Source organism: Haliotis cracherodii, unplaced genomic scaffold (genome assembly GCF_022045235.1).
Source record: "Haliotis cracherodii isolate W230 unplaced genomic scaffold, xgHalCrac1.p SCAF_1, whole genome shotgun sequence".
In the NCBI taxonomy this organism is placed as follows: domain Eukaryota; kingdom Metazoa; phylum Mollusca; class Gastropoda; order Lepetellida; family Haliotidae; genus Haliotis; species Haliotis cracherodii.
In genome coordinates this window covers 37,899,671-38,027,872 of record NW_027266264.1, presented here as the reverse complement: position 1 = coordinate 38,027,872, position 128,202 = coordinate 37,899,671, and the positions used below count along the sequence as shown (strand labels likewise).

At 42.0% G+C, this 128,202-nt stretch overlaps 4 protein-coding genes across 4 annotated transcripts; 3 read left to right on the top strand and 1 right to left on the bottom strand.

Annotated features, from left to right (window-relative positions):
- Positions 1-9,595: 9,595 nt before the first annotated feature.
- LOC139464192 (dynein axonemal assembly factor 4-like) lies at positions 9,596-34,584 on the bottom strand. The gene is made up of 11 exons (XM_071245723.1): positions 34,413-34,584; positions 31,871-32,021; positions 29,151-29,284; positions 28,677-28,787; positions 25,791-25,860; positions 24,847-24,977; positions 18,668-18,768; positions 11,546-11,626; positions 11,278-11,350; positions 10,844-10,949; positions 9,596-10,070 (listed from the first exon to the last, which is right to left on the bottom strand). The coding sequence occupies exons 1-11, from the start codon at positions 34,533-34,535 to the stop codon at positions 9,964-9,966; spliced, it is 1,188 nt and encodes a 395-aa protein (XP_071101824.1). The 5' UTR covers positions 34,536-34,584; the 3' UTR covers positions 9,596-9,963.
- Positions 34,585-36,097: 1,513 nt separating this feature from the next.
- On the top strand, positions 36,098-51,893 carry LOC139464181 (stomatin-like protein stl-1). The gene is made up of 11 exons (XM_071245711.1): positions 36,098-36,206; positions 40,820-40,954; positions 44,683-44,782; positions 45,088-45,146; positions 45,400-45,532; positions 46,433-46,489; positions 47,660-47,752; positions 49,220-49,318; positions 49,451-49,530; positions 49,752-49,880; positions 51,486-51,893. Exons 1-11 carry the CDS (start codon positions 36,162-36,164, stop codon positions 51,684-51,686), a joined length of 1,131 nt encoding a protein of 376 aa, XP_071101812.1. The 5' UTR covers positions 36,098-36,161; the 3' UTR covers positions 51,687-51,893.
- A 5,176-nt stretch (positions 51,894-57,069) lies between these two features.
- LOC139464171 (cyclin-dependent kinase 7-like) lies at positions 57,070-69,541 on the top strand. Its single transcript, XM_071245700.1, has 11 exons — positions 57,070-57,172; positions 57,510-57,569; positions 58,310-58,411; positions 58,726-58,794; positions 59,649-59,759; positions 60,999-61,117; positions 62,665-62,764; positions 63,697-63,783; positions 64,378-64,527; positions 64,958-65,102; positions 68,807-69,541. Exons 1-11 carry the CDS (start codon positions 57,116-57,118, stop codon positions 68,833-68,835), a joined length of 1,029 nt encoding a protein of 342 aa, XP_071101801.1. The 5' UTR covers positions 57,070-57,115; the 3' UTR covers positions 68,836-69,541.
- A 26,143-nt stretch (positions 69,542-95,684) lies between these two features.
- LOC139464161 (insulin-like growth factor-binding protein 7) lies at positions 95,685-127,234 on the top strand. The gene is made up of 4 exons (XM_071245692.1): positions 95,685-96,735; positions 108,506-108,599; positions 122,460-122,655; positions 127,148-127,234. Exons 1-4 carry the CDS (start codon positions 96,360-96,362, stop codon positions 127,202-127,204), a joined length of 723 nt encoding a protein of 240 aa, XP_071101793.1. The 5' UTR covers positions 95,685-96,359; the 3' UTR covers positions 127,205-127,234.
- The last annotated feature ends 968 nt before the right edge of the window (positions 127,235-128,202 follow it).

Genomic DNA, 128,202 nt, shown 5'->3' with positions numbered 1-128,202 from the left:
TTGTTTTTCAAGATTTCAGGCACCGTAATGTTTTCATTATCGTGAGACATATTTTTGTTGCCTCGCAAAATCATATACATGATTGTGTTTTTTTTATATTGAGTCTGTCTTTAATTAAAAGTATATTAGAACTGTAAGAACCAGAGTTGATTCCTTTACATTTCATAGAAACGAATAACGGAAACGGGTTATATTTGTTGCGTAAATCACATAACATTTTCAAGCTGATTCATAACATTTACACCATGTGCCCAAGTGGGGTATTCTCGCGTTCTTGACTTTTGAAAAAAGTGCTTTGTAGTAAAAATCTCGCATTCTCGCACTTTTGGCATTTTTTAGCTTGTTTCGAGAGGTAGAGATCTCGAGAACGTGAGAATGTCCCTTACAGTGCTCCATGCTAGGGTGACGCATGTTGGCTATTTTTGTGAGCACACGCTTGAGGGGGTGTGGGGGTCGACAAAGGAGCGATCGGATAACTGAATCTTCTCCACATTATGTCAATCAAATCATGAATCAATAGATCACGACTGATCTATCTATAGCCGCCTAAATATACATCCAGCAATGCATGCTTAAATCAAGTCATAGTTACTCATACTGGCGACAGAAAATAACGTGAATGACATCCAACTCTAATACGTGATTTATTGGTGGTGCAAACATGGCGTCTAGTGGGATGTGTGGTCAAAAGACGAGATGTTGTTCTTGTAATAAGCTTACCATTGTTGCTGCCTCGTTTAACGTTGCACTGTGTTTATAGTATGCATTAGCATTTCAAGTTCAAGGTCAATACGACAAAATATATACAGACTTACACAAATCAGTACATTACGCATTCTATATTCTTTAAATAAATGTGTTCTACTTTCATGTGGTACATATAGAATGAATGGTTTCCATACAGACTGGGGGAGCTAGTGGAACATGAGTAGATTGCTGTATTTGAATGTTCCCGGGTGTCATATCATGTCTTGTCATATCTCTCAGACAGACAATATAACATCCGTTATACATCTCCATCAGCACCACTTGGTGTCAATATGCTGTCTGCGATTGATTTGTGCGTAAACCATACCATGTTCAAAATAATAAATCATCATTAAGGATGGTCACAGAACACCTTTCCTCGAGGATAATTATGTAAGGGATCGGTGCATCAATAACTGCTGCTACTTCAAAGGCGTTTTAACAATGCGGTGTAGTGTGTTACTTGATATTTATCAGCTTCCTTTCGAATGTAATCACACTGATAGGAAATGTAATACTTAGTAACGGTTGCCAGCTATTAATGCTCCTGAATCAAACATTAAGTTTAATCAAAGAGTAGGGGTCTACTGCGTCACCACAGTTACGAGACGACGACTGCCCGCCTCGGGCCTGTTTGGAAGTGAAGTGGTGGGTGAGCAAACTGTCCGACTTTAACAGCAGGCCCACTGTGGCAGTCCACCCAGACCTGACCTAACAATAGAATGTGTCACGTCTTGGGTGGGATGCGACAAGTTGGCAAATGGCAACAGGTGGCTTCTGAGAAGAAGTTGCACGTAAGTTCCTTGGAGCTCAAAACTGTTCAACTGGCTCTCCTATCTCGATGCGAGCTACATAGAGTTTGTTATTTTTAGGCGGTTATTTTTTTCAGAAACGAGAAATTGATTAAAAGGTCTTTGTTTCGATTTTGCGAAAATAGCAGGATACAAAGCTACTTACTCTAACCTCACATTGATATAACATTGTACCCATGCAGGTGATGTACCCATAAGTAATCTTTTGCATTGCATTTTACATACTATACGCTATACCTTCTCGGGTACAAAGAAAGGGAAACAGTTGAAGTCGACCAAGACTATAAAGCTACATGAAGTCTACTAACGTGGCTATCATCCTTCTTTGCCTTGGTGTCTTCAATGCGCAGCCGCTGTCTCGCCTGTATGAACGCACATGGTGGTCACACCTGATAGTGAGGTGTCCTCCCATTAGTCATACGGCCCATTAGTCATACGGTTTAAAACAACATATGGTATAGTAGACTGCACCAACAGCTACCTTTGTAATACCCACAATTAAAGTGGAATGATCCAAGAAACACAAAATTACAATTTTCAATACTTTTAATAATCTTTTAATACTCCTCAGCATAGCATATATATTCATCATAGCACATATCATCATCAATGACCTATAATCGTATATGACATATATACATAAATAATCACATTAAGTAATAACTGTAAGTTAAATGATCATTAACGCAGGATCACATATTAACATTTTGAGTTTGCAGTTTCACATTTAGTGGTCAGTTGGATACAGATAACCAGCAGCATCCAGAAACTGATCAGTTTTTCTGACCTACATGGAGTTGGTCCCACAATGTGATGAGTCGATTTTCCTTCTCGCGATACACTCGTTTTCTGCCTTGGGGAGCAGCACCAAAGTCAATTTGACGCATCTTGGCAGATTCAGATATCTCAATCTGCTTGATCAGTTCAACAAAACGATAGATGTTGGATGATGATGTGGCAGAGACTTGTTCAGTCGGTAATGGAAGCCTTCCAGATTATTGTTCGTGCGAGGTCCAATGTTTCGGTGGTGATTCCAAGTTGTTACAATATAATCATTCAATCTCTGAGCGTTGTCTAGTTCTGGCGTATCGTCCATGGCGTCGATCCGGGCATCTTTGACGTCAGCTTCCGGTAACAGAGCCAGGAATTATGCTCTTCTGACCCAGCGTCTGACCTCAGGATCTTCTTGGTATGGGACAGCTAACCCCAAGTCTTGTACTTTTCTCCAGATGGCTTGGGTGAAGTGAAAGTAACATCCTCTCACTCTGGCTGCAGGAAACTCAGTCTCGATAGCTCGGATGGCGGCTTGCTCAAAGTCGGTCTGAACGGTGACAGGAGCGAGGATTCTGTTGAGTTTCTGCTGTACTTCTGCCTTCTGTCGGTGGAAAAGCCGGCAGTAGGTTGTTGTCTGGCGATCGGGAAGAAGAGCAAACACCAAGGGGTAGGTCTTCGAACCTCTTCTGGCATGGATAATGAAGAGTTGGTGATGAAAATGTACCATCCATGTAGAAACAGTCAGCTGATCCAAAGAGGAAAAGACTAACATCTTTTCTTTGCCATCACCGTCAGCAAACAACAGGTATGGTTGGCCGTCAGCTGTCTCAGTCCACTTTCCCTCAAGTTCCACATCACCTCTTGCCAGTGGGAGTGCTGGTACAGTGTGTCGTCCATGCCGGTAAAGGGCATTGCCGAGACTTGCGTAGGATGGTAGATGAGGTACTACTTCAGGATCTTGTTGGGCAACTGCTTCCTGGTACAGGGTTGGCATCGGGGTGATCTCTTCTCTGGCCCTCTTCCTCGTGTTACTGACAAATCTAACTGTGTCAGGTTCTTGTGGACGGTGGTTATGAGGAGTGGTGTACCTGCCATAGTTTCCAACTGTTGTAACTCTACCACAGCAAATTTTCACGACACACTTCCAGTGGATACAGTGTTCCTTTGTAGAGTTCTTGTTGTGAAGGTGACCTTGAAACAGTACCTGCAGTGTACCTCGCTTAGAAGTAACATATTCCACGTCAATCAATCCTGCCATGATAACAAGAGTGATATGCTAGAGTCTAAAACATAGACACTTTTATGTACTAGTTTGTGTTTTTTCACTAAATTGAGTAAACTCAATTTAACTCAGTAATGAACAGTAAATAGTTTGAGATGAATCCTGTACTTGTTCCTTAAACATCATAGGTATTTATTTAAATAACTTTAATTTGAATGTTTTGATTATCAAAGAATGTCATGTATTATGTTCAAATAACTTCAATGTATATTACTTTAATAACATTCGTTTATGTTTTCATTACCAAAGACTGTGTCATACTCAGTATAGATAATTATGTTAGAGAAAAAACTAATCCCAGGCTTTCTAATTAGTGGACTAATCCATTTTGACCAAAGGGTATATGCCTATTGTTGTTTTAACTGATCCCTCATTTGCTGTATAACTATTGGGAGTTTGACAAATGGGACATGACCGATAGTGACATTGTAAATTGAGTTGTTACATCACACCTCGTTCAAGGGTGTCGCTCTGTCCACTGTTATCAGGTACAGGTTTTAAACCTCACCAGTTGAGAGGAAACAAAGAGTTTTCCACGACCCTCAAACTCACAACTCATTAATTTTTCAGCCATCGCAATATTTTATCTTTTTGTTAAAGAAGGCATTTTCTTCGTTTAGATAAAATGTACATGTAGGAATAGAGGTTTTAAACCTATTTCTGTTGGTGTTATCTTGCCACGTATCACTAAAGTACATCAATAAAGTACATCAATAAAGGGTTCCCCTAAACACCGACACCGGTTGACGGTTTGCAGCACTCCGTCACCTATAGGCAAGCACATCAATAAAGGGTTCCCCTAAACACTGACACCGGTTGACGTTCTGCAACGCTCAGTCACTTATAGGCAAGCAAGGGAGATAGTTCTATGGATATTTTACTGCAATGATAACAACGTGTCGGTGTAGATACTAGACAAGTGATAACGCTACACTGAAACGTCGAATTTGTAATATAAAAAAATATGGTTATCCGTAGAACTACCTCCATTGTTCATCATACCTACTTCTAAATGCCACTGAAAGAATCTACCGATAAATATATCGATAAGGGGTTCCCCTTAATACTGACACCGGTTGACTTTGGATCAGGTATGAACAGGTATGAGTGCGTACACAGGTGGTAACGGGAGACTATGACTGGGTTTACTGGCTGTTCTAGCAAGTTTGAGTGCGATTATACAAACAATATTTCGCCTGTCTGCTAACTCCACTCTCATCAAACTGATTACATAGAAATGATGTTTCAATTTCACCAGAAGACCTTCCCTAAAGTTGGTGATAGCCATTGAAGCCATGTCTCATGTGGCGACATAACGGTATCGGAAGTTTCAGATTTCCATATGCTACGTTCCACTACCTCGATAATGGAATGAAGTCTGCACCCTCACTGATGGGGAGTTTTACCAGAATGTCTTTATTAAAACGTACCTCCGCTAAAGAACGTATTTACGAATCAGTATGATAAGCTATTTCCTCTCTGGAAGGTTTCACAAACGTCTACCTCTAAATCTGAATACCAGAGGAAAATCGCGGGAAGTACCGATATATACTTTTATAAGACAAAACTCCAAGAGATGCTGAATCTCCGACGTTTGTTAAAATTAAAGTTAAATCACACATTTACATGGTGTAAGGGACTCTAGTTAAAAATTACATTGTACAGTAACATCGTTACCAGTCCATATTTTATATAATTTAAACTGTGTGAGTCGGGGGTGGGATGTGTGTGTGTGTGTGTGTGTGTGTGTGTGTGTGTGTGTGTGTGTGTGTGTGTGTGTGTGTGTTCAAAACTTAGTTTCTTCTAGTAGCTGTAAGTAGCTGTAAGCGAAATTTGATGTAGTCAATACCAGCTGTCACAAGGGATACTCCCTTGCTTTTGCCATCTGACGGACCCTTAGCTAGGACAATTCTTAAAAATGGAGTGCGCTTCTCTGTTCATGATCGATAATTGCTCACAAGAAGAACTAACATTCCATTCCTCTCCTGTTCTTGGCTCTTTAGTACTGGTGATATGTGTGAAGTGCGTGGTGGCAATCGTTAGTAAATCGTTAATTCCACACTCCGCCTAACACGCTGTGAGATATTGGTTGTGCGTGTCAAAGACCCGGATGTAGTGGGAGGCGGGATGGTAGGTAGGTGTGTATGGCCTTTCACAGCGAGGTGAGCGGAAACACACCAAGTTTGGTCTTCTAAAAAAAACATTTCTAATGGTTCACAAAAATGAACAGTTTCTTCAGTGGGTGTCGATGCGTATTATCAGATGAGGAATTCTTTTTTGTTAACTGACTTCTTCCGACATTAATTATGCATGTCGTATAGTACGAGTGAGCCGGTATGGCGACTGACACGGGATACACCGTTGTTGGTTCAGATTTCCAATTTCCTGAAACAGCCCACCTCACTACAAGCCAATACAGTACATATGATGTCGGCACCACGAAAAGTAACAAATAAGAAAATCAATCACCGATGAATCATCGATGAAAGCGGTTCGATTCACTAGAGTTACTCCTATAAAGAGTCTAGAACAATTTGTTATTGTCAGTCTTTTTGAAACCCGCGACCAGCTCTAGTGCAACTATCATGGTTTCTGCTGTAGTGGAAATTTCACAATATCTCCACTGACAGTTGAGGACAACTTACGCTTCTGAAGCCACGCACTCCGCTAGTTTCTATACCAATGTATACATACCTTAATATCCATCACCACCAGCCTCAAACTGACTCTATCTTCCATATCCAGGCGGTCTTTAGCAAATAAATAATTACCATACCTTTTTAGCTGATAGCATGTTACCTTACTCACAACCAATAAAACATAATGCCTTACCTTTCCTGGTTGTCTGGTCACAATATGACTGAAATGTTACCCACGTGTCTTTACATTCACTCCCTTACTTCTCAAACCTGAAAGTTGCTGTTATTGCCGTCATAACTAAATAGGAAGGACTATGTGGCAACACCTTACAGGAACATGCGCAAAGCACTACAAGATTATTACTCTTCCCTTGATTTTCATTCTCAGCTTCCTGATGAGTATACAATCAAAGCCGTCTGTGCAGCGCTTGGAGATTAACCTCCCACCTACCAGGTATCCATCAGTACTGGGTGAACAGAGGCAAGTTTGAACCAAGTCTTCGCTAAATGTGCAATGTCAGCATCAGTATGGGACGGACCGAAGCCAAACAAACTCTCAGGTATCAAGAAGTCGAACACGGTCACCCATTAAACTGCACAGGATCAACATTGCTGAACTTGTGATTTGTGACGTGTCCTATGTACACAGGACCACATGCTATATAACACAAGGTTAAGCTTGTCCAACTGGCAAAGCAGACAAAACAAGAGCTTGGTACACTGGGTAATTAGGAACAGATTACGTTACATACAGGTTGAACACTTACACTAGAATAGACTGATCAACTGGGTAAGTGGACATAGGTTACACTACAACAGACAGATCAACTGTGTAAGTGGACGCAGCTTACACTACAACAGACAGATCAACTGGGTGGTAAGTGGACGCAGCTTACACTACAACAGACAGATCAACAGGGTAAGTGGACGTAGCTTACATTACGACAGATGAACTGGGTAAGTGGCTGTAGCTTACACTACAGCAGACAGATCAACTTGGTAAGTGGACATAGGTTACACTACAACAGACAGATCAACTGGGTGGTAAGTGGACATAGGTTACACTACAACAGACAGATCAGCTGGGTGGTAAGTGGACATAGGTTACACTACAACAGACAGATCAACTGGGTGGTAAGTGGACGTAGCTTACACTACAACAGACAGATCAACTGGGTAGTAAGTGGACGCAGCTTACACTACAACAGACAGATCAACAGGGTAAGTGGACGTAGCTTACATTACGACAGATGAACTGGGTAAATGGATGTAGCTTACACTACAGCAGACAGATCAACTGGGTAAGTGGACATAGGTTACACTACAACAGACAGATCAGCTGGGTGGTAAGTGGACATAGGTTACACTACAACAGACAGATCAACTGGGTAAGTGGACGTAGCTTACACTACAACGGACAGAACAACTGGGTAAGTGGACATAGGTTACACTACAACAGACTGATCAACTGGGTAAGTGGACATAGGTTACACTACAACAGACAGATCAACTGGGTGGTAAATGGACATACGTTACACTACAACAGACAGATCAACTGGGTGGTAAGTGGACATAGGTTACACTACAACAGACAGATCAACTGGGTGGTAAGTGGACATAGCTTACACTAGAACAGACAGATCAACTGGGTGGTAAGTGGACATAGGTTACACTACAACAGACAGATCAACTGGGTGGTAAGTGGACATAGGTTACACTACAACAGACAGATCAACTGGGTGGTAAGTGGACATAGCTTACACTAGAACAGACAGATCAACTGGTTGGTAAGTGGACATAGCTTACACTAGAACAGACAGATCAACTGGTGGTAAGTGGACATAGCTTACACTAGAACAGACAGATCAACTGGGTGTTAAGTGGACGTAGGTTACACTACAACAGACAGATCAACTTTGTTTGGTGCTTACAAAACTTGCCATATGCAATCAACAACATCAAATACAAATAAAAATATTTTTTTAAGTGATATCATTTATTTCAGTGATTTCGAGAGATTTTATGTACAACTACAAATAGAGTGATGTGAGTGTTGTTTAACGCCACAGTCAGCAGTATTCCAGGCAATGATAAACTGTGAGTATGAGAAACAACCGAGCTACTGGAGCATGCCAGGGTTTTGGAAACAGAGGAGAGAACATCACCCAAGTCCCGTAGTGAACACATGACCAAGTTGGCATAGTAAGTGTCTGTGTCCGCTGCATTGCCATCTCCACCCTCCTGTGACACACATTCAGCCAAGTCACAGTGACTGATCCATGTGATACGTCTACAACTAATACTGTACAGCCATCTCCATCAAGCAAGCTTCCAGCGCTCCTCACACTTACCACTCCTTGGGGACATTGGAATCTATAGCTGCCTATTCAAAACATCTTACTTCTTAGAGTTGACTGTAGGTCCTTACAAATAGTGTTCCAACAGGAGTTATGTTACATTACTTAGTTTGAATTGACAACACATATATTATTTATTACAAGAAACTCCTAATCATTATAACATTTCCAATCTTTCAAATGAACCATATCATTGATTTCATAGCATACAAGCAGATGATTTGGTCAACAAGAAAACATTACTTGGAAAAATCCATTCTCTATTGCATGTTTAGTTCCAAATTCAATTTGGCATGGTAAAATCCACAGGTAACCTAGCTGAACATAACCAATACAGTAGGTTTATCTTTTAAGTGATGCAGAAGATGGATGATTGCATCTGTGGTGAAATCTACAAGAACAGGTGCTGACTGTCATGATGGAGTCAAGTCTGAATGTGAAACCTACCAAATGCTACCCAGCACAGCAAGATGGCCACATATGACTACAGCAAGACGCACCCAGCTGGTCCACCCATGGCCACATATGACTACAGCAAGATGCACCCAGCTGGTCCACCCATGGCCACATGTGACTACAGCAAGATGCACCCATGGCCACATATGACTACAGCAAGATGCACCCAGCTGGTCCACCCATGGCCACATATGACTACAGCAAGATGCAACCAGCTGGTCCACCCATGGCCACATATGACTACAGCAAGATGCACCCAGCTGGTCCACCTATGACCACATATGACTACAGCAAGATGCACCAATGGCCACATATGACTACAGCAAAATGCACCCATGGCCACATATGACTACAGCAAGATGCACCCAGCTGGTCCACCTATGGCCACATGTGACTACAGCAAGATGCACCCATGGCCACATATGACTACAGCAAGATGCACCCATGGCCACATATGACTACAGCAAGATGCACCCATCTGGTCCACCCATGGCCACATATGACTACAGCAAGATGTACCCAGCTGGTCCACCTATGGCCACATATGACTACAGCAAGATGCACCCATGGCCACATGTGACTACAGCAAGATGCACCCATGGCCACATATGACTACAGCAAGATGCACCCAGCTGGTCCACCTATGGCCACATGTGACTACAGCAAGATGCACCCAGCTGGTCCACCTATGGCAACATATGACTACAAAAGATGCTGATCATGTTGAAATGTACAGAAGTGTGTAGTTAGGTAAACATAGACTGAACACCCAAGGCAGTGTAACAAAAATCATCCATCCTCTCAAAATCTTTATCTGCACCCAAGTCTTCATCCATGCTCTCAGTCTTCCACCACACCCCAATTATCCCCCAATCTCTGCCTGTGTCCGTGTCTGCCTATCTGTCCACAGTGCCTTGTATAATCTCACGGATTTTCTCGGCATCAGCCTGTAACTCTTTGTTGTCTCGGTCTAACTTCAGACCAGCTTCGTAATCTTGGAGACCTGGAATAGAACATCATCACACAGTCAAGCACCGGGAAGCTAGCTGCATATCACATCATTTCAGCACCTCCCAGACACCATAGGTTTGTTTAGGCTCACAAAACTTGCATATTGTCATAGAATAACTGTCATAGGAATACATTTATGTAGGGAGGCCCTTTCCCAGGTTGATTGTACACAATTATTTTTTTGGTTATATACTAGTATCTCACATTCGAATGCCATTACCTAATGGAAATATACACCATCAAACATAAAATGAATATATTCAGCTATTCATTGTTATGGTAAGATTACAGTGAGATGAAGGCTAGATGAAATGGGGATTAATGTCGCATTCAAGATTATTGCACTAATACAGCACTTATACAGCCCGCTTGTCTCTGTCCGGACTAATGATGATTTTATAGTGCTAGCCCACTAAGATACCATGCCGCAGTTTAACATGAAAACCCCACTCAGACACAGTATGCTGACTCTGAGCCAACCAGTCCTTGTTTCAGCCCCTTAATGTTGAGTGCCAGGCAGGGTAATAACAATACCATCTTTTAAAGTCTTTTTGTATGATGCGGCCGGGAATGAAACACCTGACCCTCTGCGGACACTCTTTCATTAGACCATGGAGGCTGTTGGTAAGATTAGGGAGGGAGGTATCCTATTCGTATAAACAAAAGAGGACAGTCCATTGTTAAAGGTACCGAGATGATACCTCTCATATCAGTTATGGAATATACATTCAATGAACACATTCAACTGATCAACTTGAAGCTCACCTTCAATATACATCTCCAGCTGACAGAATGCTGTGCCCCGCCTGACGAGGGCCCTGCATCGACTAGCAGCATTCTGGGGTACCGGAGGATGAAGCAGGTCCAGCGCCTGTAGCACACAGCATGGACATTAACAGGGTAGAAACTAATTGTGTGATGGGGTTTATAACAAAGATTGTCCTATGCATGTCCTATTATGAAGTTGGGTTAGGACTACAAGTCCAGGTCTGTTCCTATACAGCTGACAAAGGACTCTCCTCAGAATGAAGTTGTAGTGAATAGATGCAAAATTACCGATTTGGCATTAAACAATCATCACTCACTCGCTCAAAATGAAGATAATAATATCAATAATAGAATTAGTTTTGAAATGTAGTTCAAAGCAAATGTTTCCCAATAGAATTATGACAAGGATGAGAGACAGAAGCGAGACCTACTTTTGAACAGTCTTCTACACACTTGATGAGGTTTCGAAGCTTCAGATGACAGGCTGCTCTGTTAGAGTACAATCTTGTCACAGGTTAAGGAAAGCAAAATCCAAATGATACAGTATACCCTGTAATGAGTGACCAGTCCCTTACGACAACTGTCACATCTGTGATTACTGAACACAATGACCCCCAGCTATTAAACATCAGTTATTGGCACATGTGAAGGAGACAAGCTATTGATGTCTAGTAGCAGCTGACTATCAAGGAAGGATACCCTGGCATCTTGTTGCTCAACCGGATTGCGTGTGTGTAGGCATTCACTGCTGCTTGATAGTTACCACCCTTGAAAAATTCACTGAAAACAATTCAAGTTACATAAGTTTTTGAGTGTCCAAATAATATTGGCAATAGGCAATCGCTAAATGTAACTACATAATAAGTCAACTGATCTCGAGGTGTAAATGTACCCGTGTGTGAGTCTATGTACCCCGAGCTGATTTGTCTCATTCATTTATACAGACCCAGAATTAGTGCTCGAAATACACGCCTGCCATAGGGCCGTGGCAAGTAGACTTGGTGTTGGGCCCCTACTCTCAAATTTGTATGGGTCCTTTTGGCCTGCAATAAATTTTTACAAACCTGTAGAGGTTATGAATTCTCTGATGAAATCCTCCTTGGGGCACTTATTGCATTTTCCTTGCTCAAGAAAATCTACATGACATAGTTGTAACCATTTTCCTTAATAAAAAATGTTACCACACAAAAAACTTCGTTTTTGTATGATATATGACCACCCTTACGGGGCCTCACCACCAACGGCGCCTCACGCCAGGGGGAGCAACTCTCACCCAAATCACTTTCCATATGTCAAATGCTGACGGAATGTGGGGAGGTGGGTGGCCGTGCCCCAAGGAGGATTTCATCAGAGAATTCATAACCTCTACAGGTTTGTAAAATTCTCTTTCTGATTAAATCCTCCTTGGGGCACTTATTGCATCAGGACAGACTCCCAAAGATAATCTAGGAAGTGGCATCCGTCAGCAACAGGCGTAAATAAATACATCGTATTTGATTATTCAACAGAATAAAATATTGAGTTCAATAAATGGAACCAACCTTATCGTGAGGCACCACCGTCGAAAGGCGGGGGCTAGAGACAGGGCGTGGTCGACCATATATTATGATAAAGCCTGTTTTCGCGGCTTGTCATAAGTTGAGAACTCGAAACACCTCCCACCCCCACACTTTTTTTGAACAAGTGATATAGGGGCATAGATCACGAGAGACCATAACCAGCGCTGAGCTAGGCCAGAGGGTCCCCGAGGATCGAAGGAGCGCGTGCGCAAAATACGAGTATTATCGAGTAGTAAGGTCTGATATTTATCGACCGCAGAAGATAAAACCCAGACCATTACCGAGCAGTATAACCGGAGGACTGTCTAAAATCTCGAATGCTCAATCGGCTAGAGATTAGAACTTTGCCCCGTTCGGAGAACTGACTGACCAAACCGAGTACGCTCGCTTGAGTGTTTGTCGAGTTGGTAAGGTTTGATGAATCGTGCTCGGCTGGCTCCAAATAGCCGCGGAGCAGATCTGCTCAATGTGCAGAGCCGCGGCGTACGCTTTTGACGCAGCCACTGCTCTAACCTAATGAGCCTTCAACCTGGTAGGGGGCTCCCTGCCTGTAAGCGTATACGCTGTACAAATGGTTGAAACTATCCACCTCGAGATAGATTGTTTACTCGCAGGTGAGCCAACCTTCCTACCGCCGTAACAGCAAAATAGTTGGTTATCCTTATGGACACCAATATTTCTGTTGATATAGGCCTTAAGAGTCGTGCGGACATCCAAGACATGAGCATGTCTTGCAGTGGTCCCCGACGAGGAAGGCTGTGAAAGAGCAGGTAGCTCAATAGGAGCCGTTCACGAGGAAGCGTGTGCGACCCTTTGACGGTAAGAGTCCGGTAGTCGAAAACTGACTCTGTCCCGGTGATATTTATCGACCGCATGGAAGACAGTTATTTCGGGATCGGCTGACATAACACGAATGTCGCCTACCCGTCTGCCGGACGTTACCACCACAAGGAACGCCGTCTCCCAGCTCAACAGCTGAAGAGAGAGAGACGACAGATCCCGAAAGGAAGGACCGGACAGCCAATCGAGAATGATTGACAAGTCCCAAGGGGGACTGATCCGCCGGACTGGCGGTCGGATCCTGTCCACACCTGCTAAAAAGCGCTGCACTAATGGGTGTGCACCCAGAAGTGCCCCGTCGACAGTGACGTGAAAAGCTGCGATAGCTGTAGAGTAACCCCGGACTGTTGATGCGGCCAGGCCGTCATCTAGTCGCGACTGGAGAAACTCAATCACGGATACGAGATCTGCAGAAAAAATTAAAAAAAATAATAAAAAATCTGCAATCCCTCTATCGACACACCAGGGCGCATAGCAGGCCTATCTATCGTACTGAACGTTTGTCGAATCTCTCCGCGAAGCCAGTATTGTGTCTGCAACTCGTGCAGGAATACCGCTCTTCTGGAGGCGATTCCTGACAGTGGCTAAGCCCCCCATTGAATCCTGGGATTCGGGTGGAGGACCCCGTTCTGGGATAGGAGGTCCGGTCATAAAGGTAATATAACAGGAGGCTGAGACAGAAACCTGAGTATTACTTGAAACCCACGCTGCGCCGACTAAAGAGGTGCCAGGAGCACAATTAGTCGCGCAGGCTGAGTGCTTAGCTGAGACAGGACCTTGGAAATCAGAGGTACTGGGGGGAATGCCCACAGAATTCTGTCCGTCCAATCTAGCTGGAAGGCGTCCGGTGCCACCGACCTCGGGTCGTGGACTCGGGAGCAGAACGTTGGTGTCTGGTGATTCATCACAGACGCAAACAGATCCACCTGTAACGGCCTGTATAACAGGGAGAAAATCCCGAATATCCCCGGGTCGAGCCTCCACTCGTGAGGAGCGAGGATCCGGCGAGACAGAGCGTCCGTACGGACGTTGTCCACCCCCGGGAGATAAACAGGTAGCACCCTGATATCGTGAGAGTCGCACTATAGTAGGAACTGCCACGTCTTTCGTCGAAGCGACGGAGACGCCGTTCCCCCCTGCTTCCGGATGTAAGCCATCGCCGTTTGGTTGTCCATGTCTAGACGAACCACTTGGCCACGAAGCAGACCCGGGAAGCGTTGGAACACCAACCTGACCGCTCTCAGTTCTAGCACATTGATATGCAGTTTGATCTCCTGCTGGGACCATAGTCCCGAGGCAGTGTGATCATTCAGAACGCCTCCCCAGCCGGAGAGTGACGCGTCTGTTTGAACTGTGAGAGACGGAATGGGAGTGTCGAGGGGGAGCCCCCGGGACAGATTCCCGACCTCGGTCCACCACTGGAGGTGTGTAATGAGCCAATACGGAGTCTCGAGATCTTCCGAGTTCGCCCAAATTCGACAGAGTGCTTGTTGAATGGGACTCATTCTCAAGCGCCCCGCCAGACCAAATCCACTGTCGCCGCCATGTTGTCCAGTAACTGGAGCTATGTACGAGCAGTGTGACTTGCGCTTAAGGGACTTGATATCTTGTGACAGAGATACACGTCCTCTCACCGTGTTGAAATTAGCCACTAGGAAGACTAGATTCTGAGTGGGGCTCAGATCTGACTTCTTGAGACTGACCATCCACCCTAGCGTGATCAGAATATCTATCACTTGTTGTGTAGCTATCTGACTCAGGGATTGCGATAGAGCTCTTAGTAACCAGACGTCGAGGTACGGATGGCAGAACCGACCTTTTGACCTGGCCACTTGGGCGGGACTCAACATCAGCTTGGTGAACACCCTCGGGGCCGTGAAGATCCCGAATGGTAGAACCCTGAACTGATAACACCTCCCGTCGAAAGAAAACCTCAGGTATTTCTTGAACTCGGGGTGTATTGGTATGTGGAGATAGGCGTATTTAAGTCTATTGACGTTAGCCATTCTCCTGTCTCGACAGGTGAGATCACTGTTTGGTGACTAGGAAACAAGTCGAGTAGAAGCCCTCGCTTTCCTGTCCCTCGGGACCCGGTTCGATCGCAGCTTTCATAAGTGCGTCGACCTCGGCACGGAGGAATTCCGCCTTCTCTCGGGTAGCAGGCACCGGAGTGTGCTTTATCCCGGAGAAGGGGAGGGGCGGATGATGTTTCCACCGAGGCAAATGGCCATCCCTTAAAATGGACGGGGTCCGGGGATTGTGATGTAACTGTCTCCGATTCCTTCAGGAATAGAGCCAGTCGGCCGCCTACGGGGACATCCGGCTGGAGGCAGTGAACCCCGGCTGTCGGCAGTTCGATAACTTGCGACTGTGGGTTCACCCGGGGCTCTTCGGGCGCTAATGGGAACCCATCGTTCCCAGCCCCGCGAATAAGCTGTTGGTCTCGACCAGCTGCCTTGCCCCGGCCCGTGCCTCTCTTGCTCCTCCCGGCGCCCTTATACCTGAAGGAAGCGGCGGCTTCCAAGCAGGTGTGGTTGTCTGACCCGTGCGTTAGCGTAGGGGGGGGACAATTGGAGAGGCCCGCTTACGCGGTTTTAACGCTTGGTACCTCCAACATGGCCTCATGAGTCTTTGATGGAAGTATACCATTGAGCGGCCTCTCGGACCACCTGCTGAGCCCCAGGGAAGAGGGTGGCACCCTCTTATACGGCAAAGCAAGTAAGTCTTGGCATGTGTACGTCGAGTATTTAGATACCGACATCCACCGCCTGCGCATGCCCATAACAGCGCACATCATCTGCGAGGCACAGCTACGAATAGCGTCCCGCGTAAGATAACTGAACTTCCGTTAGTTGCGCGGCTAACTCCGAAGAGTCGACCGGCCCCTCTCCCGCTAACTCCCTCTGCACAGCCGACAGATACGCGGAGTGTACGGACACACGGAGCTGTTGGCATGCATTATGATATTGCTCCTCGAAGCATATGTAAGCAGCCTTCAACTCCGCACCGCACGCGGGAAAGGGGGGGGCAACAGCCGGCCCTGCTTGACCTTAGTCAAGTTGGGTGTCTCCGACTCTGGCATGGGCGCAGCCACCTGAGGCAGTACCTGGACAATCCTGTCCCGCACGTGCCTCTGCACCCGGCCCGATGCCAAGTCCCGGTGCCGAGGTGCCGGAGGTTCAAGGGAACCGACCTGGCACCGGGCTAGGTATCCACTAGTGGAAGCCTCGGCCTCGGAAGAGGCGTCTGGCTCCGCTAGGGAAAGTTGTGCGTCGGTAGTGCACGGGCTTAGCCGGCGCCCGCCACCACTACGCTGGGGATCGACCGCGAGCCAGAGCCGAAGCTCGGTCTCGGATCGTCCCCGAGACAAAGGGAACCAACCTTGCTCCGGGGCAGGTATCCACTAGTGGAAGCCTCGGCCTCGGAAGAGGCGTCTGGCTCCGCTAGGGAAAATTGTGCGTCGGTGGTGCACGGGCCGGCGCCCGCCACCACTACGCTTGGGAGCGACCTCGAGCCGGAGCCGAAGCTCGGTCTCGGATCGTCCCCGAGACAAAGGGAACCCCCCCTGGCTCCGGGCTACGAATCCACTAGTGAAAGCCTCGGCCTCGGAAGAGGCGTCTGGCTCCGCTAGGGAAAATTGTGCGTCGGTAGTGCACGGGCCGGCGCCCGCCACCCCTCCGCTGGGGAGCGACCTCGAGCCGGAGCCGAAGCCCGGTCTCGGATCGTCCCCGAGATCAAGTGGCCTGCCTCGGCCGACGCCGGGCATAACACAGATCTCGAAGCCGCGTCCGGCGCCGACAACGGGGAAGGCTCAGCCCGTAGCTCCTCCGGAGCCGAGACTTCACCTCCTCCATCATCGACGCCATCGGCGACTTAAGTAACGCAGAACAGTCTGCCAAAGACAGTGCAGGAGAGGGTGCAGTGCTTACTACGGGAACCCTCCAGCCTTCTCCCCCGGCCCCCGGAGAGGGAGCGGGGGAGACAATCTCGGCAGCTTTTTTACCCTTTTTAGATGGGGAGGGGGGGGATGTCTTAGTAGATCTGATATCTACCCCCGCCTTTATAGACCTCTTTAAAGTGGAACAAGTCAACTTGTCTCTTTTGGGGGGTAAAGGCAATGTCCTCCGCCAGACATATCAGGCAGCGTTCGTGCCTGTCTTAGAACAACCCGTACACAGTTTGAAGGTCTTTGTAAACAAGACCGTAATTTCTGAGGTGGGCGGGAAGGGTATTAACGTGTATCAGTGCGATATAAAGATCGGAAAAATATGTGCATAAATTGTGAAACTAGAAGCAAAGGCGTAATGTAGAATGCGATTTGTAACGCGATACTAATAGCCAATGTCGTAGTTCAACTATAACACCAAAAGGGGCGTGTTACGCGCTAAGGTGTAAAACCCGTAAAAAAGGTAAGTGTAGTTTATAAATTAACACACCACCTTGGGTTTTGTAAAGGAAAAAATTGTAGTCCAATGCTGTATGATATAACAAAACCCCAAGCCGTTTCTTAATGGCCTTGGTGTTACATGTATCAGCCCGTGGGACTACAATATGGACGCCATTACGGCCATTTGAATTCAAAGGTACCGTGCACGTGGCGTCAATTACAACTCTATAACTTCACAATGCGAGGTATTACGCCTTTGCAATGAAAGAAATGTACCATACATACAGTTTGGTCAGCCATGGTTCTTGTCGAACGATAGATTTCTCTTATTTTGTCTTGTGTGAAAAATCAACACGTCTGTCTCTTACAGATGACATAAGGAAAGTGATTTGGGTGAGAGTTGCTCCCCCTGGCGTGAGGCGCCGTTGGTGGTGAGGCCCCATAAGGGTGGTCATATATCATACAAAAACGAAGTTTTTTGTGTGGTAACATTTTTTATTAAGGAAAATGGTTACAACTATGTCATGTAGATTTTCTTGAGCAAGGAAAATGCAATAAGTGCCCCAAGGAGGATTTAATCAGAAAGAGAATTGGGTTTCGGTTTTTTGTCACATAAAGCAGCAAGTGTTTTATAAAAGAGGGCCTGAAGAATTTAGGCAGGGCCTGCACTGTCTAAACTCTGTGGGTCCTGATAGCAGCCTTGCAATTGTTTTCTAATTTGAATATATTTACAAAGTTTCACTGACTAAAATACTTTGATTCAGCTTTTTTGAGAGCTAGCAGAAGCCTCAAACAAACCAAGTTACTTCCCTTTACCCGATGCACTCAGATAAACATTGGTTCATTTCAGCTCAGTGATACATATGCAAGATAAGTAAATTACCTTAGTTTTGTTCCGATTAATTTGAATTTCTCAGCTGGGAGCATGAGCATGCTACATGGAAAATAATTGCCCCCTTGTTAACCACTCAGACACTTGTATTTTAACGTAAGGTGAGATGAAATTATGACATTGTAACAGACTCCACAACTTACTTGCCCTTGTCCCGGAGCCACAGCGGGTTCTTCTCCTCCTCTGAGAGGTCTGCATCAGACAGCTCCACAGTCCTCCGTGCCTCTGCCTGCTTCTTCAACCACTGAAATACACACCAACCTCCTCTTGTACTTACAACTCAACCACTGAAATACACACCAACCTCCTCTTGTACTTACAACTCAACCACTGAAATACACACCAACCTCCTCTTGTACTTACAGCTCAACCACTGAAATAAACATCAACCTCCTCTTGTACTTACAACTCAACCACTGAAAAACACATCAACCTCCTCTTGTGCTTACAGCTCAACCACTGAAATAAACACCAACCACCTCTCAACATCCTGGGGTCAAGCAGGTAATAGATGTATTGTATAAAGGTCACCATTGTGTTACATGTACATGATCAAAAGATCATATATCACCAACAGAATAAATGACACCACTGTGTCACCTCTGTCACAAGCTGGAAGGTAATCACATAATGACAACAAAAACAACATCAAACAGACAGGCTTTGTGGATAGATTACTTAACCTCATAGGCTACTGGGGACATTGGAAGATGAGGAAAGTCTAATTAGATTTGGGGAATTATTTGGATCTTTACAATACTTATAGTATCGGATCATAGGTTTTCGGACATAATACGTTTTCAGATGGCCATGTTTATCATGATTACTTGCGCTACAAGGGCTGTGGCATCACATAGACATTGTAAATGGTGAGATAATGGCCATGTATATCACGATTACTTGCGCTACAAGGGCTGTGGCATCACATAGACATTGTAAATGGTGAGATGATGGCCTGTTATCATGATTACTTGCGCTACAACAAGGGCTGCGGCATCACATAGACATTGTAAATGGTGAGATGATGGCCTGTTATCATGATTACTTGCGCTACAAGGGCTGTGGCATCACATAGACATTGTAAATGGTGAGATAATGGCCATGTATATCACGATTACTTGCGCTACAAGGGCTGTGGCATCACATAGACATTGTAAATGGTGAGATGATGGCCTGTTATCATGATTACTTGCGCTACAAGGGCTGTGGCATCACATAGACATTGTAAATGGTGAGATGATGGCCATGTATATCACGATTACTTGCGCTACAAGGGCTGTGGCATCACATAGACATTGTAAATGGTGAGATGATGGCCATGTATATCACGATTACTTGCGCTACAAGGGCTGTGGCATCACATAGACATTGTAAATGGTGAGATGATGGCCTGTTATCATGATTACTTGCGCTACAACAAGGGCTGCGGCATCACATACACAAGACCAAATAGCGTCCATTCCAATTTGGAATGAACGTTGGAATGCTTTGGAAAGATCACTCATTCCAAACTTTCCAAAGCTTGGAAAGATCGATCTTTCCAAAAAATCCAAAATTGGAATGGCAACATTTCCAAACATATTTCCAACACTGGAAATGTTTGGAATGACTTGGAATGGTTTGGAATGGTTTGGAATTGTTTGGAAATATGGTTAGAAGGAACAAGTTAACATAAGATAAGATAAGTTGTTTACAACATAATATTATGATGTCAGGACGTACTACTGTCAAAACCATATATTTTAAAATCAACTATGATTTCCAAGTCCCGATTATCAAATCAATGAGGTATCAGTTTCACCACATGTGCACAGACCGCCTATACTTATATATATATTTTTCATAACTATCCTCTTATCAAAAAATCTGTGAGAGTGATCATCATTAACGAAACTCATTCACATCAAAGAATACAGAACAAATGAAGAATCAGATGCATACATTTATTGCCATGCTTCATTCATCACGAAGTAGATTTACATACATTTGTGAATAGCACTTAAACTGTGATAATGAATTTTACCATTGTCCATATTATATTATAAATATCAACCATAATATGGAGTTCCGAATATAAAAACGACTCCAAAGGTTGATATTTCAGACAAAAACAAAGTCAGCTGTCTTTTAACGTTCGGGGGAAAAGGGTTTGCTTTCACAATTGAACATTTGTTTTCACCAAAGGACAATCAAATCAAGCCAAAAACAGTAAAAATACACATATATGGTTAGCGACCGCCTTTATACAGCGAGGGGGGGAATTCGTCTGCTCTAACTGCCTTCACAAAAACATTCCAGCCCTTAATTAACGAGGCAGCTGTGACGTAGTAGCATTACATTCGCTGCGTTTGCAGCATATAAGATGTGTAATCTGTGGAGTGACTAAAGTAATATTACGGCTGAAATCTTACTTGCATGGTTGTTTTAATAGAAAACTTACGGTTTAAAAACACAATTGTTCTTATATAATGTTATTAGGTTTGGTTTATAAATACAAGAGAAGATTTTTTATACATATAAAACTGGTCGAAAATACAGCTGAACAATAGAAAAATAAAAATAGGAGTTGTGAATAGTGACAAATTTGAATTACATCACCGTGTCAATAATTATTGATTGATTCCGTCAAACAACTGTCAAACCATTTATTGCCATGTACATACATGTACACAGGAAGTCGGCGCTGTCGGAGGCTCCAGGTAAATAAACATCGTGGTTTTATGACGGGAGATCAGACGAACCGTGAACCAGGGGCATGCGACGTAATTACACCTAAAGGTGGTAGAACCAGGGTATTGTCTCTTGGACTGGCTAATTGACCGTACGTATAATTGGTAAATATATTCGTTTTGACACCCGTGTTTCATGCGCATCCCGGCTCATAAGCAGAATACAGACAAATGAGGCCCCGTGATCAGCGGAGCGTGAACAACATGGATGCCGCCTTTCGGCCATGCCGAACAGTCAAGCTGCGATCTCGGAACTGAATCCAATTGCAAGCGGAGACAAGATTACTTCCCGTACCCAAACATGACCGTTGCTCAGAAATGTTCAAATCTATCTTCAGTAAATCATGAAATTAATGCGAGCATGACATTTATGCGAAAAATGCGACTGTCAGTCCCTCTGATTATTTTAATATGTTTCATTTCATCATGATAAAAAAGTTAGTCACTTATAAGGTTACCACGTTGAAAATGGAAACGATCGTTAACAAAAACAACAAAATGTATTCTCTCATCACTCAGCCTAACAGTGATATAACTGCAAATTAAACAATCAAGTACGCTAAAGTATTATACATGAGGGGTGGAGGACCAGGGGCACTTTGAGTTTGACAGGTGTCATCAACTGGTCAAGTAACATCACGGTTTGTATATTCACGTTGATCGGACAGTCTAGACTGGCGCCAACTAATCATGACGGCGTCTTCAGAACAGAACTGAACTTTATTTCTCCCAGGTTTAGGCTTACGTGGATGACGGAAAATTTTGTTTAAGTGATAGCACATTTGTAATTCAATCTAATATACTTTCCTTGATTGATTATATGGCTGCGGTCGTAGATCCGGATGTATCTAAATATGCTCAGTATATACACAGGGTTTATTGTTATACTATTAAGATTATAAGATACAATTGAGTATTTATACTCTTGATCATAAAGTTAGTCACTACTTTCACACTTTGATTTGTATGATTTTGGTTATGATTAAATTGACAAAATAAGAAATCATTCCGTGTATATGTGTATTATATATTGTACCCCAATACATAATTAAATTGTGTATAAATAAGGACACTAGGTTAATTAATGTAATTGATTATTTGATAAACATATTCACATTTAGTTGTGTGATATGTCACAGAAGTAAAGCTAATTCATAACAACTAATTGTCCCATTTATTTGGTTTCTATCTTTTATATGAAGCAAATGCTATAACATGGGGTGATAAACTTCATTGGCAATAGACGTAGCATATAATTGTCCACATGAACAGTCTACTCTGTTCCAGATATGTTTATTCATTTTGTCAGCATTTAAATCGTTGCATTCCTGGCTAGATGATTCATTTGACGAAATCTTGTTCCCTGTTTTGAATTACCGTCAGATAGTTCCAGAACAATTATAAAATTTTCAGCCCTATGTGTTGCGCATAATTCCGAGATAATTCGAAGTTCATATTCTTGTACGAACACTTATCAAAATTCATTTATACCTAGTACTATTATGTACATATGTATATTAGTTCAAATTATAATAATGAGGCCCTCTATATTCTCGAAACGGTCTTTGTTCTACGACAACCGTAAGGCGGTATGGGAAAACAAAATATTTGTTTAATTGTTCAAAGTTCAAAGTCAATGTCATATAATTATAGACAAGGAAGATAAGAAATTAAATATAAAGAGTAGCCACTTTAAATGACAGAATTTCTTTTAGTTAAATTTGCTCATGATTTGGTCTTTTCGTGGTACATAGTGCCAAAATACTCTTAATTATTTACTTTCATGTCATTACTAATCTCACATAAGGTCAAAAGTTGTACAATTTTTAACAGATATGATTATGACATGTTGTATCCAAACATTTCCAAACATTTCCAAACAAATCCAAACAAATCCAAGCTTGGAAATATGACCTTTCCAAATATTGGAATGGTCATATTTCCAATTGGAATGGTGGTATTTCCAAGTTTTGGATTTTTTGGAATGGATGATATTTTGTCCAGTGATAGACATTGTAAATGGTGAGATGATGGCCTGTTATCATGATTACTTGCGCTACAAGGGCTGTGGCATCACATAGACATAGTAAATGGTGAGATGATGGCCTGTTATCATGATTACTTGCGCTACAAGGGCTGTGGCATCACATAGACATTGTAAATGGTGAGATGATGGCCATGTATATCACGATTACTTGCGCTACAAGGGCTGTGGCATCACATAAACATTGTAAATGGTGAGATGATGGCCTGTTATCATGATTACTTGCGCTACAAGGGCTGTGGCATCACATAGACATAGTAAATGGTGAGATAATGGCCTGTTATCATGATTACTTGCGCTACAAGGGCTGTGGCATCACATAGACATTGTAAATGGTGAGATGATGGCCTGTTATCATGATTACTTGCGCTACAACAAGGGCTGCGGCATCACATAGACATTGTAAATGGTGAGATGATGGCCTGTTATCATGATTACTTGCGCTACAAGGGCTGTGGCATCACATAGACATTGTAAATGGTGAGATGATGGCCTGTTATCATGATTACTTGCGCTACAAGGGCTGTGGCATCACATAGACATTGTAAATGGTGAGATGATGGCCATGTATATCACGACTACTTGCGCTACAAGTGCTGTGGCATCACATAGACATAGTAAATGGTGAGATGATGGCCTGTTATCATGATTACTTGCGCTACAAGGGCTGTGGCATCACATAGACATTGTAAATGGTGAGATGATGGCCTGTTATCATGATTACTTGTGCTACAACAAGGGCTGTGGCATCACATAGACATTGTAAATGGTGAGATGATGGCCATGTATATCACGATTACTTGCGCTACAAGGGCTGTGGCATCACATAGACATAGTAAATGGTGAGATGATGGCCTGTTATCATGATTACTTGCGCTACAAGGGCTGTGGCATCACATAGACATTGTAAATGGTGAGATGATGGCCTGTTATCATGATTACTTGTGCTACAACAAGGGCTGTGGCATCACATAGACATTGTAAATGGTGAGATGATGGCCATGTATATCACGATTACTTGCGCTACAAGGGCTGTGGCATCACATAGACATTGTAAATGGTGAGATGATGGCCTGTTATCATGATTACTTGCGCTACAAGGGCTGTGGCATCACATAGACATAGTAAATGGTGAGATGATGGCCATGTATATCACGATTACTTGCGCTACAAGGGCTGTGGCATCACATAAACATTGTAAATGGTGAGATGATGGCCTGTTATCAAGGTAAAGTTGTCTTTAATATCGGTGAGTGAGTTGTTCCTGTGATTAGCAAGAAAACTACAAATGTTTTTTTAAGTGTCCGAAAACCCATAACACAGGGATACTTGATTTATAAATTTTCTAAAAGATCAAATTGGTCAGTGTTCCAAAACAAAATAACAATAAAGTTTCATAAATATCATTTTGTTTGTTTATAAATCTTGTGAAAAAAATGCCTGAATATCTCTACCATGTCATGGGTCATTAAGCATAAGTAACGTGGCATCTACCTGACCAGAAAGGAAATCTAAATGACGTAAAACATTGCTGTATCAGGTTCCCTACCTCTTCCTCCATGGGAGCCTGGGATTCCCGCACCGGGGTTGGGAACACTCTGGGGGTGTGGCTCACTTCTATCCTCCCTGACTGACGAGTTGGCATGCCCTTCTCAGTCTCAAATATGTTTGCCTTTTTACCTGCATTCAGTGATTGATTAGCAAAGCCAGTTGCATCACACAGAAGTCTGAATGATACCAATGATGTAACTACAATCATCTAGATTCATGACAGTATTTTAATACTTTGACCATATCGGAATCTTTTTCTTCTTTCTTGTTATATATTAAAACATATTCATAACAAAATAATGGGAGGTGAGGAAAGGTGAAATGGGGTTTAACGTCGCATTCAAGATTATTACACTTATATAGCGATGTGCATGCATGTGTATGTATATGGCTGCGTGTACTAGTCCGGACTAACGTCAAGTTTATAGTGCTAGCCCCTTGAGATACCATGCCACAGTTTTAACATAAAGACCCCACTCAGACACAGTGTACTGACTCTGAGTCCTTGTTTAAGCTCCTTAGTGCTGGGCGCCAGGCAGGGTAACAACATGAACCACCTTTTAACCTGACCCGTGACGATTCGGGGTAGAATAGGTCTTCAGCAACCCATGTAAAAGGCGACTAACGGGATGGGTTGTCAGCCTTGCTGACTTGGTTGATGCATGTCATCGATCCCAATTGAATAGATTGATGCTCATGATATCAATCACTTGATTGTCCGGCCCAGACTCTATTATTTACAGACTGCCATCATATACCTGGAATATTGCTGAGTGCGGCGTTAAACAACAAACAAAGAAAACCTTTTAACCTCTTTTGGGGTGACGCAGCCGGGGATTGAATACCCAACCTTCCACTAAACAACAGGGGTGAGAAGGCACCATCATGTGAGAAGATAAAATTAAAAAGTACAGAGATTTAAAGACAAAATATGCAAAATACCTTTCTTCCTTTCTTCGATTCGTTTACTTTCATTTTCTGCCCTTTTTTGTTCAAGCAGATGTTTCTTATGCTTGAAAATATAAAAAGTTAAATATTAACTTATTTATTTATTCCATTTGCATTAATGTAAAATGATCATAGCATCACATGAACTAAAACTTCAAATCAGGCATAAACTAAAACCAACAATCAGTCATCTGCTAGCATCCCTTCAGATGACACCTACACCTGTCACAAGGTATAGCATGCTAATGATTTCCTACAGTGAAAAGAACCTAATCACCAATTATCTTCGAAACAACAAGACACATATTACTGAATTGTATTTAAGAAATAAACAAGTTGAAGCTGTTTTCCGTACACTTAAACACTGCAGGGAGAATAAACCAAAAGGGCAGGGAGAATAAACCATGAGGGGTGCAGCCCCGAGTGGTATATTTTTCCTGCAGTGTTTTATTGTACAATAAATAATGACCACAAGTCGTTTATTTCTTATATGAGATATCAGTAAAATCTACAAGGTGAAAGAACCGAAACATCGGCGTGAGAGTGTGTTGTCGCTTGATTGTGCAGGCACCACACCAGCGATCTGTTGTTGGTGGAGACTGAGAGTAGAGTAAACTGTAACTGCTCTTGCTAATGTGAGATGGCCAGAATGAGAGCTTCCATGTTTGTTGTGTGCCAGACCACAGCCCTGAGGCAGTCTGGCCCTGTAAATGAGCACCCCATCCCTGAAGGGAGGCGTTTATGAACAGGTGTAGATTGGGGGTTGTCCCGGACAATGAGACGCCTCTATAGATGTTTGACTCTATCGTCCACGAGTTGAGATGAGTCCTTAGGTGGGATGGTAGAGTGATGTCTGTGTACAGATCCTGGCGTCTGATGAAGGGGGTCAGGAACTGTTGTATTGGACGCAGTTGTAAGGGGCCTCTGCTTGGCAAATCCTGGGCTGAAGTGAGTAGCCCTAGCAACACTTGCCATTGGTGAAGTGTGCATGATTGACACAGGGCAGGTGACAGATGGCGTAAGATCTTTAGCCATCTGTCCCTCGCCACTGATAGGAGGTCCTGATCTGTCTGAAACAGGCCTCCTATGAACTGGAGCCAGTAAGATGGGACTTCGCCTCATTGACTATCCTCCCCATTGATATAATAGACACCAGGTGAAGTCCTAATGACGCACCAGGGACACGCACATGCCCGGATGACTCAGGAGACAGTCATCTGACTCGAACCTAATGTTCCTCAGGTGTAGAAAGTCAGTCAATGACTTGATTATTCATGTAAATAGCCATGGGGCTACTGAAAAGCCAAATGGCAGGACTGCCCATTGGTAGTGCACCCCATTAAACTGGAACCTGAGGAACCTGTGTCGGAGGGATGGATAGGTACATGCAGGTAGGCATCCTGCAGGTCGAGACTGATCGAATCCTTGATGCTGGTCCTGATCAGTCTCAAAGTTGTGTGGCAGAAGAAAGGTGGACGCTCCAGGTAGCGCTTGTTGAACACAGAGAGATTGTGAATCATCCACATCTTGTCTGGGTCCTTCTTTGGTACCAGAATGATGGGAGAGTAAAAGCCGTGTTTTAAAACTGGGGCGTGTACAATCTCTACAGCTCTTATCTGCAACAAGATGTCCATGTTGGATTTCAGTAGCAGATGTTGAGCTGTGATCAACGGTTGATCTACCGCTAAGTTCAGGCAGTAGCCGTAGCACAACACATTGAGTAGGAAAGGGTCCCAGTCCAACACTTCAGTGTTTCCCCCTCTTGTCCCCACCCCTGCCCTGGAACTTTCGACTTTTGCCTCTGCCATGAAGGAATCATGGTCTTGATCCTTGAGGGAAAAGTATCTCTGCCTAAGACTGCTCTGAGGTTGTTTCTAATGTGGTTGATTTGATGCTGTTGAAAATCAACCATGGTCTGAAAATGGTCCATGCGGTTCAGGTTGACCTCCAATATTCCTGCTCCATTACAAGAGTTGAGGACGCTTATGAGGATAATGGTATAAGTACACGTCTGATTTCTGTCTCAAAAAACAAATCTGGCATCTAGGATTTTGATGGGCCTTGAAGAACCAGTAATAGTCTGCAAGTCCTCATCCAAAGTGTGAGCCTGGTCCGCTAAACGAACGCATGGATAAGAATATCGTCCCTCCAGAATGTTCGCGCTTTGAACAATGGCGCAAGTGTTAACCTGGAAAAGTCTTCCTCTAGCCCTAACCATATCCTTATGCATAGGATCCGCTGGTGAAGACATGGGTTGCGACTAGATGGTATTCTTCCCATTGACCCCGGCTCCGGGGAAGGCGCTACTGATGTGAGGCGGCCCACCATCCAGTCAGGCATCTGTGCTAGGCTGAGGTGATACCTCCGATGAATTGGAATGGTGAATTGGAATGGTGATCTCTTACTGTAGAAGAGTGCTTAGACATAGCACTTGGTGAGAGTGAGCCATATATGAGCAGTGGTGTTGGCATTATCTGATGGTAGTCGTTGTGGAGGGCACATCTAGTGGTGCGTTTAGTTTGGTATTTCCCGCATATTCTCACAATCCGCATCATCTGTACCTTTTCTGCTAATACTGATTGTCATATCTCTCCCAAGTCTGGATAGTTTGGCCACTGTGATTATCAGCGTAGGCCAGCTACATCTATGGAGAACAACATAGTAGACCCTTCCCTCTCAAAAATAACATCATCCAATATATGACGTCATCAAGTTGGGAGCGCATATTCAAATCTCCATAAATGATGTCATGATACAATGTTTTATTGTAAAATAAACCACGCTTCGTTATTTGTTTTCTTTGTGATTTATCGAGTAGCTCTCTAATATATTATGATAGACATAACTAACCACTTATCAACATATATCATGTGTACTTACAGCTTCTGCCTCTGCCCTCTGTTCATCTTTCCATCTCTCCAGCTCATCAGTAGCAGCCTTCCGCTCAGACTGTTTGATGTCCTCAATTCTCTGTCTCTCACTGTCTTCAAGCTGTCAAATACACATACAAGGTAACACACATATTGGTAAGTAAACTATACATAACACAACTGGTAAATACACTTTTATGGTTTATCAAAGGAATTGCAATAGGCCTACATAAGAAAATTACAACAAAAATGAACTAAAAATAAAAGTTTGTGCAAATGGATTTAGAATCATTTTTGCACAGTTGGTTCCAAATTCAATTTAGCATTGTCCAATCTACAGGAGGCATAGTTCCACAGATTAGATACAGAATGTTTATTTCCAAGATATCTAAGATTCAGAATAAGGGTGTTGTCTATAAGTCTGGTTCACCAGCAGAACTACATGTAACAACTGCATGTAGACCTAGAAAGGCCTTCACCCTACCTTCATCATCTGATTCAAGGCATATCGGTCTTCCTCTCTCTTCTTCTCAGCTTTAGCCTTTCCCTCTTCCTGTTGTCTTCTTTGTACTTCTGCCTGAGCTTCCTCTCGCTTCTTCCTCATCACCTCCTTGTTTCCTGTAACACAACACAGCTTACATCACCTCCTCGTTTCCTGTAACACAACACAGCTTTCATCACCTCCTTGTTTCCTGTAACACAACACAGCTTACATCACCTCCTTGTTTCCTGTAACACAACACAGCTTTCATCACCTCCTTGTTTCCTGTAACACAACACAGCTTTCATCACCTCCTTGTTTCCTGTAACACAACACAAGCTTTCATCACATCCTTGTTTCCTGTAACACAACACAGCTTACATCACCTCCTTGTTTCCTGTAACACAACACAGCTTACATCACCTCCTTGTTTCCTGTAACACAACACAGCTTACATCACCTCCTTGTTTCCTGTAACACAACACAAGCTTTCATCACCTCCTTGTTTCCTGTAACACAACACAAGCTTTCATCACCTCCTTGTTTCCTGTAAGACAACACAGCTTTCATCACCTCCTTGTTTCCTGTAACACAACACAGCTTTCATCACATCCTTGTTTCCTGTAACACAACACAGCTTACATCACCTCCTTGTTTCCTGTAACACAACACAAGCTTTCATCACCTCCTTGTTTCCTGTAACACAACACAGCTTTCATCACATCCTTGTTTCCTGTAACACAACACAGCTTACATCACCTCCTTGTTTCCTGTAACACAACACAAGCTTTCATCACCTCCTTGTTTCCTGTAACACAACACAACTTACATCACCTCCTTGTTTCCTGTAACACAACACAAGCTTTCATCACCTCCTTGTTTCCTGTAACACAACACAAGCTTTCATCACATCCTTGTTTCATGTAACACAACACAGCTTTCATCACCTCCTTGTTTCCTGTAACACAACACAGCTTACATCACCTCCTTGTTTCCTGTAACACAACACAAGCTTTCATCACATCCTTGTTTCATGTAACACAACACAAGCTTTCATCACCTCCTTGTTTCCTGTAACACAACACAGCTTTCATCACATCCTTGTTTCCTGTAACACAACACAAGCTTTCATCACATCCTTGTTTCCTGTAACACAACACAAGCTTATATCACCTCCTTGTTTCCTGTAACACAACACAGCTTACATCACCTCCTTGTTTCCTGTAACACAACACAAGCTTTCATCACCTCCTTGTTTCCTGTAACACAACACAAGCTTTCATCACCTCCTTGTTTCCTGTAACACAACACAGCTTTCATCACCTCCTTGTTTCCTGTAACACAACACAGCTTTCATCACATCCTTGTTTCCTGTAACACAACACAGCTTACATCACATCCTTGTTTCCTGTAACACAACACAAGCTTTCATCACCTCCTTGTTTCCTGTAACACAACACAGCTTTCATCACATCCTTGTTTCCTGTAACACAACACAGCTTACATCACCTCCTTGTTTCCTGTAACACAACACAAGCTTTCATCACCTCCTTGTTTCCTGTAACACAACACAACTTACATCACCTCCTTGTTTCCTGTAACACAACACAAGCTTTCATCACCTCCTTGTTTCATGTAACACAACACAAGCTTTCATCACATCCTTGTTTCATGTAACACAACACAGCTTTCATCACCTCCTTGTTTCCTGTAACACAACACAGCTTACATCACCTCCTTGTTTCCTGTAACACAACACAAGCTTTCATCACATCCTTGTTTCCTGTAACACAACACAGCTTTCATCACCTCCTTGTTTCCTGTAACACAACACAGCTTTCATCACCTCCTTGTTTCCTGTAACACAACACAAGCTTTCATCACATCCTTGTTTCCTGTAACACAACACAGCTTACATCACCTCCTTGTTTCCTGTAACACAACACAGCTTTCATCACATCCTTGTTTCCTGTAACACAACACAGCTTACATCACCTCCTTGTTTCCTGTAACACAACACAGCTTACATCACCTCCTTGTTTCCTGTAACACAACACAAGCTTTCATCACCTCCTTGTTTCCTGTAACACAACACAAGCTTTCATCACATCCTTGTTTCATGTAACACAACACAGCTTTCATCACCTCCTTGTTTCCTGTAACACAACACAAGCTTTCATCACCTCCTTGTTTCCTGTAACACAACACAAGCTTTCATCACATCCTTGTTTCATGTAACACAACACAGCTTTCATCACATCCTTGTTTCCTGTAACACAACACAGCTTACATCACCTCCTTGTTTCCTGTAACACAACACAAGCTTTCATCACATCCTTGTTTCCTGTAACACAACACAAGCTTTCATCACATCCTTGTTTCATGTAACACAACACAAGCTTTCATCACCTCCTTGTTTCCTGTAACACAACACAAGCTTTTATCACCTCATTTCCTGTAACACAACACAAGCTTTCATCACATCCTTGTTTCATGTAACACAACAGATGCTTACTCTAACACCACACAACCTTTATCACCTTGTTTCCTGTAAGTTTAACACAACACAGCTTACATCACTTTCTTGCTTACAAGGCAAAGAGTTACTTTCCTTCTAATTCCTGTGGATCATTATTCAAGTCTGGTAACAACAGGAAGCAACAAGATTGTTCTGGGTGGGCAAATCCATAAAGCTAACAGAACAAAGTAAAATAATACTTTACCTGCATCATCTGATTGTAGCTGGCCCCAAACTTCCTGTTCTTTCTTCTTGAGTTTAAACACAACGGTCCCATTTCCAACATTGGCTGAGCTCTGTGCATCATCAACTGGACACTTCAGGAGGCATTCAAATATGTAAGGGGGATAGCTCACCTGAAACAACATTCATTAAATGCATGTAGCTTCAAAACTTATAATGCTCATTGCAATATGTTAACTATGCTCTTTCTTACATATTTCCTGCCAATATACACATTATACATCCAGCCTGCCATTGTCAATGGGATAACGTGATATTTGATGAAAATAAACAAATGTTCTGTTTATTAATTAACATATTTCCTCATATTCATGTTAATGTTATTGGCCGTAGATGAACTTGTAACCAAAATAATTCGGAGCCATGGAGAATTCATAGACACTCTCATCTTGTAGACAGTTATTCAAACAGAATGTTTGTTGCGTTACAGTGGTGTGAACTATATCTACTTGTACACCTTGCACTACAGAAACTCTCATCACCTCTCGTTACTAAGAGTGGCACTCTTTAGGGTGGGCTGGGACGGGTAATTTAGTTATTCAGGTCAGGTGAATCCTGAGAAGGACCGGGGTACTCACCGGACTTCCCTGGACCTGTGGTCAGTTATGCAATATACTGTTTAACAACAATGACAATTATAATCCATGCTAACGCTACAGAAATTGCTAATGTTTGCATTTCTTCTGACTGCATGCATTCCTCCTGCCTTTTATATGTTTGACTGCCTCCACGGCCTTGTGGTAGGGTGTCTGTCATGTTCTCACCTCTGAACCCACAGACAATTTCCATGGGTTCAGAGGTAAGAACATGACAGTGGTGATGAGTGATGTTGGATTTCAAATCTCTGATTTGTGACTGTGAACAGTGTTTTTGCATCAGCTAAAGGCGTTGTGTGCATGTCATGTGAGAAACTGTATCATGGATATCATCGATCGGGCTCAAGAAAATGCCTTGTGAATGACATAACTTATTCATGGAGGATTATTCAAGGATTGGATATTAAAACTGCAGACATTTTCCCAAGGCAAGGGAGTTAACAGACTATAAAAGTCCAGTTTTCACCCTTGTCGAACTAGGCAGGAATAATGGAGTTTTATCTTGGCTGAACTAATGAGCCTATGCATAGTCCAATCAAAATCGCATAATGAAATAGACATCTGGTTTATAAACAACATGGATTTCAACATGCAGATTTCAACTGACTGCAGGATTTGCAAAGGATATGTACCATCAACTGGACGTCGACAGATATTTGTATCTTGCTTACCAAGCACACATGGCAAGAAATCACTTGAGGCAGACATCAACTACTTCACCTACAAGAACAGCTTACCCATGTTGGCAGAAGAATTTGCTGAGGCTACAAGGAAAGGCCAAAGCACTGAAGCTGACAGCAAAAGGATGGCCAAATCATGTAGCAGATGTAATCTTCAGCCATTCTTCAGACGAAGAACTGAGATTTCTGAAGACCAAGGTTGTTTGCTATGGGGTTTATGTGTGATTATACCATAGAAATACAGAGACTATGTCTTAGAAAAATTACAAGCAGAACACTTTGGAATTGTGAAGACCAAGGCATTAGCAAGAAGCTACCTATGGTACACAAACCTGGACCAGGACATTGAAGCAATAGTGAAAAGTTGTGACATCTGTATGATCCACCAGTAGCACCGCCACATCCATTGAAATATCCAAATAGACTTTGGGAAAGAATTCAAATCAGCTTGCAGAATATCAAGGAAACAACTACCTGATAGTAGACAGCAGATTGAAATGGATTGATGTCGTTCCCTTGTCAAACACAACAGCTACTAAACTATTGGAGCTATGAGGAACCTTGCTTCCTATGGACGCCCAGGCAGTTGTCCCTGACAATGGGCCTCAGTTCACCTCAGAAACATTCAAAGAGTTCATTCTACAGAACAGAGTACAGCAAATGGCAAGCACAACCATATGATAGGACGCATTTGAAGCAATTAAACTGTGCTGACCTTACACGTAGTTAGTCCTTTCTGCGGTGGACAGGATTTCCATGGGTTCAGGGGGAAGAATATGACAGCGTCGCCCAGAGAACAGAAGATCAGGGAATTGATTCCTGGCCCCATCACACCAAAAGACACTGTTTTATTAGACGCATTATCAGAAATACTTCTTTGGGGTTACACACGAGGATATACTGTGTCTCATTGGGGTATTCATGTTAAACTGTGGCATGGAGGGGGGAAAGGAGGGGGGGCGGTTCCTTATCGGAATTTATGACCAGGAAAAAACCCTCGACAGAAATAAATACCATAATTACAGGGTATCACATGTGAGTACTGGAGGGAGTATAAAGTATAACCACGGACCTATATAACCGCTTTATATTTGTCCTTCGTATAACCCAACCTTTCTCAAATCTTTGTACAGAAGCGTATGTAGAATGTTTAGATAACATTAATTGATATTTCGGACACTGGGGCAGATATTGCAAATAGGCTGCAAACCCCTTACTGTATACTCACTTTGATATATTCTTCTGATGAAAATATGTCTACTTTGTTAGCTTTCACGCCTTTCAGGGGGACGGTTAAGAAAAGCGTTGATTCGTTTTCTTCCCAGCTGAAATCTTTAACAATCAAAGGCATCCTGAACGATTTGTTAACAGTATCGCGTGGCCTATGTTTATATCGAGAAATGTATCGCAAACGCTAAGCACAATTATCAACCAATCACAGAAGGCCTTACATATCACTGTCCAATCAAAACATGATTTCGTATACTGCGCAAGACAGTTCTTGGTATCCCATGTAAACAATATGACCTGCATAAGCCAAGAAAAAGCCTTGTTGTATAAAGGGAAGTAATTCATTGGCGCAGTACAGTTTCATTTGAGATAACTCGGGTCATTCAAGGTCAAACAGTTCGGACAGGCACGAATGTATGAAAAGCCGTTTTACTATTTATTCCCTAAATGAATTATTCAAATCACAAATTCGATTTTATGCTATAACATATTTATTGATGTCACAAAATTATACCTAAAATGCATTTCATCATAACATATTTTGGATATTACAAATTCGATTTGGTAATTATATCGAAAATTCCTTTTATGATATCTTATAATTGAATTGTAATATCAATAATTCATTTGTGATATCTTAAAATAATGGTAAAGTTTAGATATCAATAAATCATCTTTTCACATTAACGGATCCCTTGACCTTTCTGCATGGTTACTGTTATATTATCATATTAACAGGATATCATGAATAGCATACTAGTATTAAAAGGAAAAATGTCTTGAACTCAATCATTAGGCTAAAGGCGTGGTAGATGTGACAGACAACAAGTATATTGCAAAGACGCATAGATAGATAGATAGATAGATAGATAGATAGATAGATAGATAGATAGATAGATAGATAGATAGATAGATAGATATGTCTTTGCTATCAGCTAATTTACTGTGGTATTATGTGCACCAAAGACGTATATATAACGTACCGAGAAGTGAATTGTTGATATCACAAATTCGGTTATTATTTATCAATAAATCTAGGAATGATTTAATCATATACAAATATAAAATCGATTATATGTTAACAATAATTATGTATATTGACAATATATAGTAAAGCGGCGCCTGTCGAGAATAGTGAACATATGATGTAATCTATATACACACATATTAAGCATTGAACTCGAGTGTACATATATAGTTCAACTCTCTAGAAAAAAGCATGTGGTTAAAACATGTGAATTTAAAGAAAAATATTTGTTTGATTGTCACTTTTTGTCCCAATCGCTTATAAGTTGTTATTATTGTTCTCTGGAAACACTAAACATTTTACCATCAAAGGCGTATGTAGGCATATGTATATACGTCTTTTGACCATTTGACCACTGTACCACTGAGTCTACATATGTCAGATCATATAATAGAGTGCACAATTATGACTTCCTATCACCCTCAAGACTGTCTACTCATTTACCTAAAAACATTGTCAATATCAAATGACTTTGCATGGGATGAAAAGCCTTTTTGTTACGAGATTTGGTATGCAACTTAAATGCTGATTTGCATCATATCTTTGCGTGTAATCTCCTATCCAATCAAAAAATGCCTTGTTTTTAACATGACCAATAGGTTTGCCACAAAAATTTAGCTCGGACCTAGCCTGTCTTACCGGAAGTAATTGTCTCATGAACCCACATTGAACCGGCCTAGTACACGGAACAGGTGAAGATCGTAAACGAAGTTTGCAACAATGATTCGCAGTGTTGCAAGTCCGAGAACATCTAGGTTGCTTCAGGTATGTTATGGTGTCATACAAGAAATAATTTATTCTCTCACTTTAATGTGACACGCGTTGCTCGGAGTTGTGTCTTCGAAGTACCATGTGCATGTTATTTATTATTCAGTCATTCAGGACAACGTAGAAAACTAGCCTAAAATCCCAAACCCAGTCAAGATATATTGAGCGTCATTTTATCCTGAGCTGCATTGTATCTAAACTGTCAAACCTTGTAGCCTGGCTGAGCTAGTGTATCGTCGTACCCCGATATAGATGTGCAAGTGCAGATTGTGAAATTGAAGGTCGCTTATAAGTGGTTTCTGACAGCTGGCCTTGAGCTAGCTCATCTTTCCCTGTTTTCTTTCATTCACTTTTAGACCACCTTACAGAAAGTCATGTTGAGTGAGTGAGTTGGAGTTTAAGGCAGCTTTCAACAGTATTCCAGTTATACCGCAGCGTGTCAGGTTTAAAGGGGCACTAATCTAACGCCATTCCCCGGACTGGTTGTTGCCTTTGTTATTGTTTTTTCCCCCGTGAGTACCCGGATGATACGCAACGCAACTGAGCCTGACCAGAGACTGGGCTACCGTCTGCAAGGACAGCTAAATAAACTTGGAGGCTGGAGGCAATATTTGTTTTACGCATTTTTGCATAAACACTGATTGGTTAACTGTGATCTATAAAGATTTCGACAAAGGGCGTATGTTAATTAATTTCTTCAGCCTAAACATACAGACAAAAAGAACAGCGGAGCTCATCAGATGTCATTTGGAAATACCCCAGATGGTTATAGTTAAATACTAAAAAAAGTATCCATGCAGTGAAAGGATTTTCGGATTTCAGCTTGCGTCGATAATACGATTACTACTCCCTTGTTGTCATCCACGTTTTCTCGTATAACCCTACACTTGTGTATTTGTCGTCATTCACTTGATGCTCAGTTAATGAATTTATTACAGGTACAATTAGTGGTAGCACCACTTAGATTACCTGACAAAGGTTCCCATTTGGCATTTATTGTGTCAGGGGTAATTATTCAATCTAAATCCAGGTTTGAAGTGAGGTGAAATGTGTGTTATGTAATATGCACGTGTCAGCCCAGCAAGAGATGAATGATCGGTTGATTTACTTTGTTTTGTAAATCAACGGATCGTTCCTAGTCATCAAAGGATTAACAGAAAATACGTTGATTGATTAATCACTGTTATCTTGCAAAGTGGATATGTCAAGAGTGAGTGTTTACATGTCTAGGTTTCTAATGCAAAGGGAATACACTCATATAATGGCGTGAAGTGCCGATGTAAAAACAACATACTTTGTTCAAAGGGTTAACTGATAATACGTTGATTGATTGATCATTGTTATGTATCCCTCAATGGATTTTTTAGGAACCGTGGACGTTATGAAAATAGTTGTCACGTGGGCTTTCTCAGCCAACCATTGAGACGTGACACCTATGTAAAACACCTGAAACAATCCAAGTGATCAGTTGATAAACAAACACGGGTTATAATATCCCGAAACGATATATATCTGTTAAAATATTTGATTGTTAGTGAGACACGTGACATCGAATAAGTTTCTTTGTACAGCTGCAGACAAGTGGGATATTGTTCCTTTGTGTGGATATTCACGGATACATTCCTCGAACAAGGAAGCTGCCTAAAATTTATACACATAAATTTGGTAGGTTGTAATTATGATATTTGCATTTTGTTTGCCTTCTTTTAAACCTATTCGTTCTTGTTTCTCTACGTCTTGGTTGGGAAATTCTACAATGCGCGATAGACGTTGTTTTCACAGGTCTTTTCCTTTGTTAGCGTGTATATATTACCGTCAATTTGTAAAATGTGATTCTCTCTGTGTAAATATTTCAGTCATTTCGACTAAAAAATCTGTCCAGATTGATTAAGACGATTAAAAGGGCCTACAAACATCACAACAGATTATTATGTAGGATTAGAAGCCAAACAACATAGAAATGTACTTTTCAACGTAACATTTTCAGTCTCTTGGTGATGACATTAAACATCAAAATGTTTGGAATTTGTTATCATAATAATACAGATGGAAATGTTTTTGTAAAATAACTGAATATTTAGACGTTTAATAAATGTGTTACACATTTGACAGTAAAAAAATATACACACTATAAAAATAGCAATGCTCAGGTGAAATATTACTTTGTGTTGCAAGTCAAAATAGTGTAAACGAAAATCGCAAAATTACCAAGCAAGTGACTTATCAAAACTTCGTCACCATTACCGATGCTATTTCATTTTGTTGATCAATGTGATCATACGCCCTTATTACTAACAATAAAAGTGACTAATGCGCTTACGAATTGCGCAGCAGAGGTCGCGAACTAGTCTAGATTTCTGCTATACATCCGGGTACTCACTGGGAAAAAACAATAACAAAGTCAACAACCAGTCCCGGGGAATTGCGTTAGATCAGTGCCCCTTAAATGGGTAAGAAAGCCCGAAGTGATGCAGGTCTCAGACGTTTACCATTTCGGTTAAACCCACGAGCATGGATATGGTGCTGATAAACCTATACACATAATCGGGGCGAGCCTGGATTCGAACCCACAATCATAGGTTTCTGGCGTGCCCAAGGGACGCAACTCTGCACAGCGAATCGCGGCGCCTTAGATGAACGGGCCACCCGTGCCAGCTATGGCATGTAGATACAATGCTGTTCACTGGGCACATCCCGAGCGCAACCATCCGCTCAATTACCACGCTATAGCATGACCGCTGTCTCACTATCATGGCTCACGCTCCAGTGGCTCTCTCTTACGATCGAACACCCCTTTTCGGTCTTAGGGAAACTGACACGTCTTTACGATCCAACACCCTTTTTCGATCCTTAGCGTCAGCCTGTTTAGGGCAAGGGTTAGCTAGAAATTCTTACCTTTTCAAAGCGTTAATCCTGGGAAATCCAATTAAAGAAATCACGAGAGTGATCGCATAGAACGTGATGTGAAATACATCATCATACACCATAGCCTAGCTCTATTGGTTCGTCATGTTGATACAAACAATGGTGGGTGTAGCTTCAAGAAAAGATGAATGGGAGGGCCGAGCGTGATGTCACACGCATGCTCAATTCATTGTTTACTTAATTGCAGAGTTAAAGGTGTGTTAATGGCCCGTTAAACAAGCACTGATTACATGTGATAGTGCTCATGGTCCAGTGGTAGGCATAATCTCTGATCATCTTTAGATACCCTGTCACCCTGGAATTTAAGTTCAGATACACCAAACTCACATTCCTCTTTTTGTTGAGCTTCAAGCCAACACTTTTCTAGAACATCTGCTTTCATGCCCTGCATCACTGGTCCATATCATTCACACTAGTGTCAACTCCAGGGATACTTTCAAACAGCTGTGGTTGACCTCTTGTGCACTAGATATGCCAAAAGCCCAGCTAGCACACCTACATCAGCTTGTATATGTATTAATAACACCTGTATTGGGGTTCAAAGACTTCCGTACAGTAAGCAGTTCTATTGTTTTGTACTGGGAGATGTATTTATATTACTTAAAGTTGATTTTCTTGGTTTTCAAGGTCTTGTGTAAATATTAACCATGGTCTAAAATGATTATCTTTTTAAAATTTAATTATTATCTTAATTTTTCTTTTACTCTTCATAACTTTAACATCAGAGCCAAAGCTTTGGAAATGTTTAGTTTTATATGCCCTAACACTACACAAGGAAAAGTTCTGTTGTGGCATCATTTGCATGAAATAATAAGATGTTATCAGTATTGACTGCTGTTGGCAAATTACTCTACAGAACATCACCCTTTAGAAATTGGGACCTACATGAGATTTAGGCAATGTCTGATGAAGAAACTAATGAACTGATGAAAAGTTAGAAAACCAATTTGGATGTTTTGGACTATTTTTTAAGATATTGGTTACCAGTATTGCAAAGGTGATATGATTTCAAGTTGTTGACCTTTTGTTTCATAGTTTGTGCATTTAGTTGGAAGAAAATCAAGAATTGTCATCTAGTATAGTGAATGGCAAAAATACCAAACGTCCAAGCAGTCATTGTAAATCCGATGCTGAGCTGATAATAATGTTGGTCCGATACTGGGCCAATAATTGTATATGACGTCAGGCCGATGACAATCCGATGGGCAAAACTTCATCGACCTGAAGGTGGGCTGATGATTGGGATGGTGGTGGGCAGGTGATGGTGTGCTATCTGGGAAGGTAATCTCAGGTATATATGTACAATCTAAAAGGTGTATTGAATGTAATGAAAAGCGAGCTCTACTCATTCAGTTTCAGCTGCCGGATCCCCGGTGATAGGTCCAGTTTACTAAACACTCCAGCCTTACCTGATCTCTTGTTGACTGCTTGTAATGTTCCCTCTGGATAGATTCATGTAAATTCTGTTGTGATATTGCTGGAATATTGCTAAAACTAAAAGTGGCGTAAAACCATGCTCACTCACTGACAAGATCAAAACAAGGTGCCGTCTTCGTGGTCATGCTTCAAGGTTAGCCTTGAGGGCAGAACATTCTTAATTATGTTAATAATGTCGGAATCTAAATAATGCATGGCATGCATATTCATTATTTTAGTCATGTTTATTATGTTTATTGTTTTTTCAGCAAGTTATACGCCACACTCGTCAACAAGCACGTTTCAGGTCTAGTCTGCCATGGAATACGGTTATCTTGTTTGTACCACAACAAGAAGCATGGATCATTGAAAGATTTGGGAAATATCAACGAAAACTACAACCGGTAAACCATTTTAGTTTTATTTGGAAATTGTTTTATTAACATGATTAAGCATGCTGACAACATGAACAAATGGCTATGCTACAGTTTCATGATGTCATTCAGGATGCACAGGCAAGGTAGGAGTTTGATAACATTGTTATTTACAGCAGTGTGATATATTGTCATTCTCAGGATAGAAATGTATGTAGCAATATGTGATGCATGATTTACTGTGAAATGAAGATCATTACTAGTACCGATTTAACCCTTTGAATCGTCATTTTTTCAAACCAAATTTCCATTTTCTCTTTATTTCACCATTTGACAATGACTCAGAAATCATGTCTTTATTACCTTATTTTATATTCCAACCACTGATCCTCCAGCGTATTTGGGAACATCTGTAAGTCCAATAATTATCAGGAAAACTGGACAAAGTTATGCAAGTGTGTAGTTAAATAAACTACATGTTATACCTTAGCTGACACCACACAGTGCTTTAGCTTCCGTACCGACAGTACTGGAATGGAGAGACAGTTGAAACAGACTATAGCCCGTGCCCCGGCATCCACCAGTTATCCCCCTTGACCCCTACTCCCTCATATTCTTCTCGGTCTGCCTTGCCGACAGACACATTATTGGAACTTGTTTTGTCTTCAATCTATGACTTTTGTTCATTGTCACATAACTTAGCACTTTTTTAGCGCCTCTCACGTTTATGAGGTTAGCAGATTATTGTAGTTTTTGCAATAGTTTTCTCAACTATCTCTCATATATTTTAAGGATAATGATTTCTGTTGACATATTTCCTATTAACCAGGCAAAATACCTGGACTGGCTGAAAAGTTCTAAGCCTAAGTGGAATATCTCAATCGGATTGAAACAAACTTTTGCCACCAACAAGTACAATCATTTAATGAATCATAGACATAAGAACTGCAATTGTAGTGTTATTATTGTCTTTGTACCAGACCATCTTGTGAACCTACCCATTGAAATCACCAGAAATTGACAAAATTGGCTATAGGGCAGTCATCAAGTACCTTCCACTGAAAGGGCTAACTCCAACACAGATACATGCTGACATGGTCTCCACTTTAGGGGATGATGCCCCTTCCTTTTCCACTGTAAAGAAGTGGGCTGCAGAATTCAAGCGTGGCAGAGAGAGCCTTGACAATGACCCGCGTCAAGGAAGGCCTTCAACAGCAACCATTACCCGGGTGCATGACATTGTGATGGCTGATCGACGATTGACCACTCGACATATTGCCAGTGTTGTGGGCATCTCTCATGAGAGGGTTGAGCACATTATCACCAACGAGTTGGGAATGACAAAAGTTTCTGCAAGATGGTGCCAAAGCTCTTGACAGCGGATCAGAAACGTGTCAGATTCCTGACGTCCCGTGACAATTTATGCCGTTTTGAAGCAGATCCCGATGATTTTTTGGCCCGATTTGTAACCATGGATGAGACCTGGATTCATCACTTTCAACCAGAAACCAAAATTCAGTCTAAACATTGGAAGCATCCGGAATCACCAGCCCTCCAAAAAGCCAAGTCGGTCCCTCTGCTGGAAAGGTGATGGCTTCAGTCTTTTGGGATACCAAGGGTATTCCGCTGATTGACTATCTTGAAAAAGGCCAGACTATCAATGGAAGATATTATGCTGACCTACTGAGACAGTTGCGTGAAGCTATAAAAGCTAAGCGACGGGGAATGCTCACTAAAGGAGTCCTGTTCCACCAAGAGTCATTTAGACAATGCTCCTGTTCACAAATCGGTGGTTGTCATGTCAGCGATCCATGATTGTGGCTTCGAATGCATTGACCATCCCCCTTATTCACCCGATTTTGCCCTGTCAGACTTCCACCTGTTTCCCAAAACGAAAAAGGAACTAGCCGGTCGCCATTTTCCTAGTAATGATGAGACGTCATTTCTGCTGTGAATGACCTTTTTAGGCTGGCTGAAGAACATTTCTTCTTGACCGGCATCCAGGCCTTGCAGCATCGCTGGCAAAAGTGTGTAAACCTGGAAGGGGACTATGTGGAGAAATAAATGAAAACCATCAACTTGGTACGGGTCTTTCACAGTTAGGCTTAGAACTTTTCAGCCAGCCCTTGTATGTTTTTGGTTTCACTACCACCCACACTCCACATTCTGGTTGAGTTTGAGTGCTTGGTTCTCCTGTTTTCCAGTAATGTGTTTTACTTGATATGTATTACATTTTTAGCAGAATGTATTCTATGAATTGTTCTTTGTGTAAACGTCCCAAGTCGGGGAAATACCCACATCATATTTGCCTTAACTGCCACCCTGCATGTTCTTTTGACAGTCAATGCTGTTTGCTCTCTTATGTCAAGAATTTGCATCTTTCTAAAAGGCTCTTATTAAGCACTTGAAACAACTTGCGAAACAGAAGAAGATGCCAGGCCCTTCTCCTGCGTTACTGTCCTCTCCCCTACCATCAGAGCCGGCCCCTCCACCTCCTGCTACGACTTCGGAGACTTCCTCTTTGTTGCTGACGGTTCCTTTGGGTCTTCCTCACCCCCCTGCACAAGTAGATTTTTTACACCTGATGACTTCCCAGATGCGTTTCACAACCGCTGTCGCCAGTTATCGCCGGGACATTGCCATCGGTCGCCGTACTGTGGGCAGGCCATACCTTCGCCTCATCTGTCTAATCACTTAGTGCATTTCGACCTCTTTAGTCCTCCGTTACATCCCGGTCTCTACCCCACACCGTCACTTGGATGACGGAACAACATTTTGGCCCGATCACTGGATGCTGCCATTAAGGCCCTTCCTGTTCAACCATCTATTCAGAACTCTGGAGCATTAACCATCCACTCTATGGACTGTGCTAACGTCTTGCCTCCCATTGATGAGCACCTCCCTCGTCAGCACCTCTAAACCAAAGTGCATTGATTCCCAGGACTGTTTCATCTGACCAAGGGACTCCCTCTTCTGATCCGGGCCCCATCACGTTCCGTGATGTCACAACATGTTAGCAGACTCCCTGTCCAGACCGGATCGTCCGTCTCCAACAGAGTGGATGCTCCTCCTGGAAGCCTTCATGTTCTGGTGCGACCACCTGTGGACTTCCAATGTCTGTCTTTTTGCCACAGTCAGCAACCACAAATTGCCTATGTACGTGTCTCCTGTCCCGGACACGGCTGCTTGGGAGGTAGACAGCCTCGCACTGTCCTGGTTCGGCCTACGCTTTTCCCTAGGTTATTCACAAAACTCAGCTGTGACCTGTCCTCTAGATCTGTGTTTTGGTCCTTCAGCTCACTGGAGAACAAGTGTTGCGTCTTCCGATGTGGCCAAATCTGCTGCTCGACCCTCACACCAGACAGTCGCATTGAGACCCCGAAGGCTACAATCAGCACGTTTGGCGTGTCTCCAGAAGTCCCTGATCGCTAAAGGGTTTTCTACTCCTGCTGCGAAGGCTGTCTCCAGAGCTCATTGTACCTCCACTCATTCCCTGTATGATGACAAGTGGCATTCTTTCCAGGCTTTCTGCTAGTCCATGCACATAGTTCAAGTGGAGGCCACCATCCCTCAGGTGCCAATGGGGGATAACTCCTGGATGCCGGGGCACAGGCTGTAGTCTGTTTAAACTGTCTCTTCGTTCCAGTACTGTCTGTTTGTATAAGGTAGGGAAGCTAAAGCACTGTGTAGTGTCAGTTAAGTAGAAAAGCATTACATTATTCATACATAAATTCTAGCATTTACTTTCCTCATTTCAGGGTTTAAACTTCATTTTACCAGTCGTGGATTCAATTAAGTACGTACAGAGCCTCAAGGAAATAGCTATTGATGTTCCTCACCAAGCTGCCATAACACTAGGTAACAGCCATTTAGGGGAGGTAAATCAACATGTACAAACTACAGCTACAGCCATATCATCACCATGGGCTATAGAAAAAAGAAATGATCATATTGTTGTAATTCAATGTTTTCATTTGGATAGTGTTGGTTGCCATGTTGATTCGGCATTTGTGCACTTTCTAGATACTTCAAGTTATTGTCTTTAAGTGTTTGCTGTATGTTTTACTAGTTTAATTTTCAGCATATTTAATAGTAAGCATCTTTTGTGTTTTACCGTGTTTACCATTGTTTGTGGTCGTCAGTTGTAACCTTCGTCATTTCAGACAATGTTACTCTGACAATGGATGCTGTGTTGTATCTGAGAGTTACTGAACCATATAAGGTAAGTTTTTTAATCTTCTCAACCAGTCCTCAAATCCAGAATTAGGCAAATGTGGACTGATATAAATTTAGATCATTTATGATGTTTATGTTCTGGTTGAGTCACTTGAAACATTCAGTACACATGGTACTGATAAACCATCCAAAGTATGTCCACATAGAGCTGCTGTGTTGTGACGTGACTGATGAGTTGGTGAGTTACGTCTTGCCAGTTGGTGTAATGTATGTGTACATGGTTCTTGTGTCATTTCCAGGCCAGCTATGGAGTAGAAGATCCTGAGTATGCCATCACACAGCTAGCACAGACCACCATGAGATCCGAGATAGGGAAGATTGCTCTGGACACAGTGTTCAGGGAGAGAGAATCTCTCAATGTGCTCATAGTCGGTATGTCATTCATTACTATAGTATCTTTGTCATTTTCACATGATCAGGATCATATAGTTTTCTTTTAAACAAACAGCTGACCATGTGACTCAGAAAGAGCTCTTTGTCGTGCCAGTGTCTTTTTAACAAGACAGTACACTAAAATGAGATTTAGTATAGTAACTGTGGAAGCAATCACCTTAAGATACTTTCTCTTGAACATGTTAATCAGCATGATAAATCTTTGCAAAAGATAAAAAAAGAAGTTGTTTCTGACTGCATGTGACAAACTTGGTGTTAATGGTAAGCTAGCTCCCACTGTCAGACAGCACATCACAACATTCAACTAGGGAGTGGTGCACCACCTTTAGGTCTTACAGGATTTTCAGAAATGTTGATGAACATGTTCAGTGACAATACTCAAGACGTGTGGGGCATTTTGAACTTTTAGTGAACAAATTACTATCAGTATTAGATGCTGTATAAGTTGGCTTAAAATTATCTGTCAGACAGTCGGGCCGGTAGAGGAAAATTTCATGAAAAGTTACCAGCCTGGACAGGCAGTTATTTCGGACACTGTCTGCATCACCACTCACCAGCAAACCATCCATGCAGATGGGCAGGAGGCAGTGATGAGTGTTGATGTTTTACCACAAACATCACAGAGTTCCCATTTTAGCATCAAATGGTCAGTTACAGAACTTTGTCCCATGTCTAAACCATGTTAACCCATGGGTCATAAACTAAATACTCTGGGCCCCGTTCCACAAAACGCTCTTAGTGCTAAGATGATCGTAACTCTTATACTTTAACATAGGCTTACGACAATCATAGCACTAAGATTACTTTATGGAACAGGCCCCAGATGTGTTAAATTGTTACTCTGTATTTTTCGTTACTGATGATGTGTTATTATTGTAGATGCACTGAACAAGGCGTCCGAGGCTTGGGGCATCACATGTATGCGGTATGAAATCAGTAAGTCATTCTAAGTTTGTAGGGTATCTAAGCTAAATCCGTATGAGAAATCCATATTTAATATTAGAATTATTGCATCATTATTTTACAGAATAATGGACTTTGCTCTTCTGAAATCTTGACTAATATCATATTATTTGCAGGATTAAGAACTTCAAGGACACTTTTCAAGACATTGTAGTTACTTTGCAGGGTGCCTATACGTTGTAAAATACACACTCAGAAATTATCATATTCGGTTCCAAGTTCAGGCATGTGTCAGGGCCCCATTCTACAAAAAGCAATTGTAGTGTTACAACAGTCTGTATAGGAAGTGTTACGACCACCTTGGAGCTACGATCACTTAGTGGAACGAGGGCCTGAGCCGAAATTTATACCATGTATGCATGGTATTGCTAAACTACCAGTGTTAGCAGTATTTAAAAAGTTTCCTGGGGGGTTTCTGCTGTGGTGTTTTGTGAAGAAACCTATATCTTTTATTGTGTGACATGATTAGCATTAGGGTTATGACAAGGACATCTTTTATGCTTAGTTCTGAACACTGACTGGTTATGTCATGATGAAACTGAGAAGAGATTTAAACCGTGAAATACTTGTTAGTGTGAACTGCCAGGTCATCATCATTGTTTCTATCAGGAATCAGCCCTAAGTTTCTCAAAGCTGGACAAACACATCATACCATTAAGTTACCAGGCTATAATCAACTATTACCAGTTTGATTACAGAGTTTGTAATTCTAATTTCTGGTAATGTATACCAATTGAATCGGTTTCAAAACTGGACACATTATTTCTTGTAAGACAGAGTTTCGGCTCATCATATTCTCAATTAATTGCATCAGCAAATCTACAGCCAAATTATCAGAAGTATTACTACTACAGATTTGGTTGTTATCTTCCCCATATGTGTAAGTGAGTGAGTATGGTTTAACACAGCTTTTAGCAATATCACGGCCGGGGAATACCAGAAATGGGTTTATGGTAATGTAATACATGAATAATCATGATCATAATTTGTAAATGCTTCATTTCTTATTTTTCAAAAAAAGAAATGATGTAATTGCCATTATGCATCATGACCATGATGACAGGAATGTATTGGATTGCCTGTTTGGTATTGTCTTATGATTTACCTCGACCTGTATAAACGTCAGTGTTGTTGTGTGTGCAGGGGACATCAAGCTGCCATCCCGAGTTCAGGAAGCTATGCAAATGCAGGTTGAAGCTGAGAGAAAGAAAAGGGCAGCCATCTTGGAATCTGAAGGTAAGTTCAGGTCCTGTACATGATCTGGTTGTTGATGTGTGTTCCCCGGATCCTGTTTGTTTGTTTGTTTGTTGTTGTTTAACACTGCACTCAGCAATATTCCAGCTATATGGTGCAGTCTTTAAATAATCGAGTCTGGACCAGACAGTCTAGTGATTGACATCATGAGCATTGATCCACGCAATACAGATGCGATAACATGCATCAACCAAGTCAGCGAGCCTGACCACCGATCCCATTAGTCACCTCTTACGACATGCATAGTCGCCTTTTACAGCAAGCATTGGTTGCTAAAGACATATTCTGTCCCTGATCTTCACGGGTCCCCAGGATCCTGTACATGATCTGGTTGTTGATGTGTGTTCCCCGGTTCCTGTAGATGATCTGGTTGTTGATGTGTGTTCCCCGGGTCCTGTACATGATCTGGTTGTTGATGTGTGTTCCCCGGGCCCTGTACATGATCTGGTTGTTGATGTGTGTTCCATGGGTCCTGTACATGATCTGGTTGTTGATGTGTGTTCCATGGGTCCTGTACATGATCTGGTTGTTGTTGTGTGTTCCCCGGGTCCTGTACATGATCTGGTTGTTGATGTGTGTTCCCCGGGTCCTGTAGATGATCTGGTTGTTGATGTGTGTTCCCCGGGCCCTGTACATGATCTGGTTGTTGATGTGTGTTCCCCAGGTCCTGTACATGATCTGGTTGTTGATGTGTGTTCCCCGGGTCCTGTACATGATCTGGTTGTTGATGTGTGTTCCCCGGGTCCTGTAGATGATCTGGTTGTTGATGTGTGTTCCACGGGTCCTGTAGATGATCTGGTTGTTGATGTGTGTTCCCCGGGTCCTGTACATGATCTGGTTGTTGATGTGTGTTCCCCGGGTCCTGTACATGATCTGGTTGTTGATGTGTGTTCCCCGGGTCCTGTACATGATCTGGTTGTTGATGTGTGTTCCATGGGTCCTGTACATGATCTGGTTGTTGATGTGTGTTCCCCGGGTCCTGTACATGATCTGGTTGTTGATGTGTGTTCCATGGGTCCTGTACATGATCTGGTTGTTGATGTGTGTTCCCCAGGTCCTGTACATGATCTGGTTGTTGATGTGTGTTCCCCAGGTCCTGTACATGATCTGGTTGTTGATGTGTGTTCCCCGGGTCCTGTACATGATCTGGTTGTTGATGTGTGTTCCCCGGGTCCTGTAGATGATCTGGTTGTTGATGTGTGTTCCCCGGGTCCTGTACATGATCTGGTTGTTGATGTGTGTTCCCCGGGTCCTGTACATGATCTGGTTGTTGATGTGTGTTCCCCAGGTCCTGTACATGATCTGGTTGTTGATGTGTGTTCCATGGGTCCTGTACATGATCTGGTTGTTGATGTGTGTTCCCCGGGTCCTGTACATGATCTGGTTGTTGATGTGTGTTCCCCAGGTCCTGTACATGATCTGGTTGTTGACCTGATAACCATGTTGCAGGTATTCGAGAGGCGGAGATTAATGTGGCAGAGGGCAAGAAGCAGTCCAGGATCCTAAACTCAGAGGCCAACAAGACTGAGCAGATCAACCAGGCCACAGGTGAGATAACGACACATGAAGGTTATAGGTTACTCACATTCCACTTGTAGCGGTTACACTGACAATTATGCTGTATATGAAGACCTCCATGTAAAGTACAAAGTGTAAAATATGTTGAATGTCCCCTCACAGGTGAGGCTGAGGCCCTGATAGCAAAGGCTCAGGCTAAAGCCCGCTCAGTCAGCGTTGTGGCAAGTGCTCTCACACAAAAGGTAGGTGGAATGTTCAAAGATGAATCACCAAGATGTGGAAACTTGGAATACATCCTACTTTTGTAATGTCATTGAGGGAAATCAGTTAAGAATTTACAAATGCTGCATTCACTTAAGATATATGAAAATTCTATCTTGCTTGTGAAAGTCTGAATTGTATTGGTCAGTTTTATCAATCCAATATACAGACAATTGACATTTTGTATTTATTGTACTTGCAGCAAGGTATTAATGCAGTATCCTACAACATCGCAGAGCAGTACGTGGCTGCCTTCAGTAACCTGGCCAAGCGGGGCAACACACTGATCCTGCCTTCTAACAGTGGCGATGTCAGCAATGTTGTAGCACAGGTAATATTGAGACCACCACTATCTTTTCGTAATTAAATGCAGCATGGAATAGTAAGTCTCAGCAGAACACTTGAAATGTCAACAACATTTTAGTCACATCCTTGTTTCCAAACAACTAAGGTTAACAGTAGCAAAGATGTCCAAGGGGGGGTAACTCTTTCTCTGAAGTGCGGGATGTATGTTGAAATGTTTTTTGCTGTTTAATAGCTGAATTCTTTGAAATAAACTAAAATCAGAAAAGACAACTAGTTTTCTCCACAAATATATAGTTATCTTACTTAAACCAACAGTCTGAATTAAGCTTTGCTTTCTATCTTACATCTTCCCGAGGCTAGCGTGTCCACTAGTCTATATCAAAGATCTAGTTTCTCCCTTTCAAGGCCACTTTTCTTGGCTCAACACTAGCACCTCGTGTAGATCACGAGTTTTGCCCCTTATAATGAAAACGTTATATCCAATCAGATCGCTGTTCTTATCTCGTATAACTTCATAGTCGTGGATGTTGATTTTGTGAAACATTCCATGTGTGCGGTAGTCCAGTCATATGTATTTAGCACAGGAAAGTGGGCTTGATGTGGTAAGGGTGGAGACAAGACTTCGATAAAGTGGAAACTCTTGCCTCAGGAAAATGTTTTTCTTAATGACTTAAGTGTTTTGGAAGGAGTTTACTTCCTGGAAAGCTGTGTTATCTAATGTTTCCCCTCGATTCTTCCAGTCCAAACTGTAGACAACTTCCCTAACACCATGCTTGTCGTAATACATGACCAAAAAGTACAGGTATGTTCCCAAACCCCCTGCTTGTCATAATGCCTGACAGAAATGGGGATTGTTTGGTGTCTGAGTATGAGTAGTACTTGGGTAGGAGACTGCTAGGGAAGTTAGTGAATCAGACCACATTTACTCACCAAAAAAACCTGTAACATAGAGACTATTTCATGTTTTTATCACATACGATCTGTATCTCATCGTGTGAAGTTTGAAGACCATATTGTCACGAGTTGTTGTATTTGACAAAAAGGCATGAACTAGTTTATTATATACATTTGGCCCCTTTTTGAAGATTTGTCAACAGCTGGTAAAGTTGCATTCTCAGTCACTACAGTGATCCACAGTTTGTGCACAAAATACTTCTTCATGAAAACTTAAAAAACAAAAACACAAAAAATTATGATTTTATCATTTTCAATATTTATTGTTGATTCTTCATATTTGGACGAACATCAAACCGTAAAAAAAATATATTCTAGCTGTTTTGTGGCGCACCAGTGGGAAAGCGCAGATATACATGGATACAACAAAGCAACGATCATGGAGACAAATTTCAAGGGCGGTAGCTCTGGATAAAACTAGTTCCGTCAATCCAGGGCCATGAAAATACTGATTTTTATTTTCACACTAGGGAAAATGCTTGTTTTCATTTTTATGACAGTGAAATATAACTTTTCATATAACTGCATATGTCACACTCGTGTATATACTAAATTGGATTGTCAGCAGTCCATTGACAAAATTATGTTTATTTTTGTACAAGAGTGCGGTCTTTTCCCCTTGAGAATGCTGTGTCCTCTATTCTCTGTGTATAACACATTCACAACAATGTTTCAGGCCATGGCAGTGTACAAGAACCTAGCTGTCCATGAGCCTCACACAGTGGAGGCGGAGACAGAGGAGGACGGCAAGGCATCGGACGACTCCTACAGTCAGGGGGACATATTCAGCAGGGAGGATTCTCAGTCAGGGGAGACACAGACAAACAAAACACTGGATGATATAGAGAAGATTCAGAAGCCCAAGGGAGATTCTTGACAAGTTCTGTGGTAGTAGTTAGAGGAATGATAACTTCAACTTTGAACAATCTACACTCTTGAAATAATGACAATTGTTTCGATGGAAACTGGTTCATGGTGACCAGAAACAGAAACTATGAAACAAACCTGGCATTCAGGCTTACACTTTAGTGCTAACAGATTATAAGAGTGTCACAGAAACTATGTATAATATTTGTATGTATGAATAAAACCATATATATGTCACCATATCACTTGTTTGTCACTTCCAGATCTTAGTTGTATGAGCAGGGTTATAAACCCAGGATAACAGTAAAGTCATGTCATTGTTGTATGGCATGAGAAATAGAAAGACTCCTTCATTTCATTAATCAGCTTTGGACGGATTGGAGCAAGTTATCAAACTGAAGTACCACATGACACTGAACATGGTGTTTTTTAATGTGTTTCTTTTTAAAGCTGTTATGATTTATTGTTGTATGAATGATAGGGAAGTTCAGATAGGGATGCCTATACTGACAGTGTAAACCCCACTCGGTCACTGGGTGGATATAAACCCCAGAACAGTGTTACAAATAAGCGCTTGGCAGGTAGATCTTGTGTCGGGCCATATTTTCAAAGTTGTACGGGTCCTTAAGGCCTGCAGTACATTTATGTGTCTATTTTAGGGTTTTTAAATGAAGGCCTGAAGAGTTTAGTCAGGGCCTGCAGCTTCTGAAGTCTGTGCTCCTGATGGCAGCCTGGCATTCTTGGGTATCAAGAACAATGTTGTACATGCATATGAATGAACTGAAGTTGAACTTTAAAAGTATGCTGGTCAATTCTAAGGTGAGGCAAAATAAAAGGGACTGACCGCGATGAAGAAAATACTATAGGCATATGTTTTTAGAAAAATCCTCTACCATTATGTTGGTTCAAAGTTACGTTCTATCTACTACTACGTATGTGTTACCTGGCTTCTGTCGTAATTAATGCATTAAACATTTCTGGTGTGCCCCACGGTGATATTGTTGGAATACTGTTAAAAGCAGCATAAAACCATACCCACTGATGCATTGAATTGTACCTAGTTGCCCAAATAGTCCAGCTATCGATTAACCATTGATGTAAAATGCACTGTTGAGGAAGCCAACCCCCTTTTGGTATGCGAGATTCGGGATCTATTTAGACGGTATTGGGTACTCAGCAGTGACGTACGCCGGTAGCAAATATAATCGTTTTTGGTATGCAGATTCAACATTTAAAGAAAACAAGTGTGCACCTAAGTAAATCCTTCATATGTTTTATTTTGCCACATAGTATTGAGATTCAGGGGTGAGCAATGAGACCGGAGTGAAAAATTATTTGGTGTTCAGGATTCAGGGAAATGGTTGTAGGATGGTGGCACCATATGCCACACTATATGGTGGGACTACATGACAGCGGCCTGTAAGTAATGGAAACCATCCAACCCTCCACGCCAGACACCTATGATTCGTTTCGAATCCGGTTCGCCCTGATTATGTTTCTAGGTTTGTCAGCAGCATACCCGTGCTCATGGGCCTCACCGAAGTGGTAAACGTCTGAGACCTGCATCACTTCGGGCTTTCCTCCCACACTAAGCTGACACGCTGCAATATAACTGGAATACTATTAAAAGCGGCATTTAACCCAACTCACTCACTCACTACAAACCACCAACAATCAAGGCACGCTTCGGGTTTCGCTGACATGCAATCAACAAAGTCACTGAGCTTGACCACCCGATCCATTAAGTCGCCTCGTGCGACAAGCAAAATACTGGAGACAAAATCTAACCCAATCCCCAGGTTGTGCATGTCAGCTGTGAAAACGATTTGTCCTGTAAGTGAACCATATGTGCTCAACAAACAGTTGTAAGAACCACTGGTACTTCTGATGAACCTATATGAACATCATGTATTAATTTGGGATGAAATTGACTTTTGGTCTATAGGCCCATTCACCCAAGTCCTGTGCAATTGGTGTGTAGTGAGGCAAAACAAATACAATAACAAATGGACGGTGTACGGTCATGATCAATGTACGTGTAATTTCTGACCGTGTTCGTCATTTGTAGTTTCTCTTTGGAATACCAGAGCACAACCTTCCAAGAGACAGCGTTCAGTGATATGGTTTATTGTGAAGCAGGGTGATGTCAGCGTCAAGTTCGTCGTCAGAACACTACCAGCGGGGGATCCAGATGTGCGTGTGTGTGTGTGTGGCGGGGGGGGGGGGGGGGGGGGGGGGTGTCCATAAGGGTCCGTACGTAGGTAGGTAGTAAACTTGAATGAAAGAGGATTTTGATATTTTGGAACCCTCCTTTTTGAAAAGTTGGATCCTTTCTTGACTTCTCATGCATAATGTCATTGGCAGACTGTGGGATAGGTACGGCAGCTTGGTTCCCTAAGTGTGAGGAGACACTGACTGTTCAACAAGACCATCCGTTCCCCTGGTCATCCACCAGTCCTGCGACACCTTGCATAAAATACTTGCGCTTCTACGTTGTATATAATTCACGCCATGATGTATACCATGGAGTCTACAGAACAAATTCCTGATAATATGCTCTGTTTGTTTGTTGTTTAACGCCACACTCAGCAATATTCCAGCTGTATGACGGTGGTCTGTAAATAATCTGGACTAGGCAATCCAGTGATTGACGTCATGAGCATCATTCTACGCAATTGGGATACGATGTCATGCATCATCCAAACCTGCGAGTCTGGCCACCCGATCCCGTTAGTCGCATCTTATGACAAGCATAGGTTGCTTAACATCAATTCTAATCCCGATCTTCACAGGTACCTGATAATATGCAGTCATGTATTTAATGTGCAGTGCCACGCGATGTTAGTCACGTCATTGAGATGTAACTGGTCAGCAATAAGTAATGCCGATTTGAATGAACAATGATTGCAAAACTGCTTTGCTTGACAACGGTATAAGGATCTCTACCGGAACATCGCCCTGGCAGTAAAATAAAGAATTTGTTATCAATCAATGGTGTCTACTTTAACAGAATAAATACAAAAGTATGCACTTTGTATGTTTAGTATGTATTTAATTCATAACAAACATCTTTGACTGTAGGCATGCATCACTAAGCACATCTTTTGAGCATCACTATCAGACTTCTTAAGCTGGGGTCTTTCTACTTGTCCAGCACATGGGTAATTGTAAAGCGACAGGAGATTACGGAGGCATTTCACATATGAGGTCTCACCCCATTTGTGAGATACTTTAAAATCACAAATGTCACGATTGAGTTCTGCCAATGTCCAATGCCTGTTACCCAAGTGGTAAAATGGATTAGTCCCGATCATACCCCATTTGTCAGACACCCAATGAGACTTAAAATAAATAAATGAAAAGACTTTCATTGTAACTTCTTTCATTGTGTTTCATAGGCTTTAAAAGCCACATAAATAATTCATCAAGGTGTAATGTATTTTACTACATCAAGGTACATCATTTATCACTTTGGAACTGATTACCAGTCAACCAAAGGTCTGTACATGTCTTAATGGCGCATCTCCAGTGAACACGTAATCTCATAATCGGGTCATTTTACAGAAATGACTAAAACCTGATATTCCCTTGTTTTTTATGAAAACTATTTTGACTTCTGGTCTTCAACAATCAATCAACTTCCCATGCCAAACTTAACGAGCTTACTTACATGTAAAAATACTCATTTACAGCTAACCTTGGTCCATACTCGGAAGTATCTAGTATACCAAGTTTAGTAAAGACAACACACAGAGCTTTCACTGTTGATCACAGTGTATTGTAAATACTTTTGATAAATGAAATAAATACAACATGCAAATAGAAACAACAGTAAACTACGGTTATAACGAACTCCAAGGGACCACTACTTTGAGATCGTTATAACCGTAGATCGTTATTGGGCTTAGGACTTTATCACATTATGACAAAGGTAAAAGGTAACTTTTTTCTTTCTCCTTACAGACTTTTAACTGAACTTCAGTACACCACTCGTGTAAAACTTCATATTTAATTCCATCATCATCATTTATTCACCAAGTAAGGCCTTCGGACTATTACATGTTGTAAGCGTGCTACAGACAATTGATTACGTTTCTTTTCTCTAATTATTAGCATAGAAAATAAACATTCCCATATTTTGTATAGTATTCGAATTGTTCTCGGACATTAACAAGTTAAATTTGTGTAGAAAATAGAAAATATCAGATTATTAGATATAGATGTATTATATGGTCTCTGGAAATATATAATACTTTTTGGGGACATACAATTGCCTCAGGGGTTCATATGCTCTACATAAAATGGTATTCACTTTCAACATATCCGTAGCTACACATATCAGACGTTCTTTAGTCTCTTGGCATGCCAACGTACCTACCCGTTTCTTTTCCATTTTAGACGATGTGAGCCACATCTTAACCTTGCCAAATCCACACGAAACTTATTTGAAGTGATCAAGCCATTATATGGTTCAACGCCAAAAATGGGTTTAAATAAAGAATACGAGAAAGTTTAGAGCCTAGGCTCTAAAACGTTACCGTACTCTTTATCCTGTTAATACATATATTGTGATCTAGCCATAACTCCGAAACAAAAGAATCTTCCTGGACAAACCTTCCACATTCACCACGGGCAATGTGGTTGGATGTGGATAATTTTACACCAAGGAAATATATACCCGCAAACATCCGCACTTTTTTACATCTCAGAGTTACAGTTACAGTATATTCGTATAGGAGAACAGACATTACTTTCTGTTAAAAACTTTAAAAACTTAACCACATCATGTGGGAGAGGTTTTAAAATACCAAACAAAATATTTTTGGATTGTAGAGTAGAACTGTCAAAGTGCTTTTTTCCAGGACAAAGTTTGTGAAAATAGGATTCCTAGATAATTATTCAAAGATACACCATTCATTTTTGCATTCATTTTTTTTCAATACAACTACATGTACTTTAGATTTATCCAAATTTACTACTAAATTATATTCCTTACAATACTCATCTAACACGTTAATTCGTTTTTGTAGACCAGAAATAGTGCCCGACAAAAGAATTACCTCATCAGCGAACAAATCTAAAAAATGTTGCGTTAATTCCGGACGTATTTCATCAAGAAGATGTATAACCACGCATGAATAAATCTTTCCTGGATGTATATCTTAACTTCTATGAGATCATTTCGTTTGCTCCCGTCTGTAATGCCTTGTAATCCGTTTTTGATGCATCTTAAAGCTGTTCTAATAAGTAAAAGCGTTTTCATTTATTCATGATGGAGAACCATCCACGTTTTTATTTATTTGTGATGGCGAATCTTGCACGGATATATACAATTAGACACTCCCTTCGAAAAGTTATACAATACTGTGAAATGATTTCTCCCCACTCAACAGGTGGCGCTGGCAGCGGCAGGTTCCCTGGCACCGCGATTCTGCTGCTATGTCAGATGACAGAATAAAACGATATGAAAAAATCGACTTTCTGGGCGAAGGACAGGTTAATAAATTGAGAATAAATATATATTGCTTCTGTCTGATCCTAGAAGATAGATAAACTGTCATTAACGTGATGTGATTTCTTCGGAGACAGGTAGCCATGCTGACCGTTTGAGCACCCATGCATTCATTCATTCGTTGTATGATAAACAGAACAGGTCTAGCCTATTTAGAGATTGAAATGGATCCAAGAAATGAACCCACAATGATACTCTACGACAGAGTTATATATTAATGAGAACTTAAATCTCACTACAAAACTACTGTGAACTCAATCATTTTAGTGTGTACCTCCGCTCTATGGTTATGTGAATATGATTTACCTTTGTAATTTACAGTTTGCCACAGTTTACAAGGCCAGGGACACCAAAAGTGGAGATATTGTAGCAGTTAAAAAGGTAATTCGAGACATATAAGCAGTTATGAAAAAGGACATGGATACCTCATGACTAATTATTGATAAGGCATGTATTACATGCTGATTGTTCCATAAAAATAAGATAACATGTTGAGACATGGCTTCTATTATTTATTCCACTTTCTGAAGTTCTTCTTGATGACTGTACTCATTTTCCGTTACCCCAGTTTATAAGATTTGCTGTACACCACTTCATACTGAACAATACATGTAGAGACAGTCTTGAACAGTTTACTTCAACGAGTCAGTCTTTCAGTTCATATTTGATGTCATTCACTCGCGCGGTCATAGAGATGCAAAGGACAAAGTTCTATTAGCTTTATTAGTATTAGTTATTTCTCTCTTTACCTTGTACAGGTTGTAGATCTAGATCTACTTAGGTTATCTGAAAGAACAAAAAACAATAAGTTTATACCAGATGAGCACTTAAATGAACAATTTTGTATATTTGAATCAGAATATTCAGAAAGACATCTGCCTGTATCCTCCCTCCAAAAGTTATATAAATATGTATATGTACAGTTAGCATGTGTCTTCCAACTGTATAATGTTCTTTGGAGGAGATACGGGCGGAAGTCTTACCCAATATTCAGTATATCTGCTTCTATGCTGAGATGTATGAGACAAAACTTATAGAATTATCTTTGAATCTGTTTAAATCGTGTACAGATTGAAGAAACTTTTGTTATAGTCATATGATATGTCTGTGTCAATCCCCAGATTAAAGTAGGAACAAGAGCAGAGGCAGCTGATGGCATCAACAGGACAGCTCTCAGGGAGATCAAACTCCTTCAGGAACTCAGCCACAAACACATTATTGGGGTAGGCAAGTCCTTGTGTAATAAGCCAGGCCACACGTTGCGACCACTCAATCCTCAGTTCAGTGATTATGGGGTCCTGCACCTTTCTACCCCATACAACCCATTGGAGCATAATGATGTGAAAATGCATTTCAGATTAGAGAAACCTCAAACATTGATACTGATAGTTAGCTCTGCTGCCCTAAGCAATCATGGTACTATCATCTTCTTTCCCCCATAATTGTATTGTAAAAAATAACCAAACTAATAACATATCTATGTCTGTATTGGTGTACATATTTCGTTGACTTGACTTTCTATCTATCTGTGTTACAGCTCCTGGATGTGTTTGGTCAGAAGTCCAATGTTAGCCTGGTGTTTGACTTCATGGAAACAGATCTGGAGGTCAGTGATTTGATTCTAGCTATTACTTACCAGCAGTTGTCATATCAGAGAAACCTACTCGCATTGCTCAGCACCCATCTGAATCATAACCTGTGGCCTCAATAAGTCAAATATCAGATTTGTAATTAAGTTATTATGTCCTGAACATTTGCTAAAGGTGAACATTTACCTAAAGAAATCTTGTGACTGCCCTAAATGATATGTTTAACACAGTGTAGATTGTAGTTGATGTGAGACTGCCCCAACCTGTTAGCTTATATCTCTAACTATACCATGTTTGAATGAAAGTATTTTTGTATTTTTGTATCACTATCGGTCAAATACTACATTGTTAATTTTCTTAACCATATTTACCATGCATTCGTGGCCAACGACCTTTTCGTCTACTGGGCTGAACCTTAAGATTCTACAACATGGAATTTTGTTTACCAGAGCAGCATAAACTGTACTAAACAGGGCTTCAGATTAGTGTATACTTGCTGTGTGAATTAAGTAATTCTATCAATCATATTATTTATCAGTCTTTGAGTTTTTCAGTTGCAAATGTATTGTGGGCATTATGCAGTAATCAAGATGCAACCTTTACCATGTTTACATCAATGAACATAAGCTGTAAGCATGGTAAAAAAATCGATCACAAGGCTTGATAAAATAATAATGTTAAAATCTTGTCATAAACATGATCCTGTTTAAGTTTTGTATATCAAATGACACTCCACTTACTACCATGGTTACTTGCTTTTATTTATTTATCAAATAATGCTCCACTTATGTCTAGGTTTGGAGTTACACGATCTACAATTTGAATGAAATATTCTAAATATTCATCATGTGTATTGTGTCCCTGATTTCAGATAATAATCAAAGACTTGACTATAGTGTTGACGTCTCCCCACATCAAATCCTACGTGCTGCAGACACTGCTTGGCCTGGAGTATCTCCACACTCACTGGATACTGCACAGGGTAGGGGAGACACTGCAGCGACTATTTCTTAATGGCATCTCTTGAAACAATACCTATCCAAGACAAAACAAACAGTTCACAAAAAAGATTAATTTCACATGGATGATCCAATTTCTTGCAATGTTGTGCCCGCCAGAATTGGAAATCAAAGAAACAACATGATCTAACGCCTCAGTTTCATATGTTGATCATTGTTTAGAAATTACAGACAAGGGGTTTGTATGTAATAACCTGTAATCCTCAAAGTTCCCTTCATATCAATCAAATTACTGCTACCCTATGCCCTAGCATTAGGAAGACCACCTCTGTGGTCTAGTGGTAGAGCGTCAACCTGGAGAGCAGAAGGTCCAGGGTTCGATCCCCAGCTGCGCCATACAAAAAGACCTTAAAAGATGGTACTTGTTGTCACCCTGTCTGGCACTCGGCATTAAGGGGCTAAAACAAGGACTGGTCGGCTCAGACTCGAAGTCAGTATACTGTGTCTGAGTGGGGTATTCATGTTACACTGCAGCATGGTATCTCAGTGGGCTAGCACTATAAATCGGCATCAGTCCGGACTAATACAAGCAGCCACACAAACACACACACGTGCATGCACGTCGCTATATAAGTGCAATAATCTTGGGCGCGATGTTAAACCCAATTTCACCTCACCTCACCCTTGGATTAGGTGTTTATACTTCCCAATTTTTGAGGCATTCCACTTCAACAGAAATCACATTGTGCTGTTGATTTGTTTTATTGGTCTTGGATATGGAATGCATAAATATGGTGAAAATATTTCATTGTAACCAGACTGAGATATATCCGATACGATGGTGATGGTGTTTGACTTCTGGATTGTCTGTGTTGTGGAACTTGACAGAGATACTATATATCCCGAGGCTGTGATATTTTTGTTTGTCATGCAAGGGAATTTAATAATGAACAATAAGAAATCTCTGTATGACGAAAGAGTCTAGCTTATGGTGTACCATTATATGTGGACGGTGTTGATTGTTGGTCATGCAATCCACCAGAAGTTTGGCTGGTACACACTCCAATATTTTACAAGCCCTGATATATATTTGCATATTGCTTACTGTGGAATAAAGCTACATTAACAAAAATTGTTAATTATACAATCTGCCATATTTATTAATCAATTTCCTAGAAGTCTCTCCCAGCGGTATATCTTGCTGACCTTGAATGGGAGTTATTATGCAGCGAAGAATGATATATTTGTTTTTGTTTCTGCAGGATATGAAGCCAAATAATTTACTTATTAATGAACATGGAATTCTAAAGATTGGAGATTTTGGCCTGGCAAAGTTTTTTGGATCACCAAGTCGTCCGTATTCTCATCAGGTGGTAACCAGGTGGGTATAGTGTAATCCCCGATGGGTGTAACAAGATAGGGTTATAAGGTTTGCCAATGTTCCACTGTAAGATATTGTTTTGCAATGAGTTTGTGCATGAAGCACATTCATCAGTAATGTGTTTTGACCATTGGTCACCCATAAAGATCTAGGTAGAGAATCGGTCCTCACCAACCCATGCTTGCTGTAAGAGGTGACAAACGGGATCAAGTGGTCAGGCTCGCTGATTTGGTTCATGCATGTCATCGTATCCAAATTGTGTAGATTGATGCTCATGATGTCAATCACTGGATTGTCTGGTACAGACTCGATTATTTACAGACCAACTGTCATATAGCTATAATATTGCTAAGTGCGGCGTTAAACAAAAAACAACAAAATTTGACCATTTGTGCATGTGATGAATATGAAAGAAAGGTTTTGATAAGTCTTAAGCAATTATTATGTCTTTAGACATGATACATCATACATACATATAGCTTGATCAGAAATTATTGAAAATGGGAACATTGTAAATTACAGATTTATTAAGTCATAGACCAAGAGATTAGTTTGTCCAACAAACACTGCTTACCTAAAGCTACAAAACAGCAAACTGTTCAATATATTTTTAGACCACCTCTTTCCCTAATACATGCTTCAAAGCGGTGAGGCATACTGCCTATCAAAGAAGTGAGAATATCAGTGTACACTGCACTAGTCATGTTACCTTCAAATACACACAATGGTGGGGTGACTGTGTCGGGTGCCACACCATTGTGTGTATTTGAAGGTAACATGACTAGTGCAGTGTGGCACCCAAAACAGACACCCCACCCCACCCCACCCCACCCCACCCCACCCCACCCCACCCCACCCCACACATGAAATTTAGGACTACTTTGCATGCTGGTAAATTGTTTTTTCTGTACCTTTGGTCCACACTTTTAAGCAGTTTGGACATAGACACACTGAACTTTCATCTGAGAACATAAACATTGTCCCATCTGAAGTTTCTATGCTCCAAACACCAGTTCAAACGTCGTTTTTGCTGTTCAGGTTTTAGGAGTGGTGATTTCTGCCAATGCATTGCACACAAATGCGTTCTTATTGTCTTTTTAGAAACATCAACTGTCGCACTATTAATCATTTCATGCCTAATATTTTCTATGCTCATGGGCCGTTTTTTTCTGCCAGTATAGCCTTCTGTCACCAGCCGTCAGTTTCTTTGGCGGACCTACTCCCTTTTTGAGTTCAGTTCCCTGTCCACTCTCAATAGTTTTCAAAACACAGTAAACAGTTGATAGTGGAATGTCTGGTCTCCCTATAACGACATGTGCTGATACTTAAATAAGTATGACACATGGAGTTGTCTCCCTTGAATCAAAGTCAACCTAAGTTCTACATACACCTTTGATATGGTAAATATTGCTATCCAAAATGGTATGAAAAAGTCTCCATAATTTCTGGTCAAACAATAGATTTGACCTGTATTCTATTACACTTCATTTAAGTGATCTGATCATCACAACTGATCAGACAACATCCTAACATTGTTTGTCTTTCAGATGGTATCGGTGTCCCGAGTTACTGTTTGGAGCTAGATTCTACAGCACAGGTGTGGACATATGGGCTGTGGGATGCATACTTGCTGAGTTGTTAATTCGGGTAAGCATTTGTGATAGTGTCAAACAAATACAAGTTTTACTTTCATAGATATATCTGTTTTCTCTAAATAATACATTACTAATATCTTATCCTATCTCACACTGTGCATTTCTCTTTCTTCTTTCAATCCCATGTGGAAACGTGTCTGAAGCAAAGCTTTCCAGATTCTAAAGTTAATTCATCCATACAACCCTCACATCACCATGGTCACCTCCCAGATCTGGGTCATCCAAGTTTTGCATGCTAGTTGTTTTACATGCGCCGATCACATGCCTAATCCAGTCAACATTCTCTTTCACAGTGATGACGCGTTTGTCTACATGGGGAATCCATTTTTGTTTTTTATTCCTGTCTACAAGTTTTGTCTTATTTCACTTAACTTGTTACTGTATTATGTATTGTACCAATGTTAAGCTCCAGCTTCCTTGTAAATATCCTCCGCTTTTCGCCTATGTGAGCAAGGGAGTTGTGCCCCACCTTCCAACCATGGTGTGAGATAGAATAAGTTTACATTTTTGGAAATTTTACAATAAACTGTATATTAAAATACTTATCCTATCTCACATGTTGTATGTCCACCTGTACATCCCTGCATAACAGTACTTTAGGCTATACACTCTTGAAATGGGTTGGCTGGGTTAGGCACGTTATCGCTGCAGGTAGGTCAACAACCATGCAAAGCGTGCATGACCCAGATCTGGGAGGTGACCATAGCGATGTAAGGTATGTACGTGTGAATTAACTTAGAAGCTGGAAACCTTTGTTTTCGACTTGTTTTCACTTAAAATAGAAAAAAGAAAGAGAAATGCATAGTGTGAGATTGGATAAGTATATAATTAACTATACAATTTTTGGTAATGTTTGTCTCATTTGTAAATTAAATCAACTATATTTAGGTTGCTGGTTCTATTGAATCACTGTAATCATTGTAGGCGCCTTTCCTGCCTGGAGATTCTGACCTGGATCAACTCAGTAGAATCTTTCAGGTGCTTGGGACACCAGGAGATGAAGACTGGCCGGTAATAATAACAACTGTCTCTCATAACATGATTGTTTGGGGATGTTCTTTGTTCAGATCTTTACAGGAAAATCATCTTGTACACATACAATTGTAGTGTTCTAGTGCAGCATATAGTCCTGACTACTGTTCCTTGTGGTCCAAATCAGGATGATGATAAAATATCACGATTATTATGATTATTATGATTCGAACCAATGGAAAAAAGATCAGAAAAAGACAGATTTTGGTGATTGTATGGGTAATGCATATGGATGAGAATCAGTATCTGAGTATATTTGTATGATAACTATGTGGTGCAGTTGTTAAAAGTAGCCAGACTCTAACCATGATATTAAGCCAAGGTGTTGGAGCAATGGGAAATAGATACAAGGGTGAAAGCTAACTATGCTTTATGGTCGGTGTTAGGGGTAGATTCTCACTGGTTATTTAGGATCATGAAATTCAGTTAGAATATTTGTCATCAGCCTGATCATTCTGATTTAAACCAGTTTGTGTAGGAATGCAGGTTTGTATTGAAAGAAGACATATCAAACTGATGATAATATGCCTAGAAAGAATGTAGCCTTATCCCTCACTCACACTCGCCTTGCAGGACATGCAGCACCTACCGGACTTCATCAAATTCAAGCAGTATCCACGGCAACCCCTGAAGGACATCTTCATAGCTGCTGGTGATGACCTGCTGGAGGTGATGGACAAGATGCTGGCCATGGACCCTCTCAAACGCTGCTCAGCAACAGAGGTACAGTGTGATAGTGTTATGAACAGAGAGTGTAGGAAACGTATTGATCAGTTTGTCATCTTTTAATGTTGGAAGCCTTCGTTGCATCTTTGGCGCCTTCTGAGTATTATGTTTTAAAAGTGGGAGACATTTCACTGCAAAAGTGTATAGACACACCCTGTTTTGTCCACCTAGGATTATTATTCATTGGCATGGGTGGCCCAGTATTCTCAGACCCTGCATCCCCTAGCCATGACAAAATCGTGGGTTTGAATTTTAAATTTGCCTGATAACATTCCTCATGCCTGCACCATACCTGTCTTCTACAAAAGGTAAGCATGTACGACCAGCATCCCTTCATACTTTCCTCTTACTTTCGGCTGACATGCCGTGATATGAATGAAGCGCTGTTTCCTCTGAGCTCTCTCACTATCGATTATTATGATTTCAGGCTTTGAAAATGCCTTACTTCAGTAACAAGCCTGCCCCAGCTGCAGGTTCGAAGCTCCCTCGGCCTGGCTCCAACAAGATAGTGAACCAGGAGCAGGAGATACTGAGAGCAGGCATCAAGAGGAAGCAACAACAGGGGGAGTCCAGTAAGTAGATGGGTAGAGGCTCTGTAGTGCAGGTGTCACACAACAGCAGGGGGGAGTCCAGTAAGTAGATGGGTCACACAACAGCTGGGAGAGTCCAGTAAGTAGATGGGTAGAGACTCTGTAGTGCAGGTGTCACACAACAGCAGGGGGGAGTCCAGTAAGTAGATGGGTCACACAACAGCTGGGAGAGTCCAGTAAGTAGATGGGTAGAGACTCTGTAGTGCAGGTGTCACACAACAGCAGGGGGGAGTCCAGTAAGTAGATGGATCACACAACAGCTGGGAGAGTCCAGTAAGTAGATGGGTAGAGGCTCTGTAGTGCAGGTGTCACACAACAGCAGGGGGGAGTCCAGTAAGTAGATGGGTCACACAACAGCTGGGAGAGTCCAGTAAGTAGATGGGTAGAGACTCTGTAGTGCAGGTGTCACACAACAGCAGGGGGAGTCTAGTAAGTAGATGGTGGAGGTTCTCTAGTGCAGGTGTCACACAACAGCAGGGAAAGTCCAGTAAGTAGATGGGTCACACAACAGCAGGGGGAGTCTAGTAAGTAGATGGGTAGAGGCTCTGTTGCGCAGGTGTGACAACAGCAGGGGGGGGGAAGTCCAGTAAGTAGATGGGTAGAGGCTCTGTAGTGCAGGTGTGACAACAGGAGGGGGGGAGTCCAGTAAGTAGATGGGTAGAGGCTCTGTAGTGCAGATGTGACAAACCCGGGGGGGCGGGGGGGGGGGAGTCCAGTAAGTAGATGGGTAGAGGCTCTGTTGCGCAGGTGTCACACAACAGCTGGGAGAGTCCAGTAAGTAGATGTCTAGAGGCTCTGTAGCACAGGTGTTATACAACAGCTGGGAGTCCAGTAAGTAGATGGGTAGAGGCTCTGTAGCACAGGTGTCACACAACAGCTGGGAGAGTCTAGTGAGTAGATGGGTAGAGGCTCTGTAGCACAGGTGTCACACAACAGCTGGGAGAGTCTAGTGAGTAGATGGGTAGAGGCTCTGTAGTGCAGGTGTCATACAACAACTGGGAGAGTCCAGTAAGTAGATGGCTAGAGGCTCTGTAGCACAGGTGTCATACAACAACTGGGAGAGTCCAGTAAGTAGATGGGTAGAGGCTCTGAAGCACAGGTGTCACACAACAGCTGGGAGAGTCTAGTGAGTAGATGGGTAGAGGCTCTGTAGTGCAGGTGTCATGAAACAGCTGGGAGAGTCTAGTGAGTAGATGGGTAGAGGCTCTGTAGTGCAGGTGTCACACAACAGCTGGGAAAGTCTAGTGAGTAGATGGGTAGAGGCTCTGTAGTGCAGGTGTCACTTAATAGCTGGGAGTGTCCAGTACGTAGATGGGTCACACAGCAGCTGGGAGAGTCCAGTAAGTAGATTGTGGAGGTTCTCTAGCGCTGGTGTCACACAACAGTAACAGGAGTCCAGTAAGTAGATGGTTAGAGGCTCTGTAGCGAAGATGTCACACAGTAGCAGGAGTCCAGTAAGTAGATGGTTAGAGGCTCTGTAGCGAAGATGTCACACAGTAGCAGAAGTCCAGTAGGTAGATGGTTAGAGGCTCTGTAGCGAAGATGTCACACAGTAGCAGGAGTCCAGTAAGTAGATGGTTAGAGGTTCGGTAGCGCTGGTGTCACACAACAGCAGGGGGAATCCAGTAAGTAGATTGTGGAGGTTCTCTAGCGCTGGTGTCACACAACAGTAGCAGGAGTCCAGTAAGTACATGGTTAGAGGCTCTGTAGCAAAGATGTCACACAGTTGCAGGAGTCCAGTAAGTAGATGGTTAGAGGCTCGGTAGCAAAGGTGTCACACAACAGAAGGGGGAATCCAGTAAGTAGATGGTGGAGGCTCTGTAGCGCTGGTGTCACACAACAGTAGCAGGAGTCCAGTAAGTAGATGGTTAGAGGCTCTGTAGCGAAGATGTCACACAGTTGCAGGAGTCCAGTAAGTAGATGGTTAGAGGCTCTGTAGCGAAGATGTCACACAGTAGCAGGAGTCCAGTAAGTAGATGGTTAGAGGCTCTGTAGCGAAGATGTCACACAGTAGCAGAAGTCCAGTAGGTAGATGGTTAGAGGCTCTGTAGCGAAGATGTCACACAGTAGTAGGAGTCCAGTAAGTAGATGGTTAGAGGCTCTGTAGCGAAGATGTCACACAGTAGCAGGAGTCCAGTAAGTAGATGGTTAGAGGTTCGGTAGCGCTGGTGTCACACAACAGCAGGGGGAATCCAGTAAGTAGATTGTGGAGGTTCTCTAGCGCTGGTGTCACACAACAGTAGCAGGAGTCCAGTAAGTACATGGTTAGAGGCTCTGTAGCAAAGATGTCACACAGTTGCAGGAGTCCAGTAAGTAGATGGTTAGAGGCTCGGTAGCAAAGGTGTCACACAACAGAAGGGGGAATCCAGTAAGTAGATGGTGGAGGCTCTGTAGCGCTGGTGTCACACAACAGTAGCAGGAGTCCAGTAAGTAGATGGTTAGAGGCTCTGTAGCGAAGATGTCACACAGTTGCAGGAGTCCAGTAAGTAGATGGTTAGAGGCTCTGTAGCGAAGATGTCACACAGTAGCAGGAGTCCAGTAAGTAGATGGTTAGAGGCTCTGTAGCGAAGATGTCACACAGTAGCAGGAGTCCAGTAAGTAGATGGTTAGAGGCTCTGTAGCGCTGGTGTCACACAACAGTAGCAGGAGTCCAGTAAGTAGATGGTTAGAGGCTCTGTAGCGAAGATGTCACACAGTTGCAGGAGTCCAGTAAGTAGATGGTTAGAGGCTCTGTAGCGAAGATGTCACACAGTAGCAGGAGTCCAGTAAGTAGATGGTTAGAGGCTCTGTAGCGAAGATGTCACCCAGTAGCAGGAGTCCAGTAAGTAGATGGTTAGAGGCTCTGTAGCGCTGGTGTCACACAACAGTAGCAGGAGTCCAGTAAGTAGATGGTTAGAGGCTCTGTAGCGCTGGTGTCACACAACAGTAGCAGGAGTCCAGTAAGTAGATGGTTAGAGGCTCGGTAGCAAAGGTGTCACACAACAGCAGGGGGAATCCAGTAAGTAGATAGTGGAGGCTCTGTAGCACTGGTGTCGGACAACAGTAGCAGGAGTCCAGTAAGTAGATGGTTAGAGGCTCTGAGGCGAAGATGTCACACAGTAGCAGGAGTCCAGTAAGTAGATGGTATAGTAGTATTTGTGTCATACAATTTCATTTGTTTGTTTTAAAGTGATCAAATGACAGTGTATATGTTAGATCTGTGAAAGATGATACCAAGTTTTGCCAAGTGGACATAAAGGCCTTGTCTGAAACTGATTTTTATTTTGTGTTTTGTTTTTATTTTGTTAAAAGATTGATTTACTTTTAAGGAAAATGCTTGTAGTGGATTATAAATGTACTGGTAGTCTTTGATTTACACATCACTGTACATATAAGGCACTTACCAATCCTCCTGTTAGCCACTGAAAAATGGTTATGAGACCAATAGTCTATATACCTATGCATCTCAAAGTGTTTTTCAATATTTAATCTATATTTTGTCACAGGTAGTGGATTTTATGGTTAGAGGAATGTAGATTTCTTGATTGTGCTTTACATACCATACTAACTGAGTTAAGTTTTGAATTGTTTCCTGTATCAAAGGTGTGATAATAATCTCTAAATCAACAGCAGGTCAATAGCCTTTGTGGAATGTTCCTGGACTGTTCCTACATGTATGCACTGATATCCGTCATTTTTCTTTACAGCTGGACTTGCAAAGAAGCTTGTGTTTTGATGTGCAGCTTCCCCTGAGATATTTTTGGGGGAATGTCAAGGTTATTTGTGATTCCTACAGAAAAGACTCTAATCTCTAAGTGCTCATTATTTTAGGGTAAAAAATTCATATTCATGTTAATGCCTTGTTATTTTTGTTGAAGATTTTGGTTAATTTTCTAAGATATACAAAACATTGTTTTCATCCTATTTACCATTCTCCAGGCAATCTAAATATAAAAACAATACTCTTCCCAGAGATCTTACCATCTACTTAACATAATACCAGGTATGAGTGATTTTATCTTTTAATGGCTTAATTTTAGTTTTTTTCAACATGGAAGTATACCTTATTGGAAAGATGGTGTAGGAAACTGCATTCTACTCTACTATAATGTTGGCTTTATCAACATACAGAATAAAGGAGAAAACTCCATCCAGCTCTCAGGCTGTCTAGTTATCTAGGTTCATCATAGGATACAGTATCTAGTGATCCAGGATACTTGCCAGTCGAGGTCACATGCACTCATCCCATATCTATCGGACTCATTCTAACTTGCTGCAGGAAAGCAGTTCCAGACGTTATTTATTTTTGTAGACATTTTGTTGTCATTGCTGGCATGTGAAGGACTATGCTGTGTATGAGCTGTGTACATTGTGTGAACATGATGAATGACTGAGGTGTATCTCCCAGCTTGTTCCTGTCAATAAATCATATTAGTTTTTAACCATCCTTCTGTTATCAATGATTTAAGACACCACACATACTCTCCCATTTTAATGATGTAGGTTGCCCTTGTGGCTAGAAGTGTGTGTCAGATCTGTCCGAGAGCCTGAGTTAGTTTGGTTTAACTCACATCCATCAGTCAGACCTCTATTTTCAGAATTGGATTCTGTTGTAACTGAATTGTTTGAAATATTTGGCCTACTCCCTGCTTCATCCGCTTTATGCTTGCTGGACCTGAACTTTGAACAAAGGAATAGACCGTTTGATACACAAATTAGGACCAAAGTTATGGTTTCTGGATGTGATTGACTACAGACAGCAATAAACAGTAAAATTCACAAAAGCACCATGTTTCATAAAATGTCATTTTCGAAGGTAAACAATATATACTAACAGATAACAGATGCTGTATTTTATGTCAAAACTAAGTACTACCACGACCAACCCCATGGGGATTCTGGTCAGTATTGATCTCGTCCACCCTTGTCTTTAGCACTGATCATATTGAGGATTGCAGGGTCACACTGACTAGGCTGATTGTGTGTCAACGGACAATGATGGTGTGGGACTTGAATCATGCCAGCATCCTCTGGTTTGTTTGGTCCAGACTGCATTATTTTCAGGCTGTCCTGATATACATGTAGTTGGAACGTTGATGAACAACAAACACAAGCAACATTGTTCATACTCACTCACTTAAACACAGTGGATTAGCTACATGAATTGTCTATTGATGGTTTGCTCAATAGACTACACTTTCTTGCAGTGGTACATGATCCTTTCATAGGTCACAATCAGGTGGGATTCTACTTGGTTCCAAATAAGCGTCTGTTTCCCAGCAGCAACTGGATACCTGGTAGGATGAGATGGTGACATGAATGCAAACCTTCTCCCATCTCACAGCTGCTTGGATTTGTATACTCTCCACGGAGCTGAGAATGCAATTGGATGCACACTGATCCAGGGTAATAATGTCATTTAATTATATTCATATGTTTATATTATATAATTATTATTTATTTTTGTGATAGAACATGTAGTACCCCACCTACAAATAATACAGTGTAGGGTCACCAGGTGTATCTGGGAACTCTCTAGGATATTAGTGTATATAATCTGAAATAAATCATATACATCTTGGAAAAGGTTAAGTCAACGAGGATATTTTTCAGTGACTGATCAAAGAAGTGCTGGAATGAAATCACTGCCAAACGATGTGATCTGTAAGCTTTAAGAACAACCCTCTGACAGTAAGATGCCATTACTATTTTCAGCTGAGGGTATATTTCGCTCCTCTAAAACTAAAACAATTAATTTTCTTGATGCTGATTTCATATGGAATAGAGCTGGTTAGACTTTCTTTTATATATACCTGGTTTTGTGTTCATAAAATACATATATTCCTCAGTCATAGTGCAAGATTTATTGCACAGTCCGTGGCTATTTCTGGATAAAAATGATACCTTAAGTCCCAAGATTACAACCCAAGTTCAGAGGTCCAGTAGCAACTAAACCCATTGAGGTGGCTGGATGACAGCCTCCACCTTGTGCCTTCTCCTCCCAGTCAGAGCTCCAATAGCGAGTAAACCCTTTTGAGGTGGTTGGATGACAGCCTCCACCTTGTGCCTTATCCTCCCAGTCTGAGGTCCAATAGCGAGTAAACCCTTCGAGGTGGTTGGATGACAGCCTCCACCTTGTGCCTTCTCCTCCCTGTCAGAGGTCCAATAGCGAGTAAACTCTTCAAGGTGGCTTTATGACGGCATCAACCTTGTTTCTTCTCCTCCCAGTCAGAGGTACAATAGCGAGTAAACCCTTCGAGGTGGCTGGATGACGGCCTCCACCTTGTGTCTTCTCCTCCCAGTCAGAGGTCCAATAGCGAGTAAACCCTTCACGGTGGCTGGATGACAGCCTCCACCTTGTGTCTTCTCCTCCCAGTCAGAGGTCCAATAGCGAGTAAACCCTTCGAGGTGGCTGGATGACGGCCTCCACCTTGTGTCTTCTCCTCCCAGTCAGAGGTACAATAGCGAGTAAACCCTTCAAGGTGGCTGGATGACAGCCTCCACCTTGTGTCTTCTCCTTCCTGTCAGAGGTACAATAGCGAATAAACCCTTCGAGGTGGTTGGATGACAGCCTCCACCTTGTGCCTTCTCCTCCCAGTCAGAGGTACAATAGTGAGTAAACCCTTTGAGGTGGCTGGATGACAGCCTCCACCTTGTGCCTTCTCCTCCCAGTCAGAGGTCCAATAGCGAGTAAACCCTTCGAGGTGGCTGGATGACAGCCTCCACCTTGTGTCTTCTCCTCCCAGTCAGATGTCCAATAGCGAGTAAACCCTTCACGGTGGCTGGATGACGGCCTCCACCTTGTGCCTTCTCCTCCCAGTCAGATGTCCAATAGCGAGTAAACTCTTCGAGGTGGTTGGATGACAGCCTCCACCTTGTGCCTTCTCCTCCCAGTCAGAGGTCCAATAGCGAGTAAACCCTTCACGGTGGCTGGATGACGGCCTCCATCTTGTTTCTTCTCCTCCCAGTCAGAGGTCCAATAGCGAGTAAACCCTTCACGGTGGCTGGATGACGGCCTCAACCTTGTGCCTTCTTCTTCCTGTTAGAGGTCAGATCTGCTGAAGGGGCACCTGTAGCCACTCCCGTAGACTTGCCCCAAGGCTGTATTGAATGATAACTCCATGGGTTTATAGTAATTCTATCCTTCCAATAGGCAAGTCTAGATAAGAGTACTGTCTTTGGAGGCCAGTCTCTTTTGGGGACAACTTGTTCTTATTATTTATATTATCTAGAAATTATAATTTAAACCAATAATTATTGTGCAAGTCTACCACTCCCGAAGCAGGCAGAACCGGGGGCACAGAGTTAAGCCCTTTGGGTACCCCCAGAGACCTGTGGTTCGCCCTTATTATGTTTCTAGGTTTGTCAGCACCATTGCTGTGCTTGTGGGTTTTATCATAACGGTAAACGTCTGAGACCTGCATCACTTCAGGCTTTCCTTTCATGTTAAGCTGACACGCCCTGATATAACCGAAATACTGTCCAATGCACTGACACAGTTATTATGATACATACAAAATTCTGTGAACACAGTTTAGAGACACTATAGTTGGGATCATTCACACAAAGTTTCAGCTTCAAAAGTTTTGTGGTTTCTGAGATGTCGAAAAGTAAATGTGTATAACGTACAGACGGATGGACGTTACTTAAAGTTCAGGTGAGCTAATAATGCTAAGAGCGACGTAGCACACACATTCTTCTATCGTGCACAAAAAAAGTGGCCAGATAGTTCTATTTTTACGTAAAAAAATAACTACCTTATGTCCTCAAGAATGCCATGTAACAGTTCACTGCGTTTGTCAGATGAGAAGAACATTTCCTTGGTAACTAGATGTTTCACCGGCATATAAAGCTGATTGCAAATTGACAGATTAATGAAAACTATTTATATGAAAATTGTGAGCATCATTGATAGTTTGGCACACTGAATGGATATATTTCCATGACAGTTACGAAAATGAAAAGTCATCGCAGCGCCCAAATACAGTTGGTGTAATCCCCGGGCAATGTATACGATGTAGTTGTCTCCAGTCCTGTACTGTGTTGAGCGGTGTAGGTGTCTCCAGTCCTGTACTGTGTGTTGAGCGGTGTAGTTGTCCCCAGTCCTGTACTGTGTGTTGAGCGGTGTAGGTGTCTCCAGTCCTGTACTGTGTGTTGAGCGGTGTAGTTGTCCCCAGTCCTGTACTGTGTGTTGAGCGGTGTAGTTGTCCACAGTCCTGTACTGTGTGTTGAGCGGTGTAGTTGTCCACAGTCCTGTACTGTGTGTTGAGCGGTGTAGTTGTCCACAGTCCTGTACTGTGTGTTGAGCGGTGTAGGTGTCCCCAGTCCTGCACTGTGTGTTGAGCGGTGTAGTTGTCTCCAGTCCTGTACTGTGTTGAGCGGTGTAGTTGTCCACAGTCCTGTACTGTGTGTTGAGCGGTGTAGGTGTCCCCAGTCCTGTACTGTGTGTTGAGCGGTGTAGTTGTCCACAGTCCTGTACTGTGTGTTGAGTGGAGAAGTTGTCCCCAGTTTTGTACTGTGTTGAGCGGTGTAGTTGTCTCCAGTCCTGTACTGTGTGTTGAGCGGTGTAGTTGTCCCCAGTCCTGTACTGTGTGTTGAGCGGAGAAGTTGTCCCCAGTTTTGTACTGTGTTGAGCGGTGTAGTTGTCTCCAGTCCTGTACTGTGTGTTGAGCGGTGTAGTTGTCTCCAGTCCTGTACTGTGTTGAGCGGTGTAGTTGTCCCCAGTCCTGTACTGTGTGTTGAGCGGAGAAGTTGTCCCCAGTTTTGTACTGTGTGTTGAGCGGTGTAGTTGTCTCCAGTCCTGTACTGTGTGTTGAGCGGTGTAGTTGTCTCCAGTCCTGTACTGTGTGTTGAGCGGTGTAGTTGTCTCCAGTCCTGTACTGTGTGTTGAGCGGTGTAGTTGTCCCCAGTCCTGTACTGTGTGTTGAGCGGTGTAGTTGTCCCCAGTCCTGTACTGTGTGTTGAGCGGTGTAGTTGTCTCCAGTCCTGTACTGTGTTGAGCGGAGAAGTTGTCCCAAGTCCTGTACTGTGTTGAGCGGTGTAGTTGTCCCCAGTCCTGTACTGTGTTGAGCGGAGAAGTTGTCCCCAGTCCTGTACTGTGTTGAGCGGTGTAGTTGTCCCCAGTCCTGTACTGTGTTGAGCGGTGTAGTTGTCTCCAGTCCTGTACTGTGTGTTGAGCGGTGTAGTTGTCCACAGTCCTGTACTGTGTTGAGCGGAGAAGTTGTCCCCAGTCCTGTACTGTGTTGAGCGGTGTAGTTGTCCCCAGTCCTGTACTGTGTTGAGCGGTGTAGTTGTCTCCAGTCCTGTACTGTGTGTTGAGCGGTGTAGTTGTCCACAGTCCTGTATTGTGTTGAGCGGTGTAGTTGTCCCCAGTCCTGTACTGTGTTGAGCGGTGTAGTTGTCCACAGTCCTGTACTGTTTGTTGAGCGGTGTAGTTGTCTCCAGTCCTGTACTGTGTGTTGAGCGGTGTAGTTGTCTCCAGTCCTGTATTGTGTGTTGAGCGGAGAAGTTGTCCCCAGTTTTGTACTGTGTAGAGCGGTGTAGTTGTCCCCAGTCCTGTACTGTGTGTTGAGCGGAGAAGTTGTCCCCAGTTTTGTACTGTGTAGAGCGGTGTAGTTGTCCCCAGTCCTGTACTGTGTGTTGAGCGGTGTAGTTGTCTCCAGTCCTTTACTATGTGTTGAGCGGTGTAGTTGTCCCCAGTCCTGTACTGTGTTGAGCGGAGAAGTTGTCCCCAGTCCTGTACTGTGTTGAGCGGTGTAGTTGTCTCCAGTCCTTTACTATGTGTTGAGCGGTGTAGTTGTCCACAGTCCTGTACTGTGTGTTGAGCGGTGTAGTTGTCCCCAGTCCTGTACTGTGTGTTGAGCGGTGTAGTTGTCCCCAGTTTTGTACTGTGTGTTGAACGGTGAAGGCGGTCCCCAGTTCTATACATTCTGTGAGCGGTGCAGGCGGTCCCCAGTTCTATACATTCTGTGAGCGGTGAAGGCGGTCCCCAGTTCTATACATTCTGCGAGCGGTGTAGGCGATCCCCAGTTCTATACATTCTGTGAGCGGTGTAGGCGATCCCCAGTTCTATACATTCTGTGAGCGGTGCAGGCGGTCCCCAGTTCCATACATTCTGTGAGCGGTGAAGGCTGTCCCCAGTTCTATACATTCTGTGAACGGTGTAGGCGATCCCCAGTTCTATACATTCTGTGAGCGATGTAGGTGATCCCCAGTTCTATACATTCTGTGAGCGATGTAGGTGATCCCCAGTTCTATACATTCTGTGAGCGGTGTAGGCGATCCCCAGTTCTATACATTCTGTGAGCGGTGAAGGCGGTCCCCAGTTCTATACATTCTGTGAGCGGTGTAGGCGATCCCCAGTTCTATACATTCTGTGAGCGGTGAAGGCGGTCCCCAGTTCTATACATTCTGCGAGCGGTGTAGGCGATCCCCAGTTCTATACATTCTGTGAGCGGTGAAGGCGGTCCCCAGTTCTATACATTCTGTGAGCGGTGAAGGCGGTCCCCAGTTCTATACATTCTGCGAGCGGTGTAGGCGATCCCCAGTTCTATACATTCTGTGAGCGGTGAAGGCGGTCCCCAGTTCTATACATTCTGTGAGCGGTGTAGGCGGTCCCCAGTTCTATACATTCTGCGAGCGGTGTAGGCGATCCCCAGTTCTATACATTCTGTGAGCGGTGTAGGCGATCCCCAGTTCCATACATTCTGTGAGCGGTGAAGGCTGTCCCCAGTTCTATACATTCTGTGAACGGTGTAGGCGATCCCCAGTTCTATACATTCTGTGAGCGATGTAGGTGATCCCCAGTTCTATACATTCTGTGAGCGATGTAGGTGATCCCCAGTTCTATACATTCTGTGAGCGGTGAAGGCGGTCCCCAGTTCTATACATTCTGTGAGCGATGTAGGTGATCCCCAGTTCTATACATTCTGTGAGCGGTGCAGGCTGTCCCCAGTGCTATACATTCTGTGAGCGGTGAAGGCGGTCCCCAGTTCTATACATTCTGTGAGCGGTGAAGGCGGTCCCCAGTTCTATACATTCTGTGAGCGGTATAGGGCGACGGTTGTGCCGTGGATTCCCCGCAGACAGTGTTTGGCCAGATTCCCATGGCTGTATACTGGGTGAATGACAGATGGACACGGTGACGTCACACCAGACAGACAGATGGGTGGGTGGGAGTAAACATTTCGACATATGTTTGGTGCCAGATATCAACGATTAATCACCACTCACTAGCCTACGCCATGACACTTTATACACTTCTAATTTGGAGGCTTGTTCAAATAAACTGTACCAATTGCATTCCCAGCTGGGATTCTGGGCCACACTGTGCACGTCCCACAGGTAGGAGAGTTTTGTCTGGAAGATGCCGGCTAACTCACTTATGTAATGAAGGACGATGTAGGCGTAAGTGTATTGTAGTGTTCCCATCGTGGGTGGGTTAGTTTCACAATACTGTTAAGACTATTCCAGCCATGTTTGAAGTACCAGAAATGGACTTCACGTTATACCAGCATGGTCACTTAATACCATAGCTACAGTCCATGGTACTAGTGTGGGGAATAGATCTGACGTGACGACGCGTTACCCACTGGGCCACCGCATCACTGCAGTCGTAGATACATAGAGGAAGAGTGGCGGTACGTGGTGAAGATGCCTCGCAATGCTCATCGTTACCTTAATGTTCGCGCAATGGAATCGCCATTTGATCACGTAACCCGATAATTGTACCACAGACAGAACAGATCCTAGGGTTGTGCTGCAAATGCGTTCCTCCATGTCGGGCAATATTCCTGCAGCTCCAGCCCTTGGTGTCTACATTTCACAACTTTTGAGATACAATCGGGCATGCTCTTTATACCAAGATTTCAAAGAGCGCCATACGACTCCAGCTCAGAAGTTGTTTGATCAAGGTTACAACATTCAAGGTCTCAGTGAAGCTGTCTTTTTTATGGTAGACATGTGGAGGGCGTTTTCCATTCTGACGCATCAGTGACAATAATGATGTCCGATGCAATTCCCAATTTCTACTTGTACCTTGTGTTCCCGTGCTATTTGATAGCGATTCATAAACACATGCTCATGAAATAGTCGAAATCATACACTCGACTCAGCCTTTGGCCGGGAATTCTAATGAATATGGAAGGAGTTTTGTCGCTGTTATTTTCACCCAAAAGGTAATGACTACCACGTCAAACATGGATGTTTTGTTTGTTTGTTTGTTTGTTTGTTGTTTAATCCCGCACTCAGCAATATTCCAGCTATATGACGGCGGCAAAGATGGATGTCATGAAGGGGGATCAATAATGCTTTTAAAGGAAAAGATGGTTCATATTTTTAACTTCCACCATCAAGTGTGGGACGGGTTCACATTATAGGGTTTAACCTCAAGGAAGTGGGAGTGTATGTGTGTGTGCGCGTGTGTGTGTATGTGTGCGTGTACATTTGTATGCGTGTGCGCGTTTGTGTACGTATGTGCGCGCGTGTGTGTATGTGTGTGCGTGCGTGTGTGTGTATGTGTGTGCGTGTGTATGTATGCGTGAACGTCGGGGAAATGTTTGATCTGAAGCATAAATATTGGGGAAAGGAAGAGGCAACATACGATGCCAACATCGCAGAACACGACTATCTCTCCCTGGCATCCCGCATCCCTGCACTCTCACAGGAGACCGGACAGGATGTTATCCTCAGCAGCACCTCACCTGTATGTTTTATACGCCTTGGCCCGTTGTTATCGCAAGCTGTGTCTGAGTTGTTAAAACATGCCATAATGAACCTGTAACACGAAGCTACAAGAAACAGAACCACTCTGTCTTCCCGAACAACAAACAATTCGCAGAATGACAGGAGCATGTAGATGCAGTATAATTCAACCGAGGTTCTGGTGAGCTGTCCTGGAAGAGGGAGTTTCAAAGCCGTCCACCAGGGGAATCAGGCCATGACGTCATTGAGGCATGTCAAGATACCCAAGAAGGATGGTGACGAGAGCGTATAGAGACTATCACTGTCAAGTTTGTACCGTGTAGACGAGAAGGTAGAAAACGAAAGATGTACCAGATAAGTTGCCTTTCACTTGTGGCTACATTTTATATGAAGTTCACACATTGTCTATTACAGATATCAATCGCTATCGCCAGAGAATAACCAGTCTCAATTATCCGACGATACAGATTCCATTAAAAGGCAAAATAGCGGTGGAAGTATATTAAAGGATCACTTTAAATCAGTAATGACCCCTGGTGTGAAAACATAATTTCTTCTGGACTCGAAGTGGTAGATGTGTGTATGACCTACTAGGGCTGATGTTGCAAGTTAATCTCCACTTTGTCCATGCTGCGAACAATGATCCTTACCAGATCTTGGTTTGGTCTTGAGATCGCAGGCAAAGTAGTAGTTTGTTCCAAAGGAAAGGTCCACGTTTACAGAGAGATTTGTCACCAAATGATTTTGTTCTTGTCTATTGAACATGTAGAAGGAAACTTGTCACTGGAGCGGATAGATCTTGTTGGCTGGTAGGGATTCAGAAGTTGAGATATTGTGGCGCTTGTCCTTTCACACTCTTGAAAACAAGAAGAAGGATTTAGTGCTTGATTCTGAACGTGATGGGAAGCCAATGAAGTGTTACCATGACAGGAATCATGTGTTCAATATGTTCGGTTCTGGTTAACCTTGCAGCTGCATATATGCTAGTATGAAGTTGGCGAGTCATTTGCAATGCTTAAGTATTTTTGCCCAACCAATCGTTTTCTACATTCACGACATTTTCATCTGGTTTAACTATACTCTTGAAATATCACAGCGGCGTTAAACCCAACTCAATCACTCGCCCAAATGTCAAATGTCAAGGTAACTGTCATTCACACACGAAGTGGCTTCTAACCAACGTCAGTAGGGACTCCGAGCTAGACTAGGTCCCACGTACCCTATTCGTGTCTTGACAGGCGACTGACTGGATGGAGTTGTCAAGATGGGTGACCCGACGGACTGTGACGATGCTCTTCATATCAACCACTGGTTGGACTGTGCCAGACTCCATTATTGTTTAGGCTGCTGTGATATAACTGGAAAACTGTGTCATTACGCAACAAACAAACAACTTGTAAATAGTGTCATTCAGAAAGTATGTCACAGTGACTTTATATTTTTGCAACACTTTGCACCTAGAACGCCTCTCACCTGTGTTCGGCGAAGGAGGCCGCCTAGAAGACGAATAGAACGCCTGAGTACGCGATCGATTCACACCACATGGTACCCTGTGTGAAGTCCAAAGTCATACTCTCCCACTTATTAACGAAAGATCAAGGTCACTCCTTTTGGAATATGCTTCCAACAATCTCTGGATTACAGTGTATAACCTGTCATTCAAATTCTAGCCGTGAAGATCCGGGGTGGAATAGGTCTTCAGCAACTCATGCTTGTCGTAAAAGGCGACCACGCTTGTCGTAAGAGGCGACTTACGTATCCCAATTGCGTGGATCAGTGCTCATGATGTCAATCACTGGATTGTCTGGCCCAGACTCAATTATTTACAGACCGCCGTCATATAGCTGGAATATTGCTGAGTGCTGCGTTAAACAAAACAAAATCATTCAAATTCATGTAAGAATTACATCTGAGTCAGACACACCACTTGAGATATACATAGTTACTGCTTACATCTACACTTCCAGCCGTTATGCTTGAAATGATAGGTTTTCCATAGAACAAAGAACACGGATTGTTTGATATACAGATAATGTAAGCCACATTTATTGGCGCAGAATAGCACCTGTATTAGTCCAATGAAGAATCATTTCCAGCCGGTTTGGGTTTGTTGCCAGTGTATACAAGGCGAAACTGACCAAGAAGAGTGACCCTCCACGAAGCGGTCGTATCGCTCCGACGAACGTAAGTCGTGTTATGTTGTCTTGTAGTAGTTACAATCGTCTCAGCCCCAGAATCACTTGTGGAACGTGCAGTAATGGACCAGGACCGAGTTGTATACCCGCCGTGCAGACGGTGGTAGTACAGTTGTGGTGCGGTCCACTGTAAAAACAACCCCAACAGGTTCGCTTGGTGTGGTGACGTTAAACGTCGCGTTCAATATTATTGCACATATATAGCCATGCACGTGTGTGTGTGGCTGACTATACTAGTCCGGACTAATGAAGAGTAATTAGTGCTGGCCAACTGAGATACCATGTCGCTGTTTATCATGAATAGCCCACTCAGACACAGTATACTGACTCCGAGCCGATCAGTCCTTGCTTTAGCCCCTTAATGCCGAGCGCCAACCGATTCAATTCGTCGCCTCTTACGAGAAGAGATGGGGTGCTGGGGACCTGTTATAACTCAGGTCCCCGTGGGGTGAATCCAGTGTCAACAATGGACTTTTGGGAGAACAGCTTAGGTCACTTATTTAAACAACTGTGGAATATATTGTGTTAACAATGTTACAATAAGCGGACAAGTCAGATAAGGCAAAACGGAATAAAACTTAGTCTCATAGATTTAACTTATCTTCGACATTTATTTTCAATCATTCTTTGCAATAATTTGCAATAACCATAAAGCGATGACATATCTAACAGGTTCGTGAAAGAATATGGACTAAATAAGCAAAAAGCGCTTAGAAATATTGTCTTTGAGTTTTGTTCCGGAAACAGTTTTGTATGATTCAGTTACAATCCAACAGTCGCACAATAAGGTTCATCTCGGGTTTGGGGAAATATTTGAGGGATTGCTATCTGCGTTCAGCAGACCATGACCGTCTTGTCTCACGTGTATATTATGTCACTAGGTCAAACCTGTGCATTCTTGGATTATGTAGTCAGATTTCTGATGGTATTCTGTGTCGTCTTACATTTCAATCCGACTGAAACCTGATAATGAAGCATTGCAACCCACAGTCAGGGTCCTACGACCCCAGGGGACCCGATTCTTGCTCTTTAAACGAAATTAAAGGGTGAACTTTAAACCAGAGACCAAATACCGATCGGTTTTAACGCTGATACTTTTCATGTATATATTGAGCATTTCTCGAACACAAGTCTGTATGAAGACAAGCTTGATAGAGATACCCAAAGGACTGCACCTGTAGTTCACGGCGTTTAATGAAGACCGTCCTTGTATACAGATCCCTCCCCACCCCCAGCCTCATGTCTCCTCCAGCCAATATTGCTATTCGTCTATTGTTATATAACGCCGAGTCGCTTTTCAGAAGAACATGTCAATTTTCTTTGTGAAAAGGTATTATCTGAGGAAGAAAGGGCCGTCAGTGACACGAGCAGCACTTGTCAATGCCATACTCGTGTCACCAGTGTCGTGATAGATCACCTTGGCAGCTGCTCGCAAACATCCTTCTCACTCCAGCCGCTATCTAACATACGACAATTGCCGGCTTATCACCGATTTTGCATGTTAAAAGTCATTTTTTGAAATGTCACTTGCGACTTTGTAACCACAATGCAAGAGAGCAGCATTCACAGTCATGTCGCTTTATGCGTCATTGATGTGTTGTCGAATCATCTACATATTAAGTGAAATGAACCGACCTTCCACCGTGGTCGTTTGTCACCACACATTAGGTCTACATGTAGTTGATGAATCATAATATTTATGAGGCTTTGACACATGTTCATTATATTGTTAGCATACCTTATAACTTGTCTCTCGAAGCCAAATTCGGATATAACGAAAAATCGGCTACAGGGAAGGCAACCATTTAAGTTCCCTTGATGTTGGGGACTTTCTTATGTGACAGGTGATTGCCGATTCTGCTAAAAAGAAACATGAACTATTTTGATTAACAAATGAGGATCAGGTAGTTGCAATACGTAATCTGGCAGACTAATGTATGCCATCTTACCACGTTGATGCATCGTCCCCATTTGATGCATCTGACACATTTTGCTCCATCGATGCACCTTGCCCTATCGATGTATCGTTCCCTTTAGTGCATAGTGCCCCATCGATGTATCGTTCTCCTTTAATGCATCGTGCCCCATCGATGTATCGTTTTAACATGTACATCGTTAAGCTAGACACGTCTGTTCCAGTGAAAGTGTTTATTAGGCCCAACATGCATATCATTAAGCTATACACGTCTGTTCAAGTGAAAGTGTTTATTAGACTTAACATGTACATCATTAAGCTAGACACGTCTGTTCCAGTGAAAGTGTTTATTAGACTTAACATGTACATCGTTAAGCTATACACGTCTGTTCCAGTGAAAGTGTTTATTAGTCTCAACATGTACATAGTTAAGCTAGACACGTGTGTTCCAGTGAAAGTGTTTATTAGACCCAACATGTACATAGCTAAGCTAGACACGTCTGTTCCAGTGAAAGTGTTTATTAGACTCAACATGTACATCGTTAAGCTATACACGCCTGTTCCAGTGAAAGTGTTTATTAGGCCCAACATGCATATCATTAAGCTATACACGTCTGTTCAAGTGAAAGTGTTTATTAGACTTAACATGTACATCATTAAGCTAGACACGTCTGTTCCAGTGAAAGTGTTTATTAGACTCAACATGTACATCGTTAAGCTAGACACGTCTGTTCCAGTGAAAGTGTTTATTAGGCCCAACATGCATATCATTAAGCTATACACGTCTGTTCAAGTGAAAGTGTTTATTAGACTTAACATGTACATCATTAAGCTAGACACGTCTGTTCCAGTGAAAGTGTTTATTAGACTTAACATGTACATCGTTAAGCTATACACGTCTGTTCCAGTGAAAGTGTTTATTAGGCCCAACATGCATATCATTAAGCTAGACACGTCTGTTCCAGTGAAAGTGTTTATTAGACTCAACATGTACATCGTTAAGCTATACACGCCTGTTCCAGTGAAAGTGTTTATTAGGCCCAACATGCATATCATTAAGCTATACACGTCTGTTCAAGTGAAAGTGTTTATTAGACTTAACATGTACATCATTAAGCTAGACACGTCTGTTCCAGTGAAAGTGTTTATTAGACTCAACATGTACATCGTTAAGCTAGACACGTCTGTTCCAGTGAAAGTGTTTATTAGGCCCAACATGCATATCATTAAGCTATACACGTCTGTTCAAGTGAAAGTGTTTATTAGACTTAACATGTACATCATTAAGCTAGACACGTCTGTTCCAGTGAAAGTGTTTATTAGACTTAACATGTACATCGTTAAGCTATACACGTCTGTTCCAGTGAAAGTGTTTATTAGTCTCAACATGTACATAGTTAAGCTAGACACGTGTGTTCCAGTGAAAGTGTTTATTAGACCCAACATGAACATAGTTAAGCTATACACGCCTGTTCCAGTGAAAGTGTTTATTAGACTCAACATGTACATCATTAAGCTATACACGCCTGTTCCAGTGAAAGTGTTTATTAGACCCAACATGAACATAGTTAAGCTAGACACGTCTGTTCCAGTGAAAGTGTTTATTAGTCTCAACATGTACATAGTTAAGCTAGACACGTCTGTTCCAGTGAAAGTGTTTATTAGTCTCAACATGTACATAGTTAAGCTATACACGCCTGTTCCAGTGAAAGTGTTTATTAGTCTCAACATGTACATAGTTAAGCTATACACGCCTGTTCCAGTGAAAGTGTTTATTAGTCTCAACATGTACATAAGTTAAGCTATACACGCCTGTTCCAGTGAAAGTGTTTATTAGTCTCAACATGTACATCGTTAAGCTAGACACGTCTGTTCCAGTGAAAGTGTTTATTAGTCTCAACATGTACATAGTTAAGCTAGACACGTGTGTTCCAGTGAAAGTGTTTATTAGACTCAACATGTACATCGTTAAGCTATACACGCCTGTTCCAGTGAAAGTGTTTATTAGTCTCAACATGTACATAGTTAAGCTATACACGCCTGTTCCAGTGAAAGTGTTTATTAGTCTCAACATGTACATCGTTAAGCTAGACACGTGTGTTCCAGTGAAAGTGTTTATTAGTCTCAACATGTACATAGTTAAGCTAGACACGTCTGTTCCAGTGAAAGTGTTTATTAGACCCAACATGTACATAGTTAAGCTATACACGCCTGTTCCAGTGAAAGTGTTTATTAGTCTCAACATGTACATCGTTAAGCTAGACACGTCTGTTCCAGTGAAAGTGTTTATTAGTCTCAACATGTACATAGTTGAGCTAGACACGCCTGTTCCAGTGAAAGTCTTTATTAGACTCAACATGTACATCGTTAAGCTAGACACGTCTGTTCCAGTGAAAGTGTTTATTAGTCTCAACATGTACATAGTTAAGCTAGACACGCCTGTTCCAGTGAAAGTCTTTATTAGACTCAACATGTACATCGTTAAGCTAGACACGTCTGTTCCGGTGAAAGTGTTTATTAGACGCAACATGCACATCGCTAAGCTAGACACGTCTGTTCCAGTGAAAGTGTTTATTAGACGCAAAATGTACATCGTTAAGGTATACACCTCTGTTCCAGTGAAAGTGTTTATTAGACTCAACATGTACATCGTTAAGGTATACACGCCTGTTCCAGTGAAAGTGTTTATTAGACTCAACATGTACATCGTTAAGCTATACACGTCTGTTCCAGTGAAAGTGTTTATTAGACGCAACATGCACATCGCTAAGCTATACACGCCTGTTCCAGTGAAAGTGTTTATTAGTCTCAACATGTACATAGTTAAGCTATACACGCCTGTTCCAGTGAAAGTGTTTATTAGTCTCAACATGTACATAGTTAAGCTATACACGCCTGTTCCAGCGAAAGTGTTTATTAGTCTCAACATGTACATAAGTTAAGCTATACACGCCTGTTCCAGTGAAAGTGCACGTGAGCGTCTTGACTTTATCAATTAAAGCTGACTTTGTCGTCTTTGCAACCAAACAACTCACGTGTATATTGTAGAATAGAACACAGAACACATTTGTTGTACAAAATAGAACCACAAGGGGTCGTTTACAGTTTATACAATGGCATACATATTTTTCTTTAAAAAAAAGTAAACATATACTAGTATGTATAAAGAAAATGTATGAGCTGTGTTAAACAGATCTGTCACAGCTTACAATTAGTTTGATCATCTTGGGGGGCACGGGTGGCCCAGTCCGCGATTCGCTGTGCAGAGTTGCGTCCCTTTGGCACGCCAGAAACCTATGATTGTGGGTTCGAATCCCGGTTCGCCCCAATTATGTTTCTAGGTCTGTCAGCACCATACCCATGCTTGTAGGTTTCACCGAAGTGGTAAACGTCCAAGACCTGCATCGCCTAGGGCTTTCCTCCCACATTAAGCTGACACGCCGTGATATAACTGGAATACTGTTAAAAGCGGTGTTAAACCCAACTCAATACATGTTTGAATGAGATGCCTGTCCTATTTGAGTCTCTATTGATAGTCTCCCTTGAGCCTATATTTTATAAACCTTTATCACCTCACCTGCCACTCTTCTCTCGAGGCGGGGCGGTCGGGGAACCTAGTGGTTAAAGTGTTCGCTCGTCACGCTGAAGATCCGGGTTCGACTCCCCACATGGGCACAATGTGTGAAGCTCATTTCTGTTGTCCCCCGCCGTGATATTGCTGGAATATTGCTAAAAGCGTCGTAAAACCACACTCACTCACTCACTCCCATCGAGTCCCCGACATTAAGAGACATGAGGGTTTATTTATACTCTAGGATTCCTTTAAAGAATTAGTCTCTTAAAAACTCAAACAGATCTATATTTCGGGGACTGCATGTGATGCTATCCTATTGGGCGAAATCCATTGGTTGATGTGCTACTTCACTGGGTCTAAGTATATAACGTAGTTGGTTAGAACAACGGTCAGCCTTACCAGAATGTATCGTTATCGACGCTCCAGTAATAAGATCATACACTTTATAAAAGCCGTGTTTGGGGGCCAACTATATCGTGGTATATGTGCATCCTGTCAAAGTCAGCCATGGCGACCACGTTGTCTGCCCCTGTGAATGTGTTGTGCGCGCCTCCCGTAACACCATCGTCGATTATCCCCGCTATCTGGCATTAAATTGCGATCAAAATATCTCTATCTCCCTTCAATCAAATTTATCACCGATTGCCTCATTTCAAACCGCTGGTTCGTAGAGAGATAGAGTTAGCCGACAAAACGCTAATTATGATCAAGAACAGCGAAAGAATCGTTCTTTTCTGTGATAAATATCAAATCTGCACGATATGGTGACATCGTAATTTGTCCATCGCATAAATTGACCAACAGGAGAAAAGCATGGTAATGAATGTTTTTTGAAACGACACTCAATTTACATTTCCACGCGTGATAAAATTGTTCTTTTTCGTCCAACCTTATCGACCGGATTAAGTTATTCCCGCTCTGTGAACTGGCTTCTCAAGTGTACGTTACACGCTAAGTACATGCACCCTTAGCCTCAAGTTTACACACCACCCAGTTCACTCCAAGTCTCTCCCCGGTAGACCCCCCCCCCCCCCCCCCCACCACCCTCACACACACACACACCAACCACCACCACCCAGTGCACCCCAATCTCCCACCACCATCATTCTGCGCACCCCCAACCTCACATTTACATACCACCCAGCGAACCTACGGTACCCCCCCCCCCCCCCCCTCCCCCCCCCCCACCAGCCAGGGCACCCCCAACCTCACGTTCACACACCACCCAGCGCATCCCCAGTACACACCACCACCACTCCACCACATTCCCCACCACCACCCAGTGCACCCCAAACCTCACGTTCCCACACCACCCAGTGCACCCCAACCTCACGTTCACACACCACCCAGCGCATCCCCAGTACACCCAACACCACTGCCCAACGCACCCCAAACCTCACATTTACATACCACCCAGTCCAACCCCACCACCGCCCAGCGCACCTCCAACCTCACATTTACATACCACCCAGTGCACCCCAACCTAACGTTCACACACCACCCAGCGCATCCCCAGTACCCCCCCCCCCCCCCCCCACACACACACACACACACACACACACACCACCACCACCTTCCAGCGCATCCCTAGTACACCCCCACCACCACCACCACCACCACCCAGTGCACCTCAACCTCACGTTCACACACCACCCAGCGCATCCCCAGTACACCCCCCCCCCACACACACACACACACCACCACCACCACCACCACCCAGCGCACCCCCAATCTCACGTTCACACACCACCCAGCGCATCCCCAGTACACCCCACCACCACCACCCAGTGCACCCCCAACCTCACGTTCACACACCGCCCAGCGCATCCCCAGTACACTCCCCCCACCCACCACCACCCAGCGCACCCCCAACCTCACATTTACATACCACCCAGTCCACCCCAGTCTCACGTCCACCCCCTACCCAGCGCACCCCCAGTAAGAATTTAATTTAATTAAATCACAAATCGTAAGAATGTGGTATGTTTGGTGTTATGTGAAGTCGACGACTGTTCGTCATTCAAGAACTGGACAGTGTGTAATAACCAAGGACAGGAAGATAGTGAACTGATCGTCACACCCATTCCCTGAGATGACCCCGACACCCCTTCCGGCATAGTCTGCACGCATCCCCGCTCTCCCTCCCTCGCATTCCCCTACCCCCCTGGCGACAGAAAACAGAAGCGCGACCTACCGCAGTTATAGACTATTTTCTTCTGAGATAGATTTCAGTGAGACGCCTGACAGAAAGATTTGAAAAAACGTAGCACATGTACCAGAAACCACACTTGTGGCTGGATGGGACACGTGTAATCATAAATCTGTGTAAAGCCAGTGAATTACTGTGATGTGTCTGATATATTAGAATAGTTGGATAAGAATTGATAATTTGTAATAATTCGTGTTCGCGAGAAGTGGTTTGCCTATGTTCTTTGTGTAACACTAGGCCGAGATGTTTCCCGCGGCGCATTTTCCGATATGTTCGTTTAATCTCAGAAGCCCGTGGTAGAAAGGGGAGAACGCGGAAGGGGAGATAACAGAGTATTTACTTCACGCATGCCATCAATAAACATTGGTTATTGCATGTTTTTTTCTGTTTTTGTTTTTCAGCGATTGTCTGGCGCACCACACACTGCAGCCTGGTTTGTCAGTCTGCCTCCCAGACCCTATACTTGACAATATATCAAAAAAGGAGTCCATCTCAAGTCTATAATGATTTGGCAAGTCTAATTTACCTCAACTCCTGAAATTAAGTATTGTTATGGGCTCCAAGTGAATTTTGTTTTTATTATGTGCATTTATAATTGTAAATGAGATAACTTTATATCTGGGACTATATTTCTAATGCGTTCAACCCCAAGTTTGATGCCATGGCGAGACTAGCGGGAGGGGGTCACCTAGACACCTGTGTGTTATCCAAATACATGTATATATAGTAATGTGCCCCAAACCCCCAATACAATGAATAACGTTTAGAGTTCAACATGTGCTTGGTTTTCTAGGCTTGATTTCCTATACTCGCGCGCGTGTGTGTGTACATGTGTTAGTGTGTGTTAGTGTTAGTGTGTGTTAGTGTATGTTAGAGTTAGTGTGTGTTAGTATTCGTGTTAGTGTGTATTAGTGTTAGTGTGTGTAAGTGTATGTTGGTGTGTTTTAGTGTTAGTGTGTGTAAGTGTATGTTAGTGTTAGTGTGTGTAAGTGTGTGTTAGTGTGTGTAATTGTATGTTAGTGTTAGTGTGTTTTAGTGTTAGTGTGTGTAAGTGTATGTTAGTGTGTGTAATTGTATGTTAGTGTTAGTGTGTTTTAGTGTTAGTGTGTGTAAGTGTATGTTAGTGTGTGTTAGTGTGTGTAATTGTATGTTAGTGTTAGTGTGTTTTAGTGTTAGTGTGTGTAAGTGTATGTTAGTGTGTGTTAGTGTGTGTAATTGTATGTTAGTGTTAGTGTGTTTTAGTGTTAGTGTGTGTAAGTGTATGTTAGTGTGTGTTAGTGTGTGTAATTGTATGTTAGTGTTAGTGTGTTTTAGTGTTAGTGTGTGTAAGTGTGTGTAAGTGTGTGTTAGTGTGTGTAATTGTATGTTAGTGTTAGTGTGTTTTAGTGTTAGTGTGTGTAAGTGTGTGTTAGTGTGTGTAATTGTATGTTAGTGTTAGTGTGTTTTAGTGTTAGTGTGTGTAAGTGTATGTTAGTGTGTTTTAGTGTTAGTGTGTTTGACAACACGTAATATTTCACCGACACAAGTCACATTTGCTTCTGCGTCCACTCTCTGTACCGCCCTTTGATGTAATTAACCATGACTTAGTGTGTCCATGGTAGAATTAATGGCTGAATTAGTGGTTCCTGTGATCTTCTAATGATATAGATTACTTAAGGCTAAGCTTGACGAGTCAGTGCAGCGGTGCACGCGGTGCGGGAGGGAGTGGGGGTGATTGGCCGGTACCGGGACCAGTGGGCGGAGCGGGGTCGAGGAGGAATGCCTCTAAAGGGGAAGATATCGTAAAAAAAAATTAAGGATTGTCTGAAATAACTTAAGAAACATTTTCTTACACAAATCTATTTTTAAAACACAGCGAATAAACGTTATCAAGGTAGGATCGAAATAATTTCTGACTTGTACAGAGAAGGCAACACATGCACGAACGGTCAACAAGTGCAGTCGCCACACTTCCACCATCACCACTAACGACACAGCCCACTCAGTTGATTAAACACTACGTCCAGGTTTATACAGCTCGCTATACAAGTTGGCGTCACAATTTGTCGTAGGTTATCGACAGGAACAAACTGTCAGGGTCAAGTATGTGGAAGCGGTCGTAAAAGTAACTTGACGTCGAGCCCGAGCAACGAAGGGCGTTCACAAACCGATCGCAGCACTCATAATTGGTATAGTAGAAGAACAACGGGACCCTGGTCTCTGTGCCTAAACTGGGATATTCTTCTTTTCAGAATTTTTTTCTTAACATCAATTGTAAGCGAGTCAAAATTCAACTTCACGTCGACAACATTCCGGTCGTTAAGCGTACAGTCAAGAAGTAGTTTCTGTACATTGCAAGTAGGCAGTTTCCTTTTGAATGCCTACCAAAGTGGCTATGTTATATATAATTGTATGCTTTTCGAAAGAAACTGATATTAACGATCATAGTATTTAACAGCGGGATGCAGGATTTTACTCACGTCAAAATGATATGATCATCTGAAAATAAAATGTATGGGTGTAGCCCGTCAAGCCTAAGTCTATCTGTAATACTGCCGGCCACGGCGGTTGCCCATACCATCACTCGCTGTAATACTGCCGGCCACGGCGGTTGCCCACACCTTCACAAGCTGTAATACTGCCGGCCACGGCGGTTGTCCATACCATCACTAGCTGTAATACTGCCGGCCACGGCGGTTGCCCATACCATCACTAGTTGTAATACTGCCGGCCACGGTAGTTGCCCATACCACCACTAGCTGTAATACTGCTGGGCACGGTGGTTGCCCGTACCATCACTAGCTGTAATACAGCCGGGCACGGTGGTTGCCCACACCATCACTAGCTGTGATACAGCCGGCCACGGTAGTTGCCCACATCATCAACAACTAGCTGTGATACAGCCGGCCACGGCGGTTGCCCATACCATCACTAGCTGTAATACAGCCGGCCACGGTTGTTGCCCACATCATCAACAACTAGCTGTAATACAGCAGGCCACGGCGGTTGCCCATACCAACACTAGCTGTAATACAGCCGGCCACGGCGATTGCCCATACCATCACTAGCTGTAATACTGCCGACCACTGCGGTTGCCCATATCATCACTAGCTGTATTATTCCCGGCCACGGCGGTTGCCCATACCACCACTAGCTGTAATACTGCCGGCCACGGCGATTGCCCATACCATCAACAACAAGCTGTAATACTGCCGATCATAAATAGGAACGGAACATTTAGATCGGCGCATGGAACACATGGCAGGAATAGTTTGAACATACAATCTGGCTCCTGCTTTACGTTTGTTGTATCACGCAATATGACGCCTGAGAAAGTAATTCGGCCTGGACCAGACATATACGGGCTTGAGGAACACCCTCCGCCGTCGTGGTAGTACATGCAATCAACCAATCCACCCAGCTGACCACCCCAACCATTTATTGGCTTAAGACAAGCAAAGGTGAGTGGGGAACTACTCTAACCCGGCATCACCGCAGGAAGATGGGTACAGCTACCTGGAACATGTTTGTTTGTTGTTAAACACCGCATTCCACCAATATTCCAACTATATGACGTCGGTCTGTAAACAATCGAGTCTGGACCAGACAATCCAGTGATTGACATCATGAGCATCGATCCACGCAATTGGGATACGATGACATGCATCAACCAATGCAGCGAGCCCGACCACCCAATCTCGTTAGTTGCCTCTTACGGCATGCATGGGTTGCTGAAGAATTATTATCTAGCCGGACCTTCACGGTTCTCCCTTCCAGAGGTATCTTGACAATGATAAACTTTCTAAACCTCTTGCAATTTTGATATCAAACATGTGAATGTTTAAGCCCAATACATCCTGTCCGCCGGCTAAACTATCATATATGAAGAGACTGTCATGCTGTTCATGTTTGTGATAGTTCATCGCTACACGTCAATGTCTACACACTACAGAACCCTTACATGTGCACATCCATGCACCTTAGATCAGGCAAGTGAACATACGTTCCAAATTCTTCAGCTTCCTGCCCCGTTAGTTCTTTCTCGGCATCTGGCGTTGGGAACCAATCTTGCACACGTCACTGAAACTATCAAAGTATTGTCCGTCATTATATTTCATAATGAAAACACCCCTTACGTTCTGGTATATCACACCGGGAGACGAAACACCAATTACTCTTAATGTGTATGCACTCAGATTCCCACCGCATTTTCAAGGTTACTCTCATTCACGGCAAAAGTAAAACCATCAAGGTTTTCCGCCCATCTTGGGGACTAATGAACGATGGTGTCTTGAACATATGAACCAGAACCAGGGAGGCCACACGAGGCTGCACCAGCAACAACAGGGCTGCCCAATTACACACCCTTCCGGGTCCTCTAACACTCTCCAGTTTCTCCCAGGGGGTAAAGATTCCTCTTGGGAACACTTGTAGGGTTAACCCGAGATTAACCCCTGTCATCCTAACACACAACAAACTCTCGTGTGATCTTCCGACTGTCACCCACACACTTGCGGTAATTGATGACACGACATGGTGAGCACAAGGCTCGCTTTAATGAGGCAGGACTCCTATCTTGGGACCTTCCTGCTGCTTGAGTGCCCTCATATCTTTTACTCCATAAACTCACTTATTTCAAGTTTGTAGTAACATTTCAAAAATGTGTGTGTGACGCTGACTGCAACTGTTTGTGAAAAGAAACATGGGTGTTAAGAAAGTTCACGAACATCAGAAGAACATCCAGCGTTGATTTATATTACGAGCGTTGCTTACAAAAACATGCCTTTTAAAGTTACTTGAAGGAATGTTCGTAGGGGAAACCGATTGTGTACATATTGTACTTGTCATTAGATGGAAGACGAATACCATGTTTTCCTCATGTGATCTCAAAATAAAACAATCACAAAGTATCTTGCAATATATATATATATATATATATATATATATATATATATATATATATATATATATATATATATATATATATATATATGTGTGTGTGTGTGTGTGTGTGTGTGTGTGTGTGTGCCGTAAAATGCGACTATGCTTGCTGTAAGAGGCAACTAACGGGATTGGGTGATAAGGCTAGCTGACTTGGTTGATGCATGTCATCGTATCCCAATTGCGTGGATCGATGCTCATGATGTCAATCACTGGATTGTCTGGTCCAGACTCAATTATTTACAGACCGCCGTCATATGGCTGGAATATTGCCATTGTAGATGTGATAATATTTACGATATATTTATTCCTATTGCACCCATTGATACTGTATGTATATATGTACTCTAGGGTTATATGACCTTTTCAGTACTGCAAATAAAGATTGAAGTGTTATGTCAGTATGGTATGTCAGTGGGCTACCAGTAGTGAACGAGCATCAGTCAGGATTAGTAAAAGCATACATATATATATATATACATTATATATACACGCACACGCACGTGGCCACATAAGAGCAATTATCTTGCCCGCGACGTTAAACCCCATTTTATCTGACCTCGTCTGTATAAATATAACATTTTATATATTCTCACAAATATACGTAATACTAACTGTCAAAACTAGAATAATGTGTCGAAAAAGCCGCATTACAAAACACGAAATTCACTCGCGTAAGGCTAACTGCGAAAGCCGACCCCTACCAACACTTATGTACATACATTTTATATACAATTCATGTGCTACACCTGTTCTAGACAAACTATGCTGAACCGCAATTGTCGTAGCCAGAGAGACAATTTATTAAGTCTCAACGTTTAAGTACAATATATTAATACACAAATATTAAAGTAAAGCATATCGTGACATAAAAGAATAATTACACACACACACACACACACACACACACACACACACACACACACACACACACACACCATTCCAAAATGGAATTACGAGAGGTTGTTTTCATAAACAATACACACAGAGAATTTCGTATACACAATACGACATTATTGGTACAAGATTGAGTATGTTGTCAGTACTGTCCACCGTTATAATATGCCATTAAACTTGACCACAGCTTGATGGTAATAAAGTCTATGACCGTTCGTCGCCAAGGCGTGCAGCGCTGGGATATAACATGTGTGCGTGTCGCTCAAGAGTGGCTAAATTAGCAAGTTTAACCATGAAGTGCTCACACCATCCACTATGAGAACTACAGCATATTTCGTCGATGATAAATCGACTGGTATCCGGAAAGTGTTTATATAAGATATTTAGAACCCTCCACAACTGACAGCAATACCCATAACCTGACCCGTGATACTAGCAATGCTCCATTATAATAAATATTGTTACAGTTTACATATTAAATATTCAAGCCTTGGTTGTCTTGTTTCATATCGACTCGAAATCCTCACAAACACAATTAGATTTTGTTAAAAAAAATATTTCGACGTAAGTATTTGTTTTAACATTTTAAATGGCCGTTTTGATTATCATCAGAAACATGCACATATATACAAATAAGTTTTACCTTTTCCCGGAAAGTGAATAGTGATCCCTTTTATTTGCACATTAATGATTTTATTGATGATAATAATAATAATAATAATAATAATAATAATAATAATAATAATAATAAAATAATAATGCTTGAATTTATATAGCGCACAAACGGCACAAAACTATGTGTTTACTGCGCTTAAAATTGATAGTGTTTGTTAGAAAGGTGTAGAGTTATAGAGTAAGTCGACAGAACAAAAAGACAAAACATAATAACGTAATATAAATGTCCACTGCCATACGATGAACGCACATACAGAAAACTGATAGTTGAATGTGTCTGATGAAAACACACGCTTCATATTTTTGTGGTATTTACAGTAATAGAAAAGATCCCCCTTCAGCAGGTTTTCCCTCCCGTAGACTGACAGAGCCTTGTATACCGGCACAAGAATGTTGGAGTGTTTTTAGGAATGCGGGCATGCCGTCAGCTATTGACTTTTGCCCACTGGGTCTCTCTCAAGTATTTGTAGGGCTTCTTTAATGCCAATCATTTTTGATTTCTTCCATTTTGTTAGTGAAGTAAATCCTCGTCCCAATCAATAGAGGTGTATATGTCAACCCCCTCCAGGTCCCCAGCGCGCTAATGCTACCTGCGCCGAGCAGGGCACGTGCTGAAATAATACCCTTCTACCTGGGCATTACAGAGCATGGGAACAGGAGACTGAATGTTCAGTTCAGTTCTAAACTCGTCCTGGTTCATAATACAACTGATTTATATGTGCAGTTAATTAGTTCTGACAGAACAGATACGCACTGGGACCGAATGACTAGGCTGAAGTCTTTAAGCAGGGAAAAGGTAGATGCTCACACTTATCTGCACTCTATCAAAGGTTCGTGTGGTGTGATCAGTGGCTATAGTTGTGTATGCAACTGTTAATTTATTCAATGTACAGGGTGTATCCATGCACGATATAACAAGATCGAAACATTCAACTTTGTAACTTAGACAGGTACGTAAATTTGTCAGCCGATGGATGGTAGAAGCCAATATATATGCATTGGTCGCTGAGCTGTCGGCTGCCGACTGACGGAAAGCAACACATGCGGTACTGATGCATCATTGTACTTACCTGTTGATGTCGTTTATTACAGACACAACAGCACGGAATTCAGAGGAAATGGTTGAAATGATAAAGAAAAGGGTTGTGGATGTTAACAGCCAAGCTGTGACGTTGTGTGTTTAGACAGGGGCGACTGCGTGATATAATACCCCTGCAGATTCAGTTCACGCCATTGGGCTCTCATAAACCAGCAATTACCTCTTGTGATGCGATCTCTAAACTTCTTTGCGAAGGAGCAGACTTGTGTTGCTAGACTTCCCGCCAGTCAAATAGGTCTTGTACTAGGCACTGACAGTGCTAATATTTCTCCCCTTCTCGCTGTCCCATTTGGCTGGTCGATGCTTGCCGAGGGTGCGCGCTCCCACAGTAGATCGTGACACAGGTAATAGTAGAAATCAGGCGAGCGCTCACCCCGACTCCCTCCCAACAAGCAGACGAGAATACAAGGGAAAACAGACCCGGATAAAGTGCGCGCGGTGATTGACGTTGATGTGTTGATTGACAGGTCTGAAAAGAGAGAGTGTGAGGGATAGACAATAATTGGGCAAAAACGCAGCTAAAGAAATAATCGAGCAGGCAAATGCGAGTGGAGAATCGCTGAAGGTAAAGGACTGACAAGCAGCGTGTTATTCTAACTGACGGAGGTTTACTAACCAAGCACGTGTCACTTTCGGCAGACGATGCGAAGGCACGCGAGCGAGCGAACGTGGCAGACGATAGTTATGATGACGGAGAGACATTGTTTTCACGTGTGTTCAGACACTCAAATTTCCATCATGCTGTGAAAAGAAGAAACAACTACGCACATTTCGAACATTTTACGATTTTTCCATATTTTTTCAATATGGATATTTCCAATAGGAATAAAACCACTTAATTTTGAAGGTTCCAATTTCTGAGTGAAGAGGCCCATTCCCGCTCTGTGACATTTCTTATTTATCTTTTCCAACACTACACATCCATTGAAGGAGAGTGTCTACCTGAGATGTCGCTGCAGGAGTTATGTTTACGACACACGCACCCTGTCAGTGAGAAGGAATGATGTCTGACAGAATTCAATGAGGCATAAAAACTTTGAATTCATGCAAGTGAATGGATTCTAAAGGATATCCATGGAAACAGCTGTTGGAGTTAGGTTCCAATTTTGCCAAAGAATGACACACCTGCCCATGTTACGAAGCACTGTGTGGATTGTATACACGACTGTCACTGTGATAAGCCTGCTTGTTAGTGTCTGTGATGGTATGCAGTGCCCAACCTGTGACAAAATCCACTGTTCTCCCCGCAAAGCTTCCAGACTCAAATGTAAAGGTGGCATCACAACCGGTATCTGCAACTGTTGCCCCGCATGCGCCAAACTGGAGGGGCAAAAGTGTGGTGGAGATTTTAACTACCTAGGGAAGTGCGATAAGGGATTGTACTGTAAACCCCAAAAGAAGAACATCACAGTATTCATCAGAAAAGATCCAGTGGGGACTTGTCAAAGAGGTAAATGCTACTGGCGCAAGAGTGTTTTTGTTTATCGTCGTTTTTCAATACATTTCAAGACATCCAGAATGATCGCTTTAAGAAGTAAAATTGTTATCACCCTTCAATGATTGGTAGTTCCTAAACGAAAAAGTCTGTTTTTAAAACCGTTTATATTCATACCATATTTTCAGAACATAATGTCGCCTGAACAATAACAACTGCATGGTTTTCTAGGATGTGTTGTGTGTTCTATGTCGGACTGCACGTCCTGCATGACGTTGCATGCCAGGGTGGGGGTCGCCCTGTTTCTTCTATTCATTCTTCAGGAAGCGTATGTTATGTTGTAGACACTTTTATACCGACATCACTCCTTCAAAAGCAGATTTATTTGGATTTTATTTGTTTTTAATTACCATTCATGCTGTGTTAAATCTTACGCATTGTAAAAATGTCATTTAAGTGTCCCTTGAAGCGGGATGGAATTCTTTGTTTTCGCGGGTAAACCAGAGCAATCATTCTAATCTGTGAGATTATTTAACCCCACTTCCACCGAGGGACAGCCCCGCCAATGATGAGTTTGCCCTCGCTGGACCAACAGCGGTAAGATGACCACTCAACATCCTATACACTTTCGCAATGAGCTTGTTATCATTTTAAAGATCAAAATGAAATAAGTGGGACATACAGACGGTTTTAACTTCTTCTTATCATTATTATATAAAATAATTATGCGTAAATTTAAAAAAATAAAGTAAATTACAAATCGAACATATTGCATTATTTAAATTATTTTTTTTTATGGTGATGCTAGACAAAGGTCTCACGTTGTCAAATTATCAATTCTATGAAGCGTCCCAGATCACTTTTATAATACGGCGTTTAATGTTAATGTCTAGATACAGGAAACCGTGTAGACTGACATAAAGTCCCCTAAATACAGTTATGTAAACCGAGGGACAAACGTAGTATACCGAGAGTTTTTATGTAATTCAGAATTGGAAGACCTGTTGTTAAGCTTGATTATGTCTATTTAACCAAATCGTTCCTGCACTGCAACAGTTTTTAAAAAATAATCGGTGGGTGGGTAAATTTTATTAAAACAATTTTTTTATATAAAAATTAACTGTTTCAATGAAGAATGGGGGGGGGGGGGGGGGGGGGGGGGGGGTGGGGGGTGAGGAACGAATGCATGTGCCTGCACACGATATCTGCATGTTTGAAATGTAAATTTGTGCCGGAAAAAGCTAATCTATTGCTTTTCAAAGATAAAATGTTTAAATGTACCCATCATCAGTTGAATAGTGTGCCATTTCTTTTACTTTTTAAAAGTTTTGTAGCAAACTTCCTTTTTACGAATATAACCAAGTGGAAGTTGTCTTCGAGTGCTTACTAAGCGTCAGTACAGTTTAGTCTTTTTGTCTATAGAATATCGCTAACTTAAGATATTTTCAATTGAAAATCGAACATGATAAAATCAACTGAGAGCTATAGTTTCTTTTGTCTCTCAGTTTATCAGATAAAATCAAAAAAAGATTTACATGAAGGAGTTCACTAGTATTAAGAAATTTCCCCCAAGTCTCTTAATTTAAGAGAGCTCTAAAGGAGATGAGCATATGGACTGCTGGAGTTAAGAATGGCATGCATGGAGTTGATTGTTTTATGAAATATATGGTTTGGTGTCTGTAAGAAAGACTGGTAACTGTAAATGATGCTATACAACGTAATAGGCATTGTAACAGCCATGCTACTGTCCGAGGACGAGCGCCACCGATGCATCTATAGTCGCACATTGTACTAGCGTGTGCCAGTTACTGAGGTAATGTTGTTCTCAAGACGAAGATTTGAACACGGAACACCGGGTGATTGTTAACAAAACAATTACAACTATTTATATTTGATTCCGGTTCCAAAGCCAAACCGTTTCCTGCAACCGTTTTTTATGTAAACGAAACTCAAATGATAGGGGAAATAAGTCAATCTAAAACATATGGCCCTGCGCGTCCTTCCGAAAATAAACGTAATTTTGATATCTTCAGATGTGTTTGGTATCCGCTCCTCGCCTCTCTAACACTGAACAAACCCGACTGATTAACAGTTTGGAGAAGCCATTATGAACAAGCGGTTGCAAGTATTTATAACCAATTTGCAACAAGAATATTCACATCTTAACATGGTCCGTCATTTCGTTTCATATTTTTATTCAATTCAGTCGTTTATTCTCATATGAAAACTGTTGTTCGTGTTTATAAGGCATGCGGTGACGGAAACGTGATTATACTGATTCACGTTGTCAAGCAAGACTATTATCATAGTACGATAATTATTACAAATCATGTTTAGATCGTTGAGTTTCATTACTATTTATGGATACTAATGACAAAGTATTAAGTATAATTACCGTCTTGTCACATTTGTTGTTGCGAACCCTGTAAGATCCGGATTAGAATAGGTCTGCAGCAACCCATGCGTGCCGTAAAAGGCTACTATGCTAACGGGATCGGGTGGTCAGGATCGCCGACTTGGTTGATGTATTTCATCGTATCCCAAGTGCGTAGATCGATGTCAATCACTGGTTTGTCTTGTCCAGACTCTATTATTTACAGACCGCCGTCATATTGCTGTGTGCGGCGTTAAACAACAACAAACAAAATTTGTTGCGATATTTCGGCGTAAATTCCAATACCCTTAAAAAGCAGGTGATGGAGCCAATAAGGAGAGGAGCACTGTGTCATAATACATCACTTGAAGCATAAGCTGCTGCACAGTGGATACAGGGATTAAAATAGTATCAGTATCAACTCCGTGGCCTCTCCTGGAAGTATAACATAACTAATTAATTAGGCACATGATTAATTAACATTTTCAAATTGAAATTCTTCAAGTGACCAACCTTGTAATGTATACAATCTTTCCAGTTATAAGAATTTAATTCTGCAAAATACGACCAAGGTTTGTACCAGTTGAGGCGGAATATTGCCATCCTTCTTAATCCTCATCTAAATAATTACATCACACCACGAAAGGCGCCGTTATTAAATCATCCTTCGAAAATAAATTAACTAAACTGAATTACTTCAGAAATTATGTTTGACAAATATTATGAATAGTATACGAAACCTTACTAGAAAACTAAGTAATTCAATTCCTCGGTACCCCTGACACGCTTCCAACAATTTCCTATTTGATATACTGCAGAAATGATTAAATTACATGTTGACGGTTGATGAGCCGTAACGTGCGTTATACGTTCGCCACTATGCCTCGTTTACTGTTATTCGTGCCAGGTGTGGATATTTATACAGCGAGTAAAGAAGTTTGACATAAGTAAATAAATCAGAATATCTATATATGTAAATATTACTGTAGCAAACTTGCTTAATCGTTACCAAATGGCTTATTCTGACCTTTTGCTATGAAGCCCTACCTTTATACCTTATGGTGTTCTATGCTTTCACAACAGAATTGTGTTAATATTCCGAGACGTTGCATGAGTTATGAGATTATTTATCAGGGCTTATTCTCAGACTGAGGACGAATTTCAGATTGTTTTAAATTACACTTTAATGGATGTGGGAGGGTGGTCTCTCATACAGACCCTGAAACAAATATACAATACAGCCAATGCAAGTCTAGATTACACCAGTAAATGAAGAAAGTCTCTTATATCTTTTTTATCATATCTTATAACTGTAATTTAACCCCCAAAAAATTTGTAAAATATGTTCATTGCAGAGACTAGATGTTAGTGTTTTCGGAGATCAACATAGGGTGTAGGGCACTAGTATAGATATGAGTAAATGAACGCTTCTAACATGTGCTGTGTCCGCTACACTAATCCAATTCCTGCTAGTTTCATATATGTCTGTGACAAAACGCCTGTACAGGTTACAGAACAAGCTGGCAAATGTGCTTTACAGTGCATATATAAAACACGTTTGTTGTCAGTGACACATCAAACAAACTTTGCGTACATAAAATGCGTGTTCTACGTGGCACTGCAGATGTAGTACCTGGGGCGGTTTGTCAGATCAGCTGGGCATCATGGCGAGATGAGATATCAAGGAAGTAATGTACGAAACTGACAATACTAATATATCAACTTTACCGTAACTGGCATATATTTGATGTTAACTTTAGCAGTTCTTTGATGGCACACATCCCCGAGAGAGAGACTCACCCCCAGGAGGCAGGTACACACAGGGCCGATCAACCCGCCCTGTCAGGACATCTCGCGGAGCGGCATGTGCACTCACAATATGCTACTGTCTTTCTTCATTGACAAATATTTTCAGTGCATGAACTTATTACATGCCTGTTTCGGACGCCGACCTACGTGTGATCGATAGTTCTTAACGACAGCGTGTGGTATCATCATATACATGTAACAGCTCTGTTTGTGTACACCGTATGCACTAATTAAGTATTTTATACAACCTTAAATACTGACTAGATCCCTGTACAGAAGTCTTAGTATTGCCAAAACAATAAAACACACACACACACACACACACACACACACACACACACACACACACACACAAACACACAAACACACACACTAAAACGAAAGTTGAGTTATGTCGTAGTAAGTGAATGCGAAACAAGGGTACTTTTCTTGCATCTATATGTCACAGCAGTAAGTGGCTGGAACACGTGAAGGACAGAAAGATAGACTAAGGAGCCACATCAGCAGTAATCTGATTTCACAGTTTTCGGTGCATTACGTAATATTGCATGGCATAGACACGTGTAGGGAAATAGAAAACCGCGACCTGCATTATTCCCGAAGTCGGGTTTCAACCCATAACGAAAGGAAAGCTGAGACAAAGCAGAATCAAGACAAGAGCTCTCGTAAAATTTGTTTTTTAAATGTCTAAATGGATGACCCCACGCTTTGAACCCCCTGTTGTTTGCGTTCTTCGTTTACATGGGCCACTATAGCCCTCGGCAGAAAGGTGCATGTAATGGTGACACAACATACATACATATATTCATGTACTGCAACTAGGACTGACAACATGTCTTCATGGTATACACGGATGTGGAACTATATGGACGGTTTCACGATGCGATGTAAACCGCTTTATGTGACATACTAAAAAAAGTGGATTTATAGGGAGCGAAAGCAGACTCTACCGTAGTCTGTATGTTACGGCCAGGTATCTCTTCGCCCTTTTGTGTAGAAAATTATCAGAACCAATTTCACTTACTAGTTCATAGCATTTACTATGACATGTTGCACCTTAGTTGGGTGTTACTTCATTCGTATATTCAAGACATTATAGTAATAATATTTTTCTAACACAATCAAGTATCAGAATCTGCAATTGTTTTCAAATGTACTTATCTTTTACAATGAGAAATTGGTTTAAGTAAAATCGATTTATTTATCATGTTAATAAATCAATATCGCGAAAACTGACTGTTTCGAGCGAAGCAAGCTACTGTTTATGTGTTGCTTTGTAGTGTGTTGGCATTAAAGTAGTGTTATATAGTGATAGCGTGCTGTATTTAGAATCCTAGAGCAAAGCACATCAAGGTAGAACATTTGCTGAGATCCTTATGTCGAACGATGAAGACATAAAATGAATGTAGTCACAGTCTATATGTTATATACACTCCCTAATACAGACAGGTCTTGCCCTCCTTAAAAGATTAGCGATAGTAACCACGTTTTGTAGAAGTAGAATATGTTGGTCGGGGAACATGTGCACTGTTATGTGGTGCCGTGTATCAAGTCATAGGACATAACTTCATTCATCTCGTATAATGTTAATTAAGTTTTTAGACGGAAAAACATGCCACATAATATCATGAATGAACCAAATAAATTTACTATTCAATTTTCATACTTTGCCATCAGTTGAGGGCAGAATTCTAACCTGTACATGAACTGAGTCTCGTGGCGCTAGTGTTTGTTGGTCCACGTTGGTGCAGTGGCCTGCTGAGTCGACAGGGCCACGATAACACACTCAACAATATCCCAGCTTGTTACATCAGAGCGAATGGCAAATAATTTCATTGTAAATTGTTCAATTTATTTTTAAAGGTCCGAGTATGAAACTGAACCTTCTGTAATAATAACACTACCCAACGCAGCTTCCATGCGCGATACTTAATATTCAGATGAAGAGGAACGTCACAACGCATGGACACTGATGGCAATTGTGAAATATCTGTAAACTTGTTCAATCGGTCAGCGCGCTGGTACATGGCCTCGTGTAGGCTTATTTTTGAATGGAACTGATGGTCTTCACCCGTGGGGTCGTTAGGTTCATACGTGTCGTTATACGGTCGAATCCCATCTAGGCAGTGCAGGGCCGGCGAGTAACGAGTAGATGCTATAAATTGCACATAACCACAAGCAATTGACATGTAAACAATGACGAAAAGCTGCTTAACCATGCCAAATAACCTTTCGTTTATGCTTGCTTTTCAACCCAGGGATCATTCCCGTGCTCGTTTCTTTCGCCCCTTTTTATTTGTGGGAAATAAAACAGAAATTATGTTCCCCATTTCCGTTTTTAAAACTGTGAATGGGACTATACGACTATATTTTAGAGAGTGTGATCCAGGGGACCAGTGGATACGTCTTTCACCAGGCGTGTTAGCGGCAGAGCTCTTGATAAAATAATTGACCCAGGCAGATTTATGCGTTTTTAACACCTGTGCTAATTTGATGTACTTGGTGCGTTCTACTTGAGCCGCAACTTTGTCAGTGGCTTGGATTTGAGTTTCTCGACTACCCCCCCCCCCCGGCATGTTTATAAAATTGGCACTGATTAGGGGGTGTACGTTTTTATATACCTCATGTTAATAAAGATGACATAAATATTCAAATTAATAATCTGGTAAATACATTATCACTATTTTGTAGCAATACTATCTGATTCAGACATGGGCTTTGGCATGCGTTGGAAATCACTGTTTACTCTTATCGTAAATATAAGGGAGTGTGGTTGTTCTTTACTGAAACGCAAAGCTGAATTCCAAAATGTCTCCATAACCAATTAATTTCCTCGTAAATAATGGAAGCTAGACATCGTAACAAGTTTAGACATAAACAGCCACCTAAACATACACTGTAACGACATTATAAAATGGTTCACAGACACAGAAATCAACAGACAATTTCTTATCACGAACATACTAACTTTTTGTATCAAGAACGAATGTAGCCTGGCTTTAAGTATCGTCTGTAATTGTTCCTTTTAATCAGAAAATAATATTCATTGAAAAAACGATTTTAAGTACTGAACATAATTTTTGAATGTAATATTGGGTGCATTATATATGTCTGAAGGAAATGTATCAGCTATTAAGTGATACTGATATGTATACTTAACCTTCAATCAGATAACCGGGGATGTTTTGTATCTCAGTGACTGGGTATTGTCGGGGCGCCCTTCATAAAGTAGATAGTATATAGTGACAGGGGAGCGTTGTCTGGTCGCCCTCCATACAGTAGATAGTCTATAGTGACAGGGGAGCGTTGACTGGTCGCCCTCCATACAGTAGATAGTCTATAGTGACAGGGGAGCGTTGTCTGGTCGCCCTCCCTGCAGTAGATAGTCTATAGTGACAGGGGAGCGTTGTCTGGTGGCCATCCTTACAGGAGATAGTCTATAGTGACAGGGGAGCGTTGTCTTGTGGCCCTCCATGCAGTAGATAGTCTATAGTGACAGGGGGCGTTGTATGGTCGCCCTCCATACAGTAGATAGTCTATAGTGACAGGGGAGCGTTGTCTGGCCGCCCTCCATTCATTAGATAGTCTATAGTGACAGGGGAGCGTTGTCTGGCCGCCCTCCATTCATAAGATAGTCTGTATGGTGACAGGGGAGCGTTGTCTTGTGGCCCCCCATACAGTAGATAGTCTATAGTGACAGGGGAGCGTTGTATTGTGGCCCTTTATCCAGTAGATAGTCTATAGTGACAGGGGAGCGTTGTATTGTGGCCCTTTATCCAGTAGATAGTCTATAGTGACAGGGGAGCGTTGTCTGATCACCCTCCATACAGTATATAGTCTATAGTGACAGGGGAGCGTTGTCTGGTCGCCCTCCATGCAGCAGATAGTCTATAGTGACAGGGGAGCGTTGTCTTGTGGCCCTCCATACAGTAGATAGTCTATAGTGACAGGGGGGCGTTGTTTGGTCGCCCTCCATGCAGTAGATAGTCTATAGTGACAGGGGAGCGTTGTCTGGTCGCCCTCCATACAGCAGATAGTCTATAGTGACAGGGGGGCGTTGTCTGGTCACCCTCCATACAGTATATAGTCTATAGTGACAGGGGGGCATTGTCTGGTCTGCCTCCATACAGTATATAGTCTATAGTGACAGGGGGGCGTTGTCTGGTCACCCTCCATACAGTATATAGTCTATAGTGACAAGGGGGCATTGTCTGGTCACCCTCCATACAGTATATAGTCTATAGTGACAGGGGGGCGTTGTCTGGTCACCCTCCATACAGTATATAGTCTATAGTGACAGGGGGGCGTTGTCTGGTCACCCTCCATACAGTATATGTATAGTCTATAGTGACAGGGGGGCGTTGTCTGGTCACCCTCCATACAGTATATAGTCTATAGTGACAGGGGGGCGTTGTCTGGTCACCCTCCATACAGTAGATAGTCTATAGTGACAGGGGAGCGTTGTCTGGTCGCCTTCCTTACAGTAGATAGTCTATAGTGACAGGGGGCATTGCCTGGTCACCCTCCATACAGTATATAGTCTATAGTGACAGGGGAGCGTTGTCTGGTCGCCCTCCATGCAGCAGATAGTCTATAGTGACAGGGGAGCGTTGTCTGGTCGCCCTCCATACAGAAGATAGTCTATAGTGACAGGGGAGCGTTGTATGGTCGCCCTCCATGCAGCAGATAGTCTATAGTGACAGGGGAGCGTTGTCTGATCGCCCTCCATGCAGCAGATAGTCTATAGTGACAGGGGAGCGTTGTCTGGTGGCTCTCCATACAGTAGATAGTCTATAGTGACAGGGGAGCGTTGTATGGTAGCCCTCCATACAGCAGATAGTCTATAGTGACAGGGGGCATTGTATGGTCGCCCTCCATGCAGCAGATAGTCTATAGTGACAGGGGGGCGTTGTCTGGTCGCCCTCCTTGCAGTAGATAGTCTATAGTGACAGGGGAGCGTTGTCTGGTCGCCCTCCATGCAGCAGATAGTCTATAGTGACAGGGGAGCGTTGTCTGGTGGCTCTCCATACAGTAGATAGTCTATAGTGACAGGGGAGCGTTGTATGGTAGCCCTCCATACAGCAGATAGTCTATAGTGACAGGGGGCATTGTATGGTCGCCCTCCATGCAGCAGATAGTCTATAGTGACAGGGGGGCGTTGTCTGGTCGCCCTCCTTGCAGTAGATAGTCTATAGTGACAGGGGAGCGTTGTCTGGTCGCCCTCCATACAGCAGATAGTCTATAGTGACAGGGGGGCATTGTATGGTCGCCCTCCATGCAGCAGATAGTCTATAGTGACAGGGGAGCGTTGTCTGGTGGCCCTCCATACAGTAGATAGTCTATAGTGACAGGGGAGCGTTGTCTGGTGGCCCTCCATGCAGCAGATAGTCTATAGTGACAGGGGGGCATTGTCTGGTGGCCCTCCATGCAGCAGATAGTCTATAGTGACAGGGGAGCGTTGTCTGGTCGCCCTCCATACAGCAGATAGTCTATAGTGACAGGGGGGCATTGTATGGTCGCCCTCCATGCAGCAGATAGTCTATAGTGACAGGGGAGCGTTGTCTGGTGGCCCTCCATACAGTAGATAGTCTATAGTGACAGGGGAGCGTTGTCTGGTCGCCCTCCATGCAGCAGATAGTCTATAGTGACAGGGGAGCGTTGTCTGGTCGCCCTCCATACAGCAGATAGTCTATAGTGACAGGGGAGCGTTGTCTTGTGGCCCTCCATACAGTAGATAGTCTATAGTGACAGGGGAGCGTTGTCTGGTCGCCCTCCATACAGTAGATAGTCTATAGTGACAGGGGAGCGTTGTCTAGTCGCCCTCCTTGCAGCAGATAGTCTATAGTGACAGGGGAGCGTTGTCTGGTCACCCTCCAGACCAGTTTCGTTTTGATATTTTGGAAAGAGTAAAGTAGTTGTGTAAGGGTAATACAATTTCAAACCAAGAAAACTGTTTCTTTAAGTAGCCAAGATTTCTTTGGAATAACATTTACCTGTAGGCTCGCCATGATATAAGAATGCAGCTACCCAAGTAAAACACATACTATTTGAAATAATTAAAGTTTGAAAAATGTAAGTTATCTTTCATGACAAACCTTTAAAAAAAGAAATCAAAATGTGTACAATTTTAATTATATGAATGAGAGATATCGGGTTTTTCCGTGTCTCAGGCAATTGAAAGATGTTAAAAGATGTCTTAGTGTAAAACTATGTACCACATATGTGATGGTTTATGGAGAGTGCGGGTGTGTACCACTGTGTATATATCAGTATATTAGAGTTCGTATGTACTGGTTAAAAATTCTTAAGATGCCGAAAGAAAATATTACACTATGATGTTGGTATATGAAGATAGTGATCTTTGTTAAACAAGTGTGCATATGGGTATGTACGGAACAATCAGTGTGTACCAAAGATTGCTGTTTCCTCTTTGCTATCAATAAGACACACTCTTAGATAGGTACCTGGAGAAATAAATGGCTTTCATTTGTATCCTTCCCCAGTAAATTAATTTGTTAAGCCCTTTAATTCTCAAACAAAGATTTATTTTTATTGACTCAGTATAGGATAGCTCTTGCACAGTTTCGATGTAGGTTGCATAGGGTATTGAGTAGCTTGGGAGACAGGAACGTACGTAGAGGAATGATATTTTGTGAAGAATAAACAATGGCGAATAAACAAAATTTCAATTTAGTTTGTGATAAATTTGATCAGTTAAGAAGTAAATATATAAGTTGGTGTTGGTGGAGCTTTAACATTTGCCCAGAGTGCGGAAGGCTGGTGGCTCGATACCCGGCCGCGATATACCGACAGACGTTAAGGGATGGTACTTGTTGTTACCCTGCCTTGCGCTCGGCATTAAGTGTGTGATGCAATAACTGGTCGGCTCGGAGTCAGTATACTGTGTCTGAGTGGGGTATCCATGTTAAAAACACACGCACGCACGTGTATGAACGTCACTAAAATGAGTGCAGTAATCTTGAACGAGACGTAAATCACCATTCCCTTCACCTCACCTCAATCTTTCATTAGCATGTGGTTCTCTGTCATGTGCTGTATTTCTCTGTCAAGTACTGTTCTTCTCTATCATCTGTTGTTCTTCTCTATCATGTACTGTTCTTTGCTATCATGTGCTGTTCCACTCTATCAAGTGCTGTTGTTCTTCTCTATCATGGGACCGCCTCCGTGGTCTAGCGGAAGAGCGTCCGCCCGGAGAGCGGAAGGTCCGGGTTTCAATCCCCGACCGCGTCATACCAAAAGACGTTAAAATATGGTATTTGTTGTTACCCTTTCTGGCCTTCGGCATCAGGGGGCTAAAAGGAGGACTGGTCGGCTTGGAGTCAGTATCTGAGTGGGGTATTCATGTTAAACTGCGGCATGGTATCTCAGTGGGCTAGCACTATAAATCGGCATCAGTCCGGACTGGTACAAGCAGCCACACACACGTGCATGCACGTTGCTATATATGTGCAGTAATCTTGGACGCGACGTTTAACCCCGTTTCACCTCACTTCACCTATTTTTTATGTATTCTCTTTCATATGTTGGTATTCTCTTTCATATGCTGTTATTCTCTATCATGCGATCTTGTTTATCATAAAGGTCCCCAAGCTGATGCAGGGTTTTCCATCTTCTGCCGACCGAAATGTTCCCCGCACTACTGTAGACGGAATCCTAAAGCCGTGTGTTCTGCCAGGTGAGTACATACCCGCAAGGCTGTCAGGTGAAAACAAAATTGTGCGATGACACATTTTCTTACAATTATTTCATTATTAAAAGTCATCAGCGTAAGCAGTTTGCGTGATATTCTCAAATACCAATACTCCTGATCCTTTTGGCATGGAGCTGTACCTGTAAAGGAAGATGTATTGACTATATATAATCTATTGTAGTCGAGAAGAGTCAGGGGCAATAACCGAGTTTTAAAATCCAGCTTTCCCTATATAACATACTAACGCTTAGTGAAATCAGAACCTGTGGAAAATCTAGACGTGCTTCATTTAGGGATATAACATTACAGTAAGGGTAAGTGTGCGAAAGGTAAAATAATATGGTTCAGGGCCTGTGAGACAGACTACCTGTATAACAGTGTGTAGATTCACAATACCTTCCACTATTGACATGTCCCGGCATCTACATAACATCCTCCGTATGGGCCTTCTCCCCAAGACTGACGTCATTATACAACGTAATATTGTACGTACTTTGGCAACTGTTTGGATAATTTGCTTCATCAAAGAGAATCGCGTCAAGTGTTACACGGCAACTTCCTGAATTCCCCACTGTTGAGTGAACTGAGGTCAACTACGGCCATGGCCATACAAGATGACAAAGGTCAAGGACGTGTTTATGTAATTGTCTTGTTTCATCGTTCTCGCGTGTACATATATCACATCGCATTGTAAGTCATTTACGTTTGCAGGGGTAACAGGTGGCCCAGCCGTCTGTGCCGCCGCGATTCGCTGTGCGAAGTTGCGTCCCTTAGGCACGCCTGAAACCTATGATTGTAGGTTCGAATCCCGGTTCGCCCCGATTGTGTTTCTAGGTTTGTCAGCATCATACCCGTGCTCGTGGGTTTCACCGAAGTGGTAAACGTCCGAGACCTGCATCATTTAGGGCTTTCCTCCCACATTAAGATTACACGCCGTGATATAACTGGAATACTGTTAAAAGCGGCGTTAAAACCAACTCACTCACTCATTTACGTTTGCTGCAGGATACCAAAGGTGTGTCATAAAGTGACTACGTATTATCCGAGTGGGAATTTCTTCTTCGCACAAAAGTACTGTAAGTTGCTTCGGATAGATTGGAGTAACGTAAGATAACGCAAAACATGTGATTAATTTGGGTCTGTAACCTTCGTGTACCATACCATAGTGAAGATCCACTTCTCAAATAATCAAAAATGTTTTTATATTTTTTCTACCTCTCTGTACCTCAGTAATAAACACGAATAGATTATCGCCCAATGCAAAGGTGCATCTGATGTACACGTATAGATATATCCTCAATGCAAAGGTGTATGTGATGTACACGTATAGATATGTCCTCAGTGTAAAGGCGTGTGTGATGTACACGTATAGATATGTCCTCAATGTAAAGGTGTATCTGATGTACACGTATAGATATATCCTCAATGTAAAGGCATATGTTATGTACACGTATAGATATGTCCTTAGTGTAAAGGTGTATCTGATGTACGCGTATAGATATGTCCTCAACGTAAAGGTGTATCTGATGTACGCGAATAGATATGTCCTCAACGTAAAGGTGTATCGGATGTACACGTATAGATATATCCCCAGTGTAAAGGCGTGTGTGATGTACACGTATAGATATGTCCTCAGTGTAAAGGCGTATCTGATGTACGCGTATAGATATGTCCTCAATGTAAAGGTGTATTTGATGTACACGTATAGATATGTCCTCAATGTAAAGGTGTATCTGATGTACACGTATAGATAAGTCCTCAATGTAAAGGTGTATGTGATGTACACGTATAGATATATCCTCAATGTAAAGGCGTATGTGATGTACACGTATAGATATATCCTCAATGTAAAGGTGTATGTGATGTACACGTATAGATATATCCTCAATGTGAAGGTGTATGTGATGTACACGTATAGATATATCCTCAATGTAAAGGCGTATGTTATGTACACGTATAGATATGTCCTCTGTGTAAAGGTGTATCTGATGAACATGTATAGATATGTCCTCAATGTAAAGGTGTATCTGATGTACGCGTATAGATATGTCCTCAACGTAAAGGTGTATCTGATGTACGCGTATAGATATGTCCTCAACGTAAAGGTGTATCTGATGTACACGTATAGATATATCCTCAGTGTAAAGGCGTGTGTGATGTACACGTATAGATATGTCCTCAATGTAAAGGTGTATCTGATGTACACGTATAGATATGTCCTCAATGTAAAGGTGTATCTGATGTACGCGTATAGATATGTCCTCAATGTAAAGGTGTATCTGATGTACGCGTATAGATATGTCCTCAATGTAAAGGTGTATCAGATGTACACGTATAGATATATCCTCAATGTAAAGGCGTATGTTATGTACACGTATAGATATGTCCTTAGTGTAAAGGTGTATCTGATGTACACGTATAGATATATCCTCAATATAAAAGCGTATGTGATGTACGCGTATAGATATATCCTCAATGTAAAGGTGTATGTTATGTACACGTATAGATATATCCTCAATGTAAAGGCGTATGTGATGTACACGTATAGATATATCCTCAATGTAAAGGCGTATGTGATGTACACGTATAGATATATCCTCAATGTAAAGGTGTATGTGATGTACACGTATAGATATATCCTCAGTGTAAAGGTGCATGTGATGTACACGTATAGATATATCCTCAATGTAAAGGCGTATGTTATGTACACGTATAGATATGTCCTCTGTGTAAAGGTGTATCTGATGAACATGTACAGATATATCCTCAATGTAAAGGTGTATGTTATGTACACGTATAGATATATCCTCAATGTAAAGGTGTATGTGATGTACACGTATAGACATATCCTCAATGTAAAGGCGTATGTTATGTACACGTATAGATATGTCCTCTGTGTAAAGGTGTATCTGATGTACGCATATAGATATGTCCTCAACGTAAAGGTGTATCTGATGTACGCGTATAGATATATCCTCAATGTAAAGGTGTATGTGATGTACGCGTATAGATATATCCTCAGTGTAAAGGTGTATGTGATGTACACGTATAGATATGTCCTCAATGTAAAGGTGTATCTGATGTACGCGTATAGATATGTCCTCAACGTAAAGGTGTATCTGATGTACGCGAATAGATATGTCCTCAACGTAAAGGTGTATCGGATGTACACGTATAGATATATCCTCAGTGTAAAGGCGTGTGTGATGTACACGTATAGATATGTCCTCAGTGTAAAGGCGTATCTGATGTACGCGTATAGATATGTCCTCAATGTAAAGGTGTATTTGATGTACACATATAGATATGTCCTCAATGTAAAGGTGTATCTGATGTACACGTATAGATATGTCCTCAATGTAAAGGTGTGTGTGATGTACACGTATAGATATATCCTCAATGTAAAGGTGTATGTGATGTACACGTATAGATATGTCCTCAATGTAAAGGTGTATCTGATGTACACGTATAGATATATCCTCAATGTAAAGGCGTATGTGATGTACGCGTATAGATATATCCTCAATGTAAAGGCGTATGTGATGTACACGTATAGATATATCCTCAATGTAAAGGCGTATGTGATGTACACGTATAGATATATCCTCAATGTAAAGGCGTATGTGATGTACACGTATAGATATATCCTCAATGTAAAGGCGTATGTTATGTACACGTATAGATATGTCCTCTGTGTAAAGGTGTATCTGATGAACATGTACAGATATATCCTCAATGTAAAGGTGTATGTTATGTACACGTATAGATATATCCTCAATGTAAAGGTGTATGTGATGTACACGTATAGACATATCCTCAATGTAAAGGCGTATGTTATGTACACGTATAGATATGTCCTCTGTGTAAAGGTGTATCTGATGTACGCATATAGATATGTCCTCAACGTAAAGGTGTATCTGATGTACGCGTATAGATATATCCTCAATGTAAAGGTGTATGTGATGTACGCGTATAGATATATCCTCAGTGTAAAGGTGTATGTGATGTACACGTATAGATATGTCCTCAATGTAAAGGTGTATCTGATGTACGCGTATAGATATGTCCTCAACGTAAAGGTGTATCTGATGTACGCGAATAGATATGTCCTCAACGTAAAGGTGTATCGGATGTACACGTATAGATATATCCTCAGTGTAAAGGCGTGTGTGATGTACACGTATAGATATGTCCTCAGTGTAAAGGCGTATCTGATGTACGCGTATAGATATGTCCTCAATGTAAAGGTGTATTTGATGTACACATATAGATATGTCCTCAATGTAAAGGTGTATCTGATGTACACGTATAGATATGTCCTCAATGTAAAGGTGTGTGTGATGTACACGTATAGATATATCCTCAATGTAAAGGTGTATGTGATGTACACGTATAGATATGTCCTCAATGTAAAGGTGTATCTGATGTACACGTATAGATATATCCTCAATGTAAAGGCGTATGTGATGTACGCGTATAGATATATCCTCAATGTAAAGGCGTATGTGATGTACACGTATAGATATATCCTCAATGTAAAGGCGTATGTGATGTACACATATAGATATATCCTCAATGTAAAGGCGTATGTGATGTACACGTATAGATATATCCTCAATGTAAAGGCGTATGTTATGTACACGTATAGATATGTCCTCTGTGTAAAGGTGTATCTGATGAGCATGTATAGATATATCCTCAATGTAAAGGTGTATGTTATGTACACGTATAGATATATCCTCAATGTAAAGGTGTATCTGATGTACGCGTATAGATATATCCTCAATGTAAAGGTGTATGTGATGTACACGTATAGATATATCCTCAGTGCAAAGGTGTATGTGATGTACACGTATAGATATGTCCTCAATGTAAAGGTGTATCTGATGTACGCGTATAGATATGTCCTCAACGTAAAGGTGTATCTGATGTACGCGTATAGATATGTCCTCAACGTAAAGGTGTATCAGATGTACACGTATAGATATATCCTCAGTGTAAAGGCGTGTGTGATGTACACGTATAGATATGTCCTCAATGTAAAGGCGTATCTGATGTACGCGTATAGATATGTCCTCAATGTAAAGGTGTATGTGATGTACACGTATAGATATGTCCTCAATGTAAAGGTGTATCTGATGTACACGTATAGATATGTCCTCAATGTAAAGGTGTATGTGATGTACACGTATAGATATGTCCTCAATGTAAAGGTGTATCTGATGTACACGTATAGATATGTCCTCAATGTAAAGGTGTATGTGATGTACACGTATAGATATATCCTCAATGTAAAGGCGTATGTGATGTACGCGTATAGATATATCCTCAATGTAAAGGTGTATGTGATGTACACGTATAGATATATCCTCAATGTAAAGGCGTATGTTATGTACACGTATAGATATGTCCTCTGTGTAAAGGTGTATCTGATGAACATGTATAGATATATCCTCAATGTAAAGGTGTATGTTATGTACACGTATAGATATATCCTCAATGTAAAGGTGTATGTGATGTACACGTATAGATATATCCTCAGTGTAAAGGTGTATGTGATGTACACGTACAGATATATCCTCAATGTAAAGGCGTATGTGATGTACACGTATAGATATGTCCTCTGTGTAAAGGTGTATCTGATGAACATGTATAGATATATCCTCAATGTAAAGGTGTATGTTATGTACACGTATAGATATGTCCTCTGTGTAAAGGTGTATCTGATGTACACGTATAGATATATCCTCAATGTAAAGGTGTATGTGATGTACACGTATAGATATATCCTCAATGTAAAGGCGTATGTTACGTTCACGTTTGGATATATCCTCAATGTAAAGGCGTATGTTACGTTCACGTTTGGATATATGGTCCAGTGTAAAGTGTATGTGACGTATAAGTCACTCTCCTCTAAGGTAAGCAGATAAACCTATTTATTTCATGTCGTAAATTAAATAAAGTTCCGGACTGTGGCTGTTTCTGCGCGAAGTATATTTAACAATGCCGTGTTATAGCCCTATGTGATATAAAGAATATGATTGTGTTCTCGTCAATGTTTTGACAGAAGGACGGCAAAATGTTTTGCATTACGAACAAATCATCTCCATGATATGTAAATCAGTTTAGCTTTGACCGCCGTGGGTTCGTGTTTCACGGCGTGCGTCTGATCATTCCCACTGTTTATTCTCTTTTACATGGCTATAATATTTGACATTTGAAAACACATCCCGGCATCTCGACATCAGGTAGGGCGTTGGGCAGAGATATTAAAACCAATATAGGGAACATGACCCGGGCATCCGCGAATGCGACTTCTCAAAGGGCTAATCTTAACCTATCCTTTAACCAGCTATTCCACACGTGATACATGTATCTCCCTATTTGATGGGAAGTTGTTCCATATTCTTCCGGAATGCAGGTAAACCCCAATGCGTATTTTCCTGACCTGCAGCGCGTCGGTAAATACGAGCAAAAATTGCTTGTGAATGTTACCAAGGTGTTGTTTGCTCCGCTTGTTAATCTGGTATGCTCATCATTGTTTTAGTGGCCCAAGAATCCCTGCTCACCTGGGCCAGGTAAAGACACTACAAGGCTAATGTCTGTATCGGGAGGGCTCCAGGTGGTTTTACCTCTGTGTGAGGTGTAACGGGTTTTCTGTAGGTAATGTTTGTTTATGCTAGCCGCCCCCGCAGTTAAATCACCTGGCGGCGTTGATTGAACACACCTGTCTTGTGGCTGGTGACGTCACACACAGGTTGCAACGTCACATTGACTCCGAGGGTGCATGCACGGGCTGCTTGGCACGGAAGTCCTCAGCAGGTGGGATGCAAGCGAAGTCATAAACGTCAGTGTCAGATAAACTACATCGTCCTCATGGTCGGATTATTTAGACAATGTTAAGCTGCACTGAGCGTCTAACATCGTTTAAAACCATACAGAAATATATATCATGTGTTTGTGGTTTTGACCTCCACACGTTGTGCATGCCCAAAGTGTATTTGTTTAATTGTAACAAATTATGCAATTATTGACATAAACGTGCATGGTCGTGGGTTGTTTGATTGACTCCTATGAAACACAGAGGGAATATATAGTTTATTATGCCGCAGTTACCCATATTCTACATCATGGTGGCTTCTAAAACATCAAGTCTGGACCAAGTAAATCATCCTTTGATAGTATGCACAACGATCCGTGTCCTAGGTAACCATCCGATCCTCATTTTAATCGCATCTTCTGACAAACATGAGGCACTGGTGACTAATATTCTTCCCAGGAATGCCCACTCGTGAACATATAATGCATTGCCAATTGGAGAAAACAACTGATATATTTTGTTATCTGTGCGTTTTGTCAGAACAGTTTGTGGTGGGATCAGGGCTAGTTAGATACGGAACTAGCATGGGGTGTTTATACCACAGTGACTCATCGTTGTGTAAAAAACACCACACATCGTTCTGCATCTGTCAAAGTGGACAGACGGATATATGGCTTGGAACCCTTCCCCCGTGTCAGTGTCGACCGTGTACCTGTCAGCCTGGGAATCCGACGCAGCTAATTAGCCAGGGTCAGCGTAATCCATACCATACCCTCCCTTCCAACACTCGTGGCTTGCTGTTACAGCGAGATCATGTAAGACCCGTTTAGTCTTCAGGAAGTCCTTCCAGTTTCACCCTTCACTTCCACTTCAAACAGTAACATGTTATGTGTAGAAATTAGTTGGTAAAGTTAACGAATAAGAGCACCCAGACATAATCAGAGCGTTACTTGGAGCTAACGTACACCCCTGCTTTAAAGCTGCACACCTTCTTTCTGTTCATGTGCGGATTACCATGGGGAACTTAAATGTCACTACGGGCAGTCAGGCTTGTCTTCTCATGTATCGAAACGAGAGCCGTCATATTCACATAACCAAGAGTCACATGTTCCTTGCAGAAAGTCTTGTCTTCGCATGTATCTAAACGAGAGCCATCATATTCACATAACCAAGAGTCACGTGTTCCTTGCAGAAAGTCTTGTCTTCGCATGTATCTAAACGAGAGCCTTCATATTCACATAACCAAAAGTCACATGTTCCTTGCAGACACTCTCGTCTTCGCGTGTATCTAAAAACGAGAGCCTTCATATTCACATAACCAAGAGTCACATGTTCCTTGCAGAAAGTCTTGTCTTCGCGTGTATCTAAACGAGAGCCTTCATATTCACATAGCCAAGAGTCACACGTTCCTTGCAGAAAGTCTTGTCTTCGCATTTATCTAAACGAGAGCCTTCATATTAACATAACCAAGAGTCACATGTTCCTTGCAGAAAGTCTTGTCTTCGCTTGTATCGAAACGAGAGCTTCATATTCACATAACCAAGAGTCACATGTTCCTTGCAGAAAGTCTTGTCTTCGCGTGTATCTAAACGAGAGCCTTCATATTCACATAGCCAAGAGTCACATGTTCCTTGCAGAAAGTCTTGTCTTCGCATGTATCTAAACGAGAGCCTTCATATTCACATAACCAAGAGTCACACGTTCCTTGCAGACACTCTTGTCTTCGCGTGTATCTAAACGAGAGCCTTCATATTCACATAACCAAGAGTCACATGTTCCTTGCAGAAAGTCTTGCCTTCGCGTGTATCTAAACGAGAGCCTTCATATTCACATAACCAAGAGTCACATGTTCCTTGCAGAAAGTCTTGTCTTCGCGTGTATCTAAACGAGAGCCTTCATATTCACATAACCAAGAGTCACACGTTCCTTGCAGAAAGTCTTGTCTTCGCATGTATCTAAACGAGAGCCTTCATATTCACATAACCAAGAGTCACATGTTCCTTGCAGACACTCTTGTCTTCGCATGTATCTAAACGAGAGCCTTCATATTCACATAACCAAGAGTCACATGTTCCTTGCAAGACAGTCTTGTCTTCGCATGTATCTAAACGAGAGCCTTCATATTCACATAACCAAGAGTCACATGTTCCTTGCAGAAAGTCTTGTCTTCGCATGTATCTAAACGAGAGCCTTCATATTCACATAACCAAGAGTCACATGTTCCTTGCAGACACTCTTGTCTTCGCATGTATCTAAACGAGAGCCTTCATATTCACATAACCAAGAGTCACATGTTCCTTGCAGAAAGTCTTGTCTTCGCGTGTATCTAAACGAGAGCCTTCATATTCACATAACCAAGAGTCACATGTTCCTTGCAGAAAGTCTTGTCTTCGCGTGTATCTAAACGAGAGCCTTCATATTCACATAACCAAGAGTCACACGTTCCTTGCAGAAAGTCTTGTCTTCGCATGTATCTAAACGAGAGCCTTCATATTCACATAACCAAACGTCACATGTTCCTCGCAGACACTCTTGTCTTCGCGTGTATCTAAACGAGAGCCTTCATATTCACATAACCAAGAGTCACATGTTCCTTGCAGAAAGTCTTGTCTTCGCATGTATCTAAACGAGAGCCTTCATATTCACATAACCAAGAGTCACATGTTCCTTGCAGACACTCTTGTCTTCGCATGTATCTAAACGAGAGCCTTCATATTCACATAACCAAGAGTCACATGTTCCTTGCAGAAAGTCTTGTCTTCGCATGTATCTAAACGAGAGCCTTCATATTCACATAACCAAGAGTCACATGTTCCTTGCAGAAAGTCTTGTCTTCGCGTGTATCTAAACGAGAGCCTTCATATTCACATAACCAAGAGTCACACGTTCCTTGCAGAAAGTCTTGTCTTCGCGTGTATCTAAACGAGAGCCTTCATATTCACATAACCAAGAGTCACACGTTCCTTGCAGAAAGTCTTGTCTTCGCATGTATCTAAACGAGAGCCTTCATATTCACATAACCAAACGTCACATGTTCCTCGCAGACACTCTTGTCTTTGCGTGTATCTAAACGAGAGCCTTCATATTCACATAACCAAGAGTCACATGTTCCTTGCAGAAAGTCTTGTCTTCGCGTGCATCTAAACGAGAGCCTTCATATTCACATAACCAAAAGTCACATGTTCCTTGCAGAAAGTCTTGTCTTCGCATGCATCTAAACGAGAGCCATCATATTCACATAACCAAGAGTCACATGTTCCTTGCAGGCACTCTTGTTTTCGCGTGTATTTAAACGAGAGCCTTCATATTCACATAACCAAGAGTCACATGTTCCTTGCAGAAAGTCTTGTCTTCGCATGTATCTAAACGAGAGCCTTCATATTCACATAACTACGGTTCTGACCGTCAGTTTTGTCTTTTTATGTGTCCAGGGCGTACGTTTCGGCCCTCGGAAGGTAGCTCAGGGTGGAGACGAAAGACAAAACTGAGGGGTGAGGTTTAAGACGACAGCAGCCATTGTTTGTTGCAAGTCGAAATGGTCTTAGATATTTGAGATGAATGACGTTTCAAAGAAAAGTATCGAAATGGTTTCCGCTATAACATATGTTTGAAGCGGTCAGGTCTGTCTTCATACTTCTTCCTGACCGCCGTTTTCCATTTCAGTTTGTCCCTGGTGGACAGCTTCATAATTATCTAACTGGATTTAGATTTTTCTTTTGGCCTAGGGTAGTTTGGATTGTGAAATAACCCACACAAATATAAAATCATATTGCCATAATAATAAAGATTGTCTTTGATTAGACTCACTCCCCGTCTTCAAATTCTGTTGAAATGTATTGTGTTGTAGTATGTAGCTAAATGGCGTTAAATGCCATCCCGTCTACCTCTGAAATCCCAAGTCCGACTGCAAAAGGGTTCAGGGGCAACCATGCTAATGGAGATGTTGATGTAAACATCCTACAAACAAACGTGCTTCTGAACGCCACAGTATTCCTTTTCATAAAGTATGCATAAGACAATATTTTCGTGCCTGTATATGTGACTGACTGACATCCGTTAGGGTGGTGTGCCTTTAAGAACAGTGTTGTGTGGAGATCTTGTTCCTCAATGACAACATAATCCTAGGTGCCAGCAATGGAATGCTAAACTCCTCGGCACAGTGTAATTAGCGTGTTCTTTCTTCGGAAGAGATGTTGCTCATACGTCTCAATGTATTCTCCATGCACGGACGCATGTGAGTCTTATTACGCACATGTTAATGTCCTAGGTGTAGGGATTACCCCGTGTTCGTAGATGTTGACTCCACGAAACAAAAGTTATCCATCGATCAGTCAGACAGATTGTCCCTGATGGCAAATATTCAGACGCTCTTCGACCTTACATTCTGAACCGAAAACCCAGAGCATTTCATTTTCTTTTCGGTTCACCTGTATTTCTTTAAAGGTTATCCTGAAGTATGAAAATGTATCCACGCATACATTTCTATCAGCAAAGGGCTTTATCCCCTCGTTCTCCAGATCAGATTCCACTGACATTTTGTGTTTGATTTCGATAACAGATGGCTATGTAGTCTCAATTTCTGCCCGACGGAGTACAGCGAGTTCATGAGGTGTTAACCTTCTTACTCCAAGCAAAAACTTTTGAAATCAAAATCATTCATAAATTGTACACGCAAATCGTCTTTTTCTCTTGAAAGATGACTTACCTCTCACGCGCTTCTCGTGTGTGTAGTCGATACATGTGTTGATTCTAGTTACGATACTAAATTAGAGACTGCACGACGGCCTGGCACGATGTTCACGGACATTGAAACATTATCTCTGTGTAATTTGTACCGTGTGTGAGACATTGTCTCTGTGTAATTAGTACCGTGTGTGAAACTGAGACATTATCTCTGTGTAATTAGCACCGTGTGTGAAACTGAGACATTATCTCTCTGTAATTAGTACCGTGTGTGAAACTGAGACATTATCACTCTGTAATTAGTACCATGTGTGAAACTGAGACATTGTCTCTGTGTAATTAGTACCGTGTGTGAAACTGAGACATTGTCAGTGTAATTAGTACCGTGTGTGAAACTGAGACATTGTCTCAGTGTAATGAGTACTGTGTGTGAAACTGAGACACTGTCTCTGTGTAATTAGTACCGTGTGTGAAACTGAGACACTGTCTCTGTGTAATTAGTACCGTGTGTGAAACTGAGACACTGTCTCTGTGTAATTAGTACCGTGTGTAAAACTCAGACATTGTCTGTGTAATTAGTACCGTGTGTGAAACTGAGACACTGTCTCTGTGTAATTAGTACCGTGTGTGAAACTGAGACATTGTCTCTGTGTAATTAGTACCGTGTGTGAAACTGAGACACTGTCTCTGTGTAATTAGTACCGTGTGTGAAACTGAGACATTGTCTCTGTGTAATTAGTACCGTGTGTGAAACTGAGACATTGGGTAATTTGTACCGTGTGTGAAACTGATTCTTGTGTAATTAGTACCGTGTGTGAAACTGAGACATTGTCTGTGTAATTAGTACCGTGTGTGAAACTGAGACATTATCACTCTGTAATTAGTACCATGTGTGAAACTGAGACATTGTCTCTGTGTAATTAGTACCGTGTGTGAAACTGAGACATTGTCTCTGTGTAATTAGTACCGTGTGTGAAACTGAGACACTGTCTCTGTGTAATTAGTACCGTGTGTGAAACTGACACATTGTCTCTGTGTAATTAGTACCGTGTGTGAAACTGAGACATTGGGTAATTTGTACCGTGTGTGAAACTGATTCTTGTGTAATCTTGTGATTCTTGTGTAATTAGTACCGTGTGTGAAACTGAGACATTGTCTGTATAATTAGTACCGTGTGTGAAACTGAGACATTATCTGCGTAATTAGCACCATGTGTGAAACTGAGACATTGTCTGTGTAATTAGTACTGTCTGTGAATAGTCAAATAATGTTGCTATGCTTGTGTGGGCTACCCATTTCGGGAACACCTGGTGTCATCACTGATTTTCAGCGATCCATTCATGTACTTTTCAACGGTTTGGGGCCTTTTTACGGCCATGGAATCTATTTCGTTTGAGACCTGTGAAGATCCAGGTAGAGAATTGGTCTTCAGCAATGATTTCCGCAAAAGGCGACTATGCTTGTCGTAAAAGGCGACTAAGGGGATTGTGTGGTCAGGCTTGCTGATTTGGTTTATTCATGTCATCGTATCCCATTTGCGTAGATCGATGCTCATAATGTCAATAACTGGATTGTCTGGACCAGACTCCATTATTTACAGACCGTCGTCATATAGTTCGAAGATTGCTGATGCGTTGTTAAACAACAAACAGAAAATATTTCGCCTGCGGTTGTGAACAAGTTGACAACACGACATGTACCCCGACCCGATACAAATTTTCGTTCCACGTTCTTTTTAATATTATTATTATTACCCTCTAGATCCCAACGTTATTTCGACCCATTTTCCTTTGCTATATCCAACCAGAGACCATATAATAGATATCATATGGTCTCTGGTCCAACTTATTTCAAACTCATTAAAATCGTTTTTATCGAGATACAAAAAATACAGGGCGTAAATAGATTCCATAGTACCAAAAAGACCAAAAAGTTTTTTGTCCCCCGCCACGAAGTTGGGCGTATCCAAGCATACATGTCAAGACTGAGTTTGAAAATTGGAGCCTTAAATTAATTTTACTATTTTATTATTAGTTATAGCTCTTTTATTTCTCCATGCCTTCTAACTTTCCAGTGCATAGTGTCTGCAATGGGGACAAGTTTTCTCTGAAACTACTTAAGTTACATGAATGAAAGTTTGCATGCTTATCTAAGAGATACTGAGATCTAAAATCAGACTTTCTCATGACATAAACCACCCCAGTTCCTTTCTATATAGGACTCTTATTTATAATTAACATTAACTCCATGACATGCACTACAAAAGAACAAAGAAAATGTGCCCCGTGGCCCTGTTTTCTTGTTTATGTTAATTTTGATCTATATGTCACTATATCTTGCAGAGATGCTGCGGAGGTACGGCGCGACTGCCATGGTGACTGTCAACACACGTCATGCAACGCTTGCACCTTCCAACGGGAACCGGAATGTCCAGTCTGTCGGAAAGATGACTTCAGATGTCTTAAAAAGTTTGGCAAATGTATAAAGAAGCAAACCTGCTCAAGGAAACGATATCCCTGCAAGTGGAGGAAACTAAAGGTAGCGAGTGCTCACTTGATATATGTTATTATACGTTTTATCAAACACACCAACAACATTCAGATGCTGAACAAAAATCGTTTTTTACACAGACAATTACATCGATAATGGGGAAAAAGTTCTCTAAGGTAGAAAACAATCTTAATGAAGGCGTTTGATTGGTCTCTCAAACATACCCTGAAACAAATATATTCAATATAGCCCTTGCAAATCTATAATAGTTGGCAAGTCTAGAGAAAATGAAGAGAGTCTCTGGACTCCTTTTTATTACATATTATTGAAATAATTTACCAACTGAATTTTCTGTACAATATGTTCATTTCAAAGACTAGATGTTAGATTAGCGTTTGATTGATGTTGACGAAAACATATCTTCCAAGCTATGTGATGACAAACAATGTTTGTGGAATTGCTGTCGACAAACATGAAAGTGAGTTGTCATACAATAAGTCGAACCTGTCCCCGACCCTTGCCACCCCCGCAACAAAAAGTCGGTGTTTGGTGATTGCAAGGAGCACAATCAACACTGAAGCCTACGTGAATGAGGTATTCGGTGTGTGCTAAGTGATGGAGCTATAGCGCTGTCTCACTCGATATACTCTACAGTACACTCGCTTGTGTTTGTCTGAACGTGAGAGGGGAGGAGAAAACAGGAGTCACACGTTCTCAGGGTACACCCCGAAATTCTTGATTGCGATCAAGCAATGATGTCTAATTGGCAGGCCAAATACAAAAGTCCTAACCAGAAACGCCAGTGAAGATTCCAGACATTGCTCGAATGCGCCGCGTCTCGTAGTGTCAACAGTTGAGTAATAAGGCTTGTCGTGTTCTCACGATGAGCAGGTCGGTCGAGAGAACAGGTTGTCGTCTGCCTGCCCTGGCGATGTCGTCTGCTGACCCCAGCAATGTCGTTTGTCACTCGGACAACGTTTAGTTGACCACGACAACAAACAGGAGGAGCGGCTTTCATTCAAGCCGTTGTTGACGGACATCGGGTTGATTTCTCTTCGAAATATGTTTAACATGATGAAACGGATTTTGTACCTGTTTTGCCAAATATGCTCTAAAGGACCTAGGCTCGCAACGTTAGCTAGGACCAGTGTCGTCTAAACATATTAGGACATTGTTCAAAACGATGAAACATTCTCATTGTTTATTGTAATGTTGAGTAGTGAAAGGACAGGTGTGTTGTACCCAACAGTAGGAATATCTTACAGTAAACTTTCAAACGTGAACCAGATAAGTGGTTAATGTTAAACGTATCCCTGTAAATACTAATGCAGAGTTTCCCAACAATTTCCTGAAATTAGCCGACGTTAAGTGAAGTTGATGATGCAACCATTAATCACTATATGACATGGAGTGTAACTAGATGCGACTATAACGCACAGCCCTCGCCCTACCGCTATCATCTGGGCCCCTCCAACACAGCAGCAGACCAGATGACTCGAGCTGACCTTTGATGATTAGCCAAGCCAAAACCCACGTGGGGATCCATTCCTCTTCTTGCTATAATACCATTCACTCTTCACTTTATAGGTTTGTTTTGTCATAGTTATTTTTTCAGCAAGTTCAGTGTTATAATTTGATTAGAATCGAAATGATTTTCATGTGCAAAATGTCTTTCCTCAGATTTATAAGAATAATAATTAAAACCATTCCATAGTAGCATGTTCCTAAGATTTAAATATAAGGCTTTCAGCATCTTCTTGTTAACTTCAGATTTATATATGTTGTCGAGTATGATCAACGTTAGAGACTGGATTGCATTCAAAATTAAGTCACATCATTTTTGTTATGCGTGTTATATACCCCGAAGCCCAACTTCTGTAGAATAAAGCCATGGGACGTATCCGGTGTCGAATTAGCCCCTTGTTCCCCCTGCCTCTCGTAAACGACTAAATTGGGATCGGATGTCCAAGTAACAGCGGGTAGGCTTCTCATGTAACAGTATTGATGTGCCTGCTCCACACAGAAACTCGTCAGGTTTCACAGTGTAGATTATGATCGGTTTTTAAAAGTGGTTGCATACATAGTTTGGAGGTTTGGTGGGTCAAGTGCTTGAGAACTAACAGTTGTCATCTTACTTCTCTTATGTCCATGTTGGGAATGGTTATGAAGGTTTGCGCGTTGTAATGTCTAAGACTGTCATGTGTATGCAAAATGCACGGAACTCAACCTGATTCACTCATTCTCTACACACGGTGACATACATGTTTACTTGATATCCTAAACCCGATCTGAATAAATCCGAAAAAAAGAATTGCTAAATAAAGATTTTCTTTGTCTTGACGTTTGTGAATTTCGTATAATTTTCTCCCCCCAGAAGGCTGCGGCTGAAGGCAATGATGCAGCCCAGCCCCTATGTGCAGTGGCCCTTGTTTTAATATCAGGAACAAATGTGAATAGTCGCGCATGTTTTGTGTTGCCCTTTATATGACAACTGAACGGATGTTTGCCTCCATTTTACGCTAAAATAATTAACGGATAGATAGAGCTGAAGCATCATGACCACGTATCTACGCCTTGATAATGCTCATAGTCCACCATGTGATCTACATGACGGAATAGGATCCAGGGCCCACTCGCACAAAGCTACCTTAGCGCTATGACTACTGTAACTCCCATATTTAAACATAGACTTACAATAGTCCCTACTTTAACATAGACCTACACTAGTCCCTGAAGTTGGATTATTTTATGTCATTTCAAAAACAGATTTGTTTTGCCGAATTTGTTCGTTATGCTCAGGTATTATTAGCAAACAATCAGACAGACAGCTGAACAAACAAGATAGTACTTGGATGACATATACTAACTAAGAAAGCAACAGGTTCAGGCACCGTCAACTTTGGTTGTGGTTAAACATTATGTACATGACATCAGCGTACCTGGCAATCAAACAACATGTTCCAAGTTAGTTTGGCAGGTTGTGTATAATAGGACACGATGCATGTCCTCGTTGTAGTCAGACAGGATTGTAAACATTTCTATACAAAATGGAAACATGGCCTTTTCTTTGGCAGGACGAAGCTAGTCAAGTATTCCCGCCTCGCCATGTGCTTTGGCAATACCGTCATCTTCTACCTGGAGCAAGTACTGCTTGAGGTGCAAGACGTTGATGTTATAACCACATCTGTGAAACACAACGTTTAATTATGTGGTCATGTCATCGTTACCTTGTTTTAGATATGACACGTGAATTCCTTTCATATTTTATCGTTTGAAAATATCATTTTAACCTCAATGCCCACATAAAGGCTTTGATTTAATTACGACAGTGAAAACTGGTTGTTGTCCCTCTGAAATCGTCCGGATTAATGTATTCCTGGATTAACGAATCATGGTTTCGGGGTAGTGTCAGTTTCTGTGTGTTCCCAGCAGAAGTGGGTGTCCGGAATGTGGGGGTTTCTGGATACAGGACACACACGTTCAGTGTGTATACATGGGTTGCGTACTGTTTGGGTCGAAGTAAAGCAAAGATCAGTTTAAAACAAATTCAAAATGCTGTCCTGGGAGTTCATTCACAAATCTTGTCACAGTGTACCATGTGCACAAGTTGATTATTTATTGTTTTAGTTCACATCGTAAGCATAAAAGTACACACACCTACACGTTGTGGTCAACAATTTATGAAACCGCTGACAGTCATGTTTATGGTGAGTAAAAGTTGTTTTACCCAAGCCAACAATATTTCACTTATACCAGTGGTAAACCAGTGGTTGAGAGCATGAACAACGACCCGACCCACTTAGTGGAGTAAGATCGAATACAATCTGGTCACACATTTAAACACCCGGTCCTCACATTAAACTACACTTCGGACAATCATTTGGTGTTAGGCACCTATTCTGCTCAGGAATCCACACTTGTTTTGAGAGACTTGAAATCCTTTGTCTTCATCCTGATCCATGGCACCGTAGTTATAACGCTTGTATGCGCCTGCCTATCGTCGTCTAGTAAATGAAGGGCGTTGTAACTGTATAATACACCATGACATTGTTTAAAACAACATAAAGCCTGTGATAGATTAGTTTACATTCTCGGCAAAATTACGACACGTAAATGATGGTTTCGTTAAGATCTAAGGCCAGCGGAAAATCTGCCCTTCCTCACTTGTCTTCATGTAACCTCATCATAGACAAGGTCTCGATAACAAGCAGGTTGCTATCAGGTTGACCGTGTCAGCATCGTGGTCGAGTGGATCACTGTTGACTGTGTACTGTTATGGGGGAAACAGGTAATTCAAGCAAAGAATAAACTCGCGCTGTCCGGGTACGATGTCCCACAAGACCATCCAGGTCAGAATTGACACCAGCCACGCTCACTGACGAGCCTTTCTTTGATTTGCAATATACATGCCATGCACTACTGACGCCCTTCAACACCCGGGGGACATAACCATAATATTAATGATTGATATACGTACATACAAATATGGATATGGACATGTATGATCTTTTGGTTGACATATTTGGTTTGTATTTTTCAGACACCAGAGAAAGGCAAGTTTGTGTGTCAAGTGCCACAATGTCCAGATGCTGCTTGAAAAGCGTTAGGAAGATGCGTGTAAATCTCTAAAACCTCATCTCGCTTGGTGCTAATCATATGACGTTATTGGGCTCACTGTCGACCAAATAACAACGCATTTAGCTTTGCCCAAATTGAGGAGTTGGCCAAGGCAATAAACCTCAGTTCACATTGTGTCTGTTTTATGCCTAGCCACTTTCTTATTTGCCGCATATCATGCAGTGCAGATCATTGCTCTAACGAATACATGTAAACGACTTTGCTGAAACATGCCGTTAAGAAACATCTTATGAACACCTGTCAGATGGACTTGCTTGAGAAGGAAGTGATTATCACATCTTATGAACTCCTGTTATATGGACTTGCTTGAGAAGGAAGTGATTATCACATCTCATAAACACCTGTCAGATGGACTTGCTTGAGAAGGAAGTGATTATCACATCTCATAAACACCTGTCAGATGGACTTGCTTGAGAAGGAAGTGATTATCACATCTTATGAACACCTGTCAGATGGACTTGCTTGAGAAGGAAGTGATTATCACATATACGATGGACCTGTCAAGCGGCTTGGCTGGAGGAAGCAGCGGTTATCATAACTCGGAACTGTTGCATGATATAGTTGGATCGCGCGGTCATTATCTCAATTGATGGACACGTGTAAGAATTCATAGATGGACGCTGCTGTGCTTATACATGTCCAGTAGGTCTGTTAGATGACAAAGCCGAACCATTAGATATAGACGTTGCTGTAAACTCACCATAAGACTCTCCGACCTTCAGCAAATTTGGTCGGCTGTTCTGACCCCTTCTCTTTACATGTGTTTATTCCCCAGTAGCCTTCACAGAGCAACACAATCAATTCAGGACTATGTTTTCCAACGCTTTGATCATGTGTCGTTCAGGGCCGCATCTAGTTCCAGGGAGGTTCTCGGCTGAAAGGACCAAGTTCAAGAATCAGTTGACAGTGAAAGAACAGTCAGATAAACGAAGAAGTGTCAGAAAGTGCGTGACAAAC

Excerpts from the sequence above, each read along its gene's own strand:
- LOC139464192 (XM_071245723.1), bottom strand. The coding sequence starts at position 34,535 with ATGCCTTTGATTGTTAAAGATTTCAGCTGGGAAGAAAACGAATCAACG. Across the intron at positions 28,788-29,150 it reads CCTTGAATCAGATGATGAAG|CTTGAAGACAGTGAGAGACA; the intron begins GTAGGGTGAAGG and ends TGTATTTGACAG. Across the intron at positions 11,351-11,545 it reads TTGAGCAACAAGATGCCAGG|ATTGTACTCTAACAGAGCAG; the intron begins GTATCCTTCCTT and ends ACCTGTGACAAG.
- LOC139464181 (XM_071245711.1), top strand. The coding sequence starts at position 36,162 with ATGATTCGCAGTGTTGCAAGTCCGAGAACATCTAGGTTGCTTCAG. Across the intron at positions 36,207-40,819 it reads GAACATCTAGGTTGCTTCAG|CAAGTTATACGCCACACTCG; the intron begins GTATGTTATGGT and ends TTGTTTTTTCAG. Across the intron at positions 44,783-45,087 it reads CCAAGCTGCCATAACACTAG|ACAATGTTACTCTGACAATG; the intron begins GTAACAGCCATT and ends TCGTCATTTCAG.
- LOC139464171 (XM_071245700.1), top strand. The coding sequence starts at position 57,116 with ATGTCAGATGACAGAATAAAACGATATGAAAAAATCGACTTTCTGGGC. Across the intron at positions 59,760-60,998 it reads CTCACTGGATACTGCACAGG|GATATGAAGCCAAATAATTT; the intron begins GTAGGGGAGACA and ends TTGTTTCTGCAG. Across the intron at positions 64,528-64,957 it reads AACGCTGCTCAGCAACAGAG|GCTTTGAAAATGCCTTACTT; the intron begins GTACAGTGTGAT and ends TTATGATTTCAG.
- LOC139464161 (XM_071245692.1), top strand. The coding sequence starts at position 96,360 with ATGGAAACAGCTGTTGGAGTTAGGTTCCAATTTTGCCAAAGAATGACA. Across the intron at positions 96,736-108,505 it reads AGTGGGGACTTGTCAAAGAG|GTCCCCAAGCTGATGCAGGG; the intron begins GTAAATGCTACT and ends TTTATCATAAAG. Across the intron at positions 122,656-127,147 it reads GCAAGTGGAGGAAACTAAAG|ACACCAGAGAAAGGCAAGTT; the intron begins GTAGCGAGTGCT and ends TGTATTTTTCAG.